The sequence below is a fragment of the Brachycentrus maculatus genome, unplaced genomic scaffold (genome assembly GCF_059751285.1).
Source record: "Brachycentrus maculatus isolate JH-2025_06_01 unplaced genomic scaffold, ASM5975128v1 h1tg001173l, whole genome shotgun sequence".
Lineage (NCBI taxonomy): Eukaryota > Metazoa > Arthropoda > Insecta > Trichoptera > Brachycentridae > Brachycentrus > Brachycentrus maculatus.
Window position 1 is genome coordinate 1,051 of NW_028281860.1, and position 144,179 is coordinate 145,229.

Here is a 144,179-nt window from a genome sequence, read left to right on the forward strand (position 1 = left end):
TAAATTTTGTGTGATGTTGCTAGATACGCAACTATTATAAATACGGGGTAACAATTATACAAGGTCCTACTTAGCTTTTCATGGTGGGGAATACATAAATGTATTAATATGACAACACTGAAATACTGTTATTTTGTATAGTGACATCTGTTGCCAAATTTGAAAAAATATATTTCATTCATAAATATATTTTCAATAGATGACGCTAATACTGACAAGTTAAAACATTTTCATTATAATCATATTATATTGTAGGTATTTTTGGTTATAATATATACTCGTTTTGTTTTTGGGATAAAAAATGTTCCGATATTCGTCTAAAAATTCAATGCATAATCAAAAATCACTTTGAAAACACAATTTTAGCATATTTAGTAAAAAATCGACATACTGAGGAAAAAAGGCATCGCTATAATACGGAGTGTTGTAAACAAATTATGCATTGTATTGTTACCGTCCCTTAAACCCATGTAACAATACAACACCTCAGTATGTGATTGTCACGTCAACTCCTATGGGGTTATAATATATTAGTACATACGTACTTACTTCTCGAAGAGCTCGTATACCTTCTAGATAGCTTTCACAAGTTTGCAGGAGTACGGGTATGCCGCCTCGAGTGCTCTAACCATTGTTAAGATTCTACTCTTCCTAGTAATTATTTTTCCTTCATTTTTTATACATATAGATAGCATTTGCAATATCGTTTACTCTTACTTTCGACATCTTCATTCTGTCAAATTTATTCCTTGACTTAATAAATCAATGATCTATTTAATACCGCGTCGTTCCCATGCGGTGCCCTATGCACCATTTTGGTGCGAGCATGGGCAAGGTAAAATAAGTTTATAAAGAAAAATAATAAAACAATCAGTGTCTCATATTTGTCTCAAAAAAAAAATCTGAAATCGAAGAATCGTATTTGTAAAGTCGTGCTTAGAATATCAAATTAAATAAAAACGATTTAGTTGATTTTATTACTGAATGCCGTAAAATATAAAATCCTTATTGTAGTGACGATCAAACAGCAATATTTCATTCCACGATTCTGCTTAGTACTTAGTTTTATAATGCTATTATTACCGTGTGTGGTTTATGTGTTATTATTTGTCTATTAAGTATGTCGTATATTAATCAACCTTGACTTTACTCGTATAATACTAAGAGGAAAATTTTCTATCTTGACAACAATAAACTATAATGAGATTAACAGGAAAACATTATTTCCTAGATACTTAGTATCTCTATTTTACATACTGGGAATAGATTATGGTCGATTCTGCTTATTTAACTAAAGGAACGAAAACTTGGGACACTATTCCTTTATTAACACGAGATTAAAATGCTATATACTCCGCAAGTTCTCAACTGAAGGTATCACCGTCAGTCAACATTTCAAATCTATCGAAATTACACGTGACATACGAAAGAAATCCAACAAAACTGCATAAAGGTACTCGTATAAATCTTTCAAAAATGAATGCAATATCGATGTTCAAAATGGGCAGAATGGTTAACGTTACACAAATGTATAACTTCTTAAGCTTTGGGATGCTCGGACTTCCATCTTCTTTCTTATAAAGACGAAAGTTACCTCGTTTATACATTCCTCTTCTTGTGAAGCGTATACCCAACACGAGATGTCTCCAAGTCACTTTGTCACGCGCCATCTCTTTGGCTTCCTACCAGATCAGTCCGGCATCCCGACGTTCAGCTTAGTATGGCCGGTGAATTGTCGTCAGCGGTCTTCCGAGGCGCTGGAATCACCGGGGTTGGAAGAAGAGACACGAGGGGTTAATGCTCTCAGGTGGCATTCTAAGGACAAGTCCCAACCACGTCTACCTTCTCCTCTTCAGGACTTCCAGTATGAGGGGCTGTTGGGTTCTTCTCCTCACGTTCTTATTCCTGACGAAGTCATACCACTTTACACCCAGTATTCGCCTCAGTCACCTATTTTCAAAACTTGCCAGTTTCTTGCTCTGAGCTTTAGTAAGGTGCCACGACTCACACCCGTACAACAGCACTGTTAGGATGCAGGCGTTAAAGAGGCGACACTTGATTTTTGTCGAGTAAAACAGTGAGTCTAGACATTGCACGTTTTATTGAATATGGCTCCTGACATTCCGAGCCGTACGTTCAGTTCCTTCTGGACACTACCATCTTCCACTATGTGTGTTACAAGGTATCTAAATGATGGTACATATTTGCAGTAGCCCAAAACTTCTTGCCCAAGGCCTCGCTTACCCTAGGAACGGACAACCGTGAATATGTTAATTACTTATGACAAAACAGCTACAGAAATAAATTACCTGAACTTCCGTATTTTTTTAAATATTTGAATTTATTTTTGTTTTTTTTTCTGTGTTTATTACTGTTTTATTCTGTGTATTTTTGTTTGTATTTTACGCCCCTTAAAGGCGTATCTACCTGTTTTTAATCCATGAATTATTATGACTATGATTATCTTAGTAATGAACCTTGTATTATGAATTATGGTGGTAAAATATAGATATACCCATATCTATATGTACAAAATAAACATTCGCAAATCCAAAATGTTCATAGCTAGGATTATATACGAATGATAACGTTTTAACTACGTGGTGTAGATAAGTAAGATAAAAATTCAAGAAATAGTGGCATTACTGAGTAAAACTTAAATTAAAAACGGATAGATTTTCCCATAAAGTGACTACCGAATCAATTAATGAAATTAGATAACTTACGTCATCATTTTTAACCCCTTTCACCTTTAATTTTTCAATAAAATACCACAAGTCAATAAAATATCGTACCTATTTTATTTTACTATCTTGATTCTGTTTACATTTATTAAGGAATATAACAAAAAACAATACATATATCAAAAAATATTAAGGAATAGAATTCTATTTTCTTGCCGCCTTGGCGGCGGCATTCGAGTGATACGGCTAATCATTCATGCCGCTTCAGTAGCGGCACTCGAGTGCTAAGGGTTAATCTGGTTGTCGATCCGTATTTTCTGGCAGTTACCGAAAAAATAATTGATTTTGTATTTTATACAATAGAAGTAAATTTTATCTACGCTACGTAGTTAAAGCAGTAACTTCAGTATGTAATCAGTGCCGATACCAAAGGAAAGTCAATGCTTTAAATACGGAATGACTTTAATTTTACTTTTATTCGGTGATATAAATAAATTATTCTTTAGTTATTTTTTCTCACTTTCTTCCTTTAAATATGCTTCTTACCTTATGTTTTTTTATATGCCTATTTACTGTACCTTTTATTGCTTTATATTTTACATTTTGCCCTGCGTTTTCTTATTAGTAGGTATTCCAGTCTCGTTAACCTTAATCCCATGTCCCGAAATGAGTAATGGAAATTACTCATCGGGAATATTATACATATATGTGACTTAAGTAAGCAGTATGTTTAAAAAAATGGATAAATACATAATAATACATTTAAATAAATAAATTTAACATTGTAAATATAATGTACATATAATGGGGGTAACTATTTACAATATTAAAAATATCTATTCTACGTTATTAATGTTTTATCTATGCGCTGTAATCGATCACCAAAAGAGACAAGAAAGGTTATTTTGGCATTGTTTTGAGGAGTATGTGAACGTAATATTGATGAATATAATAATACTGGTTAGTCATAGGATGTGGAAGAAGAAGAATAATAACAGGTAATAGATAACTCCTGAAGATAATACGAGTGCAAATATGCAATTCCAAATGCCCTGGTATTATAATTATCCTACATATCATCGTTTTCCCATGAATTAGTTGTACCTACTGTTCCTTCTTCATTTTCTTTCCCATGTAGTAGTAATCTCCTCCAACTTGACCTTCTTTACTAACGTCATCTGTATCTCATCAAATTTATATCATTCTTGGATACAAAAGTTTCCTTCGTATAGCTGATCATCATGCCTTAATAATATCAAAGATCGAGTGAAAATTGCGTCATTCTAACCCAGTGCCCTATGCACCATTAGCCAGAAGAAAAATATTCAACCAATTACTTCAATAACTTTCCTACAGACATAAAAATTGAAGACATTAAAATGCTAAAAAAATAAATTAAATGTTAATCCATGAAAAAGCACATACAATAAAAAATAATTATAAAAAAAAATATTATATAACTAACAAACATAAACAATAAATAATAAGTGTAAGTCCCTCTCCAAGCACAAGAGCTTCGCTTTATTGGAGAGAGTTGCGTTATAAATTTTAAGACTGTAAAAGTAGAAACGTCTAGAGAGTGAATTAAATTATAAAATAAATTTTGTAACCACATAAAATATATTTTTTTAATATGTATCATTAAAACTCGATAAAAAAGGTCTAAATCCATTTTTTATACAATAATAAATTTGAAATATCACAGGCAACGTTTATCTAAATGTAAAATGTTATATTCGAATTTAATATAACCAATTAAAAAATATTAGTTTTGAAAGCCTCACTGAAAGCTTCCAAGAAAACCAATCATAGTTATTGATTGCTAATAAAATTTATTAGAGATGATAAAGATTGGATAGAATATTTGATGTGTGTATAATATCATGAGTGTATGGGTATTATATTGTCTTTAAACGTCTCAGCGCCCAGTAGCTAGTAATACACGCCTGTTTGTTGTCCGTAGTGTGATCGGAAATAAAGTCGTGTCGCCCAGAACGTCTCAGGGAACGCGAACGTCGGAAAACTCTTCGACGGTCATGTAATCAGTGTCATTCGCGTGACCTAACTAAGGTTGATGGGGCTCGCCACATCGTATTTTCAGGAAAATTAGCAGAGAGATTGTAATCGTCGCGATAAAACATATTAATCCGCGCGATACTTGTTTATCTTTAAGGAAATTGCCATACTTAAACGCCTCATATTCCCAAGTTCGTAGCAGTGTGAACGTGGTTTTTCATTTGTTGAGTGCATCTCCCTTCATACATAATGGACGAAGATATCCTCGATGAGGTAAGTTCATTAAGAATAATCAAAAATCCACATAAATTCCACTTTGCCATAAATAATAATAAAAAATCCCAATTCATTTTGAATAATATTTACGTTTATTTTTCTTTACATAATATTTCTTACATTTTAAATATGAATATCAATCACTGAATTGAGTCTACTAAGTCGTACATTTTATTTTAATAACAAAACAATAAAAAATACAAATTCATGACTATTGTTTCTCTTTATTAGGACATTATCAAACTACTGTGGTCAAGTACAGTTGTTTGATAATGCTCTAACAATTCAAAACAATTGTTACAAATTTTTATTTTTATGTATTTAAAAATAAAAAGCACTCGGGCCTCGTATAACACGCTTATATGGTTCCACAAAAATCCGTGTTATACAAGGTTTGAAGTTCATACAAAATTAGGGTTTGCGTTCCAAAAAAATCTAAGATAGTTTATATGAATGTGTACTTAATTTTTTTAATAACAAACATATTATTTAATTCACACATTTTTCTGAAACCGTGTTTAGTAAAAATTCAGCGTGTTCAATACATGTGTATACAAAAAAATATGTCACAATTTAAATATCCGTGTTATATAAAACCGTGTTATACGAAGCCCAAGGGTATACAACTTAGTAGACTCAAATCAGTGTTTGATTTTTATATTTGAAATATGAATATGGAGTTCTACAAATTAAACGCCAAATTAATAAATAATATTTTTTGCCTTTAATTAGAATGTGAAAATGATTTTAGTTGAACCTTTTTTTAATATAAATACAATGTATGCTGTGATGTAATTGTAAAAATGTTGTGCAAATATTTTTCTTCGCCTTTGAAAGGGGGATTTCCACAATTTAATACTCAATAAGTGTTATGAATGTTTAAAATCCAATAAACAACTCGGTAATCCTGGGCATTACGTATTTTTGATAAAGCTTTCAGAAAATTGTATTTAACGTTATCAGAGTTGCGATAGGAATTATGATCTGAAAATGCAATAATCGTCGAATGCATATGAATTATCCGAAATATTTATTGGATCATATTAATTTAGCGATATGTCTACTATTAAATGTAAAATTAAAAATAATATTATTTTTCTTGAGTAAGAGGCCGGGGATGAGTGGTTCAGAGCGGGATGTTACGTCACCCACGGGGTATGCAGTGCAATCGCCACGGTACTGTTGCCAATTTATTGTTTATAAATAAATCCACAGAGAGATAGGACAAGCGACTAGCAATGAATTGGCGATTGCAAATACAATGATTCCTATATAAGTCAATTTGTCAATCTTCATTCAGAAAACTATACATTTTATAAATCAAAACATAGATGAAGAAGAATATGAAAGTCTGGGCATTTTCAGAGCTTAAGACCTGTCAAAGGCTCCTAAATGATCCCTTTACCAGCCTATGACAGATCGTAAACTCTGTAGATGCTTAAATTTCCATATTATTTTATTTTTCGAAGTCAAAAATGTAAAAAATAATAAAAAGTGGTGATTATCCGGATTTGTGAACAAGTATTTAGACATACCTACTCAAAATGTTGGATACAGAAAATTTGTATATCGTTAGCTTAAGCCGTAGTGTCTAATAGTGTAATTTAGATACCGAGAATTAAACTTATTATTTTCCCAATGTAAGACATAACAAAATGAGTTTTTAGATTCGAAAAATTACATACTTTTATTCATTCTATCAGACACTTGATTGTTCTACCTACGAATTGGAAAAAAAACTAAAAACAATCCATAAAAAAATTCTCCGCTAAGGCGCCACCAGCCAAAATTTTAAATGGATCAAAATTACAACACGCGAAATGAATCCAATATATATATATATATATATATATATATATATATATATATATATATATATATATATATATACACATCTTAAAATGCAATATGGATATTCAACGATTATTATACAACATTTGTATGATTTCCAAAAATTGAAGTAGTGTAGTTGTCAATCATGGGTAGAATGGTGAATGTTACACGTGAGTAAAGTGATCACTTAACCAGCCTATGACAGGCCTTATCATAGGCTGGTTAAGCCCAGACTTCCATATTCTTCTTCATCTATAAATGTTGAGATGTCAAAATATAAGAATGAAGTCCCAAGTGGAGAAACCAGATTTGTGAACAAGGATTCAGACACGCCCAAAAATGTTGCTAATTAGATATATTCAGAGATTTTTTTAAACAAAAAAGGTCCCGGAACTCATTTCATGTCGAGCTTTTTACCAAAAAAATTTTCAAATACCATTTAAATATTCGTTACAATACCATATTTTATCGTTTTGATGAATCATATCAATTCAGACTTTAATTACGTAGGCGCAAACATTGTTTCGTATAATTCATTTTGAAAATTTTATAAAAATTACATTTACTCGTTAAAAAGGTGTCGGAACGCCGTTCCAGCGCGTAACATGGAAAAAAGCCCTGGATATGTCCATTTATTCCAAGATATTTATATTTATACCACAATAATTTTTCGCATACGTAAAAAAGCATGCATTCTTTTATTTGTGATTTTACACTGTAATATTTATTTAATATTACTCTGGACTGGTTCCTGAAGCGCACGAGTGATCACCTTGCCTTCATGTAAGTAATGATCAAGATAACACTGCGTTAAATCGATGCAGTGCCCTATGCACCATTGGGTGCGGATAAGGCTGAAACACTTGTCTTCTTCTTCTCTCTTTTTTTTAATCTCTTTCTATTATTTAAATTCAATTGAAAAATTATTTATCGCCATCAGCGATTCTACACAACTGACAAGAATTGCTTAATGAATTAGGCAATATTTGTTTTTATTTTTAACCCTGATACTGATCAAGAGATTAATAAAATGTATTTGATTGATGACAATTTCACCATCAATGGAAATGCAATTCAATTCATATTTACTTATTTTAGACGTTTATTATATTTTAAAAGATAAGAAAGATAAGTTAATTGGTATCAACGAAATTGTTGTGAAATTTGGAAAATTGGAAAACCCTTATCCGCACCCCAATGGTGCATAGGGCACTGCGTCATATAAACACAGTGTTATCTTGATCGTTTACACATGAAGGAAAGGTGATCAGCCCTCCGCTTCATGTACCAGACCAGGGTAATAATGAATAAATAACACAGTGAAGAAATCACTTATATTTATTTGACCCCCCCTGGGAATCGAACCCGGGACCTCCAGAACGATAGCCGAGCGTGCTGACCATTACACAACGGAGGCGGAAATTTAGTACGGTAAAACTACTACTTGAACTTTAACGTGTTACTTGAGCCCAGTACAAAAAAAATCTGTATTTGGTCTACAATAATGAACGTATCGTGACAATAAGTGTCACCTGTCAAGGAAACAATGAATCATGTCGATACGTTCATTATTGTAGACCAAATACAGATCTAAATATTTTTTTGTACTGGGCTCAAGTAACACATCAAAGTTCAAGTAGCCCCGTTCTACGGTATGGAAAATTATATCAGGATTTAGCCCAATTCACCTGTTACAAAAGACGATTATTTTTCAAGTAACGAAATTAGATAACTTACCATCACGTCGCTTCTCCGTAGGGGTAGGCAGAGTTAATTGATCACCTTACCAATCTGTCTTCTCAAAAAATGATATTCGCCTCTTCCACGTTCATGCATTTTCTCATGCATATCCGTCTTTATTCCGACTCCTGACCTGGTCACTTTCAAATATGTGACATATTTGATCATGCCAAATTTTTTGTCTGCTCCTATATCCAAAACCACCAAATTCATCCTATTTATTTTGCAATACGTGTATTTCCCCTAGGTAAAGTCAATAAAAAATAATATTTCTTCTTCTTCTAACCCTCATCCCAATGGTGCATAGGGCACTGCATCATATTGTCGCAGTTTTATCTTGATCAAACTTACATGAAGGCAAGGTGGTCACTCCTTCAGTGATCAATCCAGGGTAATATTAAATATATTATTTCGAGAAATAAAATGTGATTTCACACCCTAATATTAAATAAGTATTGGGGTGTAAAATCTTATATTTATTTTCACCCTCCCTCCCCTGGGGATCTAACCCGGGACCTCCAGCACGGTAGCTAAACTCGCTAACCATTACACCACGGAGGCGGATGAAAACATGATATTTACGTCAACTTATATTCTGATACTAAGAGCGCTTGTGCACTACACGGAATTTTACCGTCCGGAAGTCCGTTTTTTTTTATTACGACAGTTTAGCGTGATCGAATTTACGCGCACCGTGATCGCGCACCAATCGAGCGCACCGATCCGAAGAAAGAAAGACAAAAGCACAAGCCAATCCTCCGTTTTATTATGCTAACTGATGTGCCGGACGGTAAAATTCCGTGTAGTGTACAAAAGCCTAAGGGCGTTTGTCCACTACACGGAATTTTACCGTCTGGCACGTCAGTTAGCGTTTTAAAACGACGATTGGATTGGATTGGCTTGTGCTTTTGTCCATCTTTCTTCAGATCGGATAAATTCGATCGCGCTAAACTGTCGTAGTCGCTTGTATTTTTCAAAACCGGGCTGTCGGACGGTAAAATTCCGTGTAGTGCACAAACGCCCTAACGATATTACTCATAAGCGTAATAATATTGCTAATATTGTAAAATATATAGATATAAATTGTTATTATAACTCATTTTGCTAATCGCATGGCAAATAGCAAACATGTCAGAATTCATTATTTGTGCAAATTGTAAACGTGATGTCTTGGATTCTTAAACGTTTGATGGTATCATTTGACACGTGGTTTGACATTTTTATCGCTGATGTTTACAAATGGACACTGGCGTATAAGTTATGGCTGACATTAATGAAATTCACCTCAGTCAAAGTTACTTAAAGATATAAACTGAAAATGTATGGGTAAATACATCACTCGTTTGAAAACACGTGGATTTAATTTATTGCAAGGCACATGGCTCAAATTTTCAATTTTAATTTGTTTTCTAGTAAATATAAAATAATAATATATTTATTATATATCGTGGGTATACTGGCAAAAAACGTTTACTCGAAATATGCTATTTTGACTTAATTTAGCATATTATAAAGTTTTCAACGTTCTACAAACTGGCAAGATACACTAAATAGTTTGAAATTTCATAATTATGTGGTTTTAAAAGTAAATTCAGCTTTTAAGTTTAATAGCGGGTATTTTATTCAGGCTAGAAGCATTTATTAACAGGGATTATTCAAACAGGGATTTCAGAGTTGATTTTTTTGTACCATGTATGTTTTTTGTACCAATGTTGTTTTAGCAAAGAATGTATGGGAAGACAATCATATTATATTATATATAGTATATATGTATATGAAAAACTAAGATAAATAAATGTTATTCCAAAATTTATATCTTCTCTGTTCAAGATAGTTAAACAGAGAAGAACAAAATATGATTTAAAAAAAAAAATATATATATTTATATATATATATATATATATATATATATATATATATATATATATATATATATATATATATATATATATATATATATATATATATATATATATATATATATATATATATATATATATATATATATATATATATATATATATATATATATATATATATATATATATATATATATATATATATATATATATATATATATATATATATATATATATATATATATATATATATATATATATATATATAGAACAAAATATGATTTAAAAAAATATATATATATATATATATATATATTACTAGTAAGTTTATAAATCCAAAAAGAGTCTCTGAATCCAACATATATGGCTCCTGTGAATTCATATTTTTTTTTAATTATTTAGTAAAAACGTTACTAAAAAACAAAATTGGATGATTAATCTGGCACCACCCTAAATCTGTATACTGCAGCTGTCTAGTTCACAAATTTCAAATACTATTGACGTACGACGCCATTTGCAAAAATTATAACATCTTCCGATAGTGATTAATTTTGTGCCACCTGTTTTACATACAGATTTTATTTTTCCAATATAATAATATATAAAAAAATATATTTATATAATATAAAAATTGCATATTATTGCCAGTGGGGCTAGTAACTGAGGCGTGCCAATAACTCCATGGTTTACACTACCTATTCTTATTTCCTTATGTGACACGTGACACGTATTTTGCCTTCAACCCCATAAAAGTATGGAGAAATTTTCCCAAGTTATGTGAACCAATGAGAAACGTGATCTGATTTTTTCATTTCTAAATGATAAATCATATTTTTTTATCATGCATGCTATCTGCGTGTATGCAATGATTGATAATTAACGTGTTCACCTAAATGTCACTATGTGATGTGGTGACTTTTCTCACCCAGCATACGTACATATATAAATATATTATATACAGGTGGCGCAAAATTAATCACCCCATCGGAAGATGTTATAATTTTTGCGAATGACGTCGTACGTCAATCATATTTGACATTTCGCTCACTCCTTTCAAGAACGTCATAAATCAAAAAACTTGATTTTTCAGGAGAACGTTTTTAAAGTTTAAAAATATAATACAATTGATTAAAAATGAATACAAAGCCACTTATTGAACTTTTTACTGTGCAACAGATCTTTTTAAGTGAAACCTGAAGGTTTTTTCTCCATTTGAAAAGTATTTAGTATATTTAAAAAAAACTAATTAAACAATACCTTTTTTTCAAAATGCAAAAAACAACACTTTCTGCCCTGTAGCGGGTAAATATTGAGTTAAAAATATGCCTCTTTTGCTGGGATATAGTACGTTTTATGGGCATTCCGAAAACATGCACAACTGAAAATTGATGATTTTTGATTTATGACGTTCTTGAAAGGAGTGAGCGATTTGTTAATAAGACAGCTGCAGTGTACAAACAGATTCAAAGTGTTGCAAAATTAAGCATCCATTTTGTTTATAAAAAAACTTAATTACTAAATAAACAAATGATTTTGTGTAATGGAAATCTTTATTTGAACCTTTACAATTTTTTCTGTTAAGTGAAAAAGATGATAGCCGTCAAGTGGCTGCCGCCAGTGTTGATGCACATTTGTGCTCGGATTATCAATCTGTTTGTATACTGCAGTTGTCTAGTTCACAAATCGCTCACTCATTTCAAGAACGTCATAAATCAAAAAACTTGATTTTTTAGGATAACGTTGTTTAGGATAAAGTTTAAAAATATAATACAATGTATTAAAAATAAATATCAAGCCACTCATTGAACTTTTTACTGTGCAACAGATCTTTTTAGGTAAAACCTAAAGGTTTTTTCTCCATTTGAAAAATATTTATTATATTTAATAATAATAAAACCCTTATCCGCACCCCAATGGTGCATAGGGCACTGTGTCATATAAACGCAGTGTTATCTTGATCGTTTACACATGAAGGAAGGGTGATCAGCCCTCCGCAGCCAGGTAACAGTCCATGGTAATATTGAATAAATATTACAGTGAAAAAATCACTTATATTTATTTTACCCCCTCTGGGAATCGAACCCGGGACCTCCAGAACGGTAGCCGAGCGTGCTGACTATTACACTACGGAGGCGGACGAATTATATTTAAAGAAAATAATTAAATAATACCTTTTCTTCAAAATGCAAAACAACACTTTTTGCCCTGAAGGGGGTAAATATTAAGTTTAAAATATTCTGCTTTTGCTGGGATATAGTACATTTTCTGGACATTCCGAAAACATGCACAACTGAAAATTGACGATTTTTGATGTATGACGTTCTTGGAAGGAGTGAGCGAAATGTCAAATACGATTGACGCACAACGCCAGCTGCAAAAATTATAACATCTTCCGATAGTGTGATTGATTTTGCGCCACCCTGTATAATGATTATACATATTTATCGTGATGTAACAAACATAGGAGTATGTCAAAAACCCACTTTGACGAAATGACCCCAACCATATTGAAAGTTCATTTCTTAAGTAGACGGATAAATGACAGATGGAGGTCGAAATAATATATTTGCTATTGGAGAACGGTCATTGCTAGCGTTAATCACATGTACTCATATGCATACTGCATCTATATAAAATGTTCGTTTGTCAGAATTATCAAATCTCCTAAAGTTATTAAACAGTTGCTTTGAAATTTTGACACAGCGTTGTATTCGAATGCGCGCATGTTTTTACATTACATAAATTTGAGTAGTGTGGTTGCCAATCATGTGTAGAATGGTGGATGTTACATGTCACACACTCGTTTCAACAGCGTCATAAATCAAAAATCGCCAATTTTCAGCTGTGCATGCTTTTGGAATGCCCAAAAAATGTACTATATCCCAGCAAAAGCGGCATATTTTTAACTTAATATTAATCCGCTACAGGGCAGAAAGTGTTGTTTTTGCATTTTTAAGAAAAGGTGTTGTTTAATTATTTTTTTTAATAAACTAAATATTTTTCAAATGGACAAAAAACATTCAGGTTTTACCTAAAAAGATCTGTTGCACAGTAAAAAGTTCAATAAGTGGCTTGATATTTATTTTTAACACATTGTATTATATTTTTAAACTTTTAAAACGATCTCCTGTAAAATCAAGTTTTTTGATAGTTGTTGAAAGGAGTGAGCGATATATACATTTGACATTTTTTTTAAATAATAAAAAAATGCGATGGCAGCGCCATCTGTTAAACGCAGTGGCGTGCATAGAGAATTTATTAGGGTAGGCAGTACAGGTAGGTAATCAGATAAGCTGGTACTACTTGGTAGGGTAGGCAGTATAGGTAGGTAGTAAGGTAAGCTAGGTACTACTTAGTAAGGTAGGGTAGGTACTTGTTGCGTTTTCATATGTCACGCGGGCAAGTTAGGATAGGCACTGCTTTTCTGCCTATATGGAATGCACGCCCCTGGTTGAACGTAACATCAACATATGCAATACTAAACATTGCTTATGGCGGTGAGCGTGCTTCTTGACAGCTGCTGTCATTTATCATTTTCAGTTTTTTTTGTTGCATTGTTGTTTCATAGATTTTTATTTTCTTTGTTGCTTCACAACCATTGTGTTATTAGAAACAACATATTAAAAATGTGTGTTTTCTATTTTCTTTACTTTCCATTTAACCAGATTGAGCCATAGTTACACGTGGCCGGATGCAGCTAGCATCAAATAAAAACGCATTTTTAAATAAACGGAATATGTGATACACAAAAATATCGTTCTATTTTAAGAGGAATGCAAATGATTTGAGAAAAGTTGTTTTCTCCTCGAATATTCTTAATTTAATACACGAACTCATTATATTACTGGATCCGCATAAATACAGTAAACCCTCCTATAACGTTAAGATATTTATACCCGCTTCATCACAGGAAACGTCATAAGGTGAGTTTTAATAAAATTGTATTTGTACATTTTAACCGGTGGAAATGACTGAAATAAGTCATTAAAAATTAAAATGCGATTTAAAAACATTAACTCCCTCCGAGATTTATAAGAGGAAACGTTATAGTGTTAATTAAAAAAAAAAAGTGTTTGTACATTATCCAATGGAAATTACTGAAATAAATCATTTAAAATTGAAATTCAATTCAAAAACTTTGATTTCCTCCTCCGATAACGCGGTTCCTATCTCAACGCTATAGGGAGGTTTACTGTAATACCGTTTTTTAACAATGTCCAAAATAACCAAGATAAGATATTATATAATATAAATAAGCTATTTTCGACATAATGTGTTAGTAAACCATTAAAATGTTCATTATATTTCGCAATAATTATTTTTATCTCGTCACGATATTAATGGCATAAATTATATTTTAAGGCTTAACATGACAGGAACGCTTAGATAAATGTACAATTATTTTGATACCGAAAAGTGTTCTGTGAAATCATTATCTGTGAAAGTCACCTAAAACCAAATTTATTATATGCACATATTTCATAAAAATTCACCAATAATATTGGTTACGTACAGTGGTGGGGTTTTCAAAATGTCCAGAAAACGGCATTTTCAGTAAATCGCTAAAAAATATCATGTTTCGGTGAACCGCTAATTTACCGGTATAATTAACGATGTGACCAAGTTATTTACACGACTTTATATTATATATATATATATATATATATATATATATATATATATATATATATATATATATATATATATATATATATATATATATATATATATATATATATATATATATATATATATATATTATATATATATATATATATATATATATATATATATATGTATATATATATATATGTATATATATATATGTAAATATATATATATATATATATATATATATATATATATATATATATATATATATATATATATATATATATATATATATATATATATATATATATATATATATATATATATATATATATATATATATATATATATATATATATATATATATATATATATATATATATATATATATATTATATATATATATATATATATATATATATATATATATATCTTCTTCTTCTTCTTCTTCTTCTTCTTCTTATTATAGGCCTTACGGCCTGTTTTTAAGAGGGATTAGCCTCCTGCGACGTCGATTCCCAGCTATCGGCCCATCTCTTTGGTGGTCTGCCCGGGAGTCGTCTACCATGGGGTTGGCCGTACAATGCGATAAATATATATATATATATATATATATATATATATATATATATATATATATATATATATATATATATATATATATATATATATATATATATATAACTATCAATTGCAGTGCGTTAGAAACGTGAAATATTGAAAATGGCTCGATTAAATTAAAAAAATATTTGTTTGCCTTAAAACTGAAATGGTTTTTTTTTTTAAATAAAAACCCACTGTAACAGCCGAAAAATAGAGAAAATCGAAAAAAATGCTTTGCAAGAGAGGGTATGTCAGAAAGCCTAGATGCTTCTGTATCAGATCCGGGAATGCGGATGGAAAAAAAAATAAATACACCTATATTATATATTGATAATTGATATAGATATCTTTTATAGAATCAATAATTCAGTCTTCGATTTAAACAAAATGTACATGGCTTTTAAAAACATCAAATTAATAGCCATCATTGGTCTTTAGAAATGTCGTCACAAATTTAAAAAAATGCAAGCTATTTCAGGTTAAGATAAGTGGATTATCTTACATTCGAGGAATTTAGGAATACTATAGCGGAGAATTCAATGCGGATTAAGACTTTGTATAACAAAACCATTAATGTTTATAATATAATGAAAAAAATGTGTATGCGTGTAAACAAACAATTAAAAGGGTAATTAAATACGTTTTTATTTTGACAGACATAAAAGGTGACTGGACATGTTTTGAAAGTTAACCAATTAAACTATATTTACGGCATCAATTCTCGGCAGTTTTTCATTCTGTAAGCTCAAGATTCCGGAAAATTCTAGATTATCGCTTCGTCCCGAAATTATCGCGTCATACATTATCAATGAAAATCGGTTTTTGGCATCAAAAGCTTACTAATTATAAAAACAAATATTATCTTTTGATAAATCGTTTACTTAAAATTTTAATACTTACATTCGATAATAAATTTCTGATACTTTAAGTGTCAGAAATTTATTATCCAATGTTCGTATTAAAATTTATTTTAGATTTTAAATAATACAACTAGATTTGTATAATACGAGAATATTAGAACTGAGTATATCACCTCTGTATTGAAATGGTCAGCACGCTCGGATACCTGACTGGTGGTCCCGGGTTCGATTCCCAGGGAGGGTGGTCAAATAAATATGAGTGATCTTTTCACTCTTATATTTTTTCAATATAACCCTGGACTGGTACCTGAAGCGGAAGGCTGATCACCCTTTCCTCCGTGTGTTTACGATCAAGATAACACTGCGTTTATTTGATAGTACATCATCGGGTGCGGATAAGGCTTGAAGAAGAATATATATCATAGAACGTACCCTTTATCGTCCATTACATTTGTGTTCATTTAAGGCTTAGATCTCAAGCGTTCAAATTAGAAGGCGTTCAGCCACGCTCAGGGCTGGTCGCGTGCTCACGCGCAATTAAAAAAAAAAACATATTGGATATTTTTAAAATATTTGAGTATGTGGAAATTTAAAAAAAAAAAAAATTTAACTCCTCATCTTTCAATAACTCTTTTCTTTTCAAAACCATGTAATTATTTCGAAAAATTTAAATGCAAAAACGATATTTAATGAAAAAAATCATTTACGTACAATGTTACCTGGATTTGGAGAAAATAATGTTGCGACAACGAATACTTGGCCTTAACGCGATTTTTTACGCTGGTGTCTCTCTAAACAGAACCCCGGCGTAAAACGAGGTTTACCTGCATTTTATTTTATTCATTTATTTAAAAAAATTGTTTTCAGCAATTTTTAAAAAAAAAATTTATAAAAATTCCTTCGCAAGTCATTTCCGTCGATTTTCGAAAGGACCTACTTTTTTGTCAGTTTCATGAAAAAATTTTAATTGCTGTGCAAATTGCCTATCGGTAGGCGAACAATAAAATAAGATCGCAAATTCCAATAAAAAATTATAACTGATTATACTTACATTTATTATCACTGACTTCTAACCTAACCACTTTCAAGTATGTATTTGAAATACTTGATAATGCCAATTTTTCTTCAATCTTCCTCTGCTTTTATTACCAACTACATTCGCCTCATAAATTTCTTTTGTTGTTCTTTCTTCACTTATTCGATAAATTTTTACCCTGTATTGCCGAATTAACTATTAATTAATTATTATTGTGTTAACTATCAAGAGAACACTGTTTTATAAGATGCAGTGCCCTATGCACCTTTGGGGTGCTGATAAGGGTTTGAAGAAGAAGATTTTAAATGATAATTAACTAAGGTATTATAAGTTATAAATAAATAATATTATAAATGTAATATTGAAATTATTATTTTAATTTAATTGATCAAAAAACAAAAAACAAAAAAAGAAATATGCGAGATCGAAGATGTCGTTAGGTGTGGAAGGCAACAAAGGAGACAATGGTATGCGCATGTGAGGAGAATGGAACCACCCAGACTCCCCCATATCGCACTGTACGGCCAACCCCATAGAAGACGACCCCGGGCAGATCACCAAAGAGATGGGTCGATAGCTGGGAATCGAAATCGCAGGAGGCTAATCCCTCTTAAAAACAGGCCGCAAGGCCTACAATAAGAAGAAGACGAAGAAGATTTATATATTTGGATGTGGCAAATAAGTGGTCGGCAATTCAACCTAGTAACAATGAATTATTAATTATTATTAATAAAAATGATCTCCGAGACGGGGTGGAATTAGTTCGCTCGGAATTTATTTTCCATTTCGTCCAATCAAACAGCACTCGGACTCCAATTGAAAGTTCAATATTTCAACGACTATGCGCCACATTCTCAATTATTTACAATCAATAAATTTGTTCAAGGAGGCCACCGACAATGGGACGAGACAAAGAAAATTGATTCTTTGTTGAAAAAAAGGTTAAGAAAAACTTTTTTTTTTAATTTAAAGAAGAAAATATATCGTTTTATTATTTGAAAATATCAAGCACGCATGATACCTATGCTACAATAAAAATTGCGAAAACAAAAGGAACGATGATTAATCGAATACGAATGACATAACAGGGTTGCGTTCTTTCCACAATTTTAATATTTAAAAAAATATATTAATAGATTAAATATTTCGACTTCATACTATTTCTGTGAGCCTAAGCGGCTCATTATTAGAAATAGGTATCAAATACTGTAAGAACATGTAAAAAAATATATAAATATACATATATATATATATATATATATATATATATATATATATATATATATATATATATATATATATATATATATATATATATATATATATATATATATATATATATATATATATATATATATATATATATATATATATATATATATATATATATATATATATATATATATATATATATATATATATATATATATTTCCATCATACATCCGAAATAAAACACGGTTATTTGGATTGAATTATTCATTTATTTATGTATATATATGTATACGTGACGCGTTTCGTCCTAAAAAGTCCTAAAAAGTCCTAATGTCCTAAAAAGTCGAAACGCGTCACGAATACTAGGCCTTAATGTATTATTTCCCTTTGATGCAGAAAAATATGTTAAATTTAGAAAAATAACGACAGTTTCATATGCATACACCTAATATAATTACATAATTAAAATGTATCTTTGTTTTAAAATCACTATAAATATTTTATTATAACTTAATTATAATGTCTACCGGTTTCGAAGCTAACCGCTTCTTTATTAAGACTGATTGATTAATTAATATTAGTCAGTCTTGATTTAGCGGTCAGCTTCGAAACCGGTAAATATACATAAATAAATGTAGAATTCAATCCAAATAACCGTGTTTTATTTAGGATATATTACCCAACAATAAAATAATATTGATTAAAAAGTGTGTATTTCATTTCAATGTTGTACAAATGGTGAAATATTTATAAAAGTGGCTGAAATACTGAGCGAAGTTTCAAGTTCCTGTGACCTTTTGCCCTCCAAAAACTTCAGCGTTATGAAATTCCGTCGCGTCCTGCAAAATTCATGATAGGACGTTGTGAAATTTCCTCGTAGAATGAATGACGAAAGAATTTGAAAAACAATGTAAAATTATTAATTAAAATAATACATATATTCTAATTATTAATACTACATATAATGCAAAACTTTGCTTCTCTTTTCTCTCATTTTAAAAATCATGTTTAAAACAATATATATATATATATATATATATATATATATATATATATATATATATATATATATATATATATATATATATATATATATATATATATATATATATATATATATATATATATATATATATATATATATATATATATATATATATATATATATATATATATATATATATATATATATATATATATATATATATATATATATATATATATATATATATATATATATATATATATATATATATATATATATATATATATATATATATATATATATAATATATAGTATTTGTTTTATTGTTTTAAGATAAAGTATTTTTTAAAGGAGATAATTTCGATGATATCTTGGACGACCTTAAATACATTTTCCACACCCGTTTAAAAATAAAAAGGTTAATTCGTTTAATGTTTTCCCGTTTACAAATCAGAAAATTATAAATAAAACATATGTAGAATACATTAAAAAATTAGAAAGAAAACTTAATACACAATGTATTCAAAACATTGCTTTTCACTTACTTAAACTTATTATTTTTTGACATCTCATCAAAGATGAAGAAGAATATGGACCGTCATAGGTTGGTTTAAGTGATCAATTTACACACGTGTAAAACATTCACCAATTCTACTCACTATTGACGACCACACCTCTCAAATATTTGAAAGTTCCATATATATGAACCACTTTTGAAACATTGTTCTTGAAACACTAGAACTTCACTAGAGACATAAATTGGTGAGATGAAAATAAGCTTTTTGTTGAGCGGAAACTCTTTTATTAGTATGTGAGGTCCGAATCTTGAATTATAATCACATACACGAGAAACGCCAGAACATATAATTATCATTTTCATTATTTTAGCTTATAATTTGACCAGTTAATTTATTGACAAAATTTTGCATGGCCAAAACTTGTTTACAAATCTGGATTTTCACATTTTGGATTTTAAGCTTAAGTACAACATTTTGAGTGTGTCCAAATACTTGTTCACAAATCTGGATTATCTCCAATGATAGGAGTTATTTTTCATATTATTTTTTGACATCTTATAAAAAATGATGAGATGTCGAACAATAATATGAAAAATAAATCCTATAATTGGAGATAATCCAGATTTGTGAACAAGTATTTGGACACACTCAAAATGTTGTACTTAAGCTTAAAATCCAAAAAGTGAAAAAAAAAAACAGAAATATATCGACAAGCAGTCGATTTCACAATTACAAGTTCAATTTGTGTTCACATTTGATATCTGATTTGTGATCTTTGATATTCTTGGAGTAAAAATGACATCCGATACATCATTATTATTAAAAAAGTAAAATAAATAAAATCAACTTCTGATTCTGTTATTTTTAACACGTTCTGACAGCAATTTGATGAATTTCATTTATCAATTGCAAACACATTGCACAATTTCCATTAAAATGATTTTTTATCAGTTCATCTTTATCTACTGCAGAAATGATTAACTATTTATTGTGTATTATGAAATTGATAAGCCGATAGCGAGTTACTAGGAAAAGGCATTATAAACATGTATATTAATTTTGAAAAAAACAAACAGCGGATGTAAAACACACCTTGAATTCTTTAAATTAAAAATAATCCTCTTCTAGCTCTTATCTGCACACAATGGGGCATAAGGCACTGCATCGTAATGACACAGTGTTATCTTGATCTTTACTTATATGGAGGAGAGGTAATCACTCCTGCGCTTCAGGGACCAGTCTAGGGTAATATACAATAAATATAAGTGATTTCACACTCATTCATTACATATTTGTATTGAAAAAGATGTTTGGGGATAAAACAAATCACGTCTTTACACGGCCGATTTTTTTTTTAAAGAATGTATATTGAATATTTTTATGTTTGTAGAATATATATGGGAAAAAAATTAACACCTTACCTTTAAATTAATCTATTATTTTCAAATCCATATAATTATTTTGAAGAAAAAAAAAGTTCAATACAATAACTGTCTTTAAAAAAAACAATTACGTAAAATGTTACCTATATTTAGAAAAAAATAAGTTGACTTAACGAATACTGGGCCTTAAATTTAGCAAAAAACGGCAGTTTCATATGCATAGGTGTATACCTATGTATTATAATTGTGTTTGAAAACCCGTGATGTCACATGATTCTTATAAATAAATTTACTTTTTTCGCGATTTGTTTGTATTTTTTACTGCGAATATTTCAACGCCGATCTCTCTCGATTTAGACCCGTACACATGAGAATGTACATAATGTGTATTATTTGTGTTATTACATACGAAGTGCGTGGTCTATAGACGCGTCTTGGCAATCTACCACGAACTTTGTGAAATCCATATGCGAAATGCGAGTACGCAATCGGCGTGACGCAAGTCGTTCCGCGAACCACAGGTTTACTCCGCTTGGGGGACCGTGGAGTCGACGTGCTGGTTCTCACGAGGAAACAGCGGGGACCTTGCCGTCAGGGTGACGCGACAGGTGTACTCAACCAACATCAACCGTAAAAAAAACACATTTTTTTTTCTTAGTTCCTGTTTTTAAATGGGACAAATTTTGGAACAGGTAGATGATTTCCTCTATTTGGGTAGTATGTTTTCTGAGTACGTTGTATAAGTGATTTTTTCGCTCTAATATTTATTTAATACTACCCTGGTCTGGTACCTGAAGCGGGGGGCTGATCACTTTTCCTTCATGTGTTAACGATCAAGATAACACTGCGTTTGTATGATGCAGTACCCTATGCACCATTGGGGTGTGAATAAGGTTTTGAAGAAAAAAAAGAAGATATACATTAGTCATATATGTATGATTCATAAATATATAATATTATCAATGAGTAATTTCCATTTCTCATTTTGGGACATGGGATTAAGGTTAACAAGGCTGAAACACAAATAAGAAAGTAAAAAAAAAACTAAACTAATAAATGGCAAAATATTAAACATCAAACGGGTAGAGTAAATAGGCATATATAAAAAACATTATGTAAGAAGCATGTTTAAAGAAAACAAATGAGAAAATATGACTTATCACTAACTCTGTTTTATTAAAGCGGGATATTCGAATTATAACTTAATTTTCTTTAAACCCAGGTAACATTTAACTTAATTGATTTTTTCTTAAAACACTGTTTTAAAACAAGTTTTTAATCTTAAATATAATTTTTTTGCGAGTACCCCCTTAAGAGGATATTTGCAAACTCAGATTTCATTGCACCAGAGGTCACATGTCTGTTCACGCCCGATTTAAAAAAATAATATTTATTGGATATTTTTTGTTTTTAGAACATAAGATATAGAAAAAACATTTTTTAATTTTTTAAAATTATTTGTCCTTCAATAACTCTTTTCTTTTCAAAACCATTTAGAACAAAACCATTTATTTCGAAGAAAAGCTTTCTTTTAAGAAAAAATCAATTGCGTAAAATGTTACCTGGATTTACAGAAAATTAAGTTGCGAATTAACGAATACTGGGCATTAAGTGAAAGTAATCAAATGCGTAAAATGTTACCTGGATTTACAGAAAATTAAGTTGCGAATTAACGAATACTGGGCATTAAGTGAAAGTAATCAAATGCGTAAAATGTTACCTGGATTTACAGAAAATTAAGTTGCGAATTAACGAATACTGGGCATTAAGTGAAAGTAATCAAATGCGTAAAATGTTACCTGGATTTACAGAAAATTAAGTTGCGAATTAACGAATACTGGGCATTAAGTGAAAGTAATCAAATGCGTAAAATGTTACCTGGATTTACAGAAAATTAAGTTGCGAATTAACGAATACTGGGCATTAAGTGAAAGTAATCAAATGCGTAAAATGTTACCTGGATTTACAGAAAATTAAGTTGCGAATTAACGAATACTGGGCTTTAAGTGAAAGTGCTAACCATTACAATAAGTTAAATAATCTAGGTGATTTAATTCATTAAATGTTACAAAATTTCTTAAGGATTTCTTTCTAAAAATAATTTACATAATCTTTTATTACGATAAACACACACGCTGTTTTTTAAACTCCCTCTAGGAACTAGGAACCAAGTTAAGGTAGGGCAGTTTTATAACTCTGGCCTCAGACTCTTGGTGACGACCAATTGCTTTAATATATTATTTTTTTACATAATAATTTCTAATTCCGTCGTTTTCTGAGATTTAAAAAAAATATGTTAGTATTAACTTTTTCAAATTATTTTACTCTATAAAACATGTGCAGTGTTTTATTGACTTGACTCATATTTTTGTAACTAGTGACTTTGGCAATGTTATAAAAATAGATAAAATTAAAGTATGCCAAATTTACTTTGTCATTATTTTTCTGAAGGTCATTCAATTTATAAATATCGAAATATTTATATGCATACCTACTGAATAAGTATGAGATTGTTACCGTTAAAGATCAAAACGCGATGTGTATTATTTAAAAGAATTACAAAAAAATGACGCAATAAAACGTTCATCCTGCAAACTGAATTTTGTAAAACAAAGGGGGTTCTCGATTTTCCTTAGAGAGCAAATGTCACAGGTCATTTGATATATATACCCTTTTAATACGGGACTTTACCACTACCATTAAAGTGTGACGTCAGAAGGAGTATTGATTCAACTCGGAGGTGTGTAAGGGGTGTGGCGTCAAGGTGACCTGCGCACACAATACGTACAAAGCTGAAAACGGAAACTTTTTATCAAAAGGGGATATTTCGCACTTTCATGACTTTTCCGCGCAAATGTTTCTGAAATTGCTTTTTTTACTTGTTTTCCAAATGTTCGATTTAGCGTGGTTTAAACATAAGTAGCTATTTCATAGCATTAAAATTATTTCCTCCTCTTACGTTCTTGAGCTCCAAGTCCCGTGACCAAGTTTTCGTCTACCTACGATCGATCGCTTAAAATATTCATTTTTTGAAAATAAGTAAAAAGGTCCTATACGGTGAATTGTTCTTTATCTCCGCAGTACACAAGGATCTTACTTTTCGATTGTTGGCCTTCGCTTTAATAGGTTCTTGCAGAATTCAGGACGAGTTACGGTTGTTCGCACCGACCAGGCTTTCCGCTGAAAATGTTTCAGTGAATTTGGTGACACCGAGACGGAAGGTCGCGCTTTCGGTACTTTAACAGTTTTAATAACCAAAAATCAATTCGCGCGAATATTGTTGCGTGTTTTCTCGTGCAGATTTTGAGATTTTCCATTTACCTGTTGACGACACACCGGCCATGCGTCAAGCAAGGGATATTGTAAGTTTAAAAAAAATACTTTTCCCGCTTTTTTTCATGCACGTTACGCTTTTTTAATGATTATTTGTCATAGAATGAAATAACAACTATATAGTTTTTTTCCACATTTATTTTATTTGACCAGCGATCGGGCTTCGTCGTAACCGACATCATAAGACTGGTCAAGATGATGTAGGTTACGACGAAACCCAGTCGCTGGTCAAATAAATTTTATGTGGAAAAAAACTATATAGTTGTTATTTTATTCTATAAAATGTAATCCCACCAAGAAATGTCAGTGCAAACTTATATATTTGTCAAAAATACATATATTTGTCAGTTAAGACCGAAGATTAAAAAAAACATAAGTTTAATTTTATTGAATGATTTTTATCGTAGTTACCGTAAAAGTCAGACATTGGTCGGCAAAAAATGATGATTATAAATATGCCCATTGATGTAGTAATATTATACAATACAAAACATGGACACGTGTTATTTACACATAAATTCAATTCTAAAAATATTCAAATATCTTCTCGATCTCCAACAATGAGATAGGGATGAGCAGATATAGAAATATTTTTATCGAAAAATATCGGATGTAATTTATCGAAAAATATAAATTAATATTTGTTAATTTTATAACAGATTACTACGTATTTTGAGTTGAATTATTTATTGTTTCTTTCTTTCCCCTATGGTTAATACTGTATTATCTTGATTATGAATAACCTACGTGAGAATGATCACATATAGCTTAAGTAAATATTAATCATAGCAGTTAATACGCATAGTAAAAATATTTTACGTTTAAACACAGTCATAATCGAATTTACGACCTCAAGAATTGAAGATGTTGGTCCTTTCAGTTCAAATACACAATAATTCACTTTCTCTTACACTCACCTTCAAGTTCACCTTCAAACATTGGTGCAGGGTTTTTTTCTACGAATATACCCGTTATGCCTTTGTCTTCTCACGTGAAAATTATTTCAGGATAAGGAGTATTACTCCTTATCCCTAGTAAACCAATCATAATAGTTTAAGAAAATTCTCAAATTCATTAAAAATAAGTTTCCTTTTTGGCACTCCACGGCAATAGAGCATATTATGAAGGTTATGATAGCAAAGAATTTTCTACCACTATTTCTAAAAATATACATAGATATAAAATAGTATAGGACTGGGTTTATTTAAATCTGCAACCCTCGCATTTTATATAGCACTGTTTCTCATTTATATACAATAATAGTAGGGTCGTGGTAGCGTTATAAACAGTCTACCAATAATTTTAAAAAATGTGTATGTATATAATACAAATTTTAAAAAAAAGTCTATGTTCCATATTACGAAGTCACAATCGCGTAGTCAAAATAGCAGAATAACAAATCCAAATATTGACGGCCGAAATCTGAGTGAAAAATTATTATAGCATTTAAATGAGTTTAGAGGAAAAAAATTTTTTGGGTGTAACTGCAGTTTTATATTGGATATTAACCATTTCAATATATGAAAAATCCTAATTCAGTATTAGATGTGACGAATGATATAACAGAATAAAACTTTACTTACTAAATATTAATGTTCCTTACATACAGGCTGTCATTTGTATATGAAGAATATCCTTAATATATTATTAGATTAAAACCAATATTTTTAGCTTTTCCACTTTATTTTTATTTGACTAGCGACCGGGTTTCGTCGTTACCGACATCATCAGACTGGTGTCGGTAACGACGAAACCCGGTAGCTGGTCAAATAAAAATAAAGTGGAAAAGCTAAAAATATTGGTTTTAATCTAATAATATATTAAAAATGCAATTCCATCACCAAGTGTCAGTGGATAATATAAATATCCTTAATATTGTATTTTATGTTTAGTAAAAATATTCACTGTAAGGAGATGTATTATAAGATAAATGGTAGCTTCTTATATGGAAATTCAGCTGAATTTTACCCATGACTGACAACCACACTACTCAAATTCTTGGAATTTCTGTATTTCAATTTCAAAACATTTTACTTGAATCATTAGAAGTTTCACTAGAGACATCTATTGGTGTGATGAAGAACCTTTTTTATTGAGCAGAAACTCTTACATAATTGTAGAATTAATGAATTTTACACGTGTTAAAGTGATAACTTAAACCAGCCTATGACTGTCGTAAGCCCCGTAAATCCTTAGACTTCCATATTCTAATTCATCTATGTTGAGATGTCATCTTAACTTCTATAATTGGAGATAATTCAGATTTGTGAACAAGTATTGGGACACACTAAAATGTTGTATTTAAGAAAAAAAAATCCTGATTAAATTAACCTAAAATATGAATCTATATCTATTACGTATTGATATTGCAATAATTGCCATGAGATAAGTAATAAACTGACCGACTCCTACGGCCTTGACACTGTTGTATTTGTTTTTAACGATAATTCATTTACAATGCAATGCACTTACATATTTAACGTTTAACCCGATTCCAGTTCAATGCAGATATACGGTAAGTATTATTTACCTGAAATACACTTTTATTACGCGTATAACATGTGTATATGTACAGCTGATCCAATCGTAAAATATGAATAAAAGCACCGTAAGATTTATAGCTCATCCTAATCAAGTAATATATGGTTTTATGTGACGTCAATTGCAGAATCAGACTTAGAAAATCATATTTTTTTCTTGATTTTTTTTCGCATTTTTTTTGGTCGTAGCTAATTTGTATATTAATATATTACATGTTGTATACTTTATGTTGTCCGCCTCCGTGGTGTAATGTTCAGCACGCTCGGCTGCTGTTTTGGTGGTCCCGGGTTCGATTCCTAGGGGGGGTGAGTCAAATAGAAAGAAGTTTTTTTTACTCTAATATTTATTCAATATTACCCTGGACTAATACCTGAAGCTGAGAGCTGATCAACTTTCCTTCATGTTTTAACGATCAAGATAGCACTGCGTTTTTATGATGAAGTGCCCTATGCACCATTCGGGTGCGGATAAGGGTTTGAAGAATATACTTTATGATAAAATTTTGTTTTTTTTTTAAAGTATATTATTGGTTAGAAAAGTATTTATCTAAACAAGGATAAACATATAAAACAAGGAATTATGCATTAGCCTGAAATATTGTAATTTTTATTGCTTTATAGTTAGGAAGTGACATATTCCAAATATCAATATGGTCCGCAAAATCATTGCCGAAGTTTTGCATTCGGTGTATAAACTTTATAAAATAATACTACTTTGTTTTTAACCACTTTTTATTGGTACTTTTCTCCAACCGGTTTCGGTGAATCGGCATAATGGTTAGTCCGTTTTTTAAATATTCGATTTTATGTTTTATAAAAATATCCGAACTTCAATTAAAAAGTCACAATTTATTATCGAATTAATAAAAACCTTATATTTGAAAATTTAATTATATATCTGTTACGGGTAATGCTAGAATACGGAATAAATCTAGGTTTATTCGGGTTAACTTAGCATTACCCAATCCTGTTGGGTAAACATCAAAAACTGACAAAAATTAAAATGAATATGTAGTTTGCCCGTGTACACCTAGGTCTACCCAATGCTGATTGAATAATGTTAAAAAAACGTAGACAATATAAGTGCAAAGTCCGGATAAAGGAAGTTATATGTATTATTATATTTTTAAAAAATCATAAAGAAACCTAACCTGACCTAACATTATCCAGCTAGTGTTGGGTAGACCTACATAAGTAAGGATACACGGGTAAACTGCAAATTCCAATTTATTTTTGTCAGTTTTCGAACATTACCCAACAGGATTGGGTAATGCTAAGTTATTCCGGATAAACCTAGGTTTACTCCGTATTCTAGCATTACATTCATTATTCCACATATTACTGCTCAACAATGTTATTTCTAGCAAATGAAAAAAATTTAAATGAATTATAAATTATTTTCAATAAGGCGATGAAAATAGTACTCATGAAAAAAAAAACATAATAATAAAGAAAAAATGAGGAAAGAACTCAACTGGTTATCTATAAAAAAATACTAAAATTAAATAATTTTAGTTAAAACCCTTATCCGCACCCCAATGGTGCATAGGGCACTGCTTCATATAAATGCAGTGTTATCTTGATCGTTTTACACATGAAGGAAAGGTGATCAGCCCTCCGCTTCAGGTACCAGTCCAGGGTAATATTGAATAAATATTACAGTGAAAAAATCACTTATATTTATTTGCCCCCCTCTTGGGAATCGAACCCGGGACCTCCAGAACGGTAGCCGAGCGTGCTGACCATTACACTACGGAGGCGAACAGAATTAAATATACTGATCTTTATATATAAATTTTTAAACGATAAATTACCCAAATATTTTAAGGATAAAATAGTGTTAAACAAATTTTTATGAACATATTACTAGAAATATGGATAAAATAAGACTGCCATTGTTGAAAAAAAAAACAACTTACAAAATGTTCAATGTATAAGGGTTTGAAATTGTATGATGAGATGCCTGAATGTATGAAGAGTGAAAAGAGTCTGAAAGATTTTTTTTTTAATAACTTGAAACATATCAATTATGATACCTTTAGTCCCCAGTAAAAAGTACTCCACACAGTGAAAAAATGTACCTTTTAATTTAAATTAATCTCTTTTTTCTTTGCCTACCTTGTGATACATTTAAGTACACTTTTATTGCCAAAATATATTTGATTCTTAATTTGCCAATCCTGTACGATGTGAGTGGGAGTCTGACGTCTGACGCATGCAGAGTGAGGTTAGATCTCGAGAAAATATTCCGACGTCAATGGCTTCCATCCACGCAGTACTATTTACATATTATTGTCAATACTGCAACGTCAACAGGCGACGAAGGCACTACAATACATAATTATATCTTCGTCATCAATTTAAATACCATTTCACTTTTTCTCATTCGTGAATAAAATAATTGATATAAAGACCTAACGCCATGAGAGTTGTCTCAAACGCAATACTTACACAGACTAGTAATACTTACTTTTCACTTTTTCTCATTCATGAATAAAATAATTGATATATAGACCTAACGCCATGAGAGTTGTCTCAAACGCAATACTTACACAGACTAGTAATACTTACTTTTCACTTTTTCTCATTTATGAATAAAATAATTGATAGATAGACCTAACGCCATGAGAGTTGTCTCAAACGCAATACTTACACAGACTAGTAATACTTACTTTTCACTTTTTCTCATTCATGAATAAAATAATTGATAGATAGACCTAACGCCATGAGAGTTGTCTCAAACGCAATACTTACACAGACTAATACTTACTTAGTGGAAATCAAGATTCTGATGTCACAAAATATTGATATTAAAAGGTATGATTTATTCGCGACATAGCGAATTCGTAATTTAACTCTTAACTGCCCAGGTCATGGAAACCCCTCCAATGCCCACGGGGTCCATATGGGCCCAAATGTAATGTATTATATTATTGGTTATTGCTCGACTACCGTTTATTATTTTGGGCTGGCATCGCTTATTTTGTAACACTGACAATACTGCTTCATACCAGTTTACATTTATTACGTTAATTCTGTTGTCCAATATTTTTAACGGAAAAATAATTGGAAACTAGAAAAAAAAGTTAAGGGCAGTAAAGCAGTCAAAAATTTCTGACCCATATGGACCCTAGGGGCACTCGTGGGTTAAGGAATAATTCATTATTATTCTTATAGTTATGTATGTGACGTGTCATTACAATAGAATCTTCTTGACGGCAGTTTTATATTTATATTGAAAATATATTTTTATATATTTTTAAACTCCTCACCTTTCAATAACTCTTTACTTTTCTTTTCAAAACCATATATTTATTTCGGATAAAATCGTATTTTTTCAATACAAAAACGTTGTTTTTAGCAAAAAATAAATTAAATTTAATGTTATCTGAGTTTAAAGAAAATTAAGGCGACATTGATCGTGGCGTGTCCCTCGTTTCGTATAATTTATCTTTGACTTTAAGCATTGATATTTTCCCTTTTCCTCCCTCCCGTCCCTCTTCCAGATATTTTTATAAATTTTGAATTTTGTAGTTGGACCAATTCAAGTACTTGTTTTGTAATACATATATATAATATGTGCATTACTTGACTAGTCTGAAAATTTACCAAATAAAATAAAACAATAATAATATGCCTGAAATATATTTTTTATTTATTATCATTACTTAGCAAACGTTACAAACATTACAAATAAATATAAAATGCACGATTAATAACCATACATAAGAGTTTATTTTTCTTGGCAAAGAATCAAAGTGCGTACTACGCAAATTATGTACGAGGGTTTGCGAATATTTTAAACCTAAAAAACATGTTCAGAAAGATCATTTATTAAACTGCGCTAATTCGTACCTTGCGCTGGACTCGGCCATTATTTAAACAGCTGGTTTTAGTTTTTGGTTTTTGACCTTTGGAATCTAAACAAACATGCAAGGTTACTATTAAGTGAACAAAAATCACAATTATTACATCATGGCTGTTGTAATGACGTCAGAAATGTACAATATATATATAAAGATACATATCTTTGTATTAATAGTGTGTTTTTCCTTTTCCCTCCAATTTTCGGACTCATTCGTATTATACGGCTTCCCTATTTGGGACGAAAGGTTTCTATCTTGAAAATTCGTCTATTTTTGAGTATTATGTAAGTCAATTCAATTGTGTCGGGTGTGGTCTTGTTGTTAGTGTCGCGGACTCTTGAGTCAGAGTTTCTCGGTTCGAACCCACTCTAACACAATTTGATACCTATTTTCAATAAATAATGAGCCGTTTGGGCTCACAGAAATAGTATGATGAATTAAAGTATTTTTGTAAGTAATAAAAACGCAAATATTTCTCTTTTTATTATATATTTTTTTAAATATTAAAATTGTGGAAAGAACGCATTGTCTGTTATGTCATTCGTATTCGATCTATCATCGTGCTTTTTCTTTTCGCAATTTTTATTGCAGTATAGGTATCGTGCGTGCTTGATATTTTCAAAGAGTAAAACGATATATTTTCTTCTTTTATGAGGTCAGAAATCGAAAAAGTTAAATAAATATCCAGTATTAAGGCTAGTTACATCATTCAATAGTTTCAAACTGAAATTTCTTGAAAGATCGAAAGCATAGAATGAAATATGCCACAGAAATTATTCCAAATCTCTGCTTACTGTCGTTGAAAATTTCGTAAAGCTTAACGATTTTAGGCAGTGTTTACATTGATTTTAAGCACACGGAATAATGAACGACGGTAATTTACTATATAAATTATGTTTTAACTGAATGAGGATAAAATGATTTTTAAACTATTTTTATTTCTTCAAACTTTTCGTTACAAGGTCAAATGTTAACGGTATTTTTAAATTAAGGTTATCGAGATTGTATGCATATTTAATTTTTGAAAAGATAATGACTAAGCCCTAAAAAGAATGACTTCCAAATTTTCGATAGCTTACCTGTCTTCCTTTTGATGTTTATTAAATGATATTTATTATGTTCTACTTTCATATGTGATACCCAGATTACTTTTAACTATTGTGTACCGATATTGAATATTTCAGTATGTATATTTCTCTATATTCATACGACACGTGGGTATTATACCATTCCGACAAACTACCGACACATCAAAATCAGAGCAACGCTTTTATTAATGGACACGTCATATAACATCAATCAATAAGTGTTTCGGACAATGTACAAAGAAGGTCATGCTGTGGGTAGAAATTGTATCGCTAACTTTTTTAATTGGGGACTTGTCCATATTTTACTGCAATTTACATTTGAATCAATTAAATGTTTCCTGTTCTGTAATCGGTAGGGGAGAATGAAAAATAATGTGTTACTTCCCATGCAGATTCTAGCAAATTAAGTACTTTTTAGTAGACAGAAAAAAAAAAACAAATATAAATTATCCGATCAGGTTAGGAGTCGTAACAACAGCGGGTATGTATGAGGAGATGCATGAACGTGGAAGAGGCGAAGAATGTTTGCAAGGACAGAGTGGTGTGGCGCTCTATTCTCTCTGCCTACCCCTGCGGGGAAGCGGCGTAATGGTTAGTTAGTTAGTTAGTTTTAAATTATCCGATAATTGTTCTTTTCTAATTGATTCAATTTGAATTTTATTTGAGAATAACAACTGAATAAACATACTACTTTTTCCGGACAAAAACATACCTGTGTTGCAATCAATAAACAGATCGAACTTATGTACACAATTCCGTTTAAAATCTATACGCATGCACTATACTCCGTTCATATTTATTTTGCCTCTGATTTATTTATATTCATATTTATTTTAGTTTATTTTATTTTTGTTCATATTTATTTTACCTCTGATTTATTTATATTCATATTTATTTTAGTTTATTTTATTTTTGTTCATATTTATTTTACCTCTGATTTATATTTAGTTAGCCAACATAACAACTAGAGGTAAAATAACTTTAGATTCACTGTACCTACTTAACTGTTTTGATACATCGCTCACTCCTTTCAAGAACGTCATAAATAAAAAAACATGATTTTTCAGGAGAGCGTTTTTAAATTTTAAAATATAATGCAAAGTTTTAAAAATAAATATCAAGCCACTTATTAAACTTTTTACTTTGCAACAGAACCTATGAGGTAAAACCTGAAGGTTGATTCTCCATTTGAAAAATATTTAGTTTATTTAAAAAAATAATTAAACAATACCTTTTCTTCAAAATGCAAAAACAACACTTTCTGCCCTGTAGCGGGTAAATATTAAGTTAAAAATATGCCACTTTTGCTGGATTATAGTACATTTTTTGGGCATTCCGAAAATATAAACAACTGAAAATTGACGATTTTTGATTTATGACGTTCTTGAAAGGAGTGAGCGACATGTCAGTGTCAATGTTACCATTAAAAAAACGTTTTTTTTATTGCATAGTACCTAAATGTAACAGAAACTCAGGCTATAAAAATAAAATTTAATAACTGATTTTACGCATATATATTTTTTTAAAGTACTCAATATTTTGCATCAATATTAAAACCACAAAATTGTATTATCTATGTATTTGTATAAAAAATAAATCAGGTCAATATTTTAGATTTGTCCACATTCTATAATAATTATGACTCGTGTAAATATTGGTATGGAAATACAATTTTTTCGCAGGCTCGTCCGCTTACCTTCGATTTGTGCCACAGTTAACCACTATTTAATTACTAGACGTCATGCGACAGCACCCTAGTATTGAGCACATTAGTAACATTTTAAATCATAAATAAATTCTGTAATATTATTTAATGCATCAATATCAAGCTCTGTCGCTTTCTCCAGCCTTTAATTCCTTTTATGGCGATAAAATGCGCATTGCGCATAATAGACCTATTTCTAACATGTCACTCACTCCTTTCAACAACGTCATATATAAAAAAACTTGATTTTTCAGGAGATCGTTTTTTTAAGTTTAAAAATATAATGTAATGACAACATTTTGAGTGTGTCCAAATACTTGTTCACAAAATCTGGATTATCTCTAATTACAGGAGTTATTTTCAGTTTTAGTTATTATAAAAAGCTTCTTTACATCTCACCAATAGATATCTCTAGTGGAGTCCTAGTGATTCAAGAACAAGGTTTCTAAATTGGTTCATATATATATATATATATATATATATATATATATATATATATATATATATATATATATATATATATAAAACTTCCAAGAATTTGAGTAGTGTGGTTGTCAATAATGGGTAGAATTGGTGAATGTTACACGTGTGTAAAGTGATCACTTAAACCAGCCTATGACGGTCGTCAGCCCCGTAAATGCCCAGACTTCCATATTCTTCTTCATCTTTGATGAGATGTTACAAAATAATATAATGTAATGTTTTAAAAATAAATATTAAGCCACTAATTGAACTTTTTACTGTGCAACAGATCTTTTTAGGTAAAACCTGAATGTTTTTTCTCCATTTGAAAAATATTTAGGATATTCAAAAAAAATAATTAAAAAATACCTTTTCTTCAAAATGCAAAAACTAAACTGCCCTGTAGCGGGTAAATATTAAGTTAAAAATATGCCGCTTTTGCTGGGATATAGTAGATTTTCTGGGCATTCCGAAAACATCCACAACTGAATATTGACGATTTTTGATATATGACGTTGAAAGGAGTGAGCGATGTCAGCATTTATGAATTTTTTTCCATAACCGTATCACATTTTAAATACCTCTCAAACGTCCCAATATTCCTTTCTTTTATCTACGTCTGACCTATATTCTGTATATCCGTACACTAAAATTCAATTTGGGATGACCTGTTAACCTTATTATTATATAACATACTTCAATGCATTCGACTGCAATGTGCAGTTGTAGGTAATCGTTTCTTGGTAACAATTATAATCTCACCACGAATTTTTTAAATATTTAATTTCTTTATAACATTAGTATCCCGTTTTCTGTGTACCTACCTACCTATTTGATGAATTTTATAAAAGAATAATTCGGTATTTGTACATGTGTTATAATTATGTACACGATAGTATTGAAACATCGTACCCTTTAAAGTAGTACTCGGAAACACGCAATTCAGTAAACGAACGACTGCGCGAAGGCCAGACGTGTCTCAGGGCCCATATTTTTTAGAATAAATGTATTATTTGACTTAAAAAAATATGCGTTTAATTTTAATTTTTAAATAATTGAATACAAAAACGGTGTTTTAATAAGAAAAAAACAATTGCGTTAGATGTTACCTGGGTTTAAAGAAATTTAAGTTGCGGGCTATCGAATATCCCGCCTTGGTAAAAAATCAACTTCAATTGCAAAAAGGCAATTCGAGAAAAATTCACAAACTAATGATTGTTTAAAATATCATCATAGAAAGTTACTTTTTTACTAAAAAAATACCTTTTTATCTGTGTTATGTTACTTGAAAACGTACATTATACATCAGATCCAAAAAATTGAATTATACCGGCTTTTAGGAAAAATTAATCAGATTAAAATATCTGCTTGCATTGTGGTTTGTATCGTGTCAATCACTGTCAGGGGGGGTCGACTCGTAAACGTCAGATTGTTCAAAAAACGACCAGAAATGACGAGATACACTAATACACTAACAAAAACACCAAAACGGGAACGAAAAATACGAGATACCAATAAGTTGTTCAAATATTTCAAATAAATATAGACAAAATGTTTTGTTACGAAAATGTAGAAAATTAAACTAAATATACTATAAGTGATGAAGTTTCGTGACGAGTTTAGATGTCCTTGCATTTTGGCATGGCAAATGCGTTAATATCCTGCTCAATATATCTAGACCAGACATGGGGAACCTTTCTATTTCAAAAGGCCACATTCACTTATCTGATTCAACATTAGGCCGCAGTAAAGAAAACTTAGACACCCCTATAAACTAAATATTTTAATTATATCACAATATAAATTGTTAAAAATGCAATTTAAAAAAATATGGAAAAAATGCCTATTTACAAAAATTGGCATTAGTCAAAAGGCCGCACTAGAATAGCCAAAAGGCCGCATGCGGCCTTAAGGCCGCAGGTTCCCCATGCCTGATCTAGACTGTTGTACATAATATTTGACAGAGCCCCATATACGTATGTATTCTTCCAAATATAGCTCTCTAAGTCCCCTTTTTCATTATTTAGCTCCTTCTAAATAGTGATTCCCTCTCTTAAATCCAGAACATAAGATTCTTAAACTATTAAATCCTAACTTACTATTCGCCTCTTCTCCGCAGGGGTAGGCAGAGAGTAAAGAATGTCTCATCAATTTGTTTTACCCTTTTTTCTTCACTCACTCATTCCACATGTCCAAACTATCTCAATACAACTTTCTTAATTTTGACGATAATGGTTATCAGCTATATGAGCCTTGCATTATTTTCGTATTTCACCATTCTAACATCTATCATACATCGTTTTGAGGATCATCCTTCTTTTGACAACTCCATTCTTCACTTCCATACATTGGAGCTGGTACTAGGCTTCATGTGTATTGCCAGTTTAGCTTTTCCTGTTAGGCTTTTATTGTATTAGCTCTTAAAATTTTTTTTATAATATTCATCCATTAACATGAATATCGTTTACGACACTGAAGCATAATCTCTACAGATTGAATTTATTTTATTTTACAAAAATTGTTATAAATAAAATAATGTACACTTGGATATATGTCAATGCTATGCCCCAAGAATTAAGAATATATAAAATAACCTCCAGCGTATTTCAGGAAATTCCTTTATGTTTTCTTATTTTGCTCCACCGCGTTACTTCGGTGTCCACACGTGTTTCAAATATTTTCGGAGCATACTGTATCGGAGTAGTGACTGTGCCAACTCATTCAGACATCTCTCGTGACGCTATTGGACGTAATAATATTATAATATACTAAATCATGAACTCACTGAAGCTGTTCACAAAAACCCAAAAAGACTTCGCATATGATTTGGTTCGATAGACTTAATGTTACACGTGTGTAAAGCGAACACTTAACCAGTCTATGATGGTCATAAGCCCCGCAAATGCCCAGACTTCCATATTCTTATTCATCTATGTTGAGATGTCACAAAACTGATTTGAAAAATAACTCCTAAAACTGGAGACCATCCAAATTTGAGAACAAGTATTTGGACACACTCAAAATGTTGTACTAATATATTTGTTTAAACATATGCACAAGAGCTAGACTCTCTTTGAGTGATAAAATGTAACATAAATTTTCAATTAATAAAAGTAATAAAATAACCGTTGGATATTCGGATGAAATTTTTAAAAGGGGGCATTTCTTACTGATATCCGTGTGTTAATCCTTTCTGTTATACAATACAAACATGAAACTAAACCTGTTTCTCATACATGTGAGAGTTCTAGACATGCGAACGATCAAAGATATGTAACCTAAAATTCATTTAAAAAAAAAAACTAAAAAAATAAACCATATGCTTTTAGTTGAATCCGTTCAACGAGAAGTCTATACTAAAATAGAATGAGGGTACTCTCACCCTCTGCATTCTACCCTCGTATATTTAAATCTATTTTTTGTAAATTACCATCGCTCTTTACTCCATGTGCTAAAAACTAAAGCCAACAAAATTTTCAAGATGACAATTCGATATATTTTAAGAAAAATATTAAAAGAGAATTTATGAGTACTTGTAAGAGAAACCTGTTAGAGAAATTTCTATTCTCTCTATATACGATCATACGGCGTATGTATTTATATTAGCCAATTTAAGATAACGTCATTTTAAGCACAGATCGACCTAGATTTTATTATTAAATGTTGAATCTTCGAAAACATGTTTGAACGTAATCATTGTTTTTATAATCATGAGATTAATTTATTTATTGATTTGGTGTTTAATTTGTAGAACACCATTTTGATTTATGTATTATTTTTTAAATCAAACACAGATTTTTTGAGTCTACTAAGTTGTATCGTATTGCTAAAAAAACACATAAAAATTAATATCGGGACAATTGTTAATGGCATTTTCATTAAATCTTCACATTTGTCATTTTCAAACGAATGTGAAGATTAAATAAAAATCCCATAACTGGGTGAAACAATTGTCGCAATATTAATTTTTATATATTTTAACAATAAAATACAACTTAGTAGACTCAAAAAATCATTTATAACTATTTATTAACGTTTTTTCGATTCTTAGCCATTTGAAAATACTCTTAATGCACAGAACACAGACAGTCATATTGCAAGTATGTGAATAATTACGGCTCAACATCTGCTGATGATAAAAAAAATGATCTTACGATTTTTCGTCAAATGCAGATGTCCGAATTACAATTATTTTAAGTTTTTCATTTTATTGTCGACATATCGCTCACTCCTTTCAAGAACGTCATAAATAAAAAATCGTCAATTTTTAGTCGTCAATTTTATGTTTTCGGAATGCCCAGAAAATGTACTATATCCCAGCAAAAGAGGCATATTTTTGACTAAATATTTACCCGATACAGGGCAGAAAGTGTTGTTTTTGCATTTTGAAGAAAAGGTATTATTTAATAACTTTTTTAAATATACTAAATATTTTTTGAATGTACAAAAAACCTTCAGGTTTTACCTAAAAAGATCTGTTGCATATGAAAAAGTTTAATAAGTGGCTTGATATTTATTTTTAACACATTGTATTATATTTTTAAACTTTAAAAACGTTCTCCTGAAAAATCAAGTTTTTTTTATTTATGACGTTCTTGAAAGGAGTGGGCGATTATGTAAATAGGTTAGTTAAATATCGTTAATGTATGTAATATCACTAATATAGATTTTTATATCATATATGTAATATAATGTGTCGGGTTGTGGTCTCGTGGTTAATATCGCGGACTCTTGAGTTTCTGGGTTCAAAACCACTCTACCACAATTTGATACCTAGTTTAATAATACCCGCTTAGGCTCACAGAAATAGTATGAAATTGAAGTAATTTTTGTAAATAATAAAAACACATATATTTCTCTTTTTTTTTAATTAAAAAACATTACTCTATTATAAGTATAATATTAACTTTAATTGTAGATTTAGTTGTTATTGGTGGAAATTTCCGGGATACCATAAATAACAAAAAATAAACTATATTGTATTTTATGGTATCCCGGTAACAGTACACGGTGATGAAGAGTGAAAAAACTCATATAATATAATATTTATTTTTAGTCCCTTGGAAACAGAACTAGGAGTTCGAATTTTAAAACTAAGAGTTGAAAAGGAAATTAATTCTAGAGAAATATATTTATCTCGAAGTTAGAAGCATTTGGCCATTGGCTCATGTCACACCGAGATTCTTTGTGAGAAAGGGTTATAAATACATTTAAACCAACAAACAAATGTATAAGTACTCGAAATAACTCGGACGTGGTAATTCCTGTCTTCTGGCCGACGCCAACGCAAGCTAGTCTGAATCAGCTCTTTATTATTTGTAGGGACTGAGCTTTCCTTTGGCTAAAGTTTTGTCCCCTCGCTCAAAGTAGAGCATTAACTTCACTAACCATCTTTTTTCCTAATATTTTGTAAATAATTACTTACGTCAGAGATATTCCTATTTACTACGAAATAATTAACAAAACTTGGGATAATAAAGTAAACACATGGTAAAGGCATTTTCACTAGAAAATGCCTTTACCATGTGTTTACTTTATTACTATTATATTTCGTGAAAACCCGTGTGATTATTAAATTAGTTATAAATACAGTTAAATGTCGTATTTAAAATTTCAATAAAATTTAGCATACTGTATAATCTTATAAAAAAAAAAATTTATGTTTTAAAAAATGATGATCACAAAGGGAATTTCAAATGCATGTGTTGTATGTACATATATATTTTTTAAATTGTAAAAAATCAAAAACAATACGGTTACTCAATACGGCTTCACTTTTACAAATCTCAATCTTTCAAGCTGAAAATTTCATAGAATTTCAATGACAGATGTGGCAACCTATGAAAAAACGAACTCAAATCGGGTGATTGAGAGTGCCACACGGTGGTGATTCCGGGAAATTTTTGATCAAGGTGGTAATGTCTCCTGTGCGTGTCATGTCAGGTCCCCCTGACGTCGACTATCACTTGAAAGTAATCGTCCTTGTCTTGGGCAGCTCTAAACAGCATCTCGACGGTCCTGATCCCCGTCCAATCTCGTATATTTCGGAGCCAGGAGATCTGTCTTCTGCCCACACCTCGTCGACCTTCTATGTATTATGTAAATAAATATAATGCCTCTGTCCTTTGTTAGACAATATATGTTTTTTTCTGTTTAATATACATTTTTTTTGTTCATATTTCTTGGCAATTTGCATAGATAAGAACCTACACGGTTAACTTAATCACTTCCGTATATACTTTTTGCAATGACCATCGGTATATTTTTTTACAGCAGTCATACACGCCCAAAGTAGTATACTGACACACCGTGCAATGTATTGAAATGCACAATAAATACAGTCTTGTATTGTATATACACAATACTTATGATGTGTAAATATGAATAAGTATGTGTGCAGTTTCAATTTATGACAGCGAAAAGTCAAGTTTAAATTGAGCAAAACCAAGTTTTATACACAATGGACCTTCGACCGAATTCCTGGTGGCAACTAACCACCGAGTAGACGCCATACATATTTATCAATTCATTACTGGGCTGTTTAATTAATTCTGATGGATAAAATTTCAACTTTTCAATCCGGTTTCCAATAGCCCATGCTTAAAATGTCACTAACATAACTATTAATATCACAAAACGGAAAGTATTTTTAAATTACATAAATTTGCATATAATATTTATGTAACAGTGCATAAGAATTAAATAAGAGTACACAACGGAAAAAAATCTAAGCACTTAATCCAGGGTTGCCAAATAGGCTAAGGAAGAAACGAAACCACAAAATTCTATGTTAATTTTCTGAATATAATTTTGGGGAAAAAATGGTTTGGACATGTAGAACGAATGAGTGATGAAAGAAAGGTAAAACAATTTTATGAGGCGAATGTAATGTAAAGAATCGACGGGTATGTATGAGGAGATGCATGAACGTGGAAGGGGCGAATAATGTTTGCAAGGTCAGAGTGGTGTGGCGTTCTATTATCTCTGCCTACCTTGCGGAGAAGCGACGTGATGGTTAGTTAGTTAGATTTATAATTATATTTAGTATTTGTTTTTTAAACTTTTTTTTATTGTATACGTTATGTAAATTAAAAACATCACTAAAAATATATATATATATATATATATATATATATATATATATTATATATATATATATATATATATATATATATATATATATATATATATATATATATATATATATATATATATATATATATATATATATATATTCGACTACGAGGTATACGCTACGTACTTTGTATTTCAAATGATAATTAATAAGTATAATAAACACAAAAAATGAGAAAAAGTTATAAATTATTATGCCGATTGTTTTTTTATTGTTATTATGTAAAAAAATCCCGCCATACTTCGGTCAAAAATTTATTTATTTATTCAAGTTTACTCGATATTTATCATTTTTCATTGTAACTAGGAACTGTGGTATTTGCCAATGTTATCAATTTGAATTAATTTCCTGATCCCATGCTGTTTTTTTTCGTATTTAAAATTTTTTATGAAAAAAAGCAAATATCTAAATTTATTATATCTAGTAAAAAATAATATTTTTAAAATATATGCTATGAATATCATAGAAAAAAATAAATGATAAAATATCAGGATGGTATAATTATATGGTTTAAAATTGAGTAGATCAAATTACTGCCTTTCCTTTCCTTATAAAATAATACATACATTTTCGGAATGCTATTTTTAAAAGAAGTTTTAAAATGAGATGATTTTTTACCTAACATTTTAATAAGGGGGATTTTTTACGTCTTCTTATGTATTTATTTACATAAGTAAACATACATAAATAATAGTATTTACAATACATACATGATAAATATGTATTTATTGTCGAGTTGATTTTGTCAAACTAACTAGCGCGTCGTATTTACATGTTGGTAATACGTAAGCACCATTGTATTATACCATACATCATCGTGACACCGACATAAAACATTTCCATAATATTTAAATAATAAAAAAAACCTCATGGAATATTCTAGTCATATCCAGTTTTCAGTTTTCAATAGGTAATATTATAATTCCTTGAACTTCAGAGTAAAGAAAATAAACAAATTGATGTTTTGAACTGGACAAATTATCATGAATGGATTCTCCGCTGATTCGGTATCATTTTTTTCATCTCACCAATAGATGTCTCTAGTGAAATTCTAGTGATTTAAGCACTATGTGTCGAAATCGAATCATATATATAAACGTTCCAAATATTTGGGTAGTGTGGTTGTCAATCATGGGTAGAATTGTTGAATGTTACACGTGTGTCAAGTGATCGCTTAAACCAGCCTATGACGGTCGTAAGCCCCGTAAACGCTTGGACTTCTATATTCTTCTTCATCTATGTTGAGATGTAATAAAATAATATGAAAAATAACTCCTATAGACACACTCAAAATGTCAATTCAGTAAAGACACGTGAGTTTAAAAATACGTGCTTTACGTTCATTCTGTAATTATGCATCTATTTAGTGTCAGTCTTAATCTGCAAGGTTAATTGATGACCAATTAACTTGTTAAAATTGTCAAGTGTGCGGAAACAAGGAATTACAGATGTACCTACAATAGATAGATGTACCTTATTTTAGTAGATTTTTAACGCATGCACGTTATGTTGTGGTCATAAAATTTTTAGAGAGCTCGGTATAAAATTATGACTCATTTTAATAATACGAATAATAATTTGAAATCATATTTTTGACGCGATTTATTGACAGCAATTTGCAACCGGAAGGAAGTTGTAATTATTATAGACACGCCAAGGTTCTATGCTCCTAATTACACGTACAGGTATTTGAAATAGGTACATGTCCATACCTACACATGTACATATGTATGGTGTATTATCAAATTTATGTTGCTACACACAACTATATTGAACATCACCGCTTTTAATGTTTACCTAAAAATATGCTCTAATTTACGTTATGCACAAGTAGGTACATCAAATGGATGTAAATGCTTCATTTATAATACGATCTCTCTACTTTTTTTTTAATTTCTTTAATTTGGTTGCAAAAAATATTACAATTTGATTCAATTGCTTGACCTTTCTACTTTAAACTTATCGGTCACTCCTTTCAACAACATCATATATCAAAAAACATGATTTTTCAGGAGATCGTTTTTTAAGTTTAAAAATATAATAAAATGTATTAAAAATAAATATCAAGCAACTTTTTGATTTTTTTACTATGCAACAGATCTTTTTTGCAAAGGTTTTTTCTGAATAAAAAATATTTAGTTTGATTAAAAAATAATGAAACAATACCTTTTCTTCAAAATGCAAAAACAACACTTTCTGCCCTGTAGCGGGTAAATATTAAGTTTAAAATATGCCGCTTTTGCTGGGATATAGTACATTTTCTGGGCATTCCGAAAACATGCACAATTGAATATTGACGATTTTTGATATAAAATATAATTACTTAATTATAATTTTATATTGTTTCACATTTTCAATAAATTTCGCAACTTAGTTCAAAGAAAAAAATTGCTTAGCAAGAGCAGATCTGTCAGGAGCCTAGATGCTTGTGTATCAGATCTGGGCATGCGGTGGGACAGCTTTCAATGACGATTTTTTATATATGACGTTGTTGAAAGGGGTGAGTGATATCTTATACTAGTTACGCTGTTCCTCTCCAAAAAAGAGACAAAATTCTTATGCTAATTTTTTTTATGTATTATTTTTTGGGTGTTTTTTTGTTCAATTAACATACAATATATACAAGGCATTTATTTTATTGTTTAGAATTTTAATATCTTAAATATTTTGATTTACTTGCTTTTTACATTATTTACAAAAAAATATCTATCGTCTTTTAATTATTCTGAATCCATAAAATCGTATTATTTAATAAATGTAATTCCTCAACTATATAACTGAAAAAAAAAACTGTTCACGATAACAAACTTCCGTATTTGGTAACTTGATTGATCTAGGAATGCAGTTACATTAATTTTTTTTAAAGTTTGTTGATATATTAATAGATAGTTACATACTAGTTAAACGCCTTGAACCCCATCAAAATAGTCAATAATTAAGATCACTTTATTAAAGAATTTATTATCACTTTATTTATTTATTTATTAGAATGTTAGTGGGAAAAGAAGCAGAGGAAGACCGAGAAAAACATGGCACGATCAGGTATGCCAAATACTTGAAAGTGGTCAGGTTAGAAGTCATAACAATCGGCGGGTATGTATGAGGAGATGCATGAACGTGGAAGAGGCGAAGAATGTTTGCAAGGACAGAGTGGTGTGGCGCTCTATTCTCTCTGCCTACCCCTGCGGGGAAGCGGCGTGATGGTTAGTTAGTTAGTTAGTTAGATATTTAAAGTCCCAAAAGTAGAAACCATTTTCAAAAATCCAGCAATTCTCCAACTGTGTAAGGGTGAGAAATACTTAAATCTAAAGAAAAGTTCACCTTCGAAAAACGAACATGACTTTACAATACTAAATACTTGAAATAGAAATTTAAATACTTGGGAACCAAGTACTTCAATAATCTTCCTACATATATAAAAAAAAAAATAAAGCATTAAAATGCCAAATAATAAATTCAATGAATTATTATGCACATGTTAATCTAAGAAAAAAAAAACAAACAAAAAATAATTATAATAAAAATACATTATATTTGTTAATTATAAGATTGTAAAACGACTAGAAAATGAATTATTAAAAAAAACTTTTGTAACCATATGAAATATATATATATATATATATATATATATATATATATATATATATATATATATATATATATATATATATATATATATATATATATATATATATATATATATATATATATATATATATATATATATATATTTATATATATATATATATATATATACATATATATATATATATATATATATATATATATATATATATATATATATATATATATATATATATATACATATATATATATATATATATATATATATATATATATATATATATATATATATATATATATATATATATATAAATATATAAACATATATATATATATATATATATATATATATATATATATACATATATATATATATATATATATATATATATATATATATATATATATATATATATATATATATATATATATATATATATATATATATATATATATCATATATATATACGAAACCCGGTCGCTGGTCAAATAAAAATAAAGTGGAAAAGCTAAAAATATTGGTTTTAATCTAATAATATATTAAAAATGCAATTCCATCACGAAGTGTCAGTGGATAATATAAATCTATTTGTGATTTTATTATTTACAAAAATACTTCAATTCGATACTATTTCCGTGAGCATCCCTCTTCTTCTTCTTTATGAACCCTCTTTCCTCCACTGCCGGATATAGGTTTCTTCCGTATCTTTCTATTTCCTTCAGTCGGTTGCTGCTTGCAGCCAGTGTCTACCCCCGACAGCGACTATGTCGTCGGACCATCTCTTTTGGCGTCTTCCGACGCCTCTTTAATTCTCCCAAGGTCTCCATCTTAACTTCCATCTTGTGGGATCCTGTCTTGGGTCTGCGAGCCTTATTTTATTATTATTATTCAATTTAATTCAATTCAATTGTATTCAATTTATTTATTTCATTTAATATATACATTACAAACTATAAAAAAAATTAAATCGTATACATTAAAATAAAATATATGCAAGAACTATTGCTAAAGGTCTACACCTTTTCCCGAATCCCGCTTCGGAAAACTCCTTTAGACACATGGAACTGATAAATATCCAATGAGATATTGTTCAACACAGCGGTAGCTCTTCCTACAGGCATAACCATCGGCAGGTTGGTCCTGTGTATAGGAATGTGAAACAATCTATGCCGACGCTGTCTTAGGTAACAATCGGGAACATACAGACATTACCAATGTTCCGGATAATTTCAGGATTATTGATCATACCGCGCAACAATTGATAAAAATGCGTAATCAAATACACATTCCTTCATTATCTAAAAATAGGTATCAAATTGTCGTAGAGTGGGCTCGAACCGAGAAACTTCGACTCAAGAGTCCGCTACATTAGCCACGGGACCCAAACCCGACACAAATATGTATGTATATCATGCCACGTTAGCGGTGTACCAGATGTTGAACCAAAAGACAAGATACCACTATCCAAGGTCGTTTCCGCTTACTCGAGATTTGAATCCAATCTTTATGTTAATTAGCTTTATCGGTAGGACGTTCAATAACTCAACAAGTGGCATTTCTTACAACACTCTGATAACTTGCACGGAGCGGACACCAAGGCCAATGCAAAGGTGTTAAATACATCCATTTACAATATATAATGATACTATTTATCATACCTGAAAAGGTATGAGTAAATTTTATATCGGCTCTCAGTAGAGGTCCCAAAAAGGGGTCGAAATCGATCCCTTTTGGGACTTATACTGTAAATACTACAAAATGTTGTAAACAAATGATTTAAATATAAAAATAAAAACACTTGTGTAAGACCACGCTTTGACTTTATTTATGTAAACACAGCTAGTTACTCGTTCTTTACAGATATTCAAATCAACAGGTGTTTTGAAAATCTGTAGTTCTCGAAAATAGTCGTGTTTACATTAATAAACTCAAAAAATGGTCTAATACAAAGTGTTTATATTTATATCTGTAATGTGTTTATATTATCCACTGACACTTCGTGATGGAATTGCATTTTTAATTTATTATTAGATTAAAACCAATATTTTTAGCTTTTCCACTTTTTTTTTTTTTTTTTTGGAAAAAACTGGAAAAAAGTGGAAAAGCTAAAAATATTGGTTTTAATCTAATAATAAATTATCTATAATGTGGTTTTATTGATGGTATTGTTATCATGAAAAAATGACGATTTCTTAAATTAAATTAAAAGAATTTACTGAATTTGAACGATAAAAATCTGTGACAAAATCTTAAGTATTCATTTTTGAGTTGAAGTAACGATGTGCATATTTACATTTGCCTTTAAATTTTAACCTTGTTGAGAAAACTCCGTATAAAAAACTTCATGAAAACCCTAACTTCCAGTTAAAATCATCAAATTTTCCGATTTACCATCGCTTTAGACTTAGTCTGATGTATCAAAACCAGTAGAGAAAACAGATTTTAATTGGGTGAAGTGTGATTCAGGGGGTAAGAACCAGTCTAACCGATTTTTTTTACAAGTTTTTGTGATATGGTCGAATTTTAACAAGATTTGTGAATATGGATTGTATTGGACATGAATATAAATGAATAATTTTAATATATTGGGAAAAATATTATTCATAGCCTTTTAAGTTTTTTGCTGAATATTTCAAGAGATGGTGTGTTACGTATTGAAGTTAAAATTATAATCATTTATCATTCGCAGTCAATACTTGTGGACTTTAACTCGTGGAAAATTTCGATGAATCTTCAATATATACTTTAATACTGAAAACAAAAGGTTTTTTACTGATTTTTTTTAAATTATAAACTCATCTGAATATGTTCGTGATTCATTTTAATATAATCATATTTGGCTTTAATTTTTCATGCTGTGATGGCTCTAGCAAGAAATGAATATCTCGAGATAAGTAGTTATTTTATTTATTATTATTAACCTTTCCTGTACTGATCATCCAAAAATTGCTAGTGATTCTAAGGGGGGTACCAAAAGACCCCAGTACATATTTGTATAGAAATCGTAGTACGCAGCTCGAAGCAAGTACCAACTCGCCGCCAACTGAGTCATAGGCGGCACATCCATTCCAACGCGCCGTCAGGCAGCGACCGAATGAGAAGCCCGAAATCGTTTCAAATGAAATCCGACTAGTTTAGTTGTCTCACCATCTCGTAGGACCACATTTATTAGAGTGAAAGAAATAACACCTCACTATCAGACAAAATTATCTTGCTGATATATAATTAAGTAGATTTCGCGTCACCGACTGATTGCTTTTGATTAAAAACAATATTTTGAAACATATAACGATTTGATATTATGAAAACATAAAATGAATTTTTGTCTATAATATCGTTTTAAAGATTACAAAGATATGGAGCATGTAGCTTTTATAATACTAAAGTTATCGAATTAAAATTCATATATAGGGGATTTCGATCCCCCTTTTAGGTCCGGCTAAGTTAATAATACATAACATTTTATTACATCTCGAAAATCATTATACATCTCACTAAACAAAGGGACGCCGAAATTATGCAAACTGATAATTGGTATCAGTTTACGAACACAAACGGCAATTTTCAAGTCTTATCTTTGGAACGAGCTTAAAGCTGATATTGAAATAATTATATTACGTTTCTTCGACGGGTTATAATGGAGTATGCAAAAATAAAACTATTTGATCCACTGTATTGTTCCGATAATAATAAAAAATAGAAAAGGTTTTTAAAGTGTTTGAGAATCTACAAACAAATTAGTATTTAACCAGTTCTGAAATAAATGATTTCGAGAAAAATCTCCCACTAAATCTAGGCCTAGACCTTATTTTTTGTTCTGAAAAAAACCTGTAAAAAATGAGAGGAATAACCCCTCGTTGAAAATAAATACATATTTAAGGCTTTAAATTGTCCTGACGGTGTCTATATCCCTATGGAAAATATGGCAACCCTAATGTATGTTTATCTTTTAAATTTAATGTTCAATTATGTGTAATTTCTCCATGCTCTGTACAAGTAATTCTTTGAAAAAAATATAAACGTCATTATATCGTCAAATTACTATAATATGTGTGCATAATTTTATGATGATATTTTATATATCCACAAAACAGCAATTACTTATTATTGTACTAGTAGATATTAAATAAATTTTGTATTGAATATTAATTAAAAATTTTAGTATGTACTTAATTGTTTTTTTATTATTTAAGCTTATGATTTGACCAGATAATTTATTTACAACATTTTGAGTATGTCCAAATACTTGTTAACAAAATCTGGATTATCTCCAATTACAGGAATTATTTTCATATTATTTTTTCAATATTAATTTTTTCGGGTCTTCGGCCCCGTAATGCCCAGAGTAATAATCCAGATTTTGTTAACAAGTATTTGGACACACTCAAAATGTTGTAAATAAATTATCTGGTCAAATTATAAGCTTAAATAATAAAAATGAAAATGATATTTTCTGGCGTTTCTCATGTATGCGATTATAATCCAGGATTCGGACCTCACATACTGATATAAGAGTTTCTACTTTTTTGTACGTTAACCAGAAATATAAAACTGTGTGTATTTGAATTCATACAGATTAGGTTCTCTATGTTTCTACATTTCTAGTCTCGATTTTTTTCACGTTTTACAGAAGAAAAGCAAAAGCAAAGGAAATATGTTGTGCCTTTTTGGATGCAGAGGAGGAAAGAAGACGGCGGTTCCACAAAATCAAAATCAAGATACAGGAAAGGTGGATCAGACACAAAATTCAAAAACAACGGCTGATACCAGAAATAACGATAAGGGCGTGGAGAATTCTCCTCCTGCTATTGTCGCCGAGGTCAAAAAACCAGTCCAGGTGTCTGAAACGGTTAGATCCTGAATTTAAAACGAGAAATGGGTCATCTAAATGTTTTGTTACTCAGAAAAATCATGATTGTAATCGTTATATGTACTCGTATATATTGTACATCTGGTGATATAGCTGAATGTTGTGGTGTGGTCAAAGCGTTCATATCGTCGAAATTTAATCTGCTTCTCATTCTTCATATCGTATATTATGTTAAATATTTATCGCTTATCCAGCAACGCACATGAGCACATATCGCTCACTCCTTTCAAGAACGTCATATATCAAAAAACTTGATTTTTCAGGAGAACTTTTTTAAAGTTTAAAAATGTATTACAGTGTATTAAAAATAAATATCAAGCCATTTACTGAACTTTTTACTGTGCAACAGATCTTTTTGACTAAAACCTGAAGATTTTTTCTCCATTTGAAAAATATTTAGTTTATTTAAAAAAAAATAAACAATACCTTTTCTTCAAAATGCAAAAACAACACTTTCTGCCCTATAGCGGGTAAATATTAAGTTAAAAATATGCCCCTTTTGCTAGGATGACTGATTTTGATTTATGACGTTCTTGAAAGGAGTGACGATATGAGCACATGTGTTATATTGTCGTTATAATCATTGCTTTATACAATTTCAAAGATATAATGTTTTTATGGAGACTCTGACAGGAGACTCTTGCCGTTAATTACGTCCTGAGTCCATTATCCTTCGAGTGCAATCAAAAAGTACTTGGGTACTAAGTGGTAGTACACGTTATACTTTACATTGCATACTCAATCACAAAAAACACAAATAAATGATTTCACTAACACCACATTACTGTCAGTTAGTATCACGTAATGGAATAAGACATAGGCTTAATAAAATATTGATCTACATAAGCAAAAAATGGCAAAAAAAATCATCCTTCGACACCTAGTCAATTTCTCAATATATATTTTATTACTTTAATATTTAATTATATACTTGGAGTACAATCACTAGTTTTAGAGGTTTAACTAATGGTTAATGACTAACAGTTACTATTTCGGTCACTTTTTCTAGGTTTATATTTCTTACCAACTTAAGATTTTGATGTCAAGTGGTCAAATACAATTTGAGCTAAAAATACGTGACACTTTTTGCACCGATTGGTGCGATAAGCGTCAAATGATCGATTTCAAAAACCGAATTACGTAATGACTTAATTTAAAGATGGTGTTTTTTAAATCGGTTTATTAATTCAATCGCCCATGTCTAATGTATCTACACTAAATTTTAAGTTCCTTAGGTATCACGCTGTTCCGATTACGTTTTGCCTTCATGATCGAATTGTAATCGTACACATATATTTTATATTAATTTTACATTACACAGTTCAATACACTCTGCTTCTTTAACTATTTTAAATTGCATAATTCTAGTATTTAAAATCATGTTTTATATTTTCGCTTGTGCAAAAAAAAGCCTGCAACGACAAGGTGAGTGGCATTTGTTACAAATAATAACAAACTGATTGATCTGACAGAGAACTCCACGGTCAACCAATTTGCATACATATGTACATAATATATTATTTTATAACTTTGATATCGATACTGCCATTTGAAAGGAGGAAATCGTAACAATTGTGAATTTGTGAAAACACTTCCGAGATACTTCTTGATAATGCAAGTGTAAGAAGTTAATCATAGTTTGCCGTGAAGCATAAATTATGAACGCAAAGGACTATGTATTCAAAGAGCCATATAAAACCTTTTTAAGTTTTAAAATGCGAGTGACATAAAGGCCATTATTGTAAAAGGCGTCTGAAGTGGGACCTCGAGCCTGAATACCTGGATCAATGGATGGGAACTGTACAAACGAGCATGAATGAGAAATAACTGGTCCTTAATATTATAGTTATAGGCCATAAATTTATTAGGTATACAACCTTGGTGAGATACAGAGCCGGGGCAAGGTGGTGCATTTGCCCAAATTTGTCAAATCCTAATAATATATAATAAAATTGATAATAATAATAATAAAGCAATGGAATGTGTTAAAAAATCTCAACATCGATTTACCAAACCTTCCTTTGTGAATACGGTTCGATAAACTTAACATTATTCTTATTCTTCTCCGTCTTGGTCCTTATTACTGAGGGTTGTAACCCTTGTGGAAGCAATTACTCTTCTCCAGTTATCCCTTTACTGCGCTGCACGTAGCGCTCCAACCACCGAGATGCCTGCTGCTCGGCTGTCCAAACTTAAAACACAGTAAGGGACATTTTTTGTAGTACGTTTTTTTGCATTTTTGGATTAAGTAGAATCTACTTAGTCCAAAAATGCAAAAAAAAATACTACAAAAAAATGTCCCTTACTGTATTTTGAGTTTAGACAGCCGTGCTGCCTTAATTTGATCGGTCCATCGTGCGGGATCTTCCTTTCCCTCTCCTCCCTCCAGGCTACCAATCGCAACCAGTCGTTCCTGGCTATCCTCATTGTAAATGGTAAAAGTAGTACACTATTGTGCACTATGTGTTTTGCGTATTTCTTACTACTAATATATTATTTCATAATTTTTCCCAAACAATTTAAGCTGGAAAGAAATATAAACCAAGAAAAAGTTTCGAATAACACCTCAGTCAGATAACCGAAAAAATAACAGTAATCCATTAGTCACATCTCTAATTGAAAGGGCGCCATTTGGAATGTGGGTAACAGGTGCCAAAATATGCCATCCCGACTCTACTATTATATATTTCGATATCTATAGAGCCCGTACCTTTTACTAAGTCCTATTCTAAGATAATATATGGGGGATTCTGCTACCTACCTCGCCATGGCTTGCGGTTGCAAGGCAGGTTTACCTTTGGGTAGGTGTAGGTACCTTTCTACGGTGCATGAAGGGACTTGCACCTCCAGACATACAGACATAGCATTTATATTTATGTCTGGAGGTCCTCTATCACAAAAAGCAATTAACCGCTTTGCGCGACGCATTAATATTTTCATGGCCCATAAAACGGATGAAACGCGCGACTTGCGGTTCAACATTTTTGAGATGCAATCAAATAGTTTGACAATGATTTTTTCAAAGTATTTTTTCAAAGGCATTCTAAAAATCAAATAAATTTCATTCTCGGCTCTTTAAAAGGAAACTCCATCCATATTAATCTTTGGCCTTGGTTTTGTGTTGTGAATCGCCCTTTTATATTCAAAATCCAAATAGATACAACTAATGAAGAAATCGAGTTCACAAGAACTAGCATGCATTCATGTAAATACTTTAAATGAATGCATGTACCATGAAATGGTGAAAAGTGAAAGTAATAAAAAAATATGTATTTATAAATAAATAAGTCAAATCAACGATCATTATCCGTAAGTGTAAGTGGAAACACTTAGCTTATGCTTTTAACGAATTAGCTATTACGAATCCATGTTCAATGTCGATGTCGATTTTTGTTTAGTGAAAATTTACGCAAAGTATGTCGGCGATAAAAAAGAAAAATTTATCCAGAATCGATATAAGTTAAGCTTATTGATACGATATTATTATTTATCGATGCGATAAAGTTCATATTTGAGCTTTTTAAACACCTCTTTAGCTACTTCGAATAAACGTTTTAAAACAACGTCAAATTTGATAATAGTTACAACAAATCAAATTCAGGTTCACGTCGTGGCGTAGTTAGGAAGACGCTCTACTGCGAAGCTGGCGTCGTGGCTTCGGTTCCCGCCAAGTGCGAAATAAATTCAAGAAAGATTTATTTACAATTAATTGGTCTGAATGTTTGTGATGTATTTTTCAAATTTACCTTCACTATCCTTAGTATCCTACCTGCAGACAAGCCTCTAAAAGTAGAGGCTTTGGGGGTTATTAATTACACTTGTTTCTTTAAAAAAATGCATTTTTCTCTACATTAATGTTTTTGAATTTTTAAATACGCTAGTTGTAGGTTCTTACATACATTCACTTATTTTATTTTATTTTATTGGAAGGAAGAACAACAGTTACAATATATGATACATACAGAATACAAAAAATAAAATCATGAGTACCAATTGTAGTTCTTCACAACTATACATAAGAGAGGTCTATATAAAGGAAGAGAATGAGACAAGGATGGGATAAAGAGAAAAGGAGATGGCAGTGATAGGAAAAAAAGAAAAGGAAAGGACAGGGAATAGAATTACCTTTTTAGGTTTATAAGATTTCGAACAATTTAGCTTTAACTTTTGAAAGATTGGAGTAGAACATATCAAGGTGGGTACAACATTCATTAAATTTCCCACAACTTCGATAAATAAAGGAATTTTTTAAATAATTCTTTGTTGGTGCTGGATTATAAAAGGATACTTAGATTACATTACGTTTTATTATGAATACTGTTATCTCTCGTCTGGTTGATTCTCATTATTAGCCTTATCACAGAAACATTAACACGGGCTAATGAAGCTCAGGTGTTACAGCTCACCCAGTCATTTAATTTGCAGCTATTAGCTAAACCGCGACCAAAGGCATCAGATATGTTATCAACTTATCAAACGTTGGCAAACACATCAATTCAACTGGATCCGTGAATATGTCATGATACATGAAACGCACTATAAAAGGCAGAAAATTAATATTTGATATGGATAATTAATTATCAAAAATATTAGTCTAAACACAAGACACGTGTGTTAAATTACTGCAAATGATATTTTTAAAGCTAAACTTTGAACGTATCGGAGTTTTATGGTTTCTTTTGATAAAGCCGATTATTTATATATATATATATATATAATATATATATATATATATATATATATATATATATATATATATATATATATATATATATATATATATATATATATATATATATATATATATATATATATATATATATATATATATATACACACACATATACAGCCCTTATCAGCACGCAATGGTGCATAGGGCTCTACATCGTATTAACGCAGTGTTATCTTGATCGTTACTTACATGAAGGCAAGGCGATCACTTCTGCGCTTCAGGGACCGGTTCAGGGTGATATTAAATAAATATTATAGTGTAAAATCACTATTTTTTTTTTCATCTCATATTTTCATGAGATATGTATACAGTATACACATCTGAAAGATACAATATTTTACTCGTACTATAAATGTATTTACCTCCAAATTCACAAAATCACCTACTGTAATTATTTATATGACGAAAAAAACTGTCATTTGAAGTGAATTGCGCATATTTAGGACTTTGGACTTCAGAATAATCTCGAATTCACATAATGGTTACAAAAAACTAAAAGTTAATATGTATAATATAAGTAATTATGTATAATTGTATAGTATTATAAAATATATTTATGTAATTGTGAATGGCAATTTCTGAACTGTAATAACATAAATATGAATTCTAAATGTTTTATATAAATGAAAAAATTAAATACATTTATTTATTAAAATTATTATACAATTCTACGTATCCGCTTACATACAATATTATACCGTATTTAAAGTCACATGTAGCTTTTATTTTTCATACAAAGAAGTTTGTGGACCCTTTGTCGGTTATGTTGAATGGAAAGTACCTATTTCAAAAGGTGTCTAAAAATCCATTTGGTTTGTCTATGAATGAATTTAGGAAGCAGTGGCGTGCAGTTGTAATATGTAAATGTGGGTAGATTTATTTATTGGGAGAGTTATCCAACAGGGAGACACGTATACTTGGCATAATATAATTGAAAAAAGTGTAAATGTTTTCCACATCGTAGTCATACAGGAGAAAGTGACCAAGTGCATTGCGTAACAAAAACGTGATCATTGACTATTTGCTATCTTACTAGCTTAATATTGCCCTGAAAAAATCCCAAAGGATTTTAATCTTGGAAGTATAATATATTGACTTGTTAAAAATGACTAACTGCATTGATGTTTATTTTCTTGCCAAGCAAAATTGACTTAAATGGCCCTCCTGAACATTTTACGTTTTGGTAGTTGATCACTTTCTCCTGTACGACTACGACATATATGGAACGGCACTGTAAAAAATCGCAATGACTGACGTAATAGTCAGTAAAAACAATCATAATTAGAAAATTAGGAATAAAATTAATACTTTAAGGAAAGCAGAAACATTTTAGATTTACCTACACACAATTTAAAGAAATAAATATTAATCTGTAGATACGGTTGAGTAAAAAAAACTAGTTTTTTTCTCTTCACCAGCAATATTTGAGGATTGAAAATTCCGACGTTTTCTTAGCAGTGAAAAAAATGACGTCAGCCGTAATTTAGTATTGAAAAAAATTACAAATACCAACATATATAATTATATTTAAAACATTATTGTGTTTCTAGGATATAAGAACATAAAAAAAGTATATGATATAAATAATTAGTTATTCTAAAAGTATATATGGATGAACAAATGTTTTTTATTTATTTCATATAATTACAAAAAATCTTACAATTCAATTATTTTTTCTAGACATTTCTACTTTTAACGTATCTTATACAAGTTACGCTGTGTCTCTCCAAAAACAGGCTAAGCTCTTGTGCTTATTAATTATTATGCACGAATTCAAATAAATATAACCAACAATACTCATCAACCAGCTATATTTGCCAGTTTTCGATATAAACCACTTACTGAATCGCTTGCGATTAAAAAAATGCATACACATATCTATGCATTCATCACGCTCATGTTTCTAGGTATGTGTAATCATTCATGAATGTATATGTGTATCAGTATTAAATATGTGTTACACGTTCATAGTAAAAGTTTCCGCTGGCGTTGTTTCAAAATAGGACAATATACTATATGTACATACACACACATACACAGTGACACAAAAAAATTGCAGTAAAAATTATTCCATCAATTGATTTAGCAGTCACTTGTGGCAATATCTATCAATTTTGAATTTATCTTGGTTAATACAACTATGCCTTAAAATCGGATGTGACACGTGTTTCGATACATTCCGTATCATTTTCTAACACCGCGGTGTACGGTGCACCTACGGTCATAATAGATTTTCAGAAATAGTGATAATTGCACGGCCAACCCCAAGGTACACGACTCACGACGACAGAGATGGATTAACAGCTGGGAATCAAAATCCTTGGAGGCTAATCCCTCTTAAAAACAGGCCACTAGGCCTCCACCAAGCAAAAAAAGAAGAAGAAGTGATATTTACCAATCAAAATTGAAATAAAATGTAAAATAAAATAATTATAAAGTTACTGCGAGTAATTTCTAAAAAGTAAAATGTATTAAAATTTGTATAATTAGAAAAATATTAAAGCTGTCACGTGGTACATTTTAAAGATGATGAAACATGCAAGCCTCTATGACGTCAGCAGTACACATTCTCTCCGATGCATGTTCATGGAATATAATTATCGTACATACACTCCGATAAAAATACTCGGCAGTCTGGGGCAAAGTATGGAAAATCGCGCAGAGATACGTGTGTGCGACCAACACAAAGGTCGGACGCAAGTCGGACGTGTAGAGGCAGACGTGCCCGCGTCTAGACCAATCGGAGGCCGCAGCTGGAGGGCTCGACTCTCCACACACTCGCACAGCCACACCACTACACCGGCGCGGCGCACGCGAGCGTGGCTCGCCGTCATGTCAAACGGACTGGCGGTGAAATCTATCAGGAAAAACTAATTACGCAATCGGCCGTTATTTTTGTTTGGTCTTTGAACATCGATGTAAATATTTATACAAATTCAACGAAGAAACTCGCGGTGAATCCCACACTGGTCAACATGATGACGGCGCATTATAGAAAATCATAATAGAACCAATGAACTTTGAACGGTTAGTACCTACGTAACTCATAAAAATACCAATTTTACGTCAGATTTCTAGAAACAAATAAATTGTTTATTATTTTAGAACTACGAAAATATCAATTAATTAATTTATACTACATCAGTCTGCTGATGTCGGTTACGACGAAAACCGGTTGCTGGTAAAATAAAATTCATGTGGAAAAAACTACATAGTTGTTATTTTATTCTATAAAATACAGTTCTATCAAGAAATGTCAGTACAAAACTTATATCTTATTAATTTACATATTAAATGTTAAAATACAACACTGATTTTTAGAATCTACAAAATTGTATTTTATTTTTAAAAACACGTAAACCATTTTTTAACAATTTTTGAAAATGCCATTACAAGGTGATGCAATTATCAAAAAAAATATTTTATGGTTTTTGAAAATATATTACAGTTACGTGGACTCTTAAAATAAGTCATTGATTTTATCAATTAATATATAATTAAAATGAAGTTCTGCGAATTAAACGCCAAATCTATAAGTCGATTGTTTAATTTGAAATCGTTATTCGCCTTATTTATATCATGGGTGCTTCTGATTTGTTCTTAATTAGTATACGCAAAGGCCGTGGATTTATATTGTTATTCAAAATGAGTGACTTTTAATCGTGTTTAATAAGTTTTTAGGTTTTGAAATAATCCATCACAACCGGCGTTAGGTGCACAGCTGAAAAAAATATGTTAATTTTACATGCATAAATCATTTTTTACTTCATAATGAGAATATATAATTTCCGTTGACCATGAATTTGATTTTAAACATTGTTTATAAAGTCGATGCAATAAATAAATATATTTCATTATGATAACATGTTTTAGTGAGTTATGCCAAACAAGTTACAGCGATATGTTCAAGCTGTATTTGAGTATTTAACACCCTTAAAATCAGAATTTTTGGTTAGTTAGTATTAGAGATGTGACGATGTGTTGCATGTTTAGTCGGCAGACAAGCCGTAATCGGCTAATCTGCTGATATTTTTAAGTCAACTAATCGATCGACTAGTTAGCTTAGCCTTCTTTTTTTTCGATCGGGATTTATTTAAGAAATAAAAAAAAGAGAGAGTAGGAAAACCGTAATCAATAATGGTCAGATTGTTGAATATAACAGTGCATAAAATAATCACTCAAGACATCCAATGCCAGGTCGTAGACTCCGTGAATGCCCATAATTCCGAATTCCCATCGTACAAAGAGATTCTTCATCTCTGTTGAGATACTTAATTATAAATAGCACATTTTATTTTCGTAAGGATTTTTTTGATAAATCTACATCTTTGTGTGGAAATATATTTTTCAAATGTATTTTTTATCTGGGTTTGATTTTTTATCTGGTCTAGTCGACTTACCGGAGAAGAAATAGTTTATTGTTTTACTAGACTTAGTAGGTCGCGTTTGCGTATTCATTATATTTTAATAATAATAATAAATTTGGATAATGTACATAGCGCCATTGTCGTATAATACTACATCAAGGGTGCTTCATTTTGTTTATTAAATAACCCCTGTGATGCACCTAGAAACCCAATAATAAATTTAAAAAATTGCATTAAAAGTCATTAAAAATATTGACGCAAATTAGTCGATTTTTGTTCATCAACTATGCAAGATGAACTCAATATTTTCGGAAGCAATCGAATGAATCATCCAGTTTTATCGTCTGCACTATCATTACAGAGTAGATTGTAGAGTTGTACAACTTTTTTTCACACTTCAATGAAGAAAATAAAACATTTCCCATAATCGTGACGTTTACATGAGCCGCGGATTCCGCGAACCGAAGTGCGCATGCAAGGTTGTACTTCTCGTTTCTGCCGCTATCGGCCGCGTTTGAAAGAGAAAGAGGGATAAAGCCTCTCGCCTCTGCTGTAGTTATAGCGGTTTGGCGCGCCGGCACACGTTCAGTCGCGAAAAGTCCCGCCAAAGGCCCGGCCGCCAGTTCCTACCGCGCGTTCTCGTGTATCGACACTTCATAAAATCGTTATCTCGACCGTTTGAAAAAACAAACCACAGACAAGATGGGAATGGCAACTATGGTTCTCCCTTCGGTAAGTACTGCCTGCGTTCCAGTTAAAATTCGAAAGGTGCTAGATTTCCTAACCGTTCTGACCGCTTTGACCTTGCCATGCGTTACGGCTGTTTGGCGGCAATCGGGGAAATGCTGAAATGGATTAAATTTGCCGATCAGGGTACAGGTAATCGGCCGCTATCTGCAGCGTATCGGACTATGAATTATATTGTATCGACAGTATTTTTAGCGGGCTGGGTAAAAGTGTCGTATATGTGGGTAGGCCACAGACCGCAACTTGACGCAAAGACCGGCTTCCGACGTGATGAGTGCTGACGTGTTGTGAAGACAAGCCATAATAACTTAGCTTATTATTTATCGTATATTTCCTTATTTTTAGGTCACATTTTGCGAAATATATTTTTTGTTAAAACAATTCCAAAAAAGACGTGGAACGTTCTTTAAAAAAATGCATATTCCACGCAATCGACAACCATTTTTCTATACTATCCAATAACATTTTATTATTATTCTAAGTATCATGAATCAATTGTTATTGACCACTGTTTGATTATTACGAGAAAAGTCTACGAATAACGAATTTCAAACATGCAAGATTAAGGGATGATTTTAACCTTTCCTCGCTATTGACCTTCACGCGGTGACGTCATTTCATTGAGGATGGGAAAAAGTAGTGGGAGTTCTGGCGGAGAGTGGGGGGAGGGGGTGTGCGTCCTTTCATCCTTCGTGAAACCCCCCTGGTTTCGCTTTGTCTGAAGATTGAACAATTTCAGTAACTGAATTTTGATGAAAAAGTAAATTAATACAATACATATTATATTCTTGTATCAACGTGTTTTATTCGTGTCTCGACATAAAAAGTGTCGTTTGTCGATTGTCGATTGCACGACATCAAAAAAAGCACGACATAATACATGACGTTTGAGTTGCTAAGCGACGCGTTCTTTACAAAACATTAAAATTAAATTTCACCTTCGTGGTGTAATGGTTAGCGTGTTTAGCTACCGTGCTGGAGGTCCCGGGTTCGATTCCCAGGGGGGTGGAGTGAAAATAAATATTAGTGATTTTTATACTCTCAATAAGATTTATTTAATATTACTCTGGACTGGTCTCTGGAGCGCATGAGTGATCACCTTGCCTTCTAGATAACACTGCTTAAATAAGATGCAGTACCCTATGCACCATTCGGTTAGAGGATTAGATGAGGGTTAGAGAGAAGAAGAATAAGACAGTTAAAATAATAATATAATTAAAATGTAACTTTGTTTTAAAATCACTATAAATATTTTATTATAACTTAATTAGAATAATAACATTAATCAGTCTTAAGTATTAATCAGTATTGATAAAGAAGTGGTTAGCTCCGAAACCGGTATACATTATAATTAAGTTATAATAAAATACTTAAAGTGATTTTAAAACAAAGTTACATTTTAATTATGAAATGGAAAATCACAAAGTTAGTGCTTCAAATATAAATTATAAAATAATAATCATAGTTAATATTCAGGAAAATCTATTTTTTCTAGAGGTTTTTTTACGTGTCTATGGAGTTTATTTTTTAATGCGTTTTTATAAAAGTATTTTTAAATAAATGACGTCCGTGGAGCATAATTACATACCTACATACATATCGCTCACTCCTTTCAAGAACGTCATAAATCAAAAAACTTGATTTTTCAGGAGAACGTTTTTAAAGTTTAAAAATATAACACAATGTATTAAAAATAAATATCAAGCCATTTATTGAACTTTTTACTGTGCAACAGATCTTTTTAGTTAAAACCTGAAGGTTTTTTCTCCATTTGAAAAATGTTAAGTATATTTTTAAAAAATAATTAAACAATACCTTTTCTTCAAAATGCAAAAACAACATTTTCTGCCCTGTAGCGGGTAAATATTAAGTTTAAAATATGCCTCTTTTGCTTTTCGAAAACATGCACAACTAAAAATTGACGATTTTTTTATTTATGACGTTCTTGAAAGGAGTGAGCGATATGTATATCGTTATATACATTTGAATGGGAAATTGATTGGTCTACCTACCCTCGATGCCCTTCAAAATTAGAGGTCAGTTTACATTACCAAGCATAGTACGTATTGTTGGTAGAAAATGACTGTCACTGCTACGTTATACGTTATACGTTATATGTATATCTACGTATTTGAAGGTGAAACCTCCCAAATGCAATATATTTTGGGGCTGATTATTTCAAATGCCAAGTTCACAAAACCATCCCTGTATTTTAATCATAGAGCTACATTATACAATAATAATAAAAAAAATACTTGGTGATTTGTGATTTATTATTGGTTTTTTATTTAATTATTTGACCATGCACACTCTTGATTACGAAACCGATATCGTGGATTCGATTCACACCAACTTCAAAATGAATTCAAGATTTTTTGCTGCCCGCGGTGTTGAGACAAGTCCGCTTCTGTAGTCTAATGGTCAGCACGCTCGGCTACCGTTCCGGAGGTCCCGGGTTCGATTCCCAGGGGAGGATTAAATAAATTTAAGTGATTTTATCACTCCAATACTTTTTCATTCAATACTTCCCCGGAATGGTACCTGAAGCGGAGGGATAACCAAATTTACTTCATGTGTTAACGATCAAGATAACACTGCGTTTATATAATGCAATGCACGATTGGGGTGCGGATAAGGGTTTGGTTTTTAAAAAACATATAAATACTTACATTTTTTTTGTATATTTTTTTTCGCCGTTTTTTCCTTTTAAGGCGTAATTTTAATTGATGTTTTACTTAGTAAATATCACTATTTCTTGAAATCTACTGTGACACGTGTTTCGATGCATTCCGCATCATTTTCGAACACACATGATGCGGAATGCATCGAAACAAGTGTCACAGTAGATTTTAAGAAATAGTGGTATTTACTAAGTACAACATTAATTAAAAATAGATAATTTTAATTTAACTTTTAACTTCGGCAACCAGTTTCAAAGTGACGACTTTCGTGTTAAATATAAATGTCTATACTATAAGTTATGTATACTACGTACTTGACACACTATCTTCCCTTTGGAATCGACCACCTAAACAATTTGAAAAAATACTCAAATGTCTTTTATCGTCTTTTTTTAATACTTAATAATATAATTACATTATTTTAAGTTACACCAATAAACCCAAAATGAATAGGTACCTACTTGAAGCAATAAATTCCATTTTTCCTGTACTGATTCATACCGAGAACGCATTAATATTCACGGCTTAATATTTCATACTTGTATTTCATAACAAATTGGTTATACTGGTAAGGCAGAGAAAATACTTGTGGGACATTCTCTTCGTGATCTACGTAATCGTTGCACTATAGTAGCTAGCAATGACAACACTTAGACATTTTTTCCTAACCGATGTCGAATTTATTAGTGCAAATCACGTGCTCCTCAAACTACCAACGAAGTAATTTATATAAGATGGTTTAGTTGTTGTACTTTATTAAAGATAAAATCAATATTTGAATACAATAAACATATGGAAATGAACATATGGGACGAATGTAAGAAATATTAGGCAGGAATTCACCATTCGAACATCTGTTATACATCGTTCTGCCGCACATTCGTCTGAGAGATCGCAGTTCGACTGCATTCAATCTGCTTTCATCCCTCTTTTTCTAACTCCATGTTTCACTTCCATACATTGGAGTTGGTTGAATTTTAGTAAGGACTCGGGGTGATCAGGACTCCATTGTGTACTGCCAGTTTAGCTTTCGCTCATAGGGTTTTATTTTTTATCTAATTTGTGTATGGTGAAATAAACATGGTCGAGAATCTTCTTCTTCTTTTGTCTCAATCCTGTGGATTGGTCTGCAGCAACAAATGATCAAAATACCCTTCGCCGCTTTGGTCTATTTTGCGAAACCCTATTCAGCTCCTCATACGTCGAACAGCCCATGTCTTCGTTTAAGTTGCAAAGATATTCACGGCATGGGCGTTGGAATGCCGTTTAGCTCAATTCAGCAGAATTTTTCATAAAGATTTAATTTTTCCTCAACTAGATCATTGAAAGCTGTCCCACCGCATTCCCAGATACAGAAGCATCCAGATCCAAGCTCAGGCTTCCTGACAGACCTTTCTTGCAAAACAATTTTTTTGAACTAAGTTGCGAAATTGATTGAAAATGTGAAAAAAAATTGTATCTCAACTAGGCTCGTTGTTTTATTCCAGATTCGCGAGCAGTGCGAAGAGCTGATCCTCACGGACAAGCACAGCCGGGAAATTATGACCAGACTCCTGAAGGACATCAACGACGGACTCGGCAAAAAGACGCACGACTCGGCCACAGTCAAGTGCTTCGTTACATACGTACAAGACCTGCCCAATGGAAAAGGTGACATTTGCAATCTCGTTACCTCCTTGCGCCTGATTCTGAATGTCCGCGACCGGTAGAACATCTTCGCTCGTGTATGACGACTGAGGATGTTGTCAAGTTGACAAAAATATGTAGCAATATTGAGAATAGACTAAGCAAGTTGTTAAGCCGACAAAATGGTGTAGAAATATTGAAGGTAGACTAAGGAAGCTGCTAAGATGACAAAAAAGATGTAGAAATATTTAGGGGAAGACTCATAGAATTGTTAGGCTGACAAAAAAGATGTAGAAATATTGAGAGTAATATTTTACCTCGTAACTTACAAATTAACTCACGGATAAAATGGCGGGGGATCAGGTTTGTCTATGTAGTGATTTCGGTGGCGACTAAATCCGATCACTATGAGTTTCTGCGAGTAAATGAACTTTAGTTATTATTTTTATCGACATTTACATAGTAACATTCGCCATCTATTTACCACTAGGCAAACCGGATAATCCGACATTTTATTTGCGAATGTATTTTAGGGATTTTTAAAAGTAGTTATATAATTTTATGAGAAATACGATAAATGTAATAAACACCTGCTTATTTATCTACCGCCAGTAAAGTCAAATGAAGGTCATCCCTGACAAAGTTTCTCCTTTGAGTTTCTTCTTTCTTCATCCTAACAAGCTAGCTCCGCAGGAATACCGCATCCGATTTGCGATTGTTTTCTCTACAGGTCATGCTTATTTTTCAATTTACACTTTCGCATGTCGGTTATATTCTTTATTTTAAACATTAAACGCCTGACAACATTATTAAATTGATGTAATTTAATTTTACCCCCCCCCCCCCCGCTTTTATTCAAATAGGTTTATTGGATAGTAGGTTATAATAATTGTGGGGGGTCAACATAAATATGGGTGATTTTCACTCTCATATTTATTTAATACCACCCTGGACTGGTACAAGAAGCGCAGGGTTAATCACCTTCACATCAACGATCAAGATAACACTACGTTGCGTGCGTAGGGCACTGCATCGTAATGCAGTGCCCTATGCACCATATGCGGACAAGGGTTAAAAAGAAGAAAAAATTAATATATTTAGTATGACAATAATAACATAAAATACTTTTCTAAATTGAAAAAACTTTCAATTATATTATAAATTTATACCAGCTTCGTATGTATGTAAAAAAAAACATATATTTAATTTGATAAAAATGCATGAGAGCTGGAATTTTCTAGTTTGAAAGTAATCAGAAGGTTGATTATCAATTAAAGATAAAATATTTTTTTATCTCAATAATACCGATAATTTACGTATGAGACACATTTTATTCTTGGAATATGTGTCAAAATAATCATATTCAATACTTAACCTGAATTGTCTTTGCATCATTTATTAATATGTTTTTCCCTCACATAATTTGCAAATATTGAAGGAAATACCATTGAAAATAAATGGCGTCATCACATTTTTAACATTAGAGGTATTTTTTTACCAGTAAAATTTTTAAAAATCCGAACAAGACAAATTTTTTGTAATAGATTTTTTATAATATGTATGTTCAAATGTTGTCAGTAAAATAATTAGTCTAAAAAATATCTGCGATACATGTTTTTGATGATATTTCCAGGCGTTCCCTAGTTCATATGTAAAATAATTCTAAAAAAGAATCTTTTTATTTATTGTTTCGGCATTTACTTTGTAGTAAGACATGTTAAAATGATTAAGGAAACACTTTTTTTTATACCACTTGAGTTTATTAATGACTACTAGTTTCGGAAGCTAAACTTCCATCGTCAGGTCTGAATTTCATATCCGTTAAGAAGACGTTTGTTTTAATTACATACTTACAAATATCGACCATGGATGACAGCCCTGAAATTTGTATCGAAAATTGTGCAATTGTAAAATACTCATACAACTTTCGATATGAATGTAATATTAATTCAAAATGAATATAATGTAAATCTTGAGTAGAATGATGAATTTTGCAATGTTTAGAGTTATCACTCAAATTAGACAATGACAGGTCGTTAGCCCCTGTCATTGGCTAATTGCCCAGAATTCCATATAACCATCTCAATAACTCTTCACCTGTGTCAAAAAATATTTTTAAAATGTGAAATTTATTGTCTTTTTTTTAGAACGTGGAAAATTTTTGGCACTTGATCTTGGAGGGACAAATTTCAGAGTGCTTATAATAACTCTAGCGGAAAATCATTTCGATATGCAGTCAAAAATTTATGCTATACCCCAAAGTATTATGATCGGAACTGGAGCTTCTCTCTTCGACCACATTGCTGAATGCTTGGCTAATTTCATGAAGGTAAAAAAATATATATTGCTAATAATATTTAAGTAACAATAAAAATTATCACGACGTATGGAATTGAAAGTAGAGCGGACACCGTTGGCACAAAAAACGCACTTAGAGTGTCAGAAATGAACACTCTAAGAAGCATATCAGGCAAGAGTCTTCGAGATAGAATAAGAAACGCCAGGATCAGGGAAATATGCGATATCGAAGATGTCGTTAGGTGGGGAAGGCAACGAAGGAGACAATGGTATGCGCATGTGAGGAGAATGGAACCATCCAGACTCCCCCACATCGCACTGTACGGCCAACCACATGGTACACGACTCCCGGGTAGACCACCAAAGAGATGGGTCGATAGCTGGGAATTGACATTGCAGGAGGCTAGTCCCTCTTAAAAACAGGCCACAAGACCTACAACAATGTGATGAAGAAGAATAAAAATTATGATTTTATAGTATCTTCAATATCGAATTGAATCCAATACCTGTTTTCAGTAATATCACATCAGCTTTAACCTTTTAAAGTTTAATTAAATCTGTTAATAGTAAATCCACCTGACCTTTACAGAATCTAAAAATATATAATTTAATAATAGTTCATTTAATAATAATTCAAAAGATTTATTGAAAACATAATGACAATAATAGTTTATAAACAAAATGCTGTATAATATAATATTTCATTGGATTTGATATTAAAAATAATATAATAGTGTTGTGCTTTAGCACAACACTATTATATTATTTTTAAAAAGAAAAGCTTTAATGGTGATTCATGATATTTCGGTTTATGTAACCCAGAGGTGTTTTTTCCTGGTTATTTTTTCTTAAAAAAACAAAATTATTTATTACAATGTTCTGGCCCCTCTACACCATGGAATATAATGTAATATTGTTATAGAAAGACTTTAATTTTTTTAAATATATTTTAAAGCAATAATGCACAATTTTCTTACCATAGACGTCAATATAATCTTCTCAGATAAATATCTACTGATTTCAATATCTACCATGAGATGTATTTTAATCGTCACCTTTTAATTATGAAATTATGTTATTATTACAATACATTACTTATTGTGATGTAACATGAATTGCATTGCACTCCATATCTATCTTGTAACATGGCTTTATATTTATTATTATTATTATTATAGATATTTCTAGAAGGCACTGTTTAGACCAAGATAAAACGTTTCATCTATCTCCATAGTGTAGTGGATAGCCGGTTTGGCTACCTTGCAAGGTCTCAGGTTCGATTCTCAAAGGGTAACAATAAATAAAAGAGATTTTTTCCCTCTAATAACATTTATTTAATATTAATTTGGCAGTCACTTTATTCTAATATCTATGCATTTTTAATTTAAATTTTACTTGTTTAATACCACTATGAAACAGTGAAATTTACCAAGCAAAATTTTAAATCTTTAATATTACCCTTGACTAGAATCCAAAATGGAGAATTGACCACCGTGCCTTCATTAAATTAATGATTATGTTTACATCACATTGGTTTGATGCAGTGTTTTATGCACCATTTGATGAGGATGAGGGTCAGAAGAAGTAGAAATCCCAATGGATTGCCGGATCTTGCTGTATATATCAATATATACAGCAAGACCTTCCCTATCCTTACTATCTGCAGACAAGCATCTAAAATAGACGCTTTGCTGGTTATTCCTTAAAAAATAAAAAAATAAAAATGAACAGGTTTTGTGCAAGTAACCCCAAATGTTTTATTTTATTTTTTAAATGTTATTTATTATTTCTAATTCAGGATAATGACGTATATAAGGAAAGGCTGCCTCTTGGTTTCACATTCAGCTTTCCTCTCAGGCAACTTGGATTGACTAAAGGCCTGCTGGAAAGGTGGACAAAAGGCTTCAAGTGTTCGGGTGTAGTCAACGAAGATGTAGTTCAACTTCTTAAGGATGCCATAGCGAGGAGAGGCGTAAGTAACCTTTCTTCATAAAAAAATTGAGTATATAACTATTTAAATTTATGTCATTATCGACATTTTTTGATGAAATCTCATTTGGTAAAGAAAATCAAAACTGATGTAAAATAAGTACTTTTATTTTTATAATAATAAAAATAAAAACATACATTATAATTGAAATAATTCAAAGAGATTTCTAATTCCACTTCAAATAAATTCTTAATAAAAAAAAAAATAATAAAACCCTTATCCGCACCCCAATGGTGCATAGGGCACTACGTCATATAAACGCAGTGTTATCTTGATCATTTACACATGAAGGAAAGGTGATCAGCGCTCCGCTTCAGGTACCAGTCCAGGGTAGTATTGAATAAATATGACAGTGAAAAAATCACTTATAATATATATATATATATATAATATTTATTTTACCCCCCTTGGGAATCGAACCCGGGACCTCTAGAACGGTAGCCGAGCGTGCTGACCATTACACTACGGAGGCAGACATTAGACTGTAGTGTACGGAGGCAGACACTCTTAATAGAACCAGGAAATATTTTTAAAAAATTATTATTATTTTATCATATTCTGGAATTCTACAAAATAAATGATAATTTAATTTATCGAAAATAATCTAAAGGTAACTATTTCTTTGCTAATTTTATATATATTTAGAAATTTGTTATGAAGAAGTTTCTCAGTAATAATCACATATGTATGAAATAATTATCACATGTCGACATTAATTACCTATAATAAAAAAAAACTGTCAATTTAAATAATTTTATGTTTTACTGGCTTGGTATCAGAAGTGTTAAACTAATTATCTCACCTCATAATATGATTTTCAACTTTGATAACACTGTAGCAACCCTCTGCCGTTCCATACAAAAAGGAAAAAATAAATGTCTTAAACATATTTTGATGCCGTGATATAAATAGCTATAAATATGCAATATTTTAAAATGTGCATTTTTTTAAAGTAAATATATGCACATTATTTAAAACCGAATATAAATGGTTAAATATTAATTACAATAACAGTTTTGTATATTATATCATAGTAGATAAGTAGGAATAGGGAATATATACCAGTATAGTATCCTTTCTTATCTGTATTTCGTCATTCATATTATCATCACTTATGCACACTATCTATTATCTATACTTTTTAAAATACTATAGACATGTGTGTATTAATTCACCGAAATATAATTTTTAAAACTGTATGCGTTATTCTTACAGGATGTCCAAATAGATGTGTGTGCTATTCTGAATGATACTACGGGAACACTCATGTCTTGTGCGTGGAAAAATCACAACTGCAGAATAGGACTTATTGTTGGTACGCCCATTTTGATATAACAGTATTCTAGATGCATCAACTAATGATGTCATAAGTCGGGTGGTTTTATTAATCAAGTAATTAGTTATCGATTCATCTTATCAGTAAGATTGCTTTATTCATTAAATATGTATTGAGATTAAAATAGTAAAACTATAGGCCCTCCTGTATGAAATTATGTGTCGAGGAACCAACTATTTGCTGGTTTTTATGCCATCTGTTGAAATTTTTGTGAAGGAACAGAGCTGAAACCTTTATTAATAAAGTTATTATTTAAAAGAAATTATTTCCAATTTGTTTAACCTACGTTTCAATGTAAGTTTTAAAAACTCAAAAATATTCACTGTTTATAATTTTAATTATTTTCTTACAAAATTTGTTGAAATGTTTCAATTTAATTTTGCGATAGTCTTCTGATTCTCTAGTAAAAACTGAGTTGCAACAATGGTAGAAAAAAAAACCTCTACAGATACTTTTATGACACTTTTTCTTTATCTACGTCCCAGGATAATTTATAGTCAGAAGCTTTTTTTTAAAATACAATCTGATTTTAAAATATTTCAGTTTGATTAATTTACTATTTTAATTATGATTGATGAACTATGATTATTCATTATTCTATGATTTTGTAAAATCACAAAAATGGCATTTCTATAGGTATTCAATTATGTTTCCAGGTACTGGGAGTAATGCTTGTTATGTAGAAAAGACGAACAATGTGGAAATGTTTGACGGAGTTTCTACAAAAGATGATGTGCTTATAAATACGGAATGGGGAGCATTTGGTGATAATGGAAACTTAGATTTTATAAGGACTGAGTATGACAGGGAAGTGGATTCCTCTTCAATCAATCCAGGAAAACAGATGTAAGTAATAACATTTATATACGTAATATAGTCCAAAACTATATTTCCGGTCTTTTGTCATCTGTCCATCTTTTGGAGGTCAACCCACAAATCATTGTGATGTTTGTGGTTTCTATAGCACCAACACATGGTCTTTTGATCCTCTGCTTCTTAGGCTATATCCACCATACTTGCTGATGTAATGCTGTTTATGGGGAAATATTGTGTGTTAATTAATGACAGCATAATTGTTGATAGTTTATTGCAAGATCAATGTCTGTTTACATTGGCCAGCTATCAGGAAGTGGTTGGTCTACCTAATCTAATTGGTAGACCAACCGTGGCCATGACAGACGCCGTGGCGTAGCTGGATAGACGCTCGACTGCGTAACTGGCGTCGCGGGTTCGATTCCTACCAATTGCAAAATGAATTCAAGAATGATTTATTTTCAATTGGTCTGGGTGTTTGTGATGCATTTTTCACATTTACCTTCCCTATCCTTACTAACCTGCCTGCAGACAAGCATCTAAAATAGATGCTTTGATGGTTATTTCTTTTAAAAACAAAAATAAAATTGTTGGTAATAATAATTAGCATTGCATAGCCACAGCGCTGTGATTGACAGTCATGCACATGTGATTGACAGTCATGCACACAGAGAAAAAAACAATTAAAAATATACACATTACACACTACTAGAAATAATATTTATACCCAGTGGTAAAACCACCATATTTATAAAACCGTGGTTCCATATTTTTTCTCATTATTTCAGTAAATTCAGATAGACATGCCTATTCAACTGATTTCATTTTGTTTTTAGACAAGAGAAGATGATATCCGGAATGTACATGGGAGAGTTAGTAAGGTTGGCACTTGTAAAGTTTACAAAGGCTGGACTGTTATTTGGTGGAATTGGTTCGGACCTTCTGTATCAGAAGGGAAACTTTTATACAAAGTATGTTTCTGAAATTGAAGCAGACAAAAAGGGAGACTACTCTAGTTGCCGGGATGTATTGGATGAACTTGGTAAGTCAGTGAAAATAACATCATATTTAAATGTTTTACTGAAGTTTATTGGTGGATCAATTGTATATATGTCTATACTTGCCTAAAAATTGGTCAGTTCTGAAGTGCAATTAAGTGAGTTCAACAATTCAATAATGATTCATCAATCATTGATAAATGAAAACTTTTTTTAGATATTATGGCTATAAAATTAGGCCTGAATCTCTTCAACATAGTTTTAAATGTGTATTAAGCACAAGTTCATATTAAGCACAAATGCATATGATTTTGTAGTATTTCAACAGTCCGGGTAATGAAATTCCACCACAAAATTTCAAAGCAAGTGTAAAAAGAAAGGTTTGAATGCCACAAACATTTGTTCTGGCACACAATCATTAACTACTATACATATTGACATGATCAAATCTAAGGTTTACAATTTGATTGTGATAAAGACTTTTTTTAGAGATAATTGGTATTATGATAATATATTACTCAAAACTCCAATTTTGCAATTTCAAAATGCATTAAATGGGTAATAAAGACAATTGTTTTTCCAAGACTGCTTAATAATACGAGTTTATTTGTGTTTTATTCACATGCTGGAAAGATAATTTTAATGTCATCATAGCCGTGCCTTTCAAATCTCCTGAAATTAATAGCATTAGTGTTAATTTGTCAAATTAGGTATTATTAAACACTTTAGTCTTAGGTCTTAAGTATATTATCCTTCTCTTATCTTTAAATGCTTGTAAAGTTACAATAATATTATACACAATAATAAAAGGTGGGTCATAAAGATACTACGTAAGATCATGAATATGCATACATTTTTAATTATTATTACCAAGAAATAAGATATGAAAATACGACATGTATAATATCAGTTAAAATTTTGAACATGATTCTTTTATTACGTATATTCAGCAAAAATACTTGAATTTTAGATAGATTTTTAAAACATTAATAAAAATAAAAATAAATGATATCACCCAGAATCATAAACAATAAATAATTAGTGTAAGTCCCTCTCCAAACACAAAAGCTTAGTCTCTTTATTGGAGAGAACAGCGAAATTAATTTTAAGATTGTAAAGTAGAAATGTCTAGAAAATGTATTGCAGCTAAATTAAATAAATAACATTTAAAAAATTACAAAAAATTTAAAAATTAAAGTGATGTACTAAAAATATATATAATATGTAAACTTATTAACGGTAATTCCATCTAATATGTACCATGGTATTGGTTTGTAAAATAATTATTTTATCTTTGTGCATTAACCCTTTCCGGTCCCCTAAAATAAAAAAATAATAATCTAGGTAGACAGTTACATTCCAATTGGAAATAATCTTTTGTCCTCTGCTCCACATACTGTTGTAATAGATACGAGTGACAAAAATGCAAGCTTGGAATTTCAATAAATAATACTAATGATGAAAAATATGTTGATTAACATCCGACATGCGACCTAAGAGGAAAAAATCGATGTCAAATGAGATTCGACATTGGACCAGTAAGGGTTAAAGTAAAATAGAGCTGACAATTTAAAAACGATGGAAATAGGTCTTAAGAGATTAATTTCAGATTCCATTACTTAAATTAATATTTTCAGGTTTATCGCATGCCAATGACCAGGATTGTGCAAACGTGAGGTACATCTGTGAGTGCGTGTCACGCCGTGCGGCTCATTTAGTTTCCGCTGGTCTCGCCACACTAATAAACAAGATGGGAGATCCTCATGTCACCGTCGGAATTGATGGATCAGTTTACAGGTTCCACCCCCACTTCCATGATCTCATGGTGGAGAAAATTTCCCAACTTATCGACCCCGGCATCAAGGTGAGAATTTTAATATCATAGTATGGAATTAGATTTCAAATACTATCAAAACTAAAATAAAAAACATTTCTTAGTTTACTATGTTTTTACATCTAAATTTTATAGAAAAAAGACGTAAAAAGTATCTATCATAAGAAAAATGTTTCAAATCCTTAAATTCTGAAAAGCGAGCGAGAAGAACAAAGAGACGCAGTTCATCGACTTTATTTGTTTATAATATTTTCCCCACCACATGTAACTCCTTTAAAATCTTATATATATATAGGGTGGAGGGCAAATTTTTGTGTGCTCAGATAAGATTAAAATTCAAACATATACCTATACGTCGCGCTCGCTCTTTGTCTATTGGCGTCGCTTTGTTCTTCTTGCCCTTATAAGTTGTAAAATTTTCGATAAATAAATAATTGTCTTCATTTGCGCGTTGCCGTCTACCTCATTATAAGTGTTCCAATACCATTAGTCGATACACTTCTCTTATAAAATTTACGCTTTATTAATGTTTGGACTATTGAACGCTAAATCGATTTATAAAATAATGGGTACATTAAAATATTTGGCTCTCAGTACAATTAGATAGACAAAGTAAGTATTTTTTTGTCTGGAGAAATATATTTAAATATAATTATTTGTTTGTTTCAGTTCGACTTGATGTTGTCAGAGGACGGAAGCGGTCGTGGAGCGGCGTTAGTAGCTGCCGTGGCTTGTAGACAACAATAACACCCCGGGATTATCCCTTAAAATCAATTTTAGCATCTTTTCATAACATACCAATAGATAAGAATTGGATTAGAATAGTGAGAATAGTATATTTAATTCACCCCTGGTGATTAACAAGAATATTTGGCCATGCAATAGATCTGTGTTCTGTCTGTTGCTAAACTTAATCCAAGAGAAACATACATACTTAATTATATCTAAAGGCTTTCTAAAATATTTAATAATTTATAGACACAAATAATTTAATCGGTTGATATTAAATTATATTATACTTTTTTTTTAATTTTAATAAATGGACACAAACTTAATTATGTAGTTTAGGATTTGGGTTCCTTGATAGACTGCATTTTAGTGTGATCTCTATGAAAATAGAGTAAACAAAAAAGTACTTAGGTTATTTTGAATAATTTTACTTTTTTTTAATTATGAATGTTTTTTTCATCATGTTTGTACTTATAAAAAATAGTAATCCATTGTCCACTGCGAGTGCTGGATTTCTCAGATTGACTAGATTATTTAATTGTTCCGAAACAATTGTATTAGTATTACTTAACTGAAATTATTAATAAGAGAAATGGGATTGTGATAAATTATTTTGTTGCTACTTCACTTATCGAGAATGAATATTTTTATAGTTCTAAAACACCCGTTAGAAATGTCACATGAAAAATATTATGTGCTTAAAATAATTATTATTTTAGTATGAGGTTTACATTGTGTGCAAAACCCCAAAAATGTGCAGTTGGGAAAGGATTACTGTTCCCTATCTTTCTTGAGTGGTATTCGTGAAATGAAATGTAAATATTATATTAATTTGTTTACTTTTATCCTTGATCTATTTTATATGATATTTATGTATATATATATTTAAATCATAATAATGTTAAATATATTTTAAATGTTGTACATTACAGATATTTTAGATTATTGAATTGTTACAATATGCTAGGAAGATAATAATAAATTGATTTGATTGTAAATATTTATTTCACGGCCTGGAGCTGTTCAAGATTGATTGATTGTTATATCTCCATTTAGTGAATTTAGAAATAGTTTATATATTTGGGGTGCAGACAGTTGGGACTTGGAAGTGCAATATCAGTTCAAGGAGCCCATATTAACGGAAGAAAACAATAGCCACTTCAGACTACAGTATGAACTTTGAACAATTAAATTTGTTCTTAAGTATTCGCAAACAAAACTTTAAAAGTGGTATGACAAATATAGGCAATACGAGATTCTCCAGAGCATCAAGAAGTTGATGCTCAGGTGACACTAATAAAGTTTTATGTAACTTGTGAAGTTGGCAAATTTCCAGCCCTCCGCATAGGAAGACAACTCACTCAGTACTTGAAGCTCTAGCGAGTATTGTAATAACATATCTAATCTAATTATTTATTATTCAGCTTACTCAATTTCCAATGGTAAGAATTGACGTTAAAAAATATACATTTATATGACTCATTTTTCTATTCACTGATGGTTAAAGATATAAATACCCTAGAGATATTTTAAGCTTTAAAAATGTATTTTTCCTTTTTGAAAGAATTAAAATGGCAAATTTTTAGATTATATTTATGTAAAACTATCACAATAAAAAATTAGCAGAAAATAAAGACATGTTAGTAACTATGGGTGTATTATTTTTCTCCACTGTTACCCAAGACCTAGGCCTAGAATATAACCGAGGGATAATCAACACATGAGGTCAAGTTCAAACACAGCTTTATATAGCTGTGTTTGCATGCTATATGATAACTTTTAAACCCTTATCCGCACCCCAATGGTGCATAGGGCACTGCATAAACGCAATGTTATCTTGATCGTTAACACACAAAGGAAAGGTGATCAGCCCTCCGCTTCAGGTACCAGTCCAAGGTAATATTTAATAAATATTGTGAAAAAATCATTTATATTTATTAGACCCCCCTCTGGGAATTGAACCCTGGACCTCAAGAACGACAGCCAAGCGCGCTGACCATTACACTACGGAGGCGGACATATATGATAACTATATATATATATATATATATATATATATATATATATATATATATATATATATATATATATATATATATATATATATATATATATATATATATATATATATATATATATATATATATATATATATATATATATATATATATATATATATATATATATATATACATATATATATATATATATATATATATATATATATATATATATATATATATATATATATATATATATATATATATATATATATATATATATCAATATATTTTTTGTCAAATAAAATGCAATTTGGCTGTATTTGCTTAGTTCCACGTGATTTTAAGGGGCAGGGGTGATTTGAGAGCCAATGACAACAATGATCAGGAAGATTGTAATTAATTCTAAAAAATACATACATTACGGCTCTATGTTTAAACTAGAAGTAAAAAAAAAATTATATAAAGTTTTTTTATTTTCTCAACCCTGATTTGTCAGCAACTGGGTTTGTTTAGATTATCCTGTAAAAATATTTTACAATAGAATTTGTAAATATGGATAAAGTTAAAGCTCTGAAAATAAAAATACCAAAAAATAATTTAATATTTTATTTTGTAACATACATTATACACGTTAATTTTAAAATATAAAAATATTTACCACAGTTAGTTCTCGTTTTTGTAACTGGTCAGAAAACCAAATTGATGTAGTTATACAAATGGAACTAATCATAGCCAAATGAATACAATACTTACAGACAATATTCAGATGTATTAAAACTTGTGTTAGTATGTACTGCATTCAGAAAGTTATGTGTACTATATGTAACTTCGGCTTTAACATCATTTCGGAAACATCAATTAAAATTATTTTCAAAAAATTTCTTTACGAGAACAAAAGCAGCATGATTGTTCAAGACATACATAATTTTGATTAAAACAATTTTAGTTATAATAAAACAAATGAAAATGTACTTTCATAAAAGTAATATCAATAAGATATACATATCGCTCACTCCCTTCAAGAATGTCATAAATCAAAAATCGTCGATTTTCAGTTGTACATGTTTTCGGAATGCCCAGAAAATGTACTATATCCCAGCAAAAGAGGCATATTTTAACTTAATATTTACCCGCTACAGGGCAGAAAATGTCGATTTTGCATTTAGAAGAAAAGGTATTGTTTAATTATTTTTTAAATGTACTAAATATTTTTCAAATGAAGAAAAAAACCTTCTGATTTTACCTAAAAGATCTGTTACACAATAAAAAGTTCAACAAGAGGCTTGATATTTATTTTTAATACATTGTATTGTATTATAAAAGTTTAAAAACGTTCTCCTGAAAAATCAAGTTTTTTGATTTATGACGTTCTTGAAAGGAGTGAGCGATATAATGAACAACAATAAATGGACACATTAAATAAATCCCTTGCAAGATAATTTAATGTGTTACATAGAGCAATTCAAAGCACAAATTCAATTTAGTAACGGAATGACCACATTTGTAAGAGATTTACTCTTAGGGGTAGATTTTATTTAGGGTAAACAGGATAAGGCTAAAGAACACCTAAATAAAACAAAATAACATCTAAATAAAGCTAATTTACACCGAAATACGGCAGTACATTCACAAACCTGTATTTGTTGTGTGATTTATTATAAAAACAAAGAATAACAAATTAAACAAAAAAATAATCTTAAATTAAGCTGAAATATTATTCCGTATTTAGAGTAACAGCAGTAGTAGTAGTAATATAGAGCGATGAAACTTAAATTTTGTCACAATAAAACAGCTTATCTTATAAAAATATATAATAAAAAAAACATCTCAGCACATTTTGTAACATAAGGGAAGTGAAATTTAATATTGCTTAAAATTGCATGTAATAATATAAAAACATGAGAAATTTAATATAATTCTTAAGTAGAATATTATAGCAGCTTTATTGTTATTTGACACAAAAAATACAAATGGAGAAAAGAGATTATACATATATATTTTTATCATCAATAAAATTTTGTTTTTTTTTTAAATATATATTTTTACAATTTATATAACTATGTACTATTATATTTTATAATAGAATTAATAAAAAAAAATGAATGCAAATAAAGAGCATACAAATTTTTAGAAACAGTAACAATATTATAATGTTAATTTTAATTGAATTATCTAAGGGGCAATTATCGTACTTATTAAAATAATTTTACTGACATTCATTGTAGAAAAGTGAAACAAAGGTAATGAAATAAAAAAAAGTTTATGTTAAAAATCTTAATATACTAGGAACAACATTTAAAAGTCATACATTTTTTTTACTTTGAATTACAGAAAGACAGATGAAAACTACATTTATACATAAACTCTAAAAACATACATTGATCTTTTCTTTGACCATAATATAGATTTTTTTAAATTAAGGGTGACTCGCCCTTGAAAACATTTTTAACTTCATAAGGAAAAACCACATGTGTCCCCTTTTCGAGAAGGATGTTCAATAAAAGGAATTGAAAGTAAAAAATATAAAAACTTTACTTTAATAATAATTATAGTTTGTAACCAACATCCAGACATACAACAGTGTTCAGATAATGTACTTTATTTTTAAAAAAATATTTAGTATTTGGATTTTGCCAACGCTCTAGTCTGAAAGCATGTTCGGGAGTGTATTTTTATCAGCTTGTGATAAATCATCTCATTTCATTCAATCTACTGATAAAAAAATGAATATTAAAAATATATTTAAAAATGACATATCTATATGTCGTAATACATTCGTTCCAAGACAAGTAATCATTTGATTAATGAGTCTATTTTTATGAAATATACTTAACAAAAAATACCAATATTACGTAACAAATACATAAAAAGTACTTAGACTGCACGATGCACAATCAACGGTAATTGGAAGACTCACATATTGGGCATATTGCCAGGAAGAATAAAAAAGCTCTTGAGAAAATGATAGTAACAGGGACGGTTGGCAGTAAGTGAGCAAAAGCATGTTCTCTCACGAGATGGACAGATCAAATAAGGGAGATAACAGGATTCTCTCTGTCCCTTGAATTTGTCAACGAGTGAGTGGAATGGAGTGTATATTACATCTGGTTCCTACAAGACCACAATGCTCAAAGATTAATAAATGAATATTTTGAATGATTTACCACAAGAATACATACACATCATTCACAGCCAAAATTTCACATCTTACAACTTCGTATCTCTTTTAAAGTCTGCACAATACATATCGTATTATGTAGCCGAGGTGTGAAAATAACAACAATAAGTGGAATTTATGAAGACTATACTTATGAACGACAGAAACATTCGGGTTGGCTTCTTGTTGGTGGTTTGCTGGCAGTCAGTTTCTGCGAAGCCGCTCCGTATTGAATTCCAGATCCTATTCTCTCCGGGTCCAATTCTCCCGTTTCAATCTTAGCCAAAATGCTCTTTGAGCACTTGAGGAACGCTTCTTCTACGTTTTCTCCTGTTTTAGCACTCGTTTCAAGGAACATCAATTCTAGAATAAAGACATGACTCATTTAACAATATTAAACCATACATTAGCATTAATCAATGTCCAAGTAAAAAGAAAATTAAACAAGTAAAAGAAAACCTTCACTTTCCCAAGAAGCCAAACATTTGAAATACTACTGTATAAAAGCAATGGTTTATGCAAATGTGTAATTGGGGGGAACGCAGTAAAAATAGTCATACATTATGATTACTAATAAAAAGTAAACTTAAGAACCTATATTGATTTTTTTTTTAATTAAGTAACAATTTAACTGTGATATTAACTCTGTTCAGGGAAAAATCATTGATCAACAAATATTTTGTTGACTTTTCTCAGCCATTAATGCAAAAAAAGAATTGAGACAATATTTATAGTTTTTCTACATCCAAATTACGTCTGTTTATTAGGTTTACCTGTAAAAAAAAGGTAGAAAAACAATAAACATTGTATTTTATTTTAGTGTTTTGCATTAATGGATGAGAAAATTCAACAAAATATTTGTCAGTCAACAATTTTCATTCGGAGTAAAAAATTTTGGAAAAGAAAAACTTATTACCATTTTCTTGAGCAAACTGACTGGCTTCCATGAAAGTAACTTCTCTATCTTTATCCAAATCCTTCTTGTTTCCCACGAGCAGGATGACGATGTTAGGGCTGGCCAACGTGCGGGCGTCTCTCAGCCAGTTGGAGAGGGCGTTGAAGGAGTCTCGGGAAGCGATGTCGTAGACCAACAAGGCCCCCGCCGCTCCGCGGTAGTAGGACCGAGTGACGGACCTGAATCTCTCTTGCCCAGCCGTGTCCCAAATCTGCAACTTGGTGCACTTCCCACCGATGTTGACAATCTTCGACCCAAACTCAACCCCCACAGTGTGGCATCGGTCTTCTTTAACTAGAATAGCAAAAATTATTTTCGAGATATAATAATAAAAAGCCTGCATCCTAACAGTATTGCTGTACGGATGTAAGGCGAGGCACCTCACCAAAACTCAAAGCAAGAAACTAGCAAGTTCTGAAAATAGGTGCCTGAGGCGAATACTGGGTATAAAGTGGTATGACTTCGTCAGGAATGACGATGTGAGGAGAAGAACTCAACAGTCCCTCATACTGGGAGTCCTAAAGAGGAGAAGGTGCACTTGGTTGGGACATGTCCTTAGAATGCCACCTGAGTGCATCAACCCCTCATGTCTCTTTTTCCAACCCCGAGGATTCCGGCGCCCCGGAAGGCCGCTGACCACCATTCACCGACTATACTCAGCGGAACTTAGAGACGCCGGACTGACCTGGGAGGAAACCAAGGAGATGGCGCGTGACAGAGTGACTTGGAGACGTCTCGTGTTGGCCATATGCTCCGCCTAGGGAGCGAACCCATGTTCGCTCCCTAGTTGGAGCTCCCTTCTTTCCATAAAGAAGAAGAATAATAAAAAGAGAAATATTTGTGTTTTTATTATTACAAAAATACTCTTCTTACTATTATTATACTATTCATGTGAGCCTTAGCGGCTCATTATTAGAAATAAATAATAAAAGTTCAGGATAAATATAAAAATAGTGCAAGCAGTTACGTACATTTGTTTCCGATGAAATTATTCAATAAAGAAGATTTCCCTGAGGCAGCACTGCCGATGATCAAAAATTTGAATAAATATTCTGAAAAAAGTATGTCGCATTACTTAAAATGGGAGTTACAATGTTAATAACATTATTTTGTTCTTTTGTAAACAAAATAACAACAATAATTACCGTAAGACTCGGACATTTTTGATAATTTTATTAAAGTTTAGGGTACAACCATACAATCGAGTGAATATTAGCAAAAAAATTACAATATTATTGCGGATTATGCGTTTGACATTTGGAAAAATATGTCAAAAGTCCCAAAAGTCAAATTTCGACCATAGACAATATATATGATTTTTTGTTGCTGTTTATATATAGACAAGTACTTATTGCTAGAAAAATCTTGCAACATTCAAAATTTATTTGACATAACTTTGACAGAACATAGAAAAACGTGAAATTTCTATCACGATCGCGGCTATTTTGGATTTTCTCCAATTGACTCTAGAAGGTGTCAAAAAATATTAAATTTAATCAGTTATTAAATTTCGCTTTACTATAAACATTATATGCTCGATTTGTATTCTACTATTACAGATTTATAATGTTTCATCTTGTGACTAAAAGCGTTTTTCGTCCACCGGCATGCCAGAGCCGGTCACTTTGGGAGTGGGTTAACATGATGTTCAACAAGCCAGATCAAGTTAGAATAAAGGAAATTGGTCCTGATAGAGCTTGTGCCGAGTGGTTGCTTAGAAACGGGGGCGCTGTCCGCTGGACTGGTGATACTTCTTTAGTGAAAAATTATAATCTTCTAGCGGCAGGATCAACTGGAAAGTATATAAATGAAATTGACGCTTCAGGCTCTAGTATTTCTCATTATGGATTCGGACATTTGGGTAAACAAACTTTTATTACGGTGAAATTTAGTTTTAGTGACTTTGTATATGGCGAAAATTCGTCTATATAAGCCATTACCTTGTGTCAATGCGATACATGTGTGATTTCCTTTTGTCTCTTCAGTGATACTATAACCGAGTTTTGGTGTTTTTTTTATTTGATTTTTATTTATGGTGTGTACTAAAATGTTTATCTTTTTTTAGTTGGATGCAAGCACATCACAAGAATAATATTACATGACTGCGGTTATATAGATGATAGAGCAATAGAAGGTCTTTCATACATAGACTCCCCACTAAAATACCTTCAGATAACGAATTGCCGTAATATAACCGATAAGGGTTTGAAAAAATTACCTCCTCTTAAAGATTTGAAACATTTAGTTATTTCTAATTTGGACGGTGTCAAAAATATTTTAGAATGCAAGGGACACTTGGAAACTATTTTACCAACTTGCAATGTTGATACTTCTTTTGAAAACACAAAATAAATGTGTTTTTATGCAGTGCTTTATATGTAGCCCATGAGCACTTTTGAGCTGAGATTTACATGTATAGTGTTATTACCAGGTACACTTTTTATTAATATTATTTCATGTGTTCTTACCTTTTTTCAAAATGTTGTTGCTCATGAATCTTTAAAATAATTTATATAAAAATACGCTTTAATTTTTTTTCTAATAAATGATTTGTTACAGGTTTTTACTAAGAATCTTGGATTCGAAACAACAATAAAAAGCTTAAAAAGCAGATTGTGATTGATTTATTTATTATTAAAAATATATATTTTGTATTAAGTGTAAATATTGTACTCACATATGATGTTGAAATCTGTAACTGTTATTTTTTAATTATTTAATATATGATTTTTACATTAATTTATTATAAATAAATGTTTATTTTAATCAACTTGCAGTCTTCTTTCATTAAACAAAATTAATCCCTAATCCATTTCTTTACAATTACTTAAATATTCCCCTAAAGGACTGTAAATAAGTATATTAGTTTTTTTTTCATGTTTTATATACTCTTATAAATGAGGAGATGCATGAACGTGGAAGAGACGAAAAATGTTTGCAAAGACAGAGTGGTGCGTTCTATTCTCTCTGCCTACCCCTGCGCCGTGATGGTTAGTTAGTTAGTTATAAATGCTTCTGTTGGCCTGTCAGTCAGCATGCATATCAATTTTCACCTCGTCTCGAAAATGATCGGAAAGGCAATTCCCAAATTGGAGAATATAGCCCCTTAGGACGCTGGAGGTCTAGCGGGCAGAAAAAGATGATGAGGAGAAAGGCCAATTTGTGTCGGTAGATTAAAGTCGCGTCAAAAGTGTTTTTTCAATATCCTATCCGCCAATGAGGAATTTAGCGCTGATAAATGATATTATTATTTGACACCTAAGATGAAATAAAAATGTTGTAAATAAATTAACTGGTTAAATTATAAGCTCAAGTAATAAAATAAAATGGATATTTTCTTTTAATAAAGAAAATAGTATTTCTCATGTATGTATGCAATCACAATTTGGACCTCACATACAATTAAAGAGTTTCCGCTCAATAAAAAGCTTCTTTTAAATACGTAATAGTGAAAAATGCCACTGAAAAAATCTTTTGCAATTTTTTATATTTTATATTCTTCAACATTTTCCAATTGATAACATTTATCTTAAATTGGTGTTAGGAAATTTTTAAATTCTAAAATGAAAAATAAACCCTTTACTTTTTAATAAAAATATATTTGTTAATAAAACATATAATAAATCACTATACTATAAATAAAACGAAAATATATCTTTTGAAATATTTGGACTTGTATGAGTGTATTTGTAAGCATACATATGTATATTCAAACATTGAAATAAGTAAGTAAAAATTATTGGTAAAAGTTCATTGTAATTCAAATAAGATTATTAAAACTTTCATCCACATGGTTTGTAAAAAAAAATTAGGAGATTTAAAAAAAATTCTATGAGAAAAAAATATACATAATTTTAAACATATCCTCAAATTTATTCAACTATGTAATGAAGTATGCAACTATATTTGGTCTCTAAATATTAACTGTATAATAATATATACATTCATAGTAAATAATACAGTTTACGTGAACTCTTAAAAAAAAAAATTGTTTGTTAATAAAATCAACAGTTTTGTAAACTTGCAATACATGACAAAGTTGCAGATACAACTAGACATTAGGATTGTAATTCCATCAACTGAGTTGCAATAAATGCTTAACATGTATTTTTCATAATAACAATTATCAGTCTTCATGTTAGTAAAAAATATATCGAAAACTATTTTATAACATAATCGATAAACAGTATTGAGATTAAATTATAGGCAGAAAATTCATAAAGAGAGACTATTTCTTGTGCTCTTTTCCTACTGCATCATTGACATTTTTGTACCCATTTCTTCTTAAATGTTCAGAGAGTTCAGTTTTAATTTTGGTAATAACAGGTGGACCCTTATAGATAAACGCAGAATAGATTTGAATAACACTTGCTCCAGCTAAGATCTTCTCATAGGCATCTTTGCCTGTAAATACTCCTCCGACACCAATGATTGGAATATTTCCTAAAAAGAGGGACGAATATAATAATTGTAAAGATATTAAGACATCTGAAAAGAGATATAAATGCATTTTGCCTTTTGTTTAGGAATCTGAGCTTTCAAAATTGTTGCTTTCTTGGGCGATTTCTTGCGGGCGATAAATCTCAGACGATTTCCCCTGAGATTTCTACACACGCATTTACGTGTGCTAACTATTTTGATTCGCCTCCGTAGTGTGATGGTCAGCACGCTGGGCTACCATACTGGAGGTCCCGGGTTCGATTCCCAGGGGAGGTCAAATAAATATGAGTGTTTTTTTTTACTCAAATATTTATTCAGTATTACCCTGAACTGGTACCTGAAGCGGAGGGCTGAACACCTTTCCTTCATGTGTTAATTAATGATCAAGATAATACTGTGTTTATATGCTGCAGTGCCCTATGCACCATCGGGTGCGGATAAGGGTTTAAAAAAAACTATTTCAATAAGGGATACTGATACAATTTTTTTTTAAATAAGCATTATGTTATTTCACTTGACAGGTATAAATGGCAGAAAACGAAGCAGTGTTTTCTAGTCCTTTTTTACTATTTGCAGCTTATTAATTATAAGATTGTTAGAAATGTTCAGAAAATTAATTAAAATTGTAAAAACATTGTAACCATTTAAATAAATAAAAAATATAAAAAAAGTCACAAACGAGAACATTTGTAGCAGAGGTTGGCTAGTATTTTGGATTTCAGCATTAAAGATATATGTGTGTGTTTATATAATATTATAGGATATGTTTGTCATATTGAAATCAAGAGAAAAATGCAAAAATTGACATACCTTTTGTTAGTTTAAACATATCTCTTATTAGTTCAGTAGACATGTCCTTTAAGGGCCTCCCACTCAAACCACCAACTTCATCAGCGTGTGTTTTACTCTGTAAATTTGGTCTCTGTATTGTTGTATTTGATATAATAAGACCATCAACTTTGCATTCCTTTTTGCTAAGTATTTCGGCCACGTCAGCCCGTTGTTTAGGTGTTAGGTCTGGGGCTAATTTCACTAACAGCAGTGGTTTTTTTTCAGTAAAGGAATTTTTTGTTGAAACAAGGGCAGAAAGCAATTTTTTTAATTCATCTTTCTCTTGCAAACCTCTCAGGCCAGGGGTGTTAGGGCTAGAAAAAAAATGAATTGAAAACAGAGTACGAAACACACAAAGAATATGACCGATTCATAATATTAAATAATAAAAATACCATAAATTTATTTTATTTATTGTTTCGGCATTACCTTTGTGGTAAGACATGATTAAATTGTAAATGGAAACTCTTGGTTTCTCGCACTTAAGTATTATATTTATTTTTAAAGACTAGTTTCGGAAGCTCCGTATGTCTGCCTCCATAGTGTAATGGTCAGCATGCTCGGCTACCATTCTAGAGTTCGATTCCCAGGTCAAATAAAAATAAGTGACTTTTAACTCAATATATTTATTCAATATTACCATGGACTGGTACCTGAAGCGGACGGCTTATGCATGATGCAGTGTCTTATGCACCATCGGGGTGTGGATAAGGGTTTGAAGAAATTTCGAAAGCTACTGATGCTTCCATCTACGGGTTTGAATATAAACATTTGATGGAAGCATCAGATTCTGTAGCTGCCGAAACTTGTTAAGAATAAATATAACACTCAAGTAAAAAAACAAGTGTTTTCATTTACAATTTAACCATAAATTTATATTTTGTACTGACATTAGTTAATATATATATTTTATGATTACCAATTGAAACTCTTGCATGACTAAAACTTGCACAAACAGGTTAATAATTTACAACTTAAAAACTGATTTAATTAACCGCCCTACAAATACAAATGTACACATCGTTTTTTCCGCACCATTGCACTAACCCTGTGCCAAAAATATTTAATGCGAGACAGAGAGAGGGAACACGCTAACGAAAAAGTACATCAATTCTGTCCTAAAAGCACCTATTATGGCAAAAAAATTCAGGTAAGAATATACAACATACATTGTTTTCATAATTCTGTAGAGATATAGATGATTTTTTTCTACAGAATTAGCTCAGAAAATAACCCTAGAGTAGGGTGGTGAAGCAACTAATTAACAAGTAATGTCTAATTTTTATTATTGATATCTGAAAAAGATTACTGAGATGAAAATATTAATCTCATATGCATTGTGTAAAGTATTTTTCTGTGATATATATCATACAATTTTCATCTTGAATTTTGTATTGGAATACATTATTTTTTTACCACTTTCAAAAAATATTGAATGTTACACAGTGTCATTAATTAATTAATTAATAATAATAATTAATTAATAATTATTTAATTTATTGTTTCGGCATTAACTTTGTGGTAAGACATGTTACAATGATTAAAGAAAACACTTTGTTTTTTACCACTTGAGTTTTATTACTTCTGAAACATGTAGTCTATAATAAAACTCAAGTGGTAAAAAATGAAGTGTTTTCTTTAATCATTAATTTTTATTAATACACAGACTAGTTTTTTAAACACAAGTAGTTACGAGACCTACTGATGTTCTCATCAAAAGGTGAAAATACAAACTTCAAGCTGTATTTTCACCTTTTGATGAGATTAATGTAATTGAAGTATCGTTGTAATTTTAAAAATGTCAATAAAACATTATAACAATAGAGAAAAATAAACTGATTACATTTACAAACGTACCTGCTTACATTAATAACAACATAGTCGGCTAGTTGCCCAAATGTGTTGATACCTAGCACGTAATCATTGATGGGGTCATCGGACTCTTTGTTCTTTCCCAAATTGACTCCGAGCATTGTTCCTTTACTTCTCTCAGAAGAATTACTACAATTTAATCTCTCATATACTTTGGAATGGCCTTCACTGTTGAATCCATATCTGTTGATAATAGCTTTGTCTTCCAAGAGTCGAAACACTCGAGGCCTTGGATTTCCAGGTTGAGGTTGGGGAGTTACAGAACCGATTTCTACAAACCCAAAACCCATTTTGGTTAATCCATCTATAGCTTCTCCTTGTTTATCAAATCCTGCTGCGATACCAATTGGATTACTCAATTCCCTTCCGAGGAATGTAGTTTGCTGTAATGAAAATACTGGTTTTAATATATACAAACTGAGATAAAAAAGGTAAATATTTTAACATATTAGCTGCTAAATTAGAAAAAAACGATCCGCTGTAAACAGACTGCATACAGTCTTTATTTCAATGCAATGCCAAGTATTAGTTTTCAGGGAAAAATCTGAGCCAACTTCTATAATTTGTCCAGAGGGCCACATAGAAAGTGCATATATTTATCTTACATGGTGCTTGAAGCGTATCCAATTCACATAACTCAAGCAACCTCTTGACCAAACACAGCGTGAGTTAAATACAACTCACATGGTGTTCAATTTGTTAACTATCTATTATTAAGATTGACAATGTTTACGAGAATGTTGGGACTTGATCATTACAAAGGTTATTAAAGTGATTGACAATTAATGGAAAATGATGTCAACTTTTATCGAAGCTCAACTTATTCTATATTTGATTTTAAGGTGAAAAATCAGTTCATAGATTGCCGTTTTCCTGAATTAAAAAAATAATTATAAAATACATACCAATACTGGTGGATCTATGAATTTGCTTCGGGGAAATAACTTGTATTTAGCCAAAGTCAGTGCTACACAATGAGATGTTTCAGGACTGAAATATTGTGATATTGGCATAAGAATATTATCATAAAATCTTTCATTATTTTTGTATATACTTATTCCACTGTAAAACAACAGGCCGCCTGATGATAGATAACACATGGACCAAATCTTTTCCTGTTAAAAACAATAATAAAAATATTTTAAGAACAAAATCACATACACAGTTCAATAATATAAAAATTTACACAAAACATTTTTTTAAATATATTATTTGACACAAAAATAAGACGAAGAAATAATCAAACAACAAAAAAATACCATAAAATTTCTTCGGGCCATGACTTAAAATGATTACACTATAAGAATTCGAATAGTACGCATATAATCAATGAATTGGAGATGATTACAAAGGTTATGTAGATAATGAATTCAAATTGGAAAGATGAAAGTAAACTTGTGCTTGTGTATGTGTAATAATGTGACGTAAGGATTCAGTGTTGCTTGATGCAATATTAAAAATACATAAGGAAATAGCGAAGGTACCTACATATCCATTAGGTAGATACTTAGAATTTTCACGCGATGAAAAAAGAAGAAATAAAAGTAATTTAAAAATTAACAATGCAAAAAGATAGATAAAATGGCCTTTTGCATCAAAATTTCACACAACAGTGGTATTTGGGGTTACGAATAAAAATCCAAATGAAAACATTGCGCAGTTTATAAATATAATTTTCCTTTACCGGCAAGAAGTCACCTTCTTCGACATTTTAGGGATCACGGAAAAACTAAGATAGTTAAAGATTACGCGGACGGAAAATAGACAGTTCGTTTAAAATAGAAAATAAATATATGAACTAAGAGGGAAGGCTCTATTAAAAATTTATAAATCGATATTTTCGGCAGTACACAACGGCAGTCCTGGTTTCAACCCTTATGTGTGGAAGTGAAACATAGAGTGGACAAAAAAAGGATGAAAACAGACTGAATGCAGTTGTAGTGCGATTCCTCAGACGAATGTGTGGCAAAACGTTGTATGATATATGTTCGAAGTGTGAAATAAGGAAAAAATGTAAGGCTGAGATAAGCATTATCGATAAAATTAAGAAAGGTGTGTTGAGATGGTTTGGACACGTGGAACGTATGAGTGAGGCAAAAACGGTAAAACAAAGTTATGAGGCAAATGTAGTTGGAAAAAGGAGCAGGAAAAGACTGAGGAAAACTTGGTACGATCAGGTATGTCAAATACTTGAAAGCGGCCAGGTCAGGAGTCGAAATAATCAGCGTGTATCTATGAGGAGATGCATGAATATGGAAGAGGCAAAGAATGTTTGCAAGGACAAAGTAATGTGACATTCTATTCTCTCTGCCTACCACTGCAAAGAAGCTGCGTGATAGTTATGTTTTCGTTATGTACTACCTCAAGGGCGCTTTATTAAATTTAAAAAAGAAGATAAAAACCAAATCATTCAAGTAATTTTGTAAATAAATGCATTGTTTTATAAAGATCTCTCACTCTGCTGACCGACTGCTGGTCAAGAAGTATGTCATATCATTGATCCCGCATGAGCAAAGGCACGCTCGCTATATTTAATGTGCTGACAAGATCATCACACCCACATCTTCGAGCTGATTGAAGCATGAGATGTCTATCTACATATATAAGATAGACATATAACTGACCGGGAACGTCAGGGTTTACCACGTATGGCTGCCACTTATAGCGGATTGCTATGTTAGGGTCATTACTATTTTTCGGTGATAGCGACATGTTGCCGCGTTTCGTGATCACGCTAGGTGGTCACGTTTTTAGTATAATGAGGAAATGCCAGAATGAAATTTAAAGAATGTTTTACTCACAGTTAGTCCTTTAATTTATAGTGCGATTACACTGGAATCAGATAATCACAAAATACTTAATACTCTATTTATAAATTAAAGAAGCAAAATGAAAATTGCAATAAAAACGTCTGATGATTTCAACGAACTGGGTAGCTCTCCTCGCCTTTGCAATCGGCCTGCCTCGGCGTTGGTTCCGCTCGGAAATCTCCGTTAGAATTTGTCTCGTTACGTGTCCGTCTGCGCTGCCAACTCGACGGTGTAGCTAGATCGCCTACAGACATATCATGCTTAAACATATATGAGATGCATGGCTTATTTCAGTACACTAACGAGTGTTTTTGCCTAGAATTTTTACTCATGAATTACATAAAATTATATTAACTTTAAACATAAAGAGTAAATCCACTCACGAGTACGCATAGGCTATGAAACATAAAAATTTGAAGCCTGAGTAGGGTCATGATAAGCGGTGTTGCATAACCCGTAGCTAGATTTCAGAGTCACTTGGACATTAGGTAATTTAAAAAAACAAAAAAAAACAGTACACTGAATCCTTATGATGCACTGATTTCAATTTGCATTCTACCCTTTCAGGAAAGAATAACTAGTGCAGTTTTTGAAGAGGTGGAGCGAAATTTTACTGCAAAATTTGGTACTGAGCCTAGTCCAGTCATTTTGTTACTTCGTAGACATGCTTAGGAGGGTTGGCTGAAGGTGCTCCAAAACATATCCTGGAATTATTTCATTATTACACATATTTTTCTTCTTTCCTAGAGTTTTTTTTTTAAATATTCTCCTTTATTTTAAGCCTACAAACATAATGATGTACTTTTCCATTTATTTGTTTGTTCCATATTTTTATCATAGTTTTTTTTTTAATAAAATTTAAAATGACGTTACCCTTAGAAAAAAATTATCCATATTTTTTTCTATTGATTACTTTCTGTTATTATTTTTCAAGCTATCTGAAAAACATTTTTCATCAGAACAAAAACAATGTCTTGGTTTATATAAATGTATGACTGACTGTATTTCGCTTTATGAGTAATATTCTGGAACGAATTATGGTCGTTATGAGAGGTTCCACTATAAATACAAGTAATAGCTTGACTGGAGAGTCGGATAATGGACAAAAGGAATAAATAAAAACACATTTTACATTAAAAATATTAAATTTAATCCAACTAAACTAATTTGTGCTAATTAATAAAATCATCTACAAATCAAATAAAGTATTTGTACCACATTCTTTAATTGATTATCTTAAAAGTTTGTTTAACCATATTTTAAAATTGTCAAGAATGAAAAATCCTAGAGATCTTTCGTTTGAAAAACAAATAATGGGGGATTCAAAACGTCAATGAAATACCATTATTGAAATTGATTATAATAAAAACAAACGAGTGTAGTAATTGCAATGCTGGCAATATAAAATGGATATTGCTGAAGTCCCCAGGTACATAATAATGCATATTTTTTTCTGAACACGGATCAACATTTGGTTTGAGTTAAACAAATCTTTGTATCATTTGGTGTCAAATAAAAAGGAAGTGCTATATAAAAAGGACCGCATTGCAAAAATATTAAGATTAAATTTAAAAAGTAAAGAAAATTTATTTAAGACAAAAAATTCATATTACTATACTTCTATACATATATATAGTCCGCCTCCGTAGTGTAATGGTCAGCGAGCTCGCCTACCGTACTGGAGGTCCCGGGTTCGATTCCCAGGGGGGGTCGAATACATTTATGTAAGTGATTTTTTTCACTGTAATATTTTTTCAATATTACCCTGGACTGGTACCTGAAGCGGAGGGCTGATCACCTTTCCTTCATGTTAATGATCAAGATAACACTGCATTTATATGATGCAGTGCCCTATGCACCATTGAGGTGCGGATAAGGATTTTAAGAATACATATATAAATCTGAAAATTAAATTTTGTATAACCTTTAGAATGTTTTATAAAATTTGGAGATCGAAAGACATATTTATAACAGTACATATTTAAGATATAGGTCAGAGAATTTAAAAAATAAGACGATTTTTTCATTATTTCTTAATTTTATTGACTTAACGGTCTTTGATGCCAAATGACAAAATTTTTACTATTGGAGAAACAAAATAATTCTCAACCTATCAAGTTCATGTCAGTTTTGAAATTACCTAAAATAATCTTAGAATTAAAAATACTTTCTTAAGTAATGAAAACTTGAGCTTCTGTATTAAACTAATTATACTGTAAAATCAAGTAATACATATTAAACACAAGCCCACCACGCCAAAAAAATTACATACATATTGAATTGTGCAAGAAATTGCATTTGAGAGAGTGGTGAATACATACATATTTGTAATTACATATGACAAGACTGTTTCGAGTCTATCGTTAAAAAATTAGAACCCCTCTCATAAGAAAAAGATCTTATGTTAAAAATATCTGGGAATCGCTGAATTGAGGCAGATATTTCTTATGTGAATACATATTTGTAATTACATATGACAAGACTGTTTCAATTCTATCGTTAAAAAATTAGAACCCCTCTCATAAGAAAAAGTTCTTATGTTAAAAATATCAGGGAATTGCTGAACTGAGGCAGATATTTCTTGCACACAGAAATCTACTAATTAATTTAGTAAAAACTATTCTATATACATACAATGTAATTTCGCAATAAAATTATCAATTACTTTCTAGATAAATTTATTATGAAGTAACATTTTGTACTAAACGTATTGAAAATCCATTAAAAACTAAATTAAATCAAATTAGTGTAAATAAATATTAAGATTTTAAAAGAAAATCCTCAAAATACATTTTTAATTCAGATTTTTTTCCATTAATTAAAACATACAAATAATTGAAAAATATGTATCACAATGGCTGAAAGAAAAATAAATATGACACATTTTAATGGCAATAGGACATTTAATAGATAAATGAGAAATATAACTAATTCCAGAATTGAGATCAAATGAAGGCTATGATAATTTACTATGTAAGTCTGCTCTCTTTTTCTTCAAAAACTTGCATGCATTAAATGCAATAGCTTTTTTAAACATCGGTTAAAATAACAAGAGAAAAAGTTTGCTTATTTTAAAATTATTTAATGCATTCGAAGACACATTTTTTTATATAGGAGGCACTTGTATGAATAGATATTGAAGTTTTTTTTTTAATATTGTAAGATTTTTTTAATAAAAATTAACAAATATTCTGGGACATTTTTGATGTGGACATATTTTATATACAGGCTCAATATCTTTTCCTCATCATGTGTTTGCTCAAATTTTACATCAGCTGTAATATGTAAATAGTATTTTTCATATGGTGTTGGTAAGGTGATGGTAATACTGATCAATTCTTAAATGAGAGACATAAATTTGGCTGCTAGAGCTGTCATAACCATGATCGTGTTAAAATTTATTGAAAAAATATGTTTTCTTCTTCAAAATTTTCGTTTCACAAACGTCGATACATATTTTCAATTATGTAACAGATTAATATTAAATTATCAATAATAATATAATTATCATTACATGCAAGTCCATTTAAAAAATACATAAAAATAAAATATTTATAATTAATACTTCCAAACAGTAATACAACCGTCTAAATTATGTACAATGTTTTATTAGTGACAATAACGCAGATTATAAAATTTAAGAAGTACATATTGCAAAACTTGTAACATTATTTTCAAAATGCATAAAATCTATCCAAAATTTAATGTCACATTTTATACGAAAATAATGTATGCTCTTAATATGCGCATTTTATTAGGTCCAAGCAGTAAAACCAGTTCTACAGATTTGAGAATTTACCAAAGCAATTCAAGACAAACTTGAATTTATTTAACTTTAAAATTGCAAAATATAAATCCGTGTTAGTTTTAAATAATTAAAAAGCAATTGGAAATAATTAAGTCAATTTTTGGTGTATTTTTCTTTGAGTTTCTTACCATGCCTATGTTAAAATCACAGTCATTAAGGAAGAACAATTTACTTCACCTGAGTTTAATTATTTTTCATATTAGATCTAGTAAAAACACAAGTTTTTTTTAAATTTATTTAGATTTTATAAAATTCAGCCACAAGGTTTCTGCAAAAAAAACTTTAAAAATACAAAAATTACTTTATTTATTAAAGTACAGTAAACCCCCCAATAATGCTGAGATAGGTACCGCGTTATCGGATGTGATGTTATAGGGAAGTTAATGTTTGTAAATTGTATGTTAATTTTAAATTACTCATTAGTCATTTCCGTTAGATAAAATGTAAAAATACAATTCAAAACATAAACTCCTTATAAAAAGATAAAGGGGTACCTACGGGTAAAGAGGTAAAGGGATGCCAACGTTATAGGAGGGTTTACTGTATTAATCTATATTGCTTGTCGATTGAGCTTTACTGCCTTATACTAATATTACACGTCATCAGAATTGAATGGATGTCAACAAAAGTATAGATATTATAAAATTTGATACATAAATCAAAAACCATAATATCTCTATACACTAAAGATTTGGCTTTGTTAACATTCTCATATGGATGAAGTGATACAGGTATGACTGTAATCCAGCAGTCAGTCGTTTAATATACTTTGGGTATGATTTTGTAGGGCACTCTTTGGCAGTATCGGTCCCAAGCGGCGCCGTATCTCCTGCGGCAACGCTGACCGTCACGCGCGGCCCGGTGGGCGAGAAACGCGATGGTGGCGAGGATGAAGAGGCCCGGCGGGGCGCTCAGCGTGGCCGCGCCCCAACTCAGGTGAAGGAACATGTCTCCCAGGTAGTTGGGGTGCCTCACCAGCCCCCACCAGCCGCTGATCAGGAGCCTCTTGCCGTGGAAGGTCGGTAGGGAATCCAGATCTGTGGAAAAATTAATACTTCAATTGAAGAGATTTAAAAATTACACGGGCCCCAGCTGAGGTTGTGTTGAAATCTCTATGTTTCCTGTTAAAAAAAAAAACTTAAATATGCTGAATCTTCATAAATTAGTACTAATGAGGGCCGTTGGATTTCTACATTTTGGTTTGTTGTCGGGTGTTTTTCATTTAGTATATTAACACACTATCTGCGGGCGGATTTGCGCTCATAATAGAAATAAACATCTCTGAAAAGAAGTGATAACATTTGACCATACTGTATACATGGATATGAGATCAAAAGATGCCGCAAGTCATGCGTAAAAATAACTTACACGCAATTTACGATGAGTCGAGTGAAAAGGTAAAATTACCCTTCCTGCCCAACACCACCAGTCGAACGAAACGGTCAAATTACCCATCCCGCAGATAGTGTGTTAATTAGGGTCGTATACCAATCACAAGTAACCGCAAACCCAATTACGATATGTCCAATGTTTGTTGGCGTCTCGAGCTCTACCAAAAGTAAGCAAATATAATGAATTTAAGAGTCTTCCGCTCCCTACCAACGGTATGTGAAAAATTCTTTTAAGCGTTTCCCACAAAGAATGGGTTAATCATATGTGCTGCATATCTACCTAAAAGCCATAGTTACTTTGTTCTGATTGCCAGATTGAGAACTAACACTTCTTAAAAGCTCAAAGATAATATAATTACAATAGTATAAGTTATTTATAAGGATATGCTAAACCATAGAAAGCCAAAGTATCTGTTAAGTTAAAGAAGTTGTTGACTGTATATTTTCGTGGTGTTGGTCACAGGAATTATGATGAATTGATACCCATTGGACAGCTGTCTGTATGTACTTTCTGGTGCTATTGATTGAATTTGATTTAATATTACCCTTGTTTTACCTCTTATTAATCTCTAAATATTTCTTGTTCATTCATTCATTCTCATGTTTTTTTTTATTGTTTTAAAGAATATTTTTTTGTGTGGCTTAAAACGGGAAACTTACCCCAGTAACTATATTTACTTGTGTCAACACACAAGTATTCTATAATATTATATTTGTCTGAGTATTGGTTTTATAATTTATATGTTAATTGTAATAAAAATATATAAATAAAAGCTACCATTTATAAAAAGTACACACAAATTAAAAATAGCATTGAATAATTCTTTAGAAAACATAGTAAAAAATTATACAACCTTGAAAATGTACAATGATCTTTAGTGTATCAGAGCAAATAACGTATACAACACCAATTGAATAAATACCAATGCATTACATGAAATAATGGAAGAACTACATTTGAAATACCAATGGGTATCACGTTATTTAAATACATACATAATATGAAAACTAAACATAATGGTATATTATTCTTCTGAATTCCATCAGCACCCAATGTTGCATAGGGAACCGCATCGGATGTACATTGTGTAACTAGATTTCTTTGGTATGTAATTCAACTGCATAGGTGAAGGACATTACTGTCATATGGGAAAAGAAAATGAAGGATGAATGGTAAGGAAAGGGAGAATAGCAACAATAGCGGGTGCATAACGGTTCTTGTACTAAATTAAACTTTTTACTAAGTAAATCACTTTACGTATGGCAGTTGTCGTAGTTGAAAGAAGCGTAAGAGGCCTATAAACTAATTTGCCGATGGAAAACTTGTTTAGATATTCTGGAGCAGTACTATGCATCAATTAATACAAAAAACTAACAAAAGTTCATGTTGTACCCTTTGAAATATGTATAACCAGTATAGTTTGTTAAGCAGTGGAGTGATGTGCCTGAATTAAAAAAAAAAAGTAAAATGTTTTAAGTTTAACAATATGATCAGAAATTACTTACGAGACAATTTTGGGTCCATGGGATTTTCTCTGAAAGCGCTCTTCTGAGCATTACTGGAACTGTAAATGTAGAATCCAAGCAGGTAAACCGCAACAACAGCGCACAGAACGAGGTTGGACAAGACCACATTGTGCTCCAGGATATATCTCGTAATGGACATGGTCGTGAAAGGGTATAGGGAATAGCCAAGGGCTACCATCAGCCCAGTTCCTTCATATTGGTACTCGAACGTAGACACAATTTTAGCTTCTCCGGCAAGGGCGTGAATAAAGTAAAATATCTGCATTGAAGCAAACACCAACAGAGTAGGACTTATGACGATCGATTGGAAGATTTGCTTGTATGTTTCCAACTCAGCCAGCGTCTCGGTGGAGATTATGGGAAAGTTCTTCACGTTGATTCCGTGGTAAAGGGTCACGATGTTGATCAAAATCTGAAGAAGAAAAAAACATTATATCGAAGAGAACACTTATAAAAAGAGCATGTCGCTCACTCCTTTCAAGAACATTATAAATCAAAACACTTGATTTTTCAGGAGAACGTTTTTAAAGTTTAAAAATATAACACAATGTATTAAAAATAAATATTGAGCCACTTATTGAACTTTTTACTGTGCAGCAGATCATTTTAGGTAAAACCAGAAGGTTTTTTCTCCATTTGAAAAAAATTTCGTTTATTTAAAAAAATACTTAAACAATACTGTTTCATCAAAATTAAAAAACAACTTTTTCTGCCCTGTAACGGGTAAATATTAAGTTAAAAATATATCGCTTTTGCTGGGATATATGTAAAACATGCACAACTGAAAATTGTCAATTTTTATTTATGACGTTCTTGAAAGGAGTGAGCGATGTGTGCAACGACAATTTGTAAGATCTTTGATCAAGTTAGAAGTGGATTTCATGGTCTTGTGCTTGTTTGGCATAGACCATTTAGAAAAAAAAAATACATCATAGTAAATTTTATTACTTCCTCAGGTATTTATCGATATCTCAATATCTCAATATAGATAAAGAAGTTTTTCGAGATTGCCCGTCAATGATTGTAAAATAATTCCATATTCCCATCTCAATAAACTTCAGCTTTGTTGAAATATCAATAAAAATCTTTGACGGGTGTTTCTTTACGCCTGCGGACCGCTGGCGACGGGATTTGATAATTATATACATATAGATAAGACCTCAACAAAGAAATGGTAAATGATATTCATATAAAAATATTAATTATGTATTTCCTTCTTTTCTGACTTTGAAATGAGGCCGGCGCAGAAGGTAAAAATACCATTCCCGTCTTTAAGCATCAATTGACCAAAAGATACCATTCCCATTCAAAGTGTGTTAATAAAAAAATATTGAAAACATACTCAAAATTTTGTGAGATGTTAGAATTATTTTTTAGAACAAAACCATTAGTTTTATTTGTAAATGATCAATGGCACGGGTTCTTAACTTTATTTGGCAGCCCTACCAAAATTAATCACTGACGGGAGCTGATTTCCCAAAATGTCCCCTTATAGAGTTAGGAATAAAAATAAACTGCCCACTTTCTAACCCTACCTCCTGGGACCTCTAGTACCACCTAGAAGACCGCTCCGCCATTGTGGAGCAATACTGCCCCTGTTTAGGATCTATGGTCTGTAGGCCAAACAAGCGCTCGGGGGAAGATATGTGAATTTTTAGAAATTAGAAAGAAGAAAAAAAGTGTACTTACAGCTGCAACCAACGCAGTACGCAGGAAAATAAGCTTCACGTGGAACCTTTTAAACAGACAAGGGTTGACCTCTCGGCCCATCCAGAAATCGTATAATGTTACGCCAGAGTTCCCAAAGGAGTTGCGATCCTCAGCAGGTACGTTTCTACTCCGAACAAACAGCACAACAGAGATAGACAAACCAAATATAAATGCCGTTATCAGTAAAGGAATATACTGAGTGTAAATAAGGAAGAATGCCGGAATATTGAAATATTCTAGTCCAAAAATCAAACCCAGAGTCATGGTCAGTGAAAATATTCCATTGGCAACGAAGGTTTGCCGTCCATCGGGTAAAACTACTTTCTTTCCAAAATATGGTATGAGAGAAACCAATACTTGAACAAGAATAAACGAGAAGTAGATAATCAAGCTCTTGAGGTTGATCCAGTTTTCTAATTTCCGGAAAGGATGAAGATTGGGCCGCGATGTGAAGCTGCAGCGAATGTTGCCGCAAACGATATTTACTCCCAATATGAACAGAGGTAAAAATACCATCTGGAAAAGCACGCCTATTAATCCTCCGAATTCTCGTTTCTCTCGCGGCACACTCATCTCCCGGAGAGGGGTGATGAGGTTGCGAGTGATGGATTTTTCTTTCTTCGGGACATATTCGTCATCGGAAACATTTTCACTGTCTGAGTAATTCTCGAGCAAAGTATCCGGGGGTAGTTTTGTACTTTGAGCTATGCGGAACAACTCGAAATGTTCCGTAGCTTCCTTCAGACGAGTGGACCTGCGGGATGCAACTTTAGAGTCCTCCGAGATCCTGGACTTCCTCTCCCGTATCCCATCCTGCACCAAATTAGATAAACCATTAACGATATCGACGGATGAAGATTGAATTTCTTTATATTCCGAACTAACTGGGCGAGATCGAGACATGCGGTTAAGTTCGACTTTGAGTTCATTTTTGATTCCCGGTCTTCTACCAGGGGACTTTGAGGGTTCTTCGATCTCCTTGGCGTTCCTAGAAGGCGATTTCCTGGAGGGAGATTTCCTAGAAGGCGATTTCCTCGAGGGAGACTTCCTAGACGGTGATTTCCTGGGCGGAGATTTCCTGGGCGGAGATTTCCTGGGCGGAGATTTCCTGGGTGGAGATCTCCTGGCGGGAGATCTGCGGGTTGCTCGCGGCGGGGGAGACTGCTTCCTGCCTCGTGCGGGGGATCTAGAAGGGGACGTCCTACCCCGAGATTTTGGCGGGCTTTCGTTTGACACTGCCGTTTTAGTCGCGCGACTTGACTTTTTATCGTTTTCTCCCTTTGAAGACTTCATCCTGAAATATAAAACACTATTAATCCCTAGGAAGGCTTGAAAAATTAAAGAATATGATATTTCGCGGATTTTCAAGCTCAGTTCCAACTTTTTTGATCACTATGTCACTTGAAAACAAACATTTAAACAAAAAGTTATCCCTCGACTATGAGAACTATTCCAGACAGTAAATCTATCGATCTAAATTAGTTTGAACACCAAATTGAAACAAAAACAATAAGAAGAAAAAGAGAAATTGCAGGTTAATCATTTAACTGTAACGGGAACGCGAATGTCAATAAAAACAAGTAATATAGCATTAGTTTCTGATATAAAAACGTTACACTTCGATAAGTTATTAGTTCACATATATAATCGAATATTATATAATAAGAATAATCAAGAAAAAATAACGTAAATTAAAAATATTCGGACCTCACGCTCAAAGACACAAACAACAAGAGACGCCGAATCAGAAATAAATGTTTCGAACGGAGAGCTCTGATTGGCCGAAAATAAAAATGAACGCTTCGGCAAGACAACGAACTTTTTAATATTATTGCCATAACAAAAAATATTAGTTTTCAAATATTTGTATCCAGGTACTTAAACAACATCACAACATCGGCGTCAGTAGTGCAATAAAAAGATGAAAACAGTTGATATTTCTGGTTCCTTGGTCAACAAAATATATGTATGTTGATCAAGGTGAGTGAGAGCAAAATTTCATTAAAATAACAATCTGAATTTTTTTCAATGATTCTGAAATATTTTGATATTCGAAAAGAGTAACCTTTCAAAAAAGTAACAATCTGTGATATTTCAAAAGAAAATAATAAAACAGGTATATATATATGATGAGGTTATTGATTGCATAACTTAAAGAATAAACAGGTTTCATAAAATCAGTAACGACCCTAAATCCCAGTACAGGGATTCTGTCTTTGAATAAACTGATATGAAAAATATTTGGTCATAAGAACAGTATGATAAGTATTTGAAAAGTGATATAAGAAAACTATTCAAGGCTGAGATAAACATTATCGATCAAATTAAAAACTTGTGTTGAGATGGTTTGGGCATGTGAATTAAATGAGTGAAGAAATAATAGTAAAACAAGTTTATGAGGGGAATATGATTGGTAATAGAAGCAGAGGAAGACAAGTAAGTACAAGTGAGTGATAAGTATTTCAAATACTCGAAAGTGATCAGGTAAGGTGGTTAATTGGTGGGTATATATGAGGAGATGCATTAATGTGCAAGAGGCGGTAATTGTTTGCAAAGACAGTCTGGCGTGACGTTCTATTTTATATGCCTACCCCTGCAGGAAGTGGCATGATGGTTTATTAGTAAGTTTTCGTTAGTAAGTAGAATAGTTCTCAAAGTTCCCTCAAATAAAAAAAATGTATTCTTCTATTCAAAATATTAAGGTGTTGAAAAGTTCTTATGAGGCGGTAAGGTGTTTTTGTTTACACGTAAAAACATTTTCGCATCCATTTTTCCCATGATTTTTTAAAATTCAAAAACCCTTTGAATTGCATTCACTTTATTTATTCGAATTGATTTGACTAATTTTTTATTATTATTTAATATGCATAAAATAGTTATTTTTAAATTTAAAATCATTTTGCAGACAAATCTACTTTTACAATTTTAAAATGAATAACAAAGTTCTCTCCAACAAAGAGACTATTCTTTTATGCTTCGAGAAGGACTTACACTTATTATTTATTGTTTATGTTTGTTGTTTATTCATTCATTCTTTCGAAACAAGGCTGCGTTCATAACAGTGTGCCAGAAAATTTTATACGGGAAAACACCGGAAAGACATGAAGATAGGCAGCAAAATGAAGAAAAAAAATTGTGTATACCGAACATGACATGAATCGAATGTAGAGCGGACACTGCAATAACAAAAAACGCACTAAGAGTATCAAAAATGATAATTCTAAAAATTTTATCTGGCAAGAGTTACGATATAGGATGAGAAGATGCTTTCGAATAATTATTAAGGATTGAAATCATTCAACGGATCAAGAAAGAAATGTTTAGATTATATAGGATTCGGGTAGAAAAAGCTTGCTCGTAGTAAAAAAATTGTATTAAATTTTATTCGAATCTTATGCATTTTTAAATTTGAAAAAAAAATATTCGGAAAAATTTATTATATTCACATCAAAAGTCTTTGATTCACATTATGTTCACCCAACGTCCAAGTGACTCTATGGTTTATGCAACACCTCTTACTATGACCTACTACAACAATAGCCTTTACCCACTTGTGATTGGATTTACTATTTAGGTAGGTAGATACCCCCTTTCTATTTTTTTACATATTTCGATTTCTATGGTCTGTTGTCAAATAACTTTATCTGTGACATTTTCTAAACGTCATTAGTGAATAACCGAATTGATTATATATTATTTAACAGAAATGGAACCTTTAAAATATTTATCGGATATTTCAGGCGCGTCTGACCCCGCTTTGCGACTTTTAATTTCAATATTTTTTACATATCCGATCGCTTGGTTTTATAGACTTTTAATTCATGACAAATCACCTTTAATCAAAAATATTTTCTTCACGTTATGCGGCATCGCTATTGGATTCTTTAATTTCGGTTACGATGTTCGACACAGCGTTTATGCAGTGGTGTTTACGTACGCTTGCACGTTATTGTTTGGGCCGACGAAACTAAGCGTGATCCTAACCCTCGTCTTCAACATGGGGTATTTGTTAGTAGGCTACTGGGTCACCGAATCCGACACGTATGACATTACGTGGACCATGCCCCACTGCGTCCTTGCCCTAAGATTGACCGGCTATTCCCAAGATCTTTGGGATGGGTCAAAAGACTATGATACTCTATCAATCAGCTCAAAGAAAACTGCCCTTCGCTCTCGACCTCAAATTATAGAAGTATTCTCCTATGTTTTCTTCCCAGCTAGTTACTTGGTCGGACCTCAGTTCCCATTGATGAGGCTGAAGGACTTTGTAAATGGGAAATTTGAAACTAAATTGAAGCCATCTAGTTTCACTGCCGGCTCAGTCCGTGGACTTATTGGATTGGGCTACTTGGTGGCATATCAAATTGGAAACGGTTATTTAAATGATTCATACTTTTTCACCGAAGCATTTCTGACATCATCAATTATATGGAAACATTTCATTGTGGCTGTTTGGTTGAAAATTTTCTTTATGAAATACATTTCCTGCTGGCTGTTAACTGAAGGTATATTTTTTATTTGTTTATCGTTGTCCTAACAATAAATATTCTGTACGTTTTATGATAAATTAAATAAAACACCTAAAAAAGAGGCCAATCAAATTTATAACTATTTAAAAATATATATTTATAGAAATCGTAACATCTTTGTTTAGTATAAACCAATATTTTATACAAACATTGTTGTAAAATATTCTCAAAATTAAACAAATCTGTAATAGTGTTTGAGCCTTCTTGATTGATTTTTTTTGGCAATGCTATGTGTGAAATTATATAATATCAAACTGAGGGTACACTATATGAATATATGCAGCACTTATTTAAGATAACCTTTTTTTACAAAAACTTTAGTATGTCACAAAAATGATTATTATGGAAGAGGTTTAAAGTGAATGATATAAATTAGTACAGAGCTACATTACTTTTATGTCCCAGGAAAAAAATAATTTTTAGATTATAAAAATAAGTAAATAAAATGTAAAATTCTGGCTTACGAAAGTGTATGTGGGACTGGTTGAAATATTTTACACTTTGCCCAGCTTTAAGTCGTCTTTTTAAAAACTTTAATCCAGTATTTATGAAATTCGCAATATAGTATAATAATTAGTAATGTTCACTAAGTTAACTTAATTGTTTTAAATGGATAGATTTTACCATAAATTTACTGCCGATAAATTAATGAAGATATATTTTTCTTTTCAGGAGCTTGTATCACATTTGGATTAGCTTATAATGGTGTATTGGATGATAAAACTGCTGTTTGGGACGGTTGCCGAAATATAAAGCTTGGTATTTATGAAGGAATTGAGAGGATTGGACAATTCGTCGATTGCTTCAACGTCAACACAAATGCCTGGGTCGCCCAGTATGTTTATAAGAGGATGGCTTTTCTCGGAAATCGTATTATTAGTCAGGTTATAACTTTGGCATTCCTCGCCGTCTGGCACGGGTTACACAGCGGCTATTACATAGCTTTCTTTATGGAGTTTTCTATCTTACTCATGGAAAAAGATCTAGAAAAAATATTTCAAAATAATGAAACTTACAAAAGAATTTCTGCAAATAAGCCACTCAGTATTGTCTTGCTGATAATTCGTAAAATGTATGTTTTCATTTTCGTCGGCTATAGTATTATTCCTTTCGCTCTTTTGAGTTTTGGAAAATGGTGGGCTGTTTACAAATCTTTATACTTTTCTGGTTTTATTATATTCATTCCGTGGATGTGGGTTTATAAACCTGTCTTGAAAAGTATTATGAGATAGAGTGAGGTGGGAATAGCTTAAATTATAACTATCTATTTATTATTTATTGGTGGTGACTTATTGGTAAAATTTTAGAAATAATAATACCTTTGTAAAATTGTCTATGCTACGCGTAGTGTAAAAAATGGTTTAAATGTAGTATTATTATTACTATTTGTTAATAAAATCAAATAGTATTTATCATATTTGGTTTCTAGGTTTTCAAAATAAATTATATACCCATATTAGGTATATTTATCTTAAGCGTTCAATAATAATAATGATAATTTTGGATAGTAACTCAAATAAAAGTTAAATTATTTGTAAATGGCTAAAATACTCCACTTGAAATTTACTTATTTATAAAGAAGTTATAAATTCTAACTGCTACAGATTTTAAGTGTTTAAAATTAATGTCATAGTTACAAATATTTCATTTTTATTTAGAGAAATATTTGTTATTATATACAGAAATATTTCAATTTCATACCATTCTTTTAGATCTAAGCGCCCCATTATTAAAAATTAGAAACAAGTTGTGGTAGATTAGCCTCTACCCTAGAAACTCTTAGATCTGAAGCATATTTTTACAGTAGAATGTAAAAAAAATATTGGGTGTCCCCCGAAAATTTTACCATCCTTTTTATTAAATTCACTTTTGTTTGATTTTTTTTATTATTGAGATGGTTTAAAAATTGTTTTCTACCCACGTTTCCATACTACATCTGTCAAAATGAATGGTGAAATTTTTGAATTATAAACTCCTATTGCTTCTGGATTATCTATTTCTCTACAAATTGCGGAATTTTGTAATTGATTGTTAAATATCCATCTTTGTAATATGCATTTTCTTGTAATTTGGTCTCATATTTGATGATTGTAATATTAAGATAGAATTTTCTGAAAATAAGATGTCAATAATAATCTTACAGTGTAGTTGGTATGCTATATAATTAATCATTTTGTTACCCAAAGGTTATTTACTTGCCAATGCTGTGGATTTTTGTCTTTTACAGCATTTCAAATATCCACTGATATATCAAATATTGAAGTTTTGTAATCGCCTAGTAGTATGTATTTATTACTTTGAACAATTATCATTGTGCAATGCGAAGTCCATACAAATGAAGTCTGCGGATGGTATTTTTTACTGCACAAATAGCATCTTATGCAATTTTATAAGACACTTATGTACTATGGAAAATATGTCAATTAGATAATTTAAATAATGTTGATTAGCATCTACACGATTAAAAAGTAGTAATTTTGAATCTCCACAGACAGATCTTATTTTAATGTTCAAATTTTACAGTGTCACTGATTGATGTTCCTAATTTTACTTTATTTGTAAATTTAGTACCCCTTTTGCAATGTATTATTAATAGTATTATTTATCAGTACAAATTCAATGTATTATATTACTCTTGACACTAATGTGTTTTTGCAATAAAAACGGATTAAATATTTTCATTTGGATTTTTTTCTTAAATTTTGTCCAATCTGTTCCTGGAAGCAATCATGCCTTTCAGAATCGATTACATTTCTTATGTTAATCATAAAAGTTGGCGACGAGATTTTATACATCCAATTATAAGGTATTATTCATTCCAGCTTTTTGGAGGATATAAATTATGTGTTATTTATATACCTCTAACCATCACTCCCGACATCTTTAGAAAAATAATCAAAGATATGAAAACAGTTTCGATAGTGTCGCCACCTATGTGAACCAAATTTGTAGATGGCTACGCTCGTAGTAAAAGTATGCGTGGTCTGTCATTATTGAATCAAAATGAGCCTATTTTGCGCATGACGTCACGTTTAGTAGAATGGCGAGGTTGACCGAAGTGATTACCGCGTCGAAAATAGCGTATTACATCGTTAAAATTAAGCCCATAGATGTCTCACAGGCATGACTTGCGCATGGCCAGACTAGGTATATTTTGACTATGGCCTCGCCTGACGTCAAGATCCAAGATGGCTGACAGGCCGCTGGGTCGGGAAGTGTAGTGATGGGACTGGTGTGATAGGAATTTGTAGGTGTGTCAACCTAGATTTTCTTCTATAATGTCGTTTAATTGTTTAAATATATATTTCATCGTTTCTGTGGAACGTTTAAAATATTTTTGGTTGTTACCGTGTGTTAGATTTAGATAATGTTTGTACTGAACATAAAACATCATTACCGATTGTGAATATTTGGTGCCGCCAATCGTGAAAAGAACGACTGATATTAATTCGAGTGATTATCTAAAATGTGGAATATGATGTGCGACGTGATGCCTACAATCTCCGAGGACAGCATAAGCCAGAGAAGCTCGCAGTTCTCTGGCGAAAATGCGGACTTGGAGCAGCTGATGGTGTCTATGTTAGACGAGAGAGACAAGCTGGTGGATAGTCTGCGAGAGACTCAGGAGCGGCTGGGCGACACGGAGGTGAAGCTGAAAGGCGTGGAGAAGCAGCGTGATTCCCTCCAGCGCCAAATCACGGATAGTTTATCTCAGGTAAATGTCACACGACACTCGTGCGCCAGACTGAATGAGAAAATGTCTATTCGACCATCCCCTGCACTGAAAATGTGTAGGCAGACCGGACCGTTTACCGAATTTTCTAAATCTCCCGTCATTTTTTACTCATATACCTCGCGAGTCTGCTGAAATACCGAATTGTCAATAACTAGCCGGGTGGTACATTCATGCCATTGATGTAAAAATTGTGTACACATACGGAGCTACATACCTATTGTACATTACGCTATCACACGGCTAGCGGTCGTTGTACATAAATACTAGCGTACTATTTCTGAATTCATCAGAGAATCGTAAAAACAGATAACGTTATTTGCACCGCTTATTTTCCTCTTCATTTCAGATTGTACAATATACTAAATTCAGCTATAAATATGATGAATTTCTGAATCCAACTGGAGATCAAATTTTGTGCAAAATTACCTTCCCATATCAAATGACCCCTTTTTCAGAATAAGACGATTTTTATTCTCTAATTGTATTATATGATATACAAAACATTTATTTAGTTATATGTAAAACAAGCTATATGTAAAACACCCATTAATTTTCATAAAAAAAACAATAGTTAATTGTTATTATGTATTTGTTGATGAGTAATTATCGATTCATGGATAACAGGTTTATCATTTGTTTATTCCAACGATAAGGACTAGATGCTGCTTCACCAATAATACTATTATACTTCTATGACCACTATTTACACCCAAATTGTGCAAAAGGCGCTCTTTAATGGCGTCAATTAAATAAGGACAAGGTGATCAGTCCTGCTCCGCAAATTCTTGAATTTAGGAATAGGATGTACAATATTTGATGGGATGGATAAAAATGGAATTTAGGAGTAAGGGTATTATTTCGATATGGGAAAGGAAATGTTGGAGGAATAGTGGGTAGGAAAATGAGAAAACTAGTAATGGCTGGTGCACTCGTCGTGCCAAACCCGTACTAGTACTACTTTGTGCAGTATTAATGTTGACAAAATAAAGCCGGAGTTGAGTCATCATGACTATGTATAATTTTTCCGATTTAGCAAATTAATATTGCATGAATTTATTAGCAGTGTATTATAATAAAAATTGCGAATAAAATATGCTAAGAGTTGAAAGCAGGTTGAAGAGTTAAAACCTGCTGAAACTCTTAACGTATGTTTTACGCAATTTTTATTATACATAATACACTGCTTAATTTTTTAACCCTTAATAACTAAACATTCGTCTGGCGGACTACGCAATTAAAAACGTGAAACTTGACCAAAAGTTTTTATTAAAAATAGGAACCGGTTAGGTTAGGTTAGGTTAGGTATTATGCGATCAACATGGGTGTTGAATCTACAAATATAGTTTAGTTATCTAGGGCTAAATTCGTTTCATCGTAAAAGTATGAAAAATCGTGGTTTTTCATCTCTTGCGTTATTTTGTATCAAATAAAATTCAAATTAAAAGACGTCGGAAATAATGAAACCCGATCGCCAGTCAATTATATTAAACGTAGAAAAATCTATAAAAATGCAATGCCTCCAAGAAATCACATTAAAGAACTTTTATATATAAATAAAAAAATAATAATTGGTAAATACATATCACTATTTCTTAAAATCTGTTGTGACACGTGCATTCCGCATCATTTTCAAATACAATAAAATAAAATTAAAAATTTATATATTATAACAAAGTGACTGCCGAATCAGAAAATGAAAATTGAAATCTAATTCATAATACATATTTGCGAAGTTTAAGTATCGCAAAAATGTGCAACGACCATTTTCCGTATGAACTTTTTTTACACATTCCGATTATGTCACACAGGCGATTGACGTGGGATATATCTGACGTTGTGAAATCAATTTGATATAATATAAACGTGACCCCCAAGAATTCGGTGATAAAAATTTAAATAAACTCCTACGGCGTAAATTTAGGCATCCTAGGTAACTTAATATGTATATTATTTATTCAATATTCAATAGTAAAACATGTGAAATTCTCCCATCTTTACAAGGCGTCAGCACGCCTCCTTGACAGTATGACCTTATGATCGCTACTGACTGATCCAGAGGACAGTATCATGTCTTATAATAAAGTAATAAAGTTAAGTTGTTTCAGTTCGAAGTTCTAATTCCATTATTAGTACCGCCGACCATGGATTCTACAGTTTCTACAATACGTTATTATATATAGGTATGGGTATAGTTTTTACAATACCTTCCACCAGTGGCGTGCACAGAGAATTAATTAGGGTAGGCAGTAGAGGTAGGTAGTAAGGTAAGCTAAGTGCTACTTACTAGGGTAAGCTGTAGGGGTAGGTAGTAAGGTAAGCTGGTAATTCTTAGTAAGGTAGGGTAGGTACTGGTTGCGTTTTTATATGTCACGCGGGTTAGTTAATAATAATAATAATAATAAATTTGAATAATTTATAAAGCGCCATTTCAGTAAAATACTACTTTAAAGGCTCTTCACTGTGAATGAATTGGGGAAAAGAAGATGGTGGAAATGATTTAGCAAACAAATGTGTTTTTAGTTTTTTTCTAAAGATCATATCACTCTTACTATTTATAACCAGTCGTTAGGATAGGCACTGCTTTTCTGCTTATATGGAAGGCACGCCCCTGTCTACTGCTGATCCTTATGTCTAGGTACAGTTTTTACAATAATTTCCACTGATTATATATAGACAGACCTACACACATGCCTATGTGTTACGGAAGTATTTACAATTGTCTTTGAAATTTCAAATCCACGCAAAAAATATATTAATCCCGACTTCATTCCTGTATCATACCCTTATCAAGTTTATACTATCACATTCACTAGTAAAGGGGCCCAATCACCTATGTGTCCAAAATATAATACATAGCGAACACAGTTGCCTTCCGTTATATTTAACGAGATTTTCTATGACTACTACTACTACTAACTAGTAGTATTTCTATGACACTATACATAATAAGTATGACGGATGTTATAGGTCAAAATAAAATATGGAACAAAGGCAAAATAAAGGAGATCAAGAGTTAATTTTATGAAAATTGTAAAATGTTTATATTCTTAATTTTTCTCTCTTTTTGTGTGTATATTAGGTTAAAATCGTTAAAAACAATAAAAAAATTATTCAAAAAGAACTCCACTGACAAGACACACAAGGTGGCTTGGTGGATCTCTGCAAACAATTTAAATAAATGCACACAATTTACATATGTTATGTTAATAAGTATATCTATTGGTTGATGCAAGATTAAAATCACCACGCACGACTAGACCTTATTTTTACTTATAAACTTTTTCTATAAATACTTATACCGATTCTAGGTATACTTCCTTGATCGAGTAATTAAAAAAATAGTGTTTCTTGATTTTACAGAATCTCACAAATTGGCACTATTGTGAGTTTAGATGGAGTTTATTTTTATTGCACCAATCTGAAAGTCTTTTCAGATTTTTTTCTATTATAGTATGTAACAGTCGTTTATGTGACGAATTGTTTTGAAAATCTGTTGTTATTGATAGTGCTGATTTTAATTAGTGTATTCTTTATTTTTAAAGTACATATTTTTGATGTACTCCGCATGCCTCCCGAGAGCCTGAATCAAGCTTGCCTCTTTTACAAGGCATCAGGTTCGCGCCGCCCAGGACGACCACTGCTGACAATTCGTCGGCAGTTCTCGTCAGAACTTCGGGACGCGGATCTGACTTGGCAGGATGCAAGGGAGCTGGCAGCCGACAGAAAAGCCTGGAGACAGTTTGTGGATTCCATATGCTCCACCTAGGGAGCGGATATGGTTTAATAATAATATTTTTGATAATATTGTTAAAGGCAATACCGTAAATAAAAAATAAAATGAAAAATCAATTTGTAAGGATATGACGTGCTAAATAGTAAAAAATGTCGCCATAAACGAAATTATTGACTTCTTTTTAATTTATACGAATCTATGTCGATGCTTTCTTCAAAGGGAGAGAAAAAATAAATATTTACTCTTATCCTAAGCTGAAATGAAGAAAGTCCCGCAGTGAAAAGCTGACAGACTGAAGGAATACGTTTTATTTCATACCGTCTGCAATTTTTTCGGGGAATATAATATAAATAAGTCGATCACTTATTTGTCTACCCACCTGTCGATATAAATATGGCAGATTGATTGTTTAACAAATATATCTCCTTTGATACGCTCTGCTTTAATCTGTGTAATGTTAAAGGAGGTATTTCATATCCACACGGCTGTATCGTAAGCGCAAATCTCAATGGTATCCATTACATTCCACGTTCTAGGTGTGTGAATCTTACTCTAAATAGTTGCTCAACGCATGACCGGTGTACTGTTCCATGTCGTGCAAACGATAATATTGCTTCTAACCTTGCCTTTGCATAAACACTTTCCGAGCATTCGACTTTTTATTGATACAAGTTATTAGATATTGATATACACATTTTGAGTGTTTCCAAATACTTGTTCACAAATCTGGATTATCTCCAATTAAAAGAATTTTTTACATTATTTTTTTAAAAAGAGTTTCTGCCTACTAAAAAGCTTTCCTCATCCAACCTAGATAAATGTCTCTATATAAACCATATCCGCTCCCTAGGTGGAGCATATGGAGTCCACAAACTGTCTCCAGGTTTTTCTGTCGGCTGCCAGCTCCCTTGCATCCTCCCAAGTCAGATCCGCGTCCCGAAGTTCTGACGAGAACTGCCGACGAATTGTCAGCAGTGGTCGTCCTGGTCGGCGCGAACCTGATGCCTTGTAAAAGAGGCAAGCTTGATTAAGGCTCTCAGGAGGCATGCGGAGTACATGCGGAGTAAATGTCTCTAGTGAAGTTATAATAAAGTCAAACACTGTGTTTCGAGTTTGATCAATATATATCTAGAAGTTCCAAGAATTTGAGTAGTTTGAGTAGTGGTTGTCAATAATGGGTAGAATTGGTGAATGTTATACGTGTGTAAAGTGATCACTTAAACAAGCCTATGGCGGTCGCCAGCCCCGTAAATGCCCGGACTTACATTTTCTTCTTCATCTTTGATGAGAAGTCGAAAAATAATATAAAAATAGTTATATTAATAATAATAAAGCCAATTAAACAATTCCACATTTATGTTATAATTACTATTAAAACATTAAGAGATAAAAAAAATAAGAAAAAAAGTAAAAAAGGGTATAGTATAAAAAATGGAATATGCAGGAAGGAAAAGGAAAGGAGAGGAATTAAAGAGAGTGGTTGAAGGATTAAAGGTTAAACAACATGCACGAATAGTAAATATTATTTGTCAACATCTGAGAAGAATCAGTTGTTTAGTTCACAGTGATATTTTTTTTATTTATTGTTTCGGCATTCACTTTGTGGTAAGACATAATGAAAATTTAAATGAAAAATACTTGTTTTTTTTTACCTTTTGAGTTTATTTTATGACGACTAGTTTCGGAAGCCATACTTCCATCTTCAGCTCTTAATGTAAACTAAAGATAAATAATTAACTGTTCTATAAATAAGGAGAGGGATAAGTTAGGGGAAGGAGGGGTTAGTCGAGTGGGTGGAGTTTGAAAATAAAAGAAAAATGGAAAGCAAAGGTAAATAATTTTGAAACAATATGTTATTTTCATTAATTGGTTCGGCAATCACTTTGTGGTAAAATCTATTCATTTTTAATTAATGTTTTACTTAGTAAATACCACTACTTCTATTCATATATTCACTATAGTAGTATTTGCTACTACAGTGAATATATGAATATGAAGTAAAATGAAGTGAATTTATTTCTAACATGAATTAAAAATATATTATTTATTAAATAATTAGCGAGATTAACGAATGAGTATACATATAAATGTAAGGTATTATATTTTAAAAATGTTTAACGATGTAGTTATGATTATGATAGAGTATATAATGCCAGGTAGCTACAGGTAGTTACTGTATAATTATGACTGAAATTGTGTGAGTGATAAGCCTTGATTAACCACCGTTTTAATACGTATTATGTACCAGCACGAGATCTACATTAATGCCGCCATTCTCCATACTTAGCACTTGTAATGAAAGAGTGAACCAATTTAGATAACTAGATCGTTAACGTATGGTTTCCGTGACAACAACGTAGTTTAACGCACGTTTTTGTTCAAATTAAGCTCCGTTAACCTTAAATCCAACAACAACAAAAAACTTTATGACTTTAAAACAGTATTCTAAGCTCACGTAAATCGTAAATTATAATCAGTCGAACATTTTATATATTTTTATTATCTTTATAAATATTATCTTCTTCTCCGTCTTTTTCCTCATTGCTGAGGGTTGTGGCCCTTGCAGAAGCAATTACTCTTCTCCAGTTATCCCTTGACTGCGCTGCACGTAGCGCTCCAACCACTGAGGTGCCTGCTGCTGCCTTAATTTGATCGGTCCATCGTGTGGGGATCTTCCTCTCCCTCTCTTTCCCTCCAGGCTACCGATCACAACTAGTCGTTCCAGGCTATCCTCGTTGCCACGCGCAACGTGTCCAAAGAACTGGAGAATCCGTCGGGTACAGGTATTGGCCAGAGTCAAGCCATCCAAGCGTAGTTCCTGGCGAATGGACTCAAAAAATGTGTTTTAATTATTTTTCTAAATTTAATTTCTGTTTTAAGGTGTCTTAAACTTGATATGAAACATGTATAATTCTTCCCTTTTTATAAAAGAAGATGGAAGTCTGAGCATCCCAGGGCTAAATTTGACATCTCATCCGTAGGGTGAATAATACAATATCCGATAAAATAATAATATTAAAATTGTTAATTTCAGTTTAGTTTTTTTTTCACATTTATTCATGCATTTAATTTTCTTCTACACTCTTAAACTGTTATGTATTTATCGCAAACATAGGACGTTTTACGATTGTTAATATTTTTTTCTATCGCGAATATATAAATATATAAAAATATATTCGTGGCATTAGAGTAAGCTGAATATTTTATTAAATATATATAAATTGTAATATTTTTGTAAAAAAAATAATCATATTTATACTATCTCTGCCCGCTTGTTTATTGTTACGCGTGGGTAAAGATATACAGAATCTATAAATGATAAAACTAGAGTAACGATTTTTCGAATTGGATAGTACAATATTGAAAATCATTACGATGTTATCGAAAAATTACAATAATTAAATTAAAAATACATTTCTATTGTAAATTGCAGTTTAGTATATTGCCCTATTGTTGTATTTTACGAATCTGGCGTCATACCCAAAATTATTGTTTTTATTATTACTACGCTACATAATGAAATTTTAATGAATGTGCAAACTTGAAGATGAAAAAAAACGGATATGAATGAAACTCGTTGTAAATGATCCCACGCGTAAAATAAGTTTTTATGTCGTCAAATTTAGACACGAAACGTTGTACCCGTATTGATTTATCGAGGTGTTGAAATAATAGACAGCATGCAAGTACCTTCTCTTTCATTCGTTAGATCATTAAGTTGAGAGAAATTTATTTCATCCCGTTTTCAACAGTATATTAAATGAAAAACTCCTGAGTATTTTTTTTAGAAAAGATGTCTCTCGCATCTCAGAGAAATTTGTTTCAGAAGGAAGTATGAAAATATGATAATTTACGGGGTTGTCAACTTGTTTGGCTCAAGTAACCACTCTATACAATGTGTTACATTCACCATTCACAAAATTTCAATCAAATAATGTTTAATCTGGAAGAACGTTGTGTGTGCGTCGTATATACTATTGTACTTTCCGAAAATTGAGTAATGCGACTATTAATTATCCATTTTTTTTTGTCAAAACATCCAGTGGTGTGCACAGAGATTTTAATCAGGGTTGGCAGTAGGGTTGGGTAAGGATAAGGCATAGTAGGCACTGGTCGTGTTTCTATATGGAACGTGAGTAATCCAGGGTAGGAACTGCTATTCTGCCTTTATAGAATGCACGCTTCTTTTTGTAAATCATCCAGCATCATTTCCAGGAAAATTTTCAAATATACCAGGAAAAAAACCAAAGTAGAGGACATCATGGATCGCGTGGAAAACTCAAATGGCAGTGGGCAGGACATATTGCAAGACAGGACCCCACAAGATGGACCCCAAAATTCTTCGATGGAGACCTTGGGAGAACAAAAGAGGTGTCGGAAGACCCCATAAGAGATGATCTGACGACAGCGTCGCTGTAGGGGGCTGCAAGCAGCAACCAACCGGAGAAAATGGAAAGAAGAGGAAGAGGCCTTTATCCAGCAGTGGAGGTCAGAGGGCTCGTAAAGAAGAAGAAGAAGAATAATAAAAATGCACGCCTCTGAAAATGTAATATAAGTCATTTTGATTTAATCACCGAAGAATATCCGTTTGGCTATGACGAAAGGACGCGATTCCGCACATGTGCAGTGTGCAGATTGCATACTGCACATGTGTATGTCTGGGGGTACCCCAGACTGCTCACTGTCCGCCAGATTTCTCCTAACCACACACCCAGACGTTCTTAGACGAGCAAAGATAGGTTCTAATTCTAAACTGCCGCCCGGTGCCACACGCACGAATCACTGTCTTGCGGTAGGTCCGTTGAATCCCGTTGTCAGATACGATCGAAGACAACTAGATACATCATTAATATAAGTACATGTATATTTCTTTCATCAGATACCAATACAGGATCGCCCACATTTAGAGCGTTCATAAGGAACGTTCGTTAACCTCGTCTCGTACTTAATTGCCTAATTTATTCACAGACTTGCATACATATTTCAATTATGATCTGAATATAAATAAGAAAACAATGCGATCTTGAGATGAACATTTTCGATCAAATTAAAAAGGTGTGTTCAGATGCTTTGGACATGTGGAACGAATGAGTCAGGAAATAACGGTAACACAAACTTATGAGGCGAATATAGTTGGGAAAAGAAGCAGAAGAAGACTGAGGAAAACTTGGCACGATCAGGTATGTCAAATACTTGAAAGCAGCCGGGTCAAGAGTCGAAATAATCGGCGGGTATGTTGTATAAAGAGATGCATGAACGTAGAAGAGGCGGAGAATTATCGCTAAGATAGGGTGGTATGGCGTTCTATTCTTTCTGCCTACCTGTGCGGTGAAGCGGCGATATGGTTAGTTAGTTTAGTTACTGAATACAAAGGTATTACATTTTTTGACATCTCAACCAAGATGAAGAAGAATTTAGAAATCTGAGTATTTACAGGGCTTATGACATGTCATGGCTGGTTATTGAGATGGAAAAATGTAAATTATTATTACGCTTTACCCCCCTATAACGCTGAGATAGGTACCGCGTTATCGATAGGGACGTAATAGGAAGTTAATGTTTTTAAATTGTATTTCAATTTTAAATGGCTCATAACAGTAATTTCCGTTACTTAAAATGTAAGTTTACAATTTAAAACATGAACCCCTGATAAAATTCCCTAAGATAAAGGGTACGACGTTGACATAGGTGTCAACGTCGTAGGGAGTTTACTTTAATTTAACAAAGATTAAAAGACATCGTAACTTCGCCTGATAATTAAACGATATCAATTCCCATTAAATTAACTCGACGTTACTTAAATAGATAGTCAGCCTCTAAAATTCCAAACACAACAATCTTGTACATACATATTATTATCATGATCAACTAAGTTAAAAGTTCATGCTTGGTAAACAAAATTGAACAAAAGAACCGCAGTTAGCAGTCGTCGCCGAATCTCTCGAAGCAGAAAATTGGATCAAGTAACCGCTTAATGAAGGTACATACAAGATGAGTGGGCATTATCTCTTGTATCATGATCGATGCCAGCAACCGAGCCATCGTAGACTAATCAATATTATGAATTCGTGCAATAGCGGGTTCGTAATCGGCAATGGTGTATTTTGATACAAATATAATTTGATAAGTTACATAATAATTTATTCGTCTCATAAAGACGAAACGATGGTTAAACAAATTTACGAGGCAAATGTTTTTAGTAATAGAAGCAGATGAAGACCAAGGAAAAATTGGCATGATCAAGTATTTCAAATTCTTAAAAGCTGTGACGTTCTATTCTCTATGTCTACCCCTGCGGGAAGCGACGTGAGGGTTAGTTAGTTAATTAGTTATAATTTAAGTTTTGTACTTTCATTTCTTTGTGGAACTGCATTTTATGTAAAAAAGTAACATCTTTATAAGAAGTTTTTAATCACATTTTTTATTTGACCAGTCACCGGATTTCGTCGTTACCGACATCAACAAACTGGTTATATATATTTCGGTTTCTATGTGGGTTTTTTGTTTTTGTTTTTGTTAAAGCGTGTGAAATTTATAAAACATCCAATTTACTTTTTTTTACAAATTCTATGTGGATTGAAGTATCAACCGATAACTTTATTTATCTTTAAGATTAAGGTGGAGAGACGAATTACAATTCTTAAATGCAAAGCACGTAGAAATGTATTAATACTAGATCAATTTTATACGTACATAAGTTGAAATCAAACTATAAGTCAATCAACGTCACCGGAAAACAGGAAAGGAATAAGGTTTGAAAGGAAATAGAAGGTATGACGATAAGGATAAAAGCCGAAAACACTCGGGATTGTATATCTATACTCCTACTAGCTTTTGTAACTTGGACATTGCTAATGTGTACGAATCCCTTAACAAAACATAGTTTATTTGAACACTTAAATGGATAAAAAAAAACTTACACGTATTAAGTATGTAAAATTCAGTCTGATAGGGTAGTATGTTTATTTCAGAAATATTTCAGTAATTTATGTGTAAATTTCTAGCGTCCGAAATAAAAAATCGTTTATTTATCTTTGCAAACTTCTGAATTATTTGTTTTATCCGTATAACGGTGTATCGTGTATTTTGAATCAACGTTTTTTTCCCCTACCATTATGAAACAAAATGTTATTTTTGCATCCGGTTTCGGTGAATTTACTCTAGAAAAGGATCCTCCTGAAATAGAAATTCGTTGTTTTATACCATGTTCGTCTAAAAATAATTCCTCTATGTGTTGGTTTGTACGTATTTCTACCCACACCCGCACTGACTCGTATCCCCGGCATCGGTACGCACGCAGAAGGCACACGGAACGACGCTACTTCTCTCGCTTTTCCTTCTATGTAGAATCTTCCTCTTCCTAACTTTTGCGTGTCCTGAATTATAATTCCGATAAGCTCACCCCGACAACCGTCAGCGCACACTATCAAAGCATTTTACCAGCTATCCATTCTATGTAATTTTATTCAGGATAGCGATATATTTTCGAAGTACTGTCCCGAGGAATGTCGACAAAAACATATAATATATTTAAAATTCATAATAATAATTTTAATTTCATTAATTGATTCGGCAGTCACTTTGTGGTAAATCTATCCATCTTTAATTAATGTTTTATTTAGTAAATACTACTATTTCTTAAAATCTACTGTGACACGTGTTTTGATGCATTCCGCATCATTTTCACATACGGTGTTTGAAAATGATCGAAACACATCGCTCACTCCTTTCAAGAACGTCATAAATCAAAAATCGTAAATTTTCAGTTGTGCATGTTTTCGGAATGCCCAGATAACGTACTATATCCCAGCAAAAGAGGCATATTTCTAACTTAATATTTACCCGCTACAGGGCAGAAAGTGTTGTTTTTCCATTTTGAAGAAAAGGTATTGTTTAGTTATTTTTTTAAATATACTAAATATTTTTCAAATGGGGAAAAAACCTTCAGGTTTTACCTAAAAAGGTCTGTTGCACAGTAAAAAGTTCAATAAGTGGCTAGATATTTATTTTTAATACATTGTATTATATTTTTAAACTTTAAAAACGTTCTCCTGAAAAATCAAGTTTTTTGATTTATGACGTTCTTGAAAGGAGTGAGCGACATGTCACAGTAGATTTTAAAAAATAGTGGTATTTACTAAGTAAAACATTAATTAAAAATAATTCTTAGTTGTTTAACTTATTTCAAGTTTAATTCCCCAACGGAGGTTTATTAAAGGCGTCTCATAGAGACAATATAATTTTAGGATATTTCCAAAGAATACCACGTACTGCCTACTACCTTGTCATTACTGGCTTTAGTCGTGATTACTTTGTAAACTTGTGTACCTAGGGTTCACCATGCCTATGTTTTTTTATTCATTGGATGTTGTTTTTTTATTTTTACCACTATTTCTAAATTATTTTTAAAATAGTTGTATTTACTAAGTAAATATTAAGAATAATAAAAAAAAAATTATAAGCCTCACAGATCTTTAAGATGTTATTGGAAAGGAATATGGAAATCTTCGAGCATGTTCTTCAAATTTTCTAAATATGTACATAAACTAAATATTGTGTTTATCGATATAAAAATTAATGGTAGAAATACAAGGTAAAACTTAAATGGATACATATAACCACAAAGTGACTGCCGAATCAATTAATGAATAAACAATATTTATAACAATCCCTCGATGGATAAATCCGATACTTGTGTGTTAGATATATATTGTAATCAATAAATAGTAAATATATGAGTTGCACTCGAGGGCTACAATGTTTTTATATTATTTTTGAATTCTAATATAATTTTGGTATATTTTTCCCATTATTTTGCTTTTCATAACCTTACCGTTTATATGGTTAAATAATTTATCAAGATTATTGGTTTTTACACAAGTTTGCCAACAGATTTTATTAACCGGATCCACGCGGCTCGCATAACCGTGTGTGTTTTAACAGGACATGCCCCATACGCGGCTGACATAAGCGTTTGTGTTTTCCACTTTGCTCCAAGTTTCGAACCTCAGTTCAACTTGGAGGGATTTTTTCATGGTGTGGAACTTTGGATAAAATAATACGTCAATCCTCGGCCTTATGACATCTGTTGAAATATCTGACTAATAATTTGTAACATCACAAGGATAAATAAAACAACAGATTTTTCTTGCGGTCGGTAATTAGTCACCGCGCCATAATCATGCCCTATATCTGTCTCACTCTCGACGCTACGCATCGCCAGTGGGTAAGAGTGACACATGATGCGTGCTTTGATTTATTTATGTTACGATCTAATTTGTTTATATTACGATATATTTCAAGAATAATGTGACACACGTGTATTATAGAGTACCAAAAAGGCACAATGAATCCCATTGAACGTTTTTGTTTAGGAAAATAAATCGTTTTATGACTAAATACATGATAAAAGTAATCATTTAAAAAACGGCAAAATACAGCCGCGCACGAGCGTCTCTTAGGAACAAAGTTAACGCGTTTAAAAGGTTAAATGTAAATGTTTTTTTTTAATCTAGTCCCTACCGGATGTTAAGAGCACGCGCTTTCCAGATGGCTTCGGTGTAATCTATTACCGTCCAAATAAATGGCGGCACGATCGCATTACACACAATATTCCCCCTAAACAGTATATTATTTCAGTTAACCTTAGTTAATTCTCAATAAACTCCCTGAAACAAGCGTAGACAACGTTGAATCGTGCTCCTGTATACTCTGGTAGCGTTTCTGCGTATCCAAGCGTATATATTATATATCGGACATGGTGAGATCACAGCAACAGAATAAACGGTTACTTTATCAAAGCAAGATTGAAAATATTTACCGCATATACACATCGACTGAAATAATTTACTATGGATGGGCGGTGCAGATCGCACCGCGCCCGACTGTGCATATTTGCGCACGAGGATATTAATTACAAAACCCTCCATAATCGTTTTTAACAAAATCCAAAAATATTTACATATGGGGAAATTATTAACGATACCCTCTATAATCGTTTTTTAAGAAAAATTTAAAAATATTTACACATGAGGATATTAATAACAAAACCCTCTTTGATCATATTTTAACAAAATTGAAAAATATTTATACTTGAGGATGTCAATTATAAAACCCTCTATAAATATGTTTTTTAACAAAATTCATAAATATTTACTCGTATACACGAGGATATTAATTTTAAAACCCTTCAAAAACGTTTTTTCACAAAATACAAAAATATTTGCACATGAGGATATCATAACAAAACCCTCTATAATCATAAAACATATATATATATATATATATATATATATATATATATATATATATATATATATATATATATATATATATATAATATATATATTTTTTTATTGGAAGGAAGAACAACAGTTACAATATATGATACATACAGAATACAAAAAATAAAATCATGAGTACCAATTATAGTTCTTCACAACTATACATAAGAGAGGTCTATATAAAGGAAGAGACATGAGACAAGGATGGGATAAAGAGAAAAAGAGATGGCAGTGTGATAGGAAAAGAAGAAAAGGAAAGGACAGGGAATAGAATTACTTTTTTAGGTTTATAAGATTTCGAACAATTTGGCTTTAAATTTTGAAAGAATATATATATATATATATATATATATATATATATATATATATATATATATATATATATATATATATATATATATATATATATATATATATATATATATACATATATATATATATACATATTTATATATATATATATATATATATATATATATATATATATATATATATATATATATATATATATATGTTTTATTCTTGTAGAGTTTAGAATTAACCTTCTCACATCTCGCGATGCTGGAATATCGGAAAACGAGCGCAACACGAAGTAAATCCGTAAACTTGTATCGTGTAACTTGAAACAGCCACATATTACCTTTAGGGATACGAGATGTGGTGTTGAATTTCTATGACAGACCTTCCACGCGTTCTTGTGTTACATTGAACCATTTGCACGATTACATTTTAATTCAATCAATTTCCTACCTTTGCTACTTTTTTATTAAACATTATTCTATGTTAATTTGTGTGTTGAAATGGTTTGCACATGTGGAACGTATGAGTGAAGAAAGAACGGATAAACAAATTTATGAGGCGAATGTAGTTGGAAAAAGAAGCAGAGGAAGACCGAGGAAAATTTGGCACAATCAGGTATGTTAAATACTTGAAAGCGGCCGGGTCAGAAGTCGTAATAATCGTCGGGTATGTATGAGGAGATGCATGAATGTAAAAGAGGCGAATAATGTTTGCAATGACAGAGTGGTGTGGCGTTCGATTCTTTCTGCCTACCCCTGCGAGGAAGCAGCGGGATGGTGAGTTAGTTAGTTAATTTGTTTGAGATTACTTCCAATATTATAACATGTGCGTTTGATTATGCAGTACCCAAAAAATATTGCTTTACGATTATTATTTGTGTTTATTTTAAATTTGAAGCGGCACACGTTTTTCATCCTTCTTTACATGTTATGACTGAAGGTTGTTTTATTTTTATTTTATTGTTTGTTTATGACATTATGTCGTCTTCTCGATAATGTCCTCGATAAACGTAAATACTATATCATGTTGAGTGGAATCGTAATATATGCTTGATTTACGCACATACAACGTTTTAATTCTACATACTACGGACGTGTAAAAAAAACGTAAAATTAATTCGCACATTTGTAACGGACGGTTTTGTCGCATGCCGCTATGTAATCGACTAATGTAATATTCTCAATATTATTAATATTTAAAGCATTACTTTGTGGTTAGTCATTTTTACTTATTTATTTTTTTACATAAATGTTAATAATATTAATATACCATACAAACACTCACCGAGAGTGAGTGGTTATGTACTAATATTATTAACATAAAAAAGACTAATATAATGTCGAGTATTCCTGTAGCTGTTGAGGATATTCCCGGTTATCGAAAACTCTCCCAACCGCATTCCTGGGTCTGATACAAAAGCATCTAGGCTTCCCGACGGACAAATTCTCTTGCAAAGCAAATTTATTTAATGAACTAAGTTGCGAAAATTATAGAAAATGTGAAACAAAATGGTATCCCGATTATACTGTGAATTTGCATTTAATAGCTTGCAACGTCCGTGTCACTGCCAATCTCAAAAAAAAAACCTTGTATAGCTATATAAGGGACCCTCAGACCATTTAATCTTCACAGTAGTTTAAAAATGCCATTACATGGCGAAGCAATTGTCACAATTTCGATTTTACGCGTTTTTAATAATAAAATACGATTCAGTAGACTGTAAAAGCAGTGTTTGATTTCAATATTAACTATATGAATTAAATGGAGTTCTACAAATGAAATGCCAAATCAAGAATCAATAATAAATATGGGAGTTGAACACTGCAATATATCGTTCCGAACATTTTGAATTTGTTGCCGACGAATGTTAAAAGTCAAAATAAAATATGGAACAAAGGCAAAATAAAGGAATGGGTGAATGATCATGAGTTAATTTTATGAAAATTGTAAAATGTTTATATTCTTAATTTTTCATTCTTTTTTATGTGTATATTAGGTTTAAATTATTAAAAACGATGAAAAATGTGTTAAAAAAGAACTCCACCGACAAGACACACAAGGTGGTTTGGTGGGTCTCTGCAAAAAAAAAATTTAATATGTTTAAAATTGTGATTTTAATAAATGTATACAATTTATGTCAATAAAAAATAAATACATGTTTGTAAAACCACCAGCAAGTTTCTAGAAGCGCCCCAGTGTAGACAGTGAACGGAATTAGAAGTTAGTTAGTTCAGTTAGTCAGCTAGATCCGATTCCAACCCTACGCAGGCCGGTACACGGACGCCTCCACAACCCCGACTAGCACAGCAGCCAGCCAAGGCATTTGCAGAAAACGTTCAATCGACGCATTTCTAACTCGAGCGCAGTTGCTCCGTAATCCCGGTTGGTCGCGCGTCGATATGGTATTATCTCACAAAAGTGGGCGTAATTGAATTAGTGGTGTTAGTGGGATAGACATACCATACATAAATCCCAGCCGTCACCCGTGACACGGTCTATATTTAGATGGAGCCAAGTAAACCGAGTCGTCTGTCGCCCCCGCTCGCCATACATCCTGTGGGCCGTGATGCTCTGTGAATTCCTTACCCTACGCTGTACAGACGTATTCTACCCCTATGGCCCATTTTTGTGCGGCTTTATTAATATTTCGTTGACGTGGCTAGATTTTAACCGCTGCCGATAAAAACTCGCCGTCGAGCGTTTTATGAAACCATTCGGCAGTTTAATGACTATCGGTAAACTTCTCGTCCAAAAAATCTATACTTGACTGTAATAATGCATTTTTCTATGACTTTAGCGTTCAACTTTCAGCACCCGTTCGTTGGTTTGTTGACGTTCGATATCCAATATTTACGACATATTTTGTTTAATGATTTGGCGTTTGATTAGTAGAACTCCATTTTAATGTATGTATTAATTTTAAATCAAAAACAGATTTTTTGAGTCTACTAATATGTATGATAGATGTGCGAATAGTGAAATAAGGAAGGAATGCAAAGCTGAGATAAGCATTATCGATAAAATTAAGAAAGGTGTGTTGAGATGGTTTGGACATGTAGAACGAATGTGTGAAGAAAGAACGGTAAAACAAATTTATTAGGCGAATGTTAGTGGGAAAAGAAGCAGAGGAAGACCGAGAAAAACATGGCACGATCAGGCGTGCCAAATACTTGAAAGTGGTCAGGTTAGGAGTCGTAACAATCGGCGGGTATGTATGAGGAGATGCATGAACGTGGAAGAGGCGAAGAATGTTTGCAAGGACAGAGTGGTATGGCGCTCTATTCTCTCTGCCTACCCCTGCGGAGAAGCGGCGTGATGGTTAGTTAGTTAGTTAGTTAGTTACTAATATGTATTTTACTAACAAAAACACTTGATAAAGAATTCGTTTGATAATGCCCTAACAAGGCGAAACAATTTTCACAATATAAATATTTTTTTATGTGTTTTTGTTAATAAAATACATCTTAGTAGACTAAAAAAATCAGTGTTTGATTTAAAATTAAAACATAAAATACATATTTTGTTTTTAAAGTAAGTTTATTACTTTATTTATGGTATATTTTGTAAACCAATAAACATTTCAAAATCTTTGCACTATGATGCTACTAATATGGATGACGGTTAACTAAAATGTATTAAAATTGTATTAAATTGTATTAAAATTTAGCATGTAAGCATTTCGGCTCAACACAGACTATGCCTAAAAAGCCAAAATGTAGATAAATTATATAGCTCACTCCTTTCAAGAACGTCATAAATCAAAAATCGTCAATTTTCAGTTGTGCATGTTTTCAGAATGCTCAGAAAATGTACTATATCCCAGCAAAAGCGGCATATTTTTAACTTAATATTTACCCGCTACAGGGCAGAATGTGTTGTTTTTGCATTTTGAGGAAAAGGTATTGTTTAATTATTTTTTTAAAATTTACTAAATATTTTTCAAATGGAGAAAAAACCTTCTGGTTTTACCTAAAAAGATCTGTTTCACAGAAAACAGTTCAATAAGTGGCTTGATATCTATTTTTAATGCAATGTATTATATTTTAAAACTTTAAAAACGTTCTCCTGAAAAATGAAGTTTTTTGATTTATGACGTTCTTGAAAGGAGTGAGCGATATGTGTATACATGTTTATTTAAGAAAAAAATTAATAAAAAACTAGTATCATTATAGCATATTGTCCACCTTCATAGTGTGGTTAGCGCGTTTAGCTACCATATTACAGATACCGGGTTCGTTTCCCAGGGGGTCAGTAAATATAAGTAATTTTTTACTGTAACGTTTATTCGATATCAACATTGGACCTTTACTTTCAGCGCAGGACTGATCGCTTTGCCCTTATTAAATTGACGATCTATATAACACTGCGCCGATAGGATGAGGTGCCCTATGCACCATTGGGTGCGGATAAGGGTCAGAAGTAAACTATCGTGAAATTAATATGAAATTTAGGATGGTCAGAATAAAATAATAAAGAGTTAACGCTTTGTCTTTTGATTATACGAATGATGCTGTTAGAAAATTCCGAAACAACTGTCACAGCGAAAACGGAATATCATGTATGGTAAATCGCTCAAAATCGAATAGTTAACGAATACTGATATGTAGCCGTTCGGTAACCGACATTTTTTTTTGTAAAGTCAAAATCGTGAGTTTAACCAAATATCCGGTAAAAATAGTAGCAAGCGTCCTAACGGAAGTTTAAAAAAGGTTAGTAAAACCTGTCCTAAGATAACTTTCCCTACATGGTTTGATAATTATGAATCGCAAACTCAACAGCACGCACTGATCACTCATCCAAATGTTTACTCACTAACCCACTGTTTTCGAACATTCCTTAGCGAGGAATTTGAAGAATTTTTCTTCTTTGTACTCGACGCCAGATGTGGATTGTATTTTCCCTGATAACATTTGATTAGTATGTAATTGAGCGTTTGCTAGCCTGTCAACTGTATTTGTCTACGATCCACCGTTTTCAAGTGACGATGTGTCGAATTATTTTGCAATAAAAACTACAATAGATTAGGAATATTGCATTCTAGCCATTTGCCGATCTCCAACAAATGACGACACATCGCTGTTTCGTGAATCATTACGTGAAACATTAGCACAAGTAAAAAAATTAAATATGTAATAATACTAGGAGATATCAATATTGACATCCTAAAATATGGACACACTTGACGATATAATTATGAAGAACTTCTGCGGTATTAATAATTTTAATCAGCTATTAATAAAAATAAACTTTACGAGAAAAGCTAAAGACAGTGAATCTTGCATCGATCATATAAAGGTTAAATAAAAAAAACATAATAAACGGTCACCCCACCTAATTCAAGCCAGCAAATCAAACTGTTATTATTTAATTTATATTTGAAGCACTAACTTTATGATTTTCCATTTTATTATCATATTGCAACTTTGTTTTAAAATCACTAAGTATTTTATTATAACTTAATTATAATATCTACCAGTTAGCTTCAAAACCGGTAGACATTATAATTAAGTTATAATAAATTATTTATAGTGATTTTAAAACAGAGTTACATTTTAATTACAAATTGTTGTAATTTTCAAATAATATTTCTTTATAATGTAGATGAACGTCTCGTCACGGGTTCTGCCTAGTGAGACGTTCATCAAAAAATGAAACATGTATTAAAAATAAAAATAAAAATAATGAATGAAAAAAACGTTTTGCATCCATCAGAATCCGAGCTGAACTTAGTCAGGCGTATTCGTTACTGATCGCTCCATCGGCTTTACTGTTCTAAGAAACTAGGTAGGTAATTTAATTCTGGTCGATTGTCTGCTAAGATTTCAGTCTTCGTCACGCCTTAGTAAACCATCACAGACGAATTTATTTAATTCGCTAAATAATTCCGTGAGATAAACGCGAAAAGTTTGTATGCCTCGGTATAGATGACGAGGAACTTCTCAAATCCTACTTAGGCAAAACGATGTTCCCCGTTTCTTATTAATTCTGATCTTTAAATTCTAAAATGAAGTGTAACTCCTGAACCAATTTCAAAGAGAAACTTGTGTAATACATTTTGTACATATCCTCTTTAAAGTACAATATATTAGGACGTGTGTTAGCGTTGTGCGGAAGTTTTGAACAACTGGCAGTTCCATTTTCCGTTATTTTGCGCATTCGCTAGTTTAGAAACAAAATTTAATAGCTCATACATATATATGAGCATATTCGTATTCATACGTTCAATTTTATTTCCTCACCTCAATTTTGATTTAGTTATATACGAGTATACCATTTCTGTCCGCCTCCGTAGCGTAATGGTCAGCACGCTCGGCTACCGTTCTGGAGGTCCCGGGTTCGATTCCCAAGGGGGGTAAAATAAATATAAGTGAGTTTTTCACTGTAATATTTATTCAATATTACCATGGACTGGTACCTGAAGCGGAGGACTGATCACCTTTCCTTCATGTGTAAACGATCATGATAACACTGCGTTAATATGACACAGTGCCCTATGCACCATTGGGGTGCGGATAGGGGCTTTATTTCTTGTGATATTTACTGAAAAAATATTCTGCCAATATGGTTTTATTTATTAGTTCTTCTTTTTTGTTAAAAAAAATTGAGTTCTTAAAAAAATAGAAAACGATTTTATTAATTTTTCTAATATGGCTTACTTGACAGGGATACATGTACCGATAAACTTAGTACCGATTTTTTCAATTTTAATATAATTTATTATACAGAAGCTCAATAAATACTTAACCATTTTCTCAACTGGTGGCGTCACGATCAGCCATACTTCCAAACGTATCGACTATCGTACCCACGTGTCGAAGGTTCCGAGTTTATTGCATATATACAGGTTTCAAAAACTAATGAAATATAGATGTTCATTAATGGTCAGAATGGTAAACGTTACACAAGTGTATAAAGTGATCGCTTAAGCCATCCAAACGCCAGGTCGTAAGCCCTGGGATGCTCGGACTTTCATGTTAATTCATATAAAGAGAAACGATAGATGTTTCATATTAAGTTGATAAGGCGTAGGACGCAGCAAATCTTGGTCACAACTGTCGTCAAGAAAAGGCGATTCAGTTGGCTCGGGCATGTACTCCGCATGCCTCCTGAGAGCCTTATCAAGCTTGCCTCTTTTACAAGGCATCAGGTTCGCGCCGCCCAGGACGACCACTGCTGACAATTCGTCGGCAGTTCTCGTCAGAACTTCGGGACGCTGATCTGACTTGGGAGGATGCAAGGGAGCTGGCAGCCGACAGAAAAGCCTGGAGACAGTTTGTGGACTCCATATGCTCCACCTAGGGAGCGGATATGGTTTATTATTATTATTATTATTCAGTTGAGACACCAATTTTTTTTCAAATGGCTCTATCCTGTATTTACACACGCGTCACGTTTCACTTATAACCGTATGTATTAAAGTTCGATACCGAAAGTTTAGGCGTTTTATTGAATCGTAAACAAGTTTTCAAACGTACTCTTCACACGTCTTAATTAACGCTCCCATCATCTTATAAGTACCAAGTCTAAAATTGCGATCGATTTGATTGGCACAACGTAATGCCTTTTAAATAAATTAATGTGCTTATATTTTTTTATTAACACATTAAATTGCTTCACTAATCGATTGAACGGATACATTAAACATCGCCATGTCGATGATATTGAAACATCATCATTATCCACTTATCAAGTCTTGGCCGTGCTACGGTATTTTTAATGTTTACAACGTACTTTTCCTTATTTATTTTTTTACAAAAATGTTAATAAAATTAGTATATAACCACTGACCGAGATTTTTACGTCTACCGGTTTCGAGACGTACCCGTCTCTTCGTCAGGACAATCACTAACACAGCATGCAAACAATACTACCCTTCACCACCATAGCACCATTTACACACTCAAAACTACACAAAACGTCTAACACATGCGATTTTTGGTCGACCCGAAGACCAACATGCACTATAGTTTTCATTACAGACATGCGTTACGAGGTTAAACGTACATTAAAATTAGACCTGTAATCGAATCAACTTATATACTCGAATCAACTTATATACTTTTCCTATTTAAATTAGTAGTATTTTTGCCTATTAAAATATTGAATAAATAAAAAACAATAAAATTTGAATTTCATTTTGAGAAGATTCCTGAATTATTTTTTCTAGGGGTGAAAAAACGATTGAATAAGAAGAATGTTTATATTTTCATAGATTTACTCTCATTACCGAATTATATATCCGAAGAACAGAACGAGGACTACCAAAAAAGACTAGTCACGATCAGACCAATCAGAACCTAAATCGGGTGGGGTCAAAAATCTACGTAATCGGAGAGCGTGTATGACTAGATGTATGGATGTGAAGGAAGTTATATCAGGACAGAAGAGTGTGGCATTCCATCCTCTCTGCCTACCCCTGCAGAGAAACGGTGTGATGATAGTAGCAGGCAGAAACGAATATTACGAGTTATTTTTATTTTATTTATTTACGGTTCACAAACAATGAAAAACATATTACAATAAACAAAATACAGTGCAATACAAATAGTTTTGATGTTTTTCATCACTTAGATGGGAACACGACAAGCTTACAGACACAATAAAGGTGCAGGTTAAACACATATATAAAGAATAGTAATTTGGTTGTAAAAAAAGGGTAGTAACAATTTAAAAGTAATGAAGTAAGAAAAATAAAAAATAAAAATTAGAAGTAAAAATAAAAAGTGAAATTAAACGAAACGAAATTTAAAAAAAAGTGAAGTTATGTTACGAGTTTTAGCTCAAATGATTTGAAAATATGAAGTTAAAACGTTTTATTTTATTAATTTTTTTAATTGAATACTTATGCATAAATTGAATTTTGTATATTAAAAGCATGTTACAATGATTAAAGAAAACACTTGTTTTTTACCACTTAAGTAAAAAACAAGTGGTAAAAAACAAGTGTTTTCTTTAATCATTGTAACATGTCTTACCACAAAGTTAATGCCGAAACAATAAATAAAATATTAAAAGCATTGTTAACTTTGTGGTATGGTAATATAAAACTCTCCATATCATTCATATTCCTTATCATTAATTCTCCTTATCAATCTACATTTGACCTGATGATGCAATGATTATTGCAAAATCGATAATTTATTTATTTATTTATTGAATGGCTAATGCCTTTAACATAATACATATATATGTATATATATATACAATATCTAATATAAAAATCACATAGTATTGTTTTTTTTTTTAAAACTAAACTTCATTACTTTTACACTTAATGAACGATGAATGATAAGGAGAGCGGTATACATAAATTGCATTAAGTAATTGAGAAAACTTAATGAACGATGAATGATAAGGAGAGCGGTATACATAAATTGCATTAAGTAATTGAGAAAACTTGAATATTATAACTATACTGGGGTCACTTTTTTATTTAATATTTATTAGAAGCGGAGATGATATAAAATTTTATTTACGTCACGCATTTCAACGGTTATACGGGCATGTCAGCCCTTAAGAGCATCGTTTGACAGTGATAAGTGTTTCGACGCTTACGGCATCTGACCCTTGTTACTCGAATATCACCCCCTGAATTAATAATAATTAGGTCTCTGTTACCAGCGGATATTTCGCTATATGTATTCACACCTACGCTACATTTCATCGTACGGGGATGAAAACATAGTAACATGTGAATCTCATTTCGGAATCAATTTCAGTATTCCTTTTTAGATCCCCATTTTGCAGAAATTAAAAAAAAAACATTGTTGAGTTGGTCGTTAATTACGGTCCTGCGCTTTGGGTGCCTCTCCAGGGTGCCACTTTAAATATCAGATATTGTGCACTACAGTCAATCAGTAGCGTGCACAAATAATTAATTATAGCAGGCAGTAGAGGTAGGTAGTAAGGTAAACTAGATACTACTTACTAGGGTAGGCAGTAGAGGTAGGCTGTAAGGTAAGCTAGGTACTACTTAGTAAAGTAGGGTAGATACTGGTTGCGTTTTTATATGTCACGCGGGTAAGTTAGGATAGGCACTGCTTTTCTGCCTATATGGAATGCACGCCCCTGCAGCCAAATATACTAACCACGACACTACGGAAACGGATTTACAGGTTTTAGTATAAATCTGTTCGTAGCCAATATTTTTACACGTGTCATTTGCTCAAAGTCTTGCGGTTCTCACGTTTCTTATTATGGCATATCATGTACGGGATTGGGTGACTTTCAGAAAATACAAATTTGTGCTGAAGCGTTTTAGTTCTTTTCTCTCTCCTCGTGTGGGGGCCATGATCGCATCCCTATAGTATATAAAAGCCTTAGCGTAGGGTTGCCATTTGTACCGATAAGTCGGGACATGTCACCGTTATTGACAACGCTGTCCCTACGGCCGTCCTGACCAGAACATCTCGGTATTCAGTGGAAATGCGATGAATTTTAATTTTTACACGAGTATTGCACAATTCTACAAGCGCACAATAAAATGTAGAAATCAAAAAAATCTATAAAATAAAACAATTAAAATTCTCCCCCTACATCTCCGTCGATTTTTATTTTTTTTTAAACGAGAAATATCGGTGTTTTTATTATTTATACAAATATTTCAATTTCATACTATTTTTGAGAGCCTGAGCGGCTCATTTTTAAAAATAGGTATCAAATTGTGGTAGAGTGGGTTCGAACCGATAAACTCTGACTTAGGAGTTCGGTACAGTAACCACGGGACCATAACCCGACTTTTAGAGTCCTCCAAGTATCTTGAAGCTGAATGTTGAATGAATGGACGAGATGTCAGGCCAGGAGTCGGAATAATCGGCGTGTATGTATGAGAACATGTATCAATATGGAAGAGGCAAAGATTGTGTGCACAGACAGATTAGTGTGGCGTTCTATTCTCTCAGCCTACCTCTGCAAGGAAGTGGCGTGATGGTTAGTTAGTTTATTTTAGTAAGAATGTAAATTTTGTTAAATATTTCAATCCATCACGTAAAAAGTGTGCCAATGGAAAATCATTAACCCAAAACAAAAAAAAATCTAGATTTCTACCCTACGTTGGCAAAAGAGCGTTCTGATTATTCTGAAAGTGATGTTGAGAAAAATCTCCCTCCAACGCATTTCTTTTTGGATTCTGAAATACATAAAATGAAATTATAAATGTCCCGGCGGGTCTCGGGGAAAATATGACCACTCCACGTACTACAACTCTGCACGGATGGTGATGTGGTGGTTAGTATAGTAGCGGAATCCAGAATGTGTGGATTTACCATATACAGACAGCCCGTGCGATGAACTCGCTGGAAATTCTGCTTGGTATTCAGCTAAATTTATTCCTACCTATATGTATACACTTTTATTAAATCTCTCTCGGTCGCTTTAGGACGTGTTGGTATTTAAAATACGGTAGAAGCCATTGGCTGCCTAAAATTATAATCTATTGGCGTTTTTTAAAAAATTATGGCTTAGTTTTATACCCATAAACACTTCGTAAAATTTAATTTGAATTCTAATTGCAATACTTATAACTTACAACTGTTTCTTGCATATAGAGATGTAACATTTAAACGGCATTATTATTTTATTTCTCTCTCCATACAAAATGTTTGATATTTTTGTAAATATGAACTATTTTGAAACGCCTTAATAAAAACATTAATTTTTGTAAATCCAAAATTGTGCGATATTCCGCATTTTTTATTACTATTAATTCTTTTCTATTTGATAATTACCACTATTTCTAAAAATCTATTGTGACACGTGTTTCGGCGCTTTTAATATCATTATTAAATATCGTTAATAATGTTGAACGCTTCGTAATAGTGTCATAATAGATGTTAAGAAATAGCGGTATTTACCAAGCAAAAGTTAAATAAAAATGAATGGATATTACCACAAATTGACTGCCGAATCAATCGATGAGATAATCCATACGTTAATAATCTCGACGAACGATTTAATAATTGGTTACCTAAGAATGTGGTACAATTCTAGGTATTATGATATATCCATTATCATAAATTAGTCCCCATTGTTGAAACGGGTATAAAAATGACAATTCCTTTATCAGGAACGCTTTTAATTTGGCTTATACTGTAATAGGCCTTACAGGAAGTCACATCAAGGCACTTTCGTTCATCGACCGTTCGCCACTAACCGTTACATTCTCGGCTTATTCATTAGAGGAAAACTAATTTGTAAATATTCGCTGAAATGGCAACATAATTACTGCAGCCAACGCTTGTATCGAAATAAATTATTAATAGCTGTGAATGTTGTTTTGTGAGTATGTCTTTTGCGAAATTTATACCTTTTTTTTAACTTCATAATTATTCGATCCTTTCATGCACAATGGTCACAAATTCAAAAGCAAAAAATACTATTTCACGATACCCTGTTTGTTAAGAAAAATTATTGATTTTTCAATGCTGACTTTTTAAATATCCGTCGTTTATTGTTTATATATATATATATATATATATATATATATATATATATATATATATATATATATATATATATATATATATATATATATATATATATATATATATATATATATATATATATATATATATATATATATATATATATATATATATATATATATATATATATATATATATATATATATATATATATATATATATATATATATATATATATATATATATATATATATATATATGTATATATGTATATATGTATATGATATGCAAATTTATTAAAAGTAAATGAAGCACCGACGAACTTTAAAATAAGTCCAGTACATTGAATATTAATTTTACTACCATAAAATGAAAGTCGTTTGGTTCATTTTTATAAAAAGTCTTGATAAATTGGACATTTGGGACGTATTTAATTCGCGAAATAAATGTAAAGGTTTTCATAAAAAATGGAAACGGGTCCATTGTATTGTACAAAGTTACATTAAAATATTCTAATATCTATTTTAATTTCGAGTACCTGCCATGTAATTTCGCGTTGTAATATCTACTTATCATTACATCCCGCTCGCTTTTTATCACACCCATAATCTTTCATCTATGTTATCACATCACGCGTGTACTGATAACTACTCTGTGCGTAACTAAAATTGATGCGGATGTGCGATATACTGTTGTTTATGCACATGATTAAAGCTTTTTTATTCGCACAACATGAATTAACTCAATAATCAATGAAATACCTACTTATTTACCAATATTTTCCGAAGACATATCGCTCACTCCTTTCAACAACGTCATATATCAAAAATCGTCAGTTGTGGATAGCAATGCCCAGAAAATGTACTATATCTCAGAAAAAGTGGCATATTTTTAACTTAATATTTACCCGCTACAGAGCAAAAAGTGTTGTTTTAGCATTTTGAAGAAAAGGTATTGTTAAATTATTATTTTTTTTAATATACTAAATATTTTTCGAATGGAGAAAAAACCTTCAGGTTTTACCTAAAAAGATCTGTTCCACTGTAAAAAGTTCAATAAGTGGGTTAATATTTATTTTTAATACATTTTTTTAATATTTTTAAACTTTAAAAACGATCTCCTGAAAAATCAGGTTTTTTGATATTTGACGTTGTTGAAAGGAGTGAGCGATATTTGACATGTATTTCATTTCTCGAAATACTTTTGTGTTAATTCAATATATAAAGTCAATTGACCGTATTCATCAACATTTCATACCAGAAAAGAGATTCATTGTATCTTCTCTCCGTGTATCCCTCATCCATTTCAAATAATTTTATTTCTAATAAATTACCTGTGCTTGAGAACAATGTACTAAAAAGTTGAGAAAAAATAACACTTAATGATCCGCTGTGTTAACGATATTTTCAACAAAGGTATATGGAAATTTGGAAACTATTTTTAAATAAAAATAAAAAATTTTTTTTTAACTATCTTCATGCTTTCGTACGGTAAGGAAATGCTAGTTTGAATTGGCTTTTGCTATTTGTTTTAATAGTTGCTATTTTTCATTTATTGATTTTGTCATTTTATGGTAATATCCATCCCCTTTTCTATTGAAATTTTACTTGATTATACCCATATTTCTTAAAATCTATTGCCACACGTGTTTCTTCGCACTATCCATCATTCAATGTTTGAAAAGGATGCGAAATGCATTGAAATACGTGTCAATACAGATTTTAAGAAATATTAGCGGTATTAAATAAATTTTGAAATAAAGATTGCAATTTTTTTTAAACTTTTTTGATTCCTGACCTTGAATTTTTCCTTACTGAAAATTTCATACCTGATATAAAAAATATCGTTAGATCTACAAAAAATGTCAAATGCCAACGACGACAATACAAAATAATTGCAAAAATGCCCCACATTGACAGGTTTAAGACGAGATGTAAGGATTCTGTTTTTTTTTAGTTTTTCGTCATAAAAATATTGACGAAAACACTTTTCTTGTAAAATCCCTATAAAATTAGGAATGTTGTAGTTGGAGTTCCACGGAGAAAGACGTGAACACAGTACCCGCACCGACGCGTTTTTTTCATACGGACTGTTTAAAACGTGCACGTTTAAAACATACGTGTTCTAGTATTACTGCCCTAAGCGTAATGCGGTTACACTAATAATGAATCTGAAAATTGTGTGTGTTGTTTACTCTTTGGTGCAAGCAATGCTGATAATATGTTACGAATGTTCCAGCTGGTTGGAATTCTACTAAACCTATATTATTCTTTATTTCATAAATAAAAACCCATAGCAAAATTAGTTTCCACGTGCCACCAATTACTAAGTATAATTTTATTTTACAATTTATATTTGAAGCACAATTTTAATCTAGATCTAGTTACAATGTTTTTAAAAACCTCCTTATAAATCAAATAAAGCACGAGCTTTATATAAACAACACGTTTATCTCAAAAATAATAAAATTTATTAAGAATCACGATTTCTTTTATTCGTTTGTAAAGTTTATTTCTTTATTATTATTTTTTCTTATTCTCGCGTGTTCTTTTAGGTTTGATTGATGAAGAATACCGCTTATCGAAAAACCCTTTATGTCATAATATTTCACTGCGCCGTGTTATCGAAGTAATCCGATCTGCAAATAAGGCAGTGGCCGGAAACTCCAAACAATGGCGAGGGAATTTATTAAAAATTCAACACGTGATTTTATTTATTCAGTACAAAATGTAAACAAACACCTGAAATATTAATCTGAAGTTGATCACCGCGAAGCAGCGTTTCTCGTTTCTTCACAAAAAGAGTAATTATTTATTAATTTCACCCCTTTTTCATTTTTCAAAGGTAACTTCGGCTTTCTAAAATGTCATCATGACATTGTTTGAAATAATTTAGTACATAATTAATTTTCCCTTTGCGTATTTGAATTGTTTTGCTTGTTAGTGACGTCCGTCGTTGAATGGACCATGACTAAAAAATAATCATACCACAGTAAGTTGCTGCCTTGCAGCCATTAAAGCACAGTAAAAACATTTACTACGTATTCATGAGAGGCTCTCAAAGGACTCATACATTTAAAAAAATCGTCGCTATAAACCTACTTATTGTAAAGCTTTTTTCCCTGCTCTCCCGAACGCCTTCTACTGAGCTCTAGGTTCTGTACGGCAGTTTATCAATGTCATATTTGTTTATAAAAAAATATTTTATCTAATACTTATATTATTTAAACCCTTGAGGCAGTATTTTATTCATATTTGTTGTATGAATTTGTTAATTTTCACCATATACAATCCAGACTTAAAAACTTTTAACTATGAAGATGAATAAAAGGGAATACACATATCTAAGAAGAAAGAAAGTTAAGTTAGTAAATAGTGGGGCGTGGTCGCTTCCTTATTTAAAAACAATCATTATACAAAAAGTATTATCTGTATAGATTTAATTAATTTTTTCTCTATGCAGGGCCATATTTAATGTTTTATTAAATAGGGTTTTAAAAGTGACATCTCAAAAGTGGCCACCGTCCTCGTGAATACACTGAGATGGACGAATTTGAAATATTTGTCCACTTTTTATATATCGACGGTATTAAGGAAAAAGGGCGTAATCCTCAACATTAAAAGAATTTTTTTTATTGACCATCAAATATAATGCTGGATGAAAAAAATAACGTGTCAACATCATAACTACATACTATCCATTTCTTGCCCATAGGCAGTTACAATATTTTTTTTAACCATTATGTAAAACCTCTTTTGTTCCCCCTGACAATCTTGTTTATGAGGGTAACACCCTCTTTCATGGACACAGTCGATATGAAGTCAAGGATATCAGTCCTGCGCTCCAGTTTCTTTGATCCTTTGACTGGGTTATCCCATGTAGCGTATCAGCTCGTAGGGGCGTTTTACATTGTCACAAAACCGATACCTTATGACCATATCCTTTAGTCAATTGAATTAAATAATCAAACCTTATTATAGATTCGAGCATCTTTATTTTATATTTATTTAATTTTATTTCGGGAATTTTACAGAACAGTTACATGAAGTCATCCACATATACGAGCATAACAAAATAAGTACTTGTACTGTTCCAATTACAAGATTTTTTTATTTACTAAATTTATAATAAAATAATAAATCCCTTACCGCACCCCAATGGTGCATAGGGCACTGCTTCATATAAACGCAGTGTTATCTCGATCGATTACACATGAAGGAAAGGTGATCAGCCCTCCACTTCAGGTACCAGTCCAGTGTAATATTGAATAAATATTAGAGTGAAAAAATCACTTATATTTATTAAACCCCCCTGGGAATCGAACCCGGGACCTCCAGAACGGTAGCCGAGCATGCTGACCATTACACTACGGAGGCGGACGGAAATTTAGTAAATTACACATTTTTATATTGTGAAAATACCTGGAAGAGGGAGGAAAAGGGGAAAAGGGAAAGATCAAAACACGAGTCAAACACAAATTGTATGAATCGAGGGACACACCACGATTACAACGTTAGCGATCTCAACGCTGACAATATCGATTAGAACATATCGAAATCCCCATACTCATCGTTAACCAATTTTGATGAACGACAAATATAGAATTTTGTTTTGAGTTGGTTCTTTTCGTGGGAAGCTCTAAGGTGTCAGTTGCCCCGGTGATTCGACCGAGAACTCTAAATCTTATACGTTTGGCAATTCCGGCGAGTCAATAGCAAGTCAAAGTGTCGGGTTTTGAACCCATGGTTAGTGTCGCGGACTCTTGAGTCAGAGTTTCTCGGTTCGAACCCACTCTACCACAATTTGATACCTATTTTCAATAATGAGCCGCTTAGGCTCACAGAAATAGTATGAATTTGAAGTATTTTGTAAATGATATAATCACAAATACTGCGAGTTGAGCAATTTATAAAATAAGATCACATCTGCTGATTTACTGCGATCCTCCGGAGAGTTCATTTCAAAGAAGATCGTTGAGTCTACACCATCTGAGTGTGGTCTTATTGCCTTTAACAAATGACGTGTGTATTTGAATTTTTTAAATAGTCAAAATTTTCAAACGAATTCCACTTTTTATAGAAGTCGGGAGTTGGAGTAATGTAGTTCAATTAATTTTTCCTAATGACTCTTAAAATTTTAATGTTATCAAACGGTCAAGTCCAGTTACCATGCACGTAACTAAGTGGTTAGTTTGATTGTGCTGGAAATGGTGTTATAGTATTTGACAATGTTTGAGATAAGCGAGCAAACACGCGAAATTCTTTCCTAGATTTTCATCATTTTAATTATGTTTGTAATGGCTTGAATTTTATGGCTATACTGTGCTTGTTCTCTCTTTTTTTAAATTCTTTATATGCCGCAGTGTATAGGTATAATCATCGTCCAGGTTCAATTCATGACACAGTCTACACAAGAAAATATTTTCAAGCTACGATTTTTTACAGGAAACGTTCTATGAAATTAGATTTTACTTAAATTGTGTCAATTTACCCATCAACAATTATCGAATTTCATTATTTTGTATTCATTTTTATGATTCGGGCAACCTGTTATCCCATGCTTCAAAACGCGCTTAGTCCATATTTTTCCATTTGAGGTAAAAATCTATTTACAACATTAAAATCACACATCTTTGTTATATTTCTTTTTTTATATCTTGAGATATCTATTTATTTTAATCATGTACGTATTTCATCTGTGTTTTTCTATAAACGTATTTTTTCTTTCATTTAATGTATATATTTTTTGGCATTTTTGTTATTTTGTATTGATATTTTGTTTGTCCGTCTCCGTACTCTCGTGATCATAACCTTTAACTACCGTGCTGAAGGTGTCGGGTTCCTACCCTAGAAGGGCACTTGAAGGGCAAGGCAGATCACTTTTCCTTCCTGAACACTGCTTTCTTACAATGCAGTACCCTACGCACCACTGGGTGCAGATAAGGGATATTAGTTTTAGTTGTAAAATTCAACAGGATTGAACTAAGGATATGTAATATTTAATATAAGTTATAACTGAGTATTTTTTTTTCAAATGATCAAATCACCATCAAAGGCTTTTGTCTAAGAAGGCATATTCAGAATTATCATTCTGAATTTAAGATATGTTAGTTTGTAGGTCTATGGTGTTACAGGATATGCGTTTGGCAGCACTGACAAACACAGCACTCTAAAGCGTCTCCTCTCATAATTTAAAAAGTTAGGTAGGTTGCTCGCTTCCCGATTATCCCTTCTTCCGAGAGACGTATTATTAGTTACAATAAATCTACTTGGAATTTTTGTCTGTACGTGTTCATACATACCAAAAATTACAAAGCATGAAATATAACAGTGAAGAACTAAGTATGATGCTGGAGAATCAAAAAAAGAAAAAAAAAATCAAGTCGCACTTGGAATTACCGCACTTTGGAAATAGCAGCCTAACTTTGCTCTCAGGTTGTGTTCATATCCATATTTTTAACACTTTAAATCTTACCACTCTGTAGGCCAGACATTCCGGCCCGTATGATTCTAGTAGGCAGCTCCGTGGGCCACAATGTCTGACCCGGCGCAGGTATAACTTTAATCACTGATTTATCTATCACCCAAGTTTATTCTATCAAAAAATATTTCAGATAAATATAGTTAATCTTATATGGTCATACGAATTGCCAGACAGAGTGTCCCAAAATTAGGGAACCAAAATATTTATTTAAATGTTAGAAAAACGTCGCATTTTTTTTTTATCAGAGTAGCTGATCAGTTATGAGAAAAAATGGTCAGAGTGGAAAGGGTTAAACAAGTATGGCTGTCAATAACTATCCTAAAATACATTTATACGAAACGTCTTTTCGCTGCAAGCTGCAACATTCGCGGGACCCGCGGGCGACAAACGCTCAATTTATTTGACTTCCGCTCGTCACCGGAAACTGCTTTCATTCCATCGTTTATTTCCTCCCATCCGCGTCATTTTATGCACCAAGGATCGCGCAGCGAGCGTTGCTCTTAATTACAGGAATACATTCAGAATTACAACCCTCTCTGACGAAAACACAATTTAATGATAATTAAACTATCACTTTTCTAAAGTGTCTCTCTTTTGAGTAATTTATCGTTTTGGTTTCTTGACTTAATTACTTGCATTGCGTGTATTGGGATAAAATCAATTTATTAAAAAAGTAACTCCTGTTTTTGATTTACTTCATATACTTTTTTTAAATAACATTATTATTAAATTTTGTATATTACCCCTAGATAACTAAACTATATGTGTAGATACAATGCCATTTGTGGATCGCACAATATTGACATATCGCTCACTCCTTTCAAGAACTTCATAAATCAAAAATCGTCAATTTTCAGTCGTACGTGTTTTCGGAATGCCCAGAAAATGTACTTTATCCCAGCAAAAGCGGCATATTTTTAACTTAATATTTACCCGCCACAGGGCAGAAAGTGTTGTTTTTGCATTTTTAAGAAGGGGTGTTGTTTAATTATTTTTTTAAATGTACTAAATATTTTTCAAATTGAGAAAAAACCTTCAGGTTTTACTTAAAACGATCTGTTGCACAGTAAAAAGTTCAACAAGTGGCTTGATATTTATTTTTAATACATTATGTTATATTTTTAAATTTTAAAAACGTTCTCCTGAAAAATCAAGTTTTTTGATTTACGACGTTCTTGAAAGGAGTGAGCGATATGTAGTAGCTGTGCTGAATAGTGATTTATTATTAAATGTCTCTTATGTTCATTCCTAATAAACCAAACTTAAGTGCCATGTGACCGGTTCCTATTGCTAATAAATACTTTTGATTTATTAAAAATAGTTAATTTAAAAAAAAATAATAAAAAAAGCAATTAAAAAAAGTTTCACGTTTTTAATTGCGTAGTACGCCAGACGAATGTTTAGTTTGAAGGATTGAAAGCATTGTTTACTTTGTGGTATGGTAATATTATTATTACTATGACAAGGAGATTTCAAGCACCCTTGGGGTGATTTTTCACGAAAACGGCACTATATGTATTGAGCATATTTATAAGGGTATTCTGTTTTGCGGTGGAGGCCATAGGACATCGAAAGGGGAATAGGCCGGCCCCAGAAAAGATCGGCGGATGATATTGTCCCCGTCGCGGGTAGTAAGTGGATTGAAAAAGCCCAAACGAGAGTCTGTAAAAAAATTAGAAGAGGCCTACATCCAGCAGCGGAGAGACGGCTGACAAAGAAAAAAGAATAAAAGGGTATCAAGAAAATATTCAGATACGTATTGGAATGATCAATAACCACCTACTACTACTACTACTACTACCATCACGCCACACTCTTCTGTCCTGACATACACTCCTCGCCTCCTTCACACCCATACATCTAGTCATACATGCTCTCCGATTACGCAGACTTTTGACACCGCCAGATTTTAGGTTCTGATTGATCTGATCGTGCCAATTCTTTTTCGGTCGTCCTCGTTCTGTTTTCCCTCTCACATTCGCCACATATATTTTCTTAGTCATTCTCTCGTTATCCATTCGCTCCACATGTCCATACCACCGTAAAGAACTCTTCCTAATCCTTGCCACGATCAATAACCGATTGTTTAAAAAAAATATATGAAACCCCGCGATTGTTAAATTTGAAAGCCGCAATCAAATGTTTACAAATCCGAAGAAAAAACGTTATTGAAATCTTCTTCTTCTTCTTCTTCTGCTTGGTGTAGGCCTTGTAGTCTGTTTTAAAGAGGGACTAGCCTCCTGCGATGTTGATACCCAATATTTAAAATCATTGGATTTTAAAAGAAGTCGTATATGACGCTGTAAAAATGGAGTGTTTTATTCGTGAACGTATGTAAGTAAAATAAAGTTACCCAGTGTTCATATTTAGCATAATATTTCCTTGAAACTTCAAAGGTATATACGACGATAAGCTAATCGTCAAGTATGCGTACATAATATTGGATATTAATAGATTACCGTGGTGTCTTGGGCTATCTAGAATATGCAGGCAGCTTTCTGCCCTCGGAGTAATTGCATATCTGGGCTTACCAGATTATGCCAAACTCCACAACAATAGCACAGGTTGTAATTCTCAATATACATGAACCAAACAACAGGCTAATACCTAGTAATTACTACCCAGTAATTTGTATTATGTTCGTATCGAAATTTCACGTCTTTACGTCAAGTTTGTATATATCTAGCTTGATAACTCGACATCCAAAACGTACGTTGGAAAGAAATATCAACCGACAAAACAAGGCACATCTATAATGTAATATAAACCATATGCTACAATTAGCAATGTATAATAATTGTTATTTTGGAATATTGCGTCGATATCTAATCAAACCTCGTGTTAGTACTACTTAATTACTGTTGACAATACACTTCTGTGTGAAATGTGAATTAAAATAATGGTTTTCGGGGTAAATATTATTTTTATACTATTATGTATTGGACACGTGAGAAATTATCCCCTAAATGTGTGATTTTTTTATTACTTCAGATAATTAAATTGGTTTCATTGAACTTTTAATATAATAAGCGGATATATAATGATAAAAGCCAGATTATTTACAACGATTAAAATAAATGTAAAAAACATCGCCTAATTTTGTACTACCATATTTTTATATATTTTAATAATGACAATAAAAACGCGATTTCTAAAAAGTTATTTTAATGCTTCCTGTTAGCTCTTTCATTTACTTTCACTGAACAAAAAATAATTTATTTATCTAGTACGTATTATTACAAACTAATTACCTTTCATACATGATTTTATCTTTTTACGTATTTCGTTTTTTTTTTGACACCAGACATTTTTGAACTATGCTTTTTTATTCTTTGTTATTTTTCGTTACGTTACATACCAGCTTCGTTGGATGTTTTCAATCAATGTATTGCCGTTACACTTAACATTTTTTAATCCATTAAGGCATGAAAAAATAACGCAATCAACTTTGCTTTCATCAATCCGCGCTTGTCCGCCTTATGATCGAACAGTTGTAGGATAAAAGATAAATTAATGATGGCACTACGGTACAATAATTCACCTTTATTGGGTAAATTAATTTACAGTTAGTTAAAACAAACGCCGTAAATTTTTCTGACGCTTGTAACATTGTTCCAATATTGTTTATGGGCTTGTTTCCCTTTTTACTATAATTAGTATAATTTCGACCGTTTTTGCGTATATATTGTTTTTGTTATAAACGTTTTTTTTTGCAAATTGGATAAAATGTTTTTCAATTTATCAACATTTTTTTATTCTTATATTTTTAATGTACCTACGTTTCAATATTACTATTATTACTCTTATAAAATTTAATTCGTTTCCTCATACGTACCA

The 144,179-nt window shown here is 31.6% G+C and overlaps 6 protein-coding genes across 8 annotated transcripts; 3 read left to right on the plus strand and 3 right to left on the minus strand.

Moving 5' to 3' along the window:
* The first annotated feature begins 4,817 nt into the window (after positions 1-4,817).
* Positions 4,818-74,954, plus strand: Hex-A (Hexokinase A). Of its 3 annotated transcripts, none has more exons than XM_088276164.1 (9): positions 4,818-4,973; positions 64,216-64,378; positions 66,502-66,683; positions 68,451-68,624; positions 69,858-69,957; positions 70,635-70,824; positions 71,628-71,833; positions 73,427-73,653; positions 74,293-74,675. In XM_088276164.1, exons 1-9 carry the CDS (start codon positions 4,950-4,952, stop codon positions 74,368-74,370), a joined length of 1,344 nt encoding a protein of 447 aa, XP_088132290.1. In that variant the 5' UTR covers positions 4,818-4,949; the 3' UTR covers positions 74,371-74,675. The 3 variants fall into 3 exon arrangements, with proteins under 3 accessions (XP_088132290.1, XP_088132291.1, XP_088132289.1); XM_088276165.1 differs by lacking the exon at positions 4,818-4,973 and adding an exon at positions 24,810-24,978; XM_088276163.1 differs by lacking the exon at positions 4,818-4,973 and adding an exon at positions 59,876-60,032 and having other exon boundaries at positions 74,293-74,954.
* A 1,992-nt stretch (positions 74,955-76,946) lies between these two features.
* Rab4 (RAS oncogene family member Rab4) lies at positions 76,947-81,761 on the minus strand. Its single transcript, XM_088276169.1, has 4 exons — positions 81,613-81,761; positions 81,439-81,519; positions 80,429-80,761; positions 76,947-79,875 (listed from the first exon to the last, which is right to left on the minus strand). Exons 1-4 carry the CDS (start codon positions 81,626-81,628, stop codon positions 79,664-79,666), a joined length of 642 nt encoding a protein of 213 aa, XP_088132295.1. The 5' UTR covers positions 81,629-81,761; the 3' UTR covers positions 76,947-79,663.
* A 106-nt stretch (positions 81,762-81,867) lies between these two features.
* On the plus strand, positions 81,868-83,237 carry LOC148299344 (ATP synthase subunit s, mitochondrial). The gene is made up of 4 exons (XM_088276170.1): positions 81,868-81,940; positions 82,027-82,328; positions 82,533-82,898; positions 83,027-83,237. Exons 2-3 carry the CDS (start codon positions 82,034-82,036, stop codon positions 82,817-82,819), a joined length of 582 nt encoding a protein of 193 aa, XP_088132296.1. The 5' UTR covers positions 81,868-81,940; positions 82,027-82,033; the 3' UTR covers positions 82,820-82,898; positions 83,027-83,237.
* An 806-nt stretch (positions 83,238-84,043) lies between these two features.
* Positions 84,044-89,044, minus strand: Dhod (dihydroorotate dehydrogenase 2). Its single transcript, XM_088276168.1, has 5 exons — positions 88,870-89,044; positions 88,516-88,725; positions 87,596-87,993; positions 85,718-86,052; positions 84,044-84,910 (listed from the first exon to the last, which is right to left on the minus strand). The coding sequence occupies exons 1-5, from the start codon at positions 88,888-88,890 to the stop codon at positions 84,696-84,698; spliced, it is 1,179 nt and encodes a 392-aa protein (XP_088132294.1). The 5' UTR covers positions 88,891-89,044; the 3' UTR covers positions 84,044-84,695.
* A 5,405-nt stretch (positions 89,045-94,449) lies between these two features.
* On the minus strand, positions 94,450-100,652 carry LOC148299346 (delta(14)-sterol reductase TM7SF2-like). Its single transcript, XM_088276167.1, has 4 exons — positions 100,564-100,652; positions 98,836-100,150; positions 97,126-97,558; positions 94,450-95,265 (listed from the first exon to the last, which is right to left on the minus strand). The coding sequence occupies exons 2-4, from the start codon at positions 100,147-100,149 to the stop codon at positions 94,988-94,990; spliced, it is 2,025 nt and encodes a 674-aa protein (XP_088132293.1). The 5' UTR covers position 100,150; positions 100,564-100,652; the 3' UTR covers positions 94,450-94,987.
* A 1,836-nt stretch (positions 100,653-102,488) lies between these two features.
* On the plus strand, positions 102,489-106,066 carry LOC148299347 (lysophospholipid acyltransferase 5-like). The gene is made up of 2 exons (XM_088276166.1): positions 102,489-103,361; positions 104,058-106,066. The coding sequence occupies exons 1-2, from the start codon at positions 102,563-102,565 to the stop codon at positions 104,615-104,617; spliced, it is 1,359 nt and encodes a 452-aa protein (XP_088132292.1). The 5' UTR covers positions 102,489-102,562; the 3' UTR covers positions 104,618-106,066.
* The last annotated feature ends 38,113 nt before the right edge of the window (positions 106,067-144,179 follow it).

Bases quoted from the DNA above. Each gene is read 5' to 3' on its own strand.
- Hex-A (XM_088276163.1), top strand. From the start codon at position 60,003: ATGGGAATGGCAACTATGGTTCTCCCTTCG. The intron at 60,033-64,215 runs GTAAGTACTGCC...GTTTTATTCCAG, and splicing joins CAACTATGGTTCTCCCTTCG to ATTCGCGAGCAGTGCGAAGA. The intron at 66,684-68,450 runs GTAAAAAAATAT...TTTCTAATTCAG, and splicing joins GCTTGGCTAATTTCATGAAG to GATAATGACGTATATAAGGA.
- Rab4 (XM_088276169.1), bottom strand. The intron at 80,762-81,438 runs GTACGTAACTGC...TTGCTATTCTAG, and splicing joins TAATTTCATCGGAAACAAAT to TTAAAGAAGACCGATGCCAC. The intron at 79,876-80,428 runs GTAATAAGTTTT...TCTTTATTCTAG, and splicing joins TCAGTTTGCTCAAGAAAATG to AATTGATGTTCCTTGAAACG.
- LOC148299344 (XM_088276170.1), top strand. From the start codon at position 82,034: ATGTTTCATCTTGTGACTAAAAGCGTTTTTCGTCCACCGGCATGCCAG. The intron at 82,329-82,532 runs GTAAACAAACTT...ATCTTTTTTTAG, and splicing joins TTATGGATTCGGACATTTGG to TTGGATGCAAGCACATCACA.
- Dhod (XM_088276168.1), bottom strand. From the start codon at position 88,890: ATGGCCCGAAGAAATTTTATG. The intron at 88,726-88,869 runs GTATTTTTTTGT...TGTTTTTAACAG, and splicing joins TGGCCCGAAGAAATTTTATG to GAAAAGATTTGGTCCATGTG. The intron at 84,911-85,717 runs GTATGTCAATTT...CCCTCTTTTTAG, and splicing joins TATGTTTAAACTAACAAAAG to GAAATATTCCAATCATTGGT.
- LOC148299346 (XM_088276167.1), bottom strand. From the start codon at position 100,149: ATGAAGTCTTCAAAGGGAGAAAACGATAAAAAGTCAAGTCGCGCGACT. The intron at 97,559-98,835 runs GTAAGTACACTT...TTTCTTCTTCAG, and splicing joins GTACTGCGTTGGTTGCAGCT to ATTTTGATCAACATCGTGAC. The intron at 95,266-97,125 runs GTAAGTAATTTC...ATTTTTCCACAG, and splicing joins CATGGACCCAAAATTGTCTC to ATCTGGATTCCCTACCGACC.
- LOC148299347 (XM_088276166.1), top strand. From the start codon at position 102,563: ATGGAACCTTTAAAATATTTATCGGATATTTCAGGCGCGTCTGACCCC. The intron at 103,362-104,057 runs GTATATTTTTTA...TTTTCTTTTCAG, and splicing joins CTGCTGGCTGTTAACTGAAG to GAGCTTGTATCACATTTGGA.